Genomic DNA, 128,956 nt, shown 5'->3' with positions numbered 1-128,956 from the left:
AAAATATATCATGTAAGATAAAATGGTAGTTGAGTCATTAATTAAAAATGTACCGATTAAGTTAAATACGAAAGTATTAATAATCATGCATTATTTATTACTTACCTACTAGTTGGGCCTCAACGTGCACCATCGCAGTGCTCCGCTCCTGCTGGTCTTAGCGTGATGATATAATATTATAGCCTTATAGCCTTCTTTGATAAATGGACTATCTAACTCCGAAAGAATTTTTCAAATCGGACCAGTAGTTCCTGATATTAGCGCGTTCAAACAAACAAACATTTCAGCTTTAATATTAGTATAGATTTAAACTATAAAAATATCTCGTTTATTTTAGATTGGTTGTGATAATTTCAACACGTTTAAATTAATGTTTAGACTGCCATCGATCACGGCTCATTTGCTTTGAGTTAATGTTCCTTGTTCTTTACAGATGCCGAAGATTACTTGCATTGTGAAATAGCTAATATACACTCATTTGAAATACATTATAATATACATTACTGTCAGATTTACTTTAAAGATATTTCGTCAAAGATAGGTACATTGTCTTCTAAATCACTGTGTTGAACTGAAATGAAATTGCTTTGTTGACTTAAAATATAAAATACAATTTTTTTGTTATATAATAAATACTCTTTGTCAAAAGAATGGTTCTCCACTATGCTCTAACTTCTGAAAGTACCTTACTTTAAATAATATAAGTAATTAATTTCGAAAAAATAGAACCTGTTTGCGTACCTTTTCCTACCTATTTATTTACCTACCTAGGTACATTGTAAAGCAGTTCATTTTTGTTTTTTTTTTTATCGTAGTGTAATTCTTGTAAATCTATACTAATATACAAGATATAATATATGCTGACGAGTTAGATAGCCCATTTATTGAGGAAGGCTTATAGTATACAGGGTGTAATCGTTAAGTGTGCACAGGCGATTATTCCATAACTATTGCAGATATCAAAAAACTTTAAACTGATATCGAAAGCCTTTTACCTAATGAGTAAAATGACAATAATAACTTTTAAAAAATAAAACGGGAAATAATCAAAAAAGTTACATTAAACACTCCCATACATTGAATTTTCCATACATTTTGTGTTCAAAGCAAATGTTTGAAGTGACGACCTCGTTTTGGAATACCATTGTATTCCACATCAAGCTCTGTTTATAGTTTCTAAATGAATTTTTATTAAAATTTACAAAGTAATTTAAGCAGAAATTCTAAAAAGAACCAAAATTTTTCATATTACATGTTTAGGATAGTCATATCTCATACTAAATGTAAGGGAGTGTTTGGTGTAAAATTTTTGGATAGTTCTCGTTTTATTTTTAAAAAGTTATTACTGTCATTTTACTCATTAGGTAAAGGCCTTTCGATATCAGTATAAAGGTTTTTGATATCTGCAATAGTTACGGAATAATGGCCTGTGCACACTTAACGATTACACCCTGTATATTATCATCACGCTAAGACCAACAGGAGCGGAGCAATGCAGGTGAAACCGCGGAGCACAGCAAGTACTCAATAATTTGATTGGAAAAAGTAGAAACAAAACAAAATACTTATAATCATAAACGGAGTAAAAAATGTAGAGTAGAGTGGCTATCGATAATTTACTGAATTTGCCAATGTGCTCATTATTTTTTTTTAATATTTGTCATTATTATACGTGTTAAGTACTTAGGTACCTACTTAGTACCTAAAATAAATAACGCCAAGAAATAGAATAATACAGAAAGGTTAATCATATTAATAATGTTAATAGTTAGGTACCTTGTTCTAGTCTGAGGTTAAAAAAAAGTCAAATTAAAGGTCTTCGCTAGATTAACAAATTCATTAAAAGCAACCAATAAATAATAAATTATATGAAATACTTTTCAATCGTGTCTATTAAATAAAGAGACATTAATAGAATCCTTTCATTATAAATTGCATTTGTAATTAACATGGCTTTGTGTGGATGAATCATACCTATACATATATATGTAATGGTAACTAATGACTAACGTTATGATTTCTATTAAAATCTGTACTAATATTATAAAGCTGAAGAGTTTGTTTATTTGAACGCGCTAATCTCGGGAACTACTGGTCCGGTTTGAAAAATTATTTCGGTGTTAGATAGCTCATTTATCGAGGAAGGCTATATAATATATCATCACGCTACGACCAACAGGAGTGAAGCCACGGGGGTGAAACCGCGCGGAGCAGCTAGTTGTTAGATAACACGAGAGAACTTTATTTTGTTTCTTATATTGTAAATAATAGAAAATATATTGCACGCCTCATAAGCGAAGCGTTGAGGTGGGTACTACTGTCACTTCGCGCAAAAAATCTGATTTTTCAAACTTAAAATGTCTTTATGTATCATACATTGCACTTGTAAGATAATACATACACACACATATTAAGAAAAAACACTATTTTTAACGTTCATGATATTTTTGATGTCATTTTTGTTATTTAAACTAGTTAAAAACAGTTTAAAAAAGTTCTGTCTTGGACGTCCGTGTGTCTGTATGTGCGGATCCTTTTTCTTGTTAACACGATAGCGACCGAAATACTTTACTAATCGAGTCTTTTTTTTTCTCTTACGCTTGAGTATGCTCAGGAATAGAACCCTTTCATTTTTCAGGGTCTGATTCGATGTGGTTTAATTGTTATTAAATAAACAAAAATAATAATTAATAAATATTTATTAAAAAAAATTATGAGGCGTGCACTTTTGGATTTTCCAAATTATTTTCTTTTGTATTGCAGTCTAATCCAGGTAAAATAACAAAACTATCACTACTATTTATCTGTACAAATATTTGTCGCGAAATTTGGTGCTGTAATAAAGAGTTAATTATTATTACGTGATTCGAGCTGAATTGATTTTTCTATGATTTTTTTAAAAGTTTGTAAATATTATTTTTCAAACACCTAACATTTATTTTCTCGACTAATTATTCATCCAACATTTCATCTTATTAGTTTAAATATCTACAAAATTAATTTAATGGGTATGATTTGAGACTTGAGTATAATTATAACACGAAGGGAATTTGCGCTTATATTCATATGTGTAGGTATTATCTGATAAATGAATATATTCTAACCTTTCCAATTATAAAAAATAAAAAAAAAAAATAAAAATCGTTTATTTCGAAACAATACATAAATACAAAACAAATTAGACACGACGATCGCCTCAACTAGGAACATAGGTACCTGTGCTAGAGACGATCGACGCCTTCCTCTCCAGACTTAGCCAGTATTGTTTAGTTAACTTATATACTAGTAGACTTTACATATTTTATAAAGTAAGTACAGAATAATTAGAAACAAATTGATTTTTTAAATAAGGTTAATAATAACATTTCGGGCATGCAGTTTGTGTGGGTGTGTCTGTGTGTGCGTGTGTGTAAGTGTGTGTGTGTGTGTGTAAGTGTGGGTGTGTGTGAGTGTGCGTGTGTGTATGTTCGGTTGTTTGAGAGATTGTGTGAGTATGCGGTTCTTTATATATACCTATTTTATGTGTGATTGGGATTAAACTTTCATAAAATCTTCAGTTTCGCTGTAAGACAAGGTAAGTAACAAATTGGTAATTTTAATTTTCAAATCTGATAAGGTCAAACTACGAACGTTTAATATTTTATTAATTTTGTTATACAGAAGTGGGCCCAAAAAATCATGAAAACGTTTTGCAGCTGCGGTGCGGACAAGCGGTAGGTTGAAAACTCTATCCTTGCGCCTTTTTTCAACTTTTATGTTATGCCAGTTTGTCTGCTTGTGAAAAGCAAGAACACAGTTAAGTATGAAGAGCTTTCTAATTGATAGTAATTTACATTCATTGTAAAGGTTTGTAGTGGGATAATATATGGGCTTAGCCATCATTACTTTTAATACCGCTCTTTGTGCTCTTTCTACTTTCAACATTTGTGTTCTAGCCGCTCCACCCCACGATTGAATACAATAACATAATATCGATTGGCATATTGCATAATAAACCTTTTTAACTACATCTTGGTCAGCTATTGAGCGAAGCTTTTTAAATATAACCATAAGTTTGCGAGTTCGAGACGACAATAATTTAATGTGATGTTTCCAGTTAAGCTGATTGTCCAGGTGTACACCTAGATATTTAACGGTGGCAGCGCTTGCTATTTGTCTGCAATCACAAGTTTCAGTATCGGGAGTTTGACATGTATGTGCTGTTATGGTGAAGTCCTTTGGCTGCGAAGTTTTATATAAGGAAAACGTAAGATACTTTGTTTTATCTAAGTTTAGAGTCAGAACGTTATCATTTAACCAAGTCATTACTTTAGATAGACCAGCTTCCGCTGATTTTTTAGTGCCTTGCCAGTCATTGCCACTGAAGACGAGAGCCGTATCATCAGCGAAAGTTATCACATGGCCGTTGGTTAGAGATATGTTACATAGCTCATTTATATACACCAGGAATAATGTAGGGCCTAGTACACTACCCTGTGGCAAACCATAGGTGACGGTACATTCAGAGCTAGTTGTGTATCCAATCTTGACAACCTGTTTTCTGTCTGTAAGGTAACTTGTTAGTAATTGTAGCGGCAACCCTCTGACACCAGCTCTTTCAAGTTTCTTCAGGAGTATGGGTATAGACACGGTGTCAAAGGCTTTGGCCAAGTCCAAAAAAATACCAATACAGTTTTTCTTGCCGTCAAGATTGTTCACAATATGGCTTGTTAAATCATTTACGGCGTCATTTGTCGACTTACCTCTGAGAAAACCGTACTGGTGTTTTGAAAAGAATTGATTTTTATTGAGAAAACTAGAAAGTCTAAAATAAATAATTTTTTCCAATATTTTAGATATTGCGGGTAAGACAGATATAGGGCGATAATTGTGGATTAGGTTTAAGTCTCCATTTTTATAAATTGGATGAATAAGAGCAATTTTGAATGAATTTGGAAAAACTCCGGATCGCAATGAGAGATTACAAATATGAGTAAGGACTGGCACAAGATAATCTTTACATAGTTTCAATATTTTAGAAGGGATATTGTCATAACCCGTAGCACTGTCAGCTTTTAAACTATTTAATATGTCAGTTATTTCATATATGTCGGTATCCCTTAAGCCCATAGAATCGCAGGGTACTTGGTAGTTATGAATAGAATTTTGGTCATTAACTCTTATATGGTCATTTAAAATATTTTCTGCCATATTTTTTCCTACATTTACAAAATATTCATTAATATCATCGATAGTCTGATTATGCCTCAGGAGTTCCAAGTTGTCAGTTTTTGAAGATGTCATGTTAGTAAATTCCTTAATAAGCTTCCACGTTTGTTTGTCGTTCTTCTTGCATTTATTTAATTCCGCTTTCTCGTATGCTTGCTTTACTTTTTTTAGAACATTGCAACAGAAGTTTCTATAGCGACAGTAGATGATATGTAAGGATTGATTGCCAGGTTGTTTCTTCAGTTTCAGATGCATTCTATCCCTATTTCGTATGCAACGCAAGAGGCCTGGAGTAATCCACGGTTTCCTTGGTACAAAGTTCCTAGAGATTACTTTGTAAATCAGATTGCTTTGAATAACCGTTTGCAAATATGTAGTCAGCGCTTCAGAGGCAAGATTTACGTCAGTTAACTGAAGAATATCGCTAAAATTGTTAGTTCTAATTTGATCCACTACATTGTCATAATTTATCCTGGTCACAGTTGCGGACTTTGTTTTATTAATTTTTATTTTTTCTGTCCATAACAAAACTGCAGCATGATCTGTAACCGAGGAGTTAATAACAACAGTATTACATGGCAGACGAGATTTAAGCAAAACATGATCGAGCGCACTGTTACCACGAGTTGAGAACCTATGGGCAGGTAAGAGCCCATGGTTAGCCATGGTGTTTAAATAGTCTTCTATCCTGGGATCGGTGCTAGTTTCAGCTATATTAATATTCAAATCTCCAATGACAACTAAATTCACAAAAGAGGTAAGCGTAGATAATAGGTCACTAAGAGTTTCTAAAAAATTATTAATTAAACGAGTCGCTGGGGACCGATATATGGCAATTATAGCTGTGTTGTTGTTTATTTTGATAACCAAAGTATTGGCGTCACGAAATATACTTTCCGAAACAGTGGCTCCCACTAACGTGTTGCGTAGGTAAACAACAACACCATCATTTTGAGATGGACAATGATTGGTGGCATAAGAATTATATCCGGACAGCGATGGTATACTTGGCAGATGTTTTAACCAACATTCCGTTAGTATAATAATATCAATATCTATATTAATTTGTTTAAGGAAAATTTCAAATTGAGGTAAGTTTTTTGATATGCTACGTATATTCTGTGTTAAAACGGTAAGTTTACACGTCTCCTTATTAACAAAGTCTCGAACCCGTTCAGTGTTACATATAACTGAATTAGAGACAAAATAGTTATCTAAGTCTCGGTTAAGTTCATTTACGTGAATAGCCATAATATTAAGTTATAAAAGGGAAGATATTCGTCACAATAGTTTGAGTAATTTTAATTTTAATATAAATTTTTTGACCTACAATCTTTGAACGGAACGCAAATACAATGTAGTGTGAATTTTTAACAATGCATATCTCGCTTAAGTTAGATAACCATGGCCATACTAATATAGTTGTAACTTTCATATTAAAACTTGGGTAGCTTAAACCGATTATTATTTTTCTGATTGAAAACGTTATTGAGAGTAAACCGCACAGTAGTGTATGAATAAGGGGTGGAACCTGGGTAAATGTGTAGTAGTGTAATGAGTAGTGTAATTTGTTTTTTGTGTACATATTGTTGTATTTTAACATTTTATAAAAGTAACATAAGTTTAAATTTAAGCTAACAATATTCAACATTATTCGAATTATGTTATATAATACATTTTTTATTTTAAAAACATTAACATTGCCAAAACATATCTTATAAAAAATAATATGAAAGTGTATATAAATATTAATCATTCTAACGTATTTGAAATATTTACATGTAAATTTAAGTACAAAATTTTGTCTATGTAATAATTTTGACGAGTTACACAATTTTATATCGAAAGATAGTCAATCTTCATTTATTTTAAGTAAATCTTCTTCGGTATTTATGCGAGTTAGAGGGCTACCATCATTTTTTCTTAAGTAGATGTATCCATGTGAAGTCCAACAATATTTAAAGCCTTTTTGTTTAGATATTTCCTTGGTTTTCATAAATAACCTTTTTGTTTGCGGGATCAAACTTTCAGAAATATAAACTTGTGTTTTAGATGCCGAAATTCCAAGGAGTGATGAATTTATTCTGTTGCTACTATTGCTCTTATTGTATTTTCTCACGGACACAAGAAATTGGTCGCGGATTAATACATTGGTAAATTCGAGAATAATAGGCTTTGTTTCAGATTTAGTTCTTGGGCGATAGATATCACGGATTTGACAAGGATCAATTTTGCATTGAATGTTGTTGCTTAGAGTCTGCACCATATGGAGTAGATCGGTTTTGTTCTCTTTTTCATTTAACGGGACATTACGTATCTCTACACAAGTAAGGCGTGAGTTACGCTGAAAACTTTCGATTTTAGATTCGAGTAATTTTATGTGAGCGCGATCCGATTTATGCTCGTTTTCTAAAGTTTTAAATTTAATCGATAAGTCGTCGTATTGGTGCGATAAAAATTCAAGAGATGCTTTTAATTCTGTGTTTGTCTTGCGTATCTCCGTAATTTCGCTGAGAACTTGAGCAATCATTGAAATCATTTCATCTTGTTTATCCAGATGCTGCACTGGAGAGTTGCTAGGGCGCTGGCGCTTGGATCGGGGAACCGACGCGGACGTTGCGCTCACTGTGCCCTCTGATGTTTTAGGCGGCGTACGTTGCATGTTGACGATAGTGAAGTTTGTTTAATCAAGGAATAATCGAGCAGCGAAGATGTAGTTCGTAGACTCACCGGTACCAGGCGCACAGAATTCAAAGGATGTTATTCGTAGTTCCAACTCACCAGTGGTAAGCCGTCAAGCAGCGGGGCGGACGCAATTGGCAGGATACCGTTGAGGGCGGCGCGCGCGCAGGCAACAGTGGGCGGGGCGCGAAGTGCAGAAAGACAAGTGGGGATCACCACGTACCAGGCGTTCAGCCACAGAAGAGGTCGTTCAGTTAGCACGAAAATAACTTCTACAAACTTATGCACTCCTATTTTTTTACTTCAGTTATTTGTGAATTACTATTTATTTGAATTTTGAAAAAAAAAAACTGGCACTAATTATTTAAGCACGTCTACTCCGCGTAGAGGTCCGGGGGGAAGAGCAGGGAAGAGAATTATATCATTAACACTTCAATATATATCTCTAATTTATATTATTAGGCAGCATTCAGTTTGAAATATTAATAAGATCCTCAATTTTAATTATAATAATCTTGCCCTAACAAAGAGAAGCCTCCAAACATAATTAACAGACCTCACTGTAACAATAGTTAAAAATAACTATTGTTATAATTTATATTATAATTTTCATAATAAATTATAATGACTTTTAAAAAAAAGTCATTATAATTTATTATGTTCCCTTTAAAATTGATTATTTGTTAAATAATGAAGCCACTATGACGCTGAATGCTATCGTGATTCATATATCACGTAGTTATGCGAAGGTTGGATTTTTATAAGTCGTGATATATTTTGGAGGCAGGGGTCAACTGACAGATCGGTAACAATGATCCGCGTTTTGGATATATAGTTCTGGAATGTTCTAGAAATTATTAAATTTTTGACATCAGTGTAAATGTGGTGTGTACTGTGTAGTGGGGTTCTGACTTCTGTGGGTATATATCTTACCCTTACAAATATGCAATCCTATCGTACTACGGACGAGTCTTATTTATTAGGGCGAGCCAATCGATCCTATCCTATCACAGAATCTGTGCATTTTTATGATTACATTTTTCTGAGAAAACTATGACAACTATGACTATGTGTCATGCATACCAACTATAAAAAATATATTAATCATCTATTTATATACTGTTTAATCTCCATTTAAATAGTTGAAAGTTTGAAAAACTAGAGACTTAAACTACGCGAACTCTCATAGAGCTCCACTTTTCTCTAGTACAAATAGCTCTTATCGTAAATAATAACTGGGAGCGTTCATGTAAAATCGTATCTATGTATTGAATTTTTAGTATGAATAAAATAAATAGTTAACAGTTGCTCCATCCAGTAATATTTATTTATTTATTTTTATTTATTTATTTACACACACCCATAGAACTAACTATCATTACAGGTTAACCTAATTCGACAGAGTTCTTTTATAAATTAAGAAAAACAAACATATCTCATAAAAATATAAAAATAAACACGTTGTAACACAAGAATAGCCTATTAAGCCTCAATAATTCATAAACTTAACATTTCTGCTGATAGCATAATATATTTAGTAGTACCTTTGAAAATTCGCTCAAACTACAAGAAAACACATCTATTATATTGTGCAATTCGTTAATTGTACGAAATGCACAAATAAGAGGCGATTTGGCTAAAAGATTAGTTCTCGCTACTGGTACATACAGTATATTGGGTAAGATTCTTTTTTCTAAGTAGTGGTCTGGAACCTTTAAATACATTTCCTTTAATATTCCGGGATTGTATTCTTTGCCCCTTAAAACCCCCACCAAGTATGCCACCAGCTTAAATTCGCGCCTTACCCTTAACTCATTGTACCCCACCATGCCCAGTACAAACAGTGTGGGATACATTAGGGGATAGAAGGGATATACGCCATAAAGCTTCATGTACAGGTGGCGCATGAATTTATTTTGTACTCTTTCCAACATAACCGTGTACTTTGCTTCGTGCGGTGCCCATATGACCGCACTGTGTTCCAAATAACTCCTGACAAGAGCATTGTATAAAGTTTTGACTACCGTTATGTTGGTGAATCCCCGCGACTGCCTGAGTACAAAGCCCAATTTTCTATACGCTTTTTTACAAATTTGCGTAATATGTCCTCGAAACGAAAGGTCCGCCGTGATACTTATCCCCAAATCACGTACTTCTGTAACTCTTTTCATCGGCACCGCATCTACTATGTACTCATAATTTAAGGGCACGCGTGCTCGAGTAAAACTAATCATGGAACATTTAGTTACATTAAAATACAGCTTGTTACGATGACTCCACTCCACTATACTATCTATATCTTGCTGGAGTCTTTCGCTATCTGTTTTATTCTTTACCTCGAGCAGCAATTTAAGATCATCTGCAAATAATAAACATACTCCGTGCTTAACTACCTGCGGAAGATCGTTTATCATTATTATGAATTCGAGAGGTCCCAAATTACTGCCCTGGCTTACTCCCGATTGGGTATTATATGAGTCAGATAAGCAACCCTTGTAGTCAACATACTGCCGTCTATCCTTTAAGTAACTGCAAAAAAAATTTAAAAGATGTGGGGTACATCCCAATAAAGCAAGCTTCTTCAATAAAATGTCATTATCTACAGTGTCAAATGCTTTTCTAAAATCAAAGTAGGCAACATCCACCTGATGACCAGAATCTACTGCAGGCACTACATTTGACATAAAATTTAGAAGGTTAGTAGTAGTACTACGACCAGGCCAAAATCCATGTTGGGCATCAGATATCAGACTACTAATTTGCTTCTGCATGGCCCGATATATTGCAGCTTCAAATACCTTTGCCGGCGTGGACAATACAGCCACTGGTCTGTAGCCACTGATATCTGATTTAACCTTTCCTTTAGGAACTGGAATGACTCTTGTGACCTTCCATTGAGCCGGAAAGGTCTCGACGCGCATGCACGTGTTAAATATATACTGTAAAGGCTTCGCTAGTATCCCACTACAATCCCTAAAAAGAAACGCCGGTATGCCATCCGGACCAGCCGATCGTTTTGGCTTAAGAGATGCTAGTGCTTCTTTTACATCCTTTAAACTAAACTCATCAATATGCACCCTAGAGCTAGATGTTATTTCTCTTGAGGAGCTTGATACTGCCGCATCTACACTTAATTGGGGTGGTTCAATTGAGTAAACAGATTTAAAGAACTCTGCAAACTCTCTCGCACATTCCGCATTGGTCAAAAAATTACCATTTTTTAAAATAACCTCCTCCCTAGCACAACTCGACATCGACTTACAATAACTCCAAAAAGATTTTGGATCATGTGCAAATTGATTCTGTATTTTAATTTGATAATTTTTATACGCCGTATCTATCGACTTTTTGATTCGCGATCTACAACACGAGAATATCTACGCATTGGTAAGTCAATACATCACACAACAGAAGTGACGGGCGCCTTGCCGCGTCAACTTGTCAAAATCTTCATTGATAATCATTTTATTGTGCTAGGAACACTGAAAATGGCTGATAATTATGACGCATTGTAACACAAAGTGCGAATATTTGAACTTTGGGCAAACGTGATGAGGAATTTAATTAATAAAGACGTTTTAATGAACTGGTTGTATTATTTCCTATCCTTTATTAGCTTGTATATACTGCTTTGTTGTTTGTAAACTATTTAAAGTTTAATTTATTTATTTATTTATTTATTATAAGGTACCTTACAGCTAGTGATACAATTTATGAGATGAATAAATACTAAGCTACGCCAATTAAAAGGTACACCAATAGGTAGTAAAAATAATCTACGTATGTGAACAAATACTAGTATAAGAATTTTACAAATGATAAGAGAAAAGATTTTAATTTTTTGTAGGTATAAGTAAGCATTGATCAAGCCCAATAAGTATTTATAAAGAAAGGAAATGTTTTAAATATCTTCGGATTCAAATAAATTAAAACCAATTTAATGTAAGTAGGATGTGATTGTGTGTGTGTGTGTGTGTGTGTGTGTGTGAAAGTGCGTGTATGAGAATGTGTGAGTGTTAAAAGCTAATGTATTATATTATTATGTGAGCTGAGCTTCAGTATTAATTAATTGTAAAATTTGCTTTTTAAAACTAGTACGTGATAAATAGAAGGGATCCACAGAAGAAAATTTTTTATTATAAATGTCCGGGAGCCTGTGGAACGGTGACATTTTTAGATAATTAGTTGATGTAGCCGGCACGTGGAATAGGCGTGTGTGGCGAGTACGCTGTGTGGGTACAAGATACTTTATATTTTCCAACGCTGTGGAATAGTCAAACTTGTTGTTCACGATATCGTATAACAACATAATGTCTATTATATCTCTCCTATCCTCCAAAGTATTTAACCCATAATGTGCGCAAGCCTGTTCATAATTTAACGAATAATTTTTTGTTTTATAATTCATTTTGTTCACAAATTTTTTTTGTATCGCTTCCAATCTTTTAATGTGACATTTATATTGCGGTCGCCAGATCACACTTGCAAATTCGAGAACACTACGTACGTAGGCAAAATAAAGAACTTTCAAGCAAGTAATGTCGTTAAATGGATCAGCTTGTCGCAAGATGAAACCTAGATTTTTGTAGGCTTTATGAACAATAAAATCCACGTGCGTACGATATGCAAGTTTGACGTCCAGAATCACACCTAGGTCCCTTACTGAAGTAACAGCAGGTATAGATTCACTATTAATTTTATAATCAAAACAAATAATATTATTATTTCTATTACGGGTAAAACTTATTTTTTGGCATTTTTTTATATTAATTGATATTTTATTTAATTTATAATAGTCACTTAATCTATTAAGATCATCTTGAAGACATTGACAATCGTAAGAGGAAGTGACTTTTCTGAATATTTTTTTATCATCAGCATAAAGTAAGAAATTAGAATTTACAAAGCAGTTACCAATGTCGAATAAGTAAATGTTATACAATAAGGGACCGAGATGCGATCCCTGCGGGACGCCCGAAGTAATATCAACAAAATCTGATTTAAACCCTCCTAGAATCACCGATTGACTGCGGTTCCTGATACAGACTCTATCCATCTGAGAAGATCACCCCTGATACCCACCGCATAAAGCTTACGGATAAGAACATTATGACTTACTCTATCAAATGCCTTCTCGAAATCTGTGTAAATTACATCGACCTGTGCTCCTTCACTCATGTTGTTATTTATTTATTTATTTATTTAACACTTTATTGTGCAATAAACCAAGTACATAAAATAACAGTTTACAATAAACAAAAGCACAAAGGGCGGCCTTATCACTATGCAGTGATTTCTGCCAGGCAACCACGGGGAGAAGGCAATTGTTATTTATGTAATGTGTTAAGTCTAATAAGTTAGTAGTAACGTTCCGTGATTTAATAAAACCGTGTTGTTTAGTTGGAATACATTTAAGTGTATGAGTGTAGATTTTTTGGTATACTAGTTTTTCCAGCATTTTAGCAAATATACTAAGTAGTGATATGCCCCTATAGTTAGTTATATCTTTCTTCGAGTCTTTTTTATGTATGGGCACAATTAAAGCCTTTTTCCATAAGTCTGGAAAAATACCTTCGGTTATGGAACGTTGGAAGAGTATGCGTAAAGGTGTTCTAAGACTAGTTCCACAGTTTTTAATGAAGACAGCCGGTATGCCATCGGCCCCGGCTCCCTTTCTATAGTCTAAATCCCGAAATAGCTTAATAATCTCCTGATCTTTAATTGTGATTGAGCAGAGGCTATCAGCAAGCTCAAAATCGTCTACAGTAGTAATTGGGTCAGTATTATCATCGGATTGAAAAACGGATAAAAAAAATTCACTAAACGCTGAACAAATGTCGTTACCATCAGTAAGGTTGCGTTCACGGAAAATCATACTGCATGGGTAACTAGAGTTATTTCGTTTGTCTTTAATATACGTCCAGAACTCTTTAGGCGTGGTTTTAATAGATTTTTGACAACGTAAAATGTATTTTAAGTACGCTTCGTCCTGAAGTTTTTTTACTCTAGTTCTAAGCAGTGAAAAAGATGCGTAATCGTTTGGATTTTTGTATTTCTTCCAACGAAAGTGAAACTTATATTTTTCTTTTATTAAATTAATTAATGCAGGCGTATACCATTTCGGATATTGACGACGAGATGAAATCCTAACAGACGGTACGTATTTCTCTATTAAAGAATTTAAAACATTATAAAATTTATCGATGGAAATATTAATAGATGCGGAATTTAAAACGTCAGTCCAATTTATTTTACTAATTTCACGATTTATTGCAGTATAATCAGCCTTATAGAATTTTTTTATTTTTGAAAACTGGAAACGTAACGGTTGTATATAAACATCTTTTATTGTAATTACAAATGGTTGATGGTATCGATCAATATTGACTAGGGAATCGGAGGAAATAATATCATTACAATCAATAGATAAATTAGAGAACACGAGATCTAAAATATTACCACAACAGTTAGGTGAAAGGTTGTATTGATTAGCCCCCATTAAGGTTGTTAAATTCATTAGGTCCAGAGAGGCATCTAAAAGATCATTGGTACAGGGATCTGTAATAATAAAAGAGTGATCCTTCAACCAAGTAATAAACGGCAAATTAAAATCGCCCACTATCAAATATTTGTTATTAGGGTAACATTCATACAAGGACAGTAACGCTGCGTTTAAAGATCTTATATTACCAGGCAAATCAGAATTAGGAGGCAAGTACACAGCAACAATGTGAAGGTCACCTTGACTTTTACCAAATTGACAATTAAAAGACTTACCAGGTATAGTTAGCCAGACACTTTCCACGTTACCGCACACAATATTTTGAGTTAAGTAACCACAAAACGCTTTTTTAACGCATATAACAACGCCTCCGCCTTTCATTTTATGTTATCTATCAAATCTGAAAACGTCATAGCGAGAATCACAAATCTCTGAGTCAAGAATTCCATCACACAACCAACTTTCCGTTAAGATAATAATATCATAATTGCTTAATACGATATTTTTATGCAGTTCCGGTAATTTAGTTCGCAAGCCGCGAGTGTTTTGGTAATAAATGTTAATAAAATTACGTTTGGAAGTCATTGAGAACAAGTATAAAACAATTTAAATATAAGTAAAGTACAATAGCGAAGTAATCGATTAAATCGAAATAATATCAACTTACAAGTTATATAAAGTATTATCGCGGCAATACATATACCTATCTTAAGTATTTTTAGTAATATTACACTATTCACATGAATATTATAAAGATAATAATTATAGAATAAAACTATCGGAACATGACAAAAATTGTTAAAAACATTGCGGGCAGTTCTGCAAAAAGTAATGCAGTACAGGGGAGCGGAACCTTTTATAATGAAGTCGTAATAATAATTATTTATATGTGAAGTTGACGTAAAATAATTTATTGAGAGCTCACGTATAATGTAAATTAAAAGGTATTTGTATTGTGTAGTGTATAAGTGTGTTAAAAAATTGTAAGTGGTAGATACTGAAGATATAAAAGCGTATGTAATATTATGTAGGGCATGATCAAAACTTAAAATTAATAACATATCTAAAAGAAGTAAATTGCTATTGAAATAAATGGTTAAGGGCAGGTTTCTAAAAAATTCTTCAGGTCTTCATCCGAAGCTATGACCTTCGCCGGCGCTTTCTCATTAGCGCGTAAATAAATGGTGCAATTTCTGATCCAAACGAACTTAATGTTTCTTTCTTTGGCACGTTGCTTGCAGTTGTTAAGTAATAATTTATTAGCGATTGTAAGATGTTCATTAATAAATATCTTCAGGGAGTTACCCGTGAAACCAAGGTCATGTGATGTTATGCCTTTTACTTTGTTAGACTTTTTAAAGTTATTGATCAAAGTATCCTTTGTGGCTTTGTCTTTCAGTTTGACTATTATCTTACGTGGGCTGTCCTTCTTGTCTCTGAATGATTGAACCCTTGTAATGAATTCAACATCTTCCTGGTTGAGGTTACAGCTAATAGCAGAGGCTAGACGAAGGAATACTTTTTGTAAATTTTCATTTGATTCTTCAGGCACACCGATAATTTCCACATTTAAAAATCTATTCTTTTGTTCTGTGCGACCTTGTTCAAGTTCCAGGGCAGATATTTTCGCTAGAAGAGTATTTATAGTGTTACGACTCTTAGCTGCTTCAACTTCGGACCTTTGAAAACGTTCTCCAAATCCCTTCATATCAGACTTTAACTTCTTCATATCTTCGTTAAGTCTGTCAACTATGGATAACTTGCAGTCTATATCTTCCAGTCTTTTGTATAAATCTTCAATCACATTTGCATTTATTTTGCTCGTTAAGTCGTTCAAATCACTCCTTAACTTTTCAACCTTTTCCGGCAGAGTAGAGAGCGGTGATAGCATTTCCTCAATCCTATTCAAAGATGACTGATAGGAATTAGGCTCAGTACTAGGTTTAACGGCGTCACCGGATGAGACAGAGTTTCTACAGTCAGGACAGCACCAAGAATTTTGTCGTTCAGTGCCAAGTCTCCGCCAGCCAATTTCAGATAACGTCGCACAGTGGAAGTGGTAAGTGTTACGGCAGCTCGAACAAAGAGCGCCATCAGATACTTTTTCGTTGCAGCGCTTACAATTATTCATACCGAAGGTTGGGGACACCACACAAATCTTATACGACGTACGTAGATAAGCGTTCACGTATTTCGCGCGGAGTCTCTTAGCATAAATAGCTGCGCTGTCGTAGGGTCGGACTATCGAATTAGAAATCCGAGTTCTAATCCACACGGGCGCGGTGAGCAAAAACTTTAATTTTAAAAAATTTAAACACTTCAAACAACAATCAGGAGAATGTCTAGTCACATACGACACCAGATCTAAACTTTTACATGGTAATTGTTATTTATTAGTCAGACGAACGTTTAACGAATAAATTAAATTTTTAATAAATTAGACTCACTTCATTGTGATACAAGAAACAATAAATGTCAAATAGAAACTCGATTTCTTTTATTTTCTCCTGGATTTACACATATATTATTTTGATTGCGTAAATAATAATGAAATGAAATAAAATAATTGGTGGGAAGGTACGCCTTCGTCTTTTAATGTTAAGTGATCTTCAGAGTATTGTATACCACTTGACATTTTTTTTTTGCATTTTTGGGTAGAGGAAAAGTGTCGACACTAGTTTTTATGTTAGCTTAGTACCTACGGAACGGGAACTATGCGGGTTTTTCTTTGAAAACGCGGGCGAAGCCCCGGGCGGAAAGCTCTTAAATCAACCAAACGCATTTTACAACACAAGTGTCAAGCACTTACACCATGATCTACAAATTCTGACCTTTAATCTCTTAATCCATATATTATTTGGTAAGATAAATATAGTTCATGTCAGTCACGTACCGCCCACGTCCTCTCAATTGCAAGTACCTATTGCTACAATGCAATAATTCTTATGTTACATCGAAAATAAGTGGGATACACGATTTGGGTCGACATTTCGATATGACAGGCTAAGAGCAGTTAAAATAATAATCCTTAAATAAATAATTGATAATTTTATGCTGAAAATGTCGGTTTTCATTACCACACGGTTTAAGCAATATCGATGATTTTTAGGACAGATAACTAACGATTTTGTGAATAAAACATTTATCCATGGGAAATCCAACTACAGCTATCGAGTGATAACAAGATATAGGTGCTTGCGAGCAAAGCCGCGGGCGAAGAGATTGTCAAAAATAAATAAGATATCTTTAGTCTCTTTATCTGTATTAGATCAAAAACTAGCATACCGCCCGCGGCTTCGCCCGCTTTGTTTAAAACCTAATAAATTATATACTAAAACCTTCCTCTTGAATCACTCTATCTATTAAAAAAACCGCATCAAAATCCGTTGCGTAGTTTTAAAGATTTAAGCATACAAAGGGACATAGGGAAATAGGGACAGAGAAAGCGACTTTGTTTTATACTATGTAGTGATTGAATATTATCCAAGCTCTACATTATATACTTACTGATATGAATACAATACTCCATATATTATTAATACAATAACATGCATATAATTAAGAGTTATTTATATACATTTGGCATAATATTATATTACTTACTTAATACTTAGGTATATCATCAAAATAAATAATAGAAAATATTTAGGCATTATATGCCCACTACAATACTCCACAATATTAATACAGTTACATTTAATCCAATTAAGAGATAATTTATATAATTTGACCTATTTAAACCATTAAGGTACCGTTGACCTTCTTCTTAAGCATTGGATGGAAGAATAAAACGATTTGAGAATCTCGTTCACGTACATTATCGTTAAGTATATTACATGCACTTAACGGCTAAAATTTAAATAATATAACGTATAACGAGATAAGCTTGTAAAAATAAACTATATCACCTTGAGATTAAACCTTCATCATCATTTATTTTGATTTATTATGTTCGAGTTTTGCCTCACTTTTCTGACAGGCGTTTTAAATTTTATCACACCGTTTATGGTTTAAGTCACAGATCACAGATGGTTTAAGTTGTGTAGTTGATAGACTTTATTATTAATCAGATTATAATCATACAAAGGCAATTTATTTGAAAGTATTCCTGACAACAATTTGTACATTAAATTCAATTATCCAGTAGTCAATATTGACGAAAACAGAATTGTATGTAAAAGAGGCTTTCAAAAATGCAAACACTCGTATATTGCATGTTTAACGTGAATTTTGGTTAGATATAGTACAATAATTTCAAAGTGTAGAATTTACTGAAGATAGAGCTATAGAAGATAGAACCTATAGGCTATAACCTAGTTGTTAATCTCTATCATATATTTTGCATTAATTACGATTAAAGTTGTTATTTTATATCGACAATATCACTCATATACGAACTATTTAGTAGCGACATGTAGGAAGATGTGTGTTAGGTTTTGATATGTTCGGTTTTTAAAATATAGTTGTTGTTCTTGTCTGTCGATCAGGCGTTTTATTTTATTAGAGGTTATGGGCCCAGATTTTTTAGTTGAAAATGACGACGAACTATCTTGTTAGTGTGCCTAAATTGAAAGGACGTGAAAACTACAGCGAATGGGCTTTTGCGGCTGAGAATTTTCTGGTGCTGGAGGGATTGTCTGATTGCATCAAGTCGGAGACTGTACCAGCAGAAATAGGAGCAGCAGGTGACGCGAAAACCAGAGCTAAGCTGATCATGACAATAGATTCGTCGCTTTATGTGCATATAAAAAGTGTACAAACGACACATGAGCTGTGGAAGAAATTGAAGAACCTATTTGATGACTCAGGATTCACGAGAAGAATCAGTTTGCTGAGGAGTTTGATTTCAATACGACTCGAAAATAGTGCTTCAATGACTTCGTACGTGACACAAATCATTGAAACAAGCCAAAAATTAAGCGGTACGGGCTTTAATATCAATGATGAGTGGGTCGCATCGCTTTTGTTAGCGGGATTAACAGAAAAATATTCCCCTATGATAATGGCGATTGAGCATTGCGGCATACCATTGACATCAGACGCCATTAAAACAAAATTATTGGACATGGAAGAAAGTGGAAATGGCAAAGACAGTAGCGCTTCCAATTCCAGTGGAGCATTTGCGAGTTATAAGATGAAACGGAATGTTGGTAACACTGAACAGATGTCAAACTTGTCAAAGTCAAAACCAAAAGTCATTAGATGCTACAAATGTAAACAAACAGGACATTATCGCAATCAGTGTACATTTTCGGACAAAAATGCGTCGAATACAAATAAAAATGAACGCACAAGAAGTAACGCGTTTAGCGCCGTGTTCCTGAATGGTGAATTTTGTAAAAGTGACTGGTATATTGACTCCGGGGCGAGTGTTCATCTTACCGCGAACGAAGAATGGTTGTCAAATGTGTCGCGAGATGTTATGATCAAAGAAATTGTCGTGGCAAATAAAGATAAAATACCAGTAGTATGTACTGGAGATGTGCAGATTACGACAAAGACGCATGCCTGTGAATACGATATTACAGTGGAAGATGTATTATGCGTGCCGAAGTTGACTACAAATCTGTTGTCTGTTAGTCAACTTATATCAAAAGGAAACAAAGTTTCATTCAACAATAATGGATGTCAGATTTTCAACCAAGCAGGAGTATTAGTGGCTACAGCGAGTCTGTTGAATGGTGTGTATAAACTAAACATGCCTGAGTGTTGTTCATCGGCTGCAGTGATGGTGTCCAGTGAAGTTTGGCATCGACGTCTAGGTCATGTCAACAGCCAGTATTTGAACAAGATGCAAGATGCTGTACAGGGATTGACACTTGATAGTAAGACTGATATATCAAAGTCATCATGTGTTGCATGCTGTGAGGGGAAGCAGAGCCGCTTACCTTTTCCCAAAGAAGGTAACAGAAGTACTGAGTTGCTACATATTGTGCATACTGATCTCTGCGGACCAATGGAAAACCTATCTCTAGGTGGTTCTAGATACTTTATGCTGTTCATAGACGATTTTAGTCGTATGACATATATTTATTTTTTGAAAAGTAAAGATGAGGCATTAACATGTTTTCAACAGTATAAAGCAGAGGTTGAGAATCAACTTAATTGCAGCATAAAGATCTTGAGAAGTGACAACGGGACAGAATTCTGCAACAGTAAGTTTGACAATTTTTTGAAGTCGCATGGGATCGTACATCACAAAACGAACCCATACACTCCCGAGCAGAATGGCCTCTCGGAACGATATAATCGGACTGTCGTTGAGAAAGCCAAGTGTCTACTGTTTGATGCAGGTCTCGAGAAAAGGTTTTGGGCAGAGGCGGCACACACAGCAGTGTACTTACAGAACAGGACTGTGACCGCATCATTAAATTATAAAACTCCTTTCGAGATATGGACAGGCAGAAAGCCTGATGTAAGTCATCTTCGTGTTTTCGGTAGTACAGTCATGGTACATGTGCCGAAACAAAAGAGATTAAAGTGGGACAGAAAGTCTGATAAATGTATCCTTGTCGGCTATTCCAATGAGGTCAAAGGGTACAGAATTTACAACCCGAAGACTAATGCCATTACTACCAGTCGAGATGTTATAGTGTTGGAGAAGATGGAGACAGAGAGTGATCTGAAGGTACAGAAAAATTGTTCAGATGAAGTGAATATGGTTCCAGTGGAGGAAAAAGACTTGACACCTCAGGAAGATTCACTTGAACAATCAGAGAGCTCGAACACAGATGACAGCAGTGAACTATATGTACCTTGTGAAGAAGACACATTAGATAGCTCTGAGACTGGTACAACAGATAGTGAAGACTCCATTATATGGAACAATGTCAACATAATATCTGGTCCCCGGCGTAGGCAGCAGCCAGACAGATATGGATTTGCAAGTGCTTGTATAAAAGATGACAACATGTTCATGGATGAGATATCCTTGCAGAAAGCTTTGGAAGGTCCAGAGAAAGAACATTGGTTAGCGGCAGTACAGGATGAGCTACAGTCATTCGAGAATCATAGTGCATGGGAACTCGTAGATGTACCAAAAGATGGTACTATAGTGCAGTGCAAGTGGGTGTTACGAAAAAAGTACGATAGTGAAAACAATGTGCGTTATCGTGCTCGTTTGGTCGCAAAGGGCTTCACCCAAAAATATGGTGTAGATTACACAGAAACATTTTCGCCTGTAGTGAGACATACAACCCTTCGACTATTATTTGCATTGTCTGTAAAGTTAGGTATGGATGTTCACCATTTAGATGTCAAGACTGCTTTCTTGAATGGTGATTTAGAGGAAACCATTTACATGAAAATGCCAGATTGTTATAATAGTAGTAGTTCAGATCATAAAGTATTGAAACTTAAAAAGGCCATTTATGGACTTAAGCAAGCCTCTAGAGCTTGGAATAAAAAGGTTGATAATTGTTTGATCAGTAATGGTTACAAAAGGTCAAAAATAGAACCATGTATGTATACAAAGAATATTAATAATTGTAAGACCATTGTGACAGTCTATGTCGACGATTTCTTTATATTTTCCAATGATATAATTGAAACTATTAACTTGAAACAGATTTTATCTAATAATTTCAGCATTAAGGACTTAGGTGAAGCTAAATTATGTCTTGGAATGAATGTAACCTTCAATAAAGATAAAGGATATGTAACTTTGAGTCAGGAAGCTTATATTGATCAACTTTTAAGCAGATTTAATTTAAGTGATTGTAAGACTGTTGATACTCCGATGGAGGTCAAATTAAATGTAAATAAAGGTCCAGTAGGGGCAAATAGTCATGTGCCCTATCAACAACTAATTGGTAGTTTGATGTACTTGTCAGTCTTAACTAGGCCAGATATTAGTTACTCTATAAGTTTTTTAAGTCAGTTTAATAATTGTCACACAAAAGAGCATTGGGAATATGCAAAAAGAGTATTAAGGTATTTAAAACGAACTAAATTTTATGGAATAAAATATTGTAAAGAAGGTAATTCAGAAATAACAGGCTATGTAGATGCTGATTGGGCTTCTAACTCTGAAGATAGGAGATCATATACTGGAATGTGTTTTTTGTTATCTGATGGTGTAATATCATGGGAGTGTAGAAAACAGAAATGTGTAGCCCTCTCTAGCACTGAATCAGAGTATATTGGTCTATCTGAAGCATGTAGAGAAGCATTATATCTTAAGGAATTACAATATGAAATAACCAATAAGATGTACACTATTTGCATATTTAATGATAACCAAGGTGCACAGAAGCTGTGTGCAAATCCAGCATTTCATAAACGTACAAAGCATATCGATGTTAAATATCATTTTTGTTGTGATCTAGTAAGAGATAAAATTGTTAAGGTGCTGTATTTGCCAACAGCTGATATGCCAGCTGATATTCTTACTAAAAGTTTATGTTCAGCAAAACATTATAAATTTATGTTGCTTCTTGGCATAGTTTGTATAGAATAATTTTGTATATGATTGTTTAGTGAATATTGCGATAAGTAGGGGTGTTATTTTATATCGACAATATCACTCATATACGAACTATTTAGTAGCGACATGTAGGAAGATGTGTGTTAGGTTTTGATATGTTCGGTTTTTAAAATATAGTTGTTGTTCTTGTCTGTCGATCAGGCGTTTTATTTTATTAGAAAAGTGCTATTTATTTTTAATTATTATAAATATTACACACACACACACATTCGTGGTTTTTGATTTTAACAAAATGAAAAATCATCTGTTTAAAAGATTTAATCCTTTCCAGAATCAATAACTTATTATGATGACTCTAGCTATGACTAATCTAGTAACTAAAATTAAATACAAACTTTCGCTTTCAACTAGACAAAGAAGTACATGAGTTTAGTCACGAATTAGTTTTTAAGTTTGTTACATGACATCTGATAACTACTATAACGCTTCCGTGATTTTTTGTTACATAAAAACTGTAACATCCTGTAATATGAAGAAGGATGTTGAAAATCTTCTTAAGTCTTTATTAGTTTTATCTTTGAGACTATCTTTTGAGATTTAGTTGAATTTTGTAAAGCTAAAAATAGATTTAAGTATTTTTCTAAATGTAATATTAGCGATGATATGATATAGAGTTATATTGTATTTCGTATAACATTTAATAGCATTTTATATTATGCACTGCTCTACTAACCTTTAAAACAAAACTTCCTAAAAGTAAAAATAGAGGTCATAACTTGCCAAGTTAGGTGTGAAAGGGATAAAAAAACATACAGGCGTCATTCAACGTCATATTTTCTTGTTACAAGTTAATGGTCATAGTGCAAGTGCAATCTCCAGTGTATTAGATATAAGCTTCTTGGTATAGATAATCTGTGCTTGCATGCAATACTTTCAGAATCTGTAATCGCAACCTATAGTATTATTGTCTGTACTGGCAACATATTTCACGTACCGCCCCCATCATTCACGATATCTCTAACAAAAGCTTCACACAGAGGTACTTAGAAAGGTGATAAAAGCCTTATGTCATGCAGGAAGAACTATAATTATTAGGTAGTGTACATGTTGCCAAAGTGTAATGTATCTTGTAAAAGCTGTTTTTGTATACTATTCAATGTTCTGTACTAGGATTTATAACTTTAAGTCATGTTTTATGTAACTATCTTTGACTATTTAATCTATCTGACATAGGCTCTTTTAGCTCTACATTGTTGTCCTCTATTAAAACCAATAATACAACATAGATTACTAAATAGGCCTGTATGTATTCAAAAACTTGTGTATTATATATTTTTCCTATCTCTTGTCACACGTAATGTTTTAATGCTGGTAATAAAATTATGTTTACGTCAAAGTACAAATTTCACTCGTGAAACCTATGAAAGGACTACCTAGATATTTTAAATGCGAAAGTTTGTGGGGATGTGTGTGTGTTTGTTACTCTTTCACGCAAATACTAGATACTGAACTGATTACAATGAAATTTGGCACACGTATAGAGGGTAACTTGGATTAACACATAGGTTTTATCTCGGAAATCCCACGGGAACGGAAACTATGCGGGTTTTTCTTTGTAAACGCGGGCGAAGCCGCGGGCGGAAAGCTTGTATTTTATAATGTACCAATACAATGTTCAAAATGTTATTATGCACAGATACAGTTTTCTAAATGAATATCACAGATAATATTATAGTAGTTAGTAGTAACAATAAATGAAAATGATGATCCATTCGCTGTGTTTCAATCGCGCCTCACAGTTGAATTTTCTGCGTTTTCAATTTTAGGAAAACTACAAAATTTTCCAGCGAAGCGTGTTAAAACTAGCTTTTATAGTATTCACCTACCTATTAAAAATCTAAAATCGTATTATTTTTTTCAATTACAATACATCAGATAAGCATGGGAACTTGGTTTGTAGGATATTGTAGTATGGTTACTGTTGGTCTCACATCCATAAAATATTATCATATATACGCAAATGTATATATGTACAATGCATATTGCGTTATATACACTAATTTGTGACTAAATTAATTTATAAATGCTATAAGTCATAAATTAAATTATTACATTAATGATTTATTAAAAAGCTCTGTATTTTCAAGTGACATAGAGTAGGTAACTGAAACTTGGACTTAAAAAAGACCAGAGTGTACGGTCTACCTTATTTGCATTTCCATGAAGAAATAAGACACAGTTATTTAACTATGTTTAAATTGTATGCTTTTGACAATAGAAATATTGGAAGTAATGCAGAGCTTTGTAATTAATTTTGTAAAGCCAACATAATATTGTTGCTAAATTTGCCGCATCTTTGGCGACCATTCCTACAAAAGTAATAAAATGAAATGTGGTATGTGAAGGCAAATACTGTAAGGTATCTAGGCTAAAAATAAGTATGTAACATGCGGTAGGAAGAATAAATTTTTAAAATACCAAATACGAAAAATCTAAACCATTGTTATTTTCTAGAACGTTTATAAAATACCACAATAATACAAGTTTATTTTAGGATCAAAAGACAATTAATTTTGGACAATATAAAATTGCTCCTTCCATTTTGATGATGAAAATAAATAGGATTTGTTCTGTGTCGTTGGAATTGAATGAAACAGATTTATTAGCAAACATCCGTACTGGATTGTTCGGATAATAGAACAATTAAACACTTGCAAAATCAACGACAATAGAGCTGTGTGACCATGCTGTATGGAAAAGTGGGACTTAAGTAAATTAACGTATGTAGAATGACTAAATTAAAAAGTTAATGAAAATATTAAGTAATTTATTATTATGAGAATAAGGTAGTTGTTTCTTTAGAAGACAACAATTGATGGAAATCATTTAACATAAAGGGTAACTTAAGTTAACAAATAACTAACTTAAGTCCACGTCTAAGCAAGTATTTTGAAATAAAAAACTTGTAATGTAATATCTCTAATCATGAAACGTCGGGATAACTACCTAAAATCCGCTGAATAATTTTTCATTGTAACTTTACTGGTAAATGATAGCATTAAAATACCAAATTGAAATTGGAAGTTATAATCAAGTCAGGTTCCAACTTTGGTTTTAATAAGCGTCATTTTATAATGCACGGTTCATATAATTCCGAATAATTATTTTTCTTCTATCTTGAACTTACCAATTTGTTTGTCTTACCAATTTTACATTTATAGCATTCCTCTAATAATTAAAATTAAGATACTTCTCTGGATTAATTATTGGACCTACTAAACACCCTTTGCTTGCTCTGTCATAAAAAAAAACCTAGCGTATACTTAACTAGAATTTTAAGTACATAACAATACCCTATCATACAGTCCTTATTTCTATAAAAACCTAGTCCCTCTACAAGTCCTCTGACCTATACAATAAATCCTGATTGGTGATAACGGTCAGTGACGTCGCATCCTTTAGACATTTGTATTGGCTAGTTAACCTTTAACTACATACAGTCATATTCTTGATAATGAGGAAAATTACGCATTGGAAATATAGGTGCGTACACTATATTTCTGTGGGTGCGTATGCATATTTCGGGGGAATAGGTTCAGCTGTTTTACAGCTTTTGTGGTCAAGCATAAAATTACGTAACACATTTTAACAAATTATTAGCACAGATAATTTATAGGCCGGGAGATACTGACACAAAATTTTGGGTCATTTGTAACAGGATGGCGGTTCTATAGGGGTCTTAGTAGGCAATGACAGTGTTTATTTTGTTTTTAATTTTCGTACTTATACAAAATTTTATTAAGTTTTTAGGTACATTTAACACATGATGCGTCACTCTTCAGGGTTAAATTTATTTATTGTTTCACCAACAATGCCTCGATTTTCGGTCAGGGACGAAGAATTTATCGGCAGCAATATATTTATTAAGCCTTAGGTATATTGTATCCATTTATTTATTAAACACCGTGAAATGATATCCTGAGATACCTTCTGATGTGTTTATTTTATTTTTAATTGAGCTGTAGAGAACCAATTATTCAATATAATCATATGATTTTTGTACCTAAACTGTTACTTTTGTTAGAAATTACGAAATGTTCTCTTCTGCAGTTTATACATCTTAAGAATGAAATACATATTGTTGTTTTTTCGTAAAAACCATGAAAATCGGTTAAGCCGTTTCGGAACAATTTGATGATCAACACGACTCTATTACAGAATAAAAAATAGTAAGATTTTCTATTCAACTGCGGTCTGCGTATAAGAAGAAGATGGCCATAGGAAATATTTAAAAATACAATAAAAAAAGGTTTCCCTTTAATATTAGACAGACAAGGTCCAAAATATGTTGATTGATTGCCTTATAATAATTAGTAAATCGTATCTAATTGATGAACTTCATTTCGTGATTAAAACTTATAGGAAATGTTTTATGAGTAATTGTAGTTTATTTCTTTTTCTGTGGACGGTACAGTGAAGTTCTAATTAACATGTTTTTCTGAAGTAATTACTAGTTTGATTTTTTATTAGGTTTTTAAACCTAAAAAAGGTTAAATATTATTTACTCAATATTTTAAACTTTTTTGTCCCCTAGTGCAGTAGTAATATTCAGCAAATTGGGTCATATTAAAGTATTTTTTTTGAGTGATGTAGGCTTAGTTAAAAATCAATTAATTATTTATCTACAATCTTTCTCCTTACTTTGACACTGGTATTTAGTACAATCGATTATAAATCTGATATGGTCATTTCGTTTCAATTGGTTACCCAATTTCCTCTTAAAAATAGATTAATATCATTTTTGTAGCTGATAGTGGCAAATACATAACTATTGAAGTATATACTTATAATTATTTATAGTTATTTATAGTGTAGAGCGGTTAAGCCTTTCTATAAAAAAGAGACTTGACGCATTTACAAATATGATATACTTAGATATTTTGAAATAAATCTGTCACTATCCAAATGACCACAGCTCCAATAAGAAAGGAAAACTTTGATAGGAATAGGCTACAATAAAAATTTGTCTGTCATCTCCGAACCCAAATTATGGCCTGTGTGAATTATGACCTGGGGCCGTATTATGACCTCTTATTTCCAGACAGATTATGCCGTGATAAGAACTGACTAGCAAATTCATATTATGATCGCAACAACCAGCCATGGCTAATTATCACAGAAGACCTGCGTGTGGCTGACAATGAGGAATTTTAAAAAACAACCATTTTTGAATTTTTTGTTTCAATGCGTATTGAATTAAGCCTTATTTAATCAAACGCTTTAGCTTAATGACAAAATAATAATTGACAACTGCCAATTTCTATACATTCTTGACACGTTTGAAGTACGGATAAATTGTGTCAAGCGCGTTAAATAATTAAATAAGTTTTGCCGGACTGGGGGCTAATCAGAATATCATTAATCACGATGCAATTGTTAGTTTGTCAATCATTGTTTCAACCTTGACACGATCTTAATTACCCAAGTACAGTTTTTATGGCCGACCCTTGCCGTAGGGTAATCTTTGAGTTCAATATTGTGGCTAATACTTCAATCATTTTTTTAAGTGAAATATGAAGCTTTTGTTAGAAGCAGCTAGCGTGTCATCGTATTAAAAATGCGATTAAACGACTCGTCATCTAAAAAGTTATAGCGTCGGATTTACGTTTGTATTTTGTCGCCGGTGTATTTATTAGTCTCAGTTATGATAAAAAATTTAAGCTTTTTATAGAAATTATAAAAGATTTATTATTCTATCAATTTATAAATTATAACCAATAATAGCTGTGTTTTACCTGAAAATAAAACACATATTAAATACTTACCTATATTTGAAGCTTACTTATTGAGAAGGTACCTAGCTTTTTCCGCCTATTTTCCCTCTCTTTCTCGTTGTATATATGCTATCTCTCTCGCACACGGCACACCTCCCACCAGGTGGCGCGGCCGGCGCACGATAATGTGCAGGCGCTTGATCTTCTTCATTGAGTCGAAATCCTCAACAGGTGGACGTTAAGTGTAAGCTTCAAATATAGGTAAGTATTTAATATGTGTTTTATTTTCAGGTAAAACACAGCTATTAAACACTTGACCGTAATTTGAAGCTTACTTATTGAGACCTGTTTGTTACCCACCTGGTGTACAATATATGGACGCCAATGTGAATTTGAATAGGTACATAAGTAATTACTTATTTTTTTATTTGAAAGAGTAAGGTGTGCAGATAGTATACCAATAAATCACACAAATTTTTATATTATTTATATTAACAATCCCAGATGAAAAGTTAATCAAATAAGAACCAAAAAGTTAATCATAATGATTAAAAGTATTAGAACTTATGAGATTGGTTCAAGCGTACCTTAGTTAACCTTTTGGGCTTGAAAAGTTAAAGTTACTACAATTTTCACTATCTTTAGCGTAAATCTGCGAAAGCGCCAGTAACGACTTTCAATTACGCATTTAGATGTTACTTACAAAATGAAGCAACAGCTGATCCCGACGAGGCAAAAATACCTCAAACTCAAACCTTTATTTATTCAATTAGAACTCTGTAGAAGCACAATTGAATCATCTTAACATAGAATTACCACCTGTCTCAACTCACACAGTTTTAACCCAACCTGCTACAAGCGGACAAGAAGAGAACTTGGTCCTTACTTTTGGGGTCAGAAATAAATTTAAAAGGTCACCCCTTGAATAAGGCAATAAAATATCAAAACAGGTAAACGGTTTTAATTATAATACAGATTTTTAACATCCAACCAAACCGTGCGGTATCTATTAATGTTTAGAGCCAACGCCACCAATCATAATCTAAACATGGCTAGTACTTTCAGTACAATGCATGAATTATTTATTTAAAACTGATAGGTCATAAACTCTGTACTGGAAACAAATATACTGAACTTAAGAGACTAAAATGATAAGGAGCTTATCTGTGTCCCAAAACTGCAATTACTACAGCCAAGTACGTTACTTTTAATCAATTCGGTTTTAAGATATAATTATGATTTACATCAGAACTTATATACCGAAAGCCTCGGGACTACATAACGTGACTTATCTTCTTATTCTTATACTTATATAAAAATGAATCGCAAAATGTGTTGGTAAGCGCATAACTCGAGAACGGCTGAACCGATTTCGATAATTCTTTTTATATTCCTTGAAGTACGAGGATGGTTTTTATGTAGAGAAAACGTAAGTACCACGAGCGAAGCCGGGGCGGACCGCTAGTTTATAATAATAGTGTTTGTGCACAACACTAGGCAGTCAACAGCTATATGAACGTCAGATAGGAAAAGAGCCAAATTTATCCAGTCAGTAACAAAGGATTTTAACTATAGTTACTTTATTCTAATTCAACCAACTGCTACTAGCTACTCCGTATGTCTTTTGGATAGACGGAGGCAAATAGGATTTTTATTCCAACTATATCATTTGATATTTTGAAAATGTACTCCACATTTTCATACCGTCAGAGTCATTTTGCAGATTATAGTGGTGCAGCACTGAACACTGTCTATTAGGTGGCTGATGCTGCTGACCGGGCCTTCAGTTCCGCTTTCCAAAATACCTTCACCCTTCTAGGTGTTACTACTACTGAAATAGCGGTACTCTATCGCGTCGTTCAGGTCTCTAACTGACATAATGGCAAGAGAGATTATAAGCTTAACTATGCATTATTATGTTAAGGAATATGGTGGGTTTTGAATACTATCGTCGTCTGAAAGTATCTCCTTTCGATTAACTGCATTAAGGATGCAGATCTGATCCCATCTTTGTTCCGTAGGAATGCTACGACAGTCTAAACGTTACACTGAACAAAGAAAATTGCCCTGAATATAGTCGGTTGTTCCAACATCCGTAATATGGCTAGCCTAAGGTTAGTTATCCCTTGATTGTGACTGCTACCAATGGAGGCATTGCTCTTGTGTTGTCCACAGTTGTGCGAGTGCAAAAATGAAGAACTGAGCTCGTGGGGAGCTATGTCGAATGAATCTGTGTTAAGATTATGACAGTATAGGACAGTTAGCTGTGGATGCGAAGACAGGACATTACTTTATTCATCCGTAAACACGCGAGGCAGCCACGGACAGCGATATAGCAAGAACTAAACTAGCAAAGTTTAGTTCGCTTACCAGACTTTGTCATGTTTTAAATGCAGTATATCCTCTGAATAGCATTGCATTTATGACTATTGATAAACTTAATTCACCCGTAAACACGAGAAGCAGGCACGGATAGCGATATAGCAAGAACTAAACCAGCAAAGTTTAGTTCGATTACCAGACTTATATTTTAAAAGCCGTATAGCCTGTACATTTCATTTATTGCCCCCCCCCCCCTCAAAGCAAAGAAATGAGAAGTCATTTGGCAGAGCTTTCTCGTTAAGGGTAGGGGTTCCAAGTATTGTTTGGGCCCGGTGACGGGCTGCCGCTGATGGGGTCACGGATGAATTCTACACATACCCGTGGCCCCGTCGTTGATGCGGCTTGACGGAACACAGTGGGGTTTTGGTCGGTAGGAATCCGACATAACCCACGGCCTCTTCCCCAGAGGCCGTGGGTATCTATGCAAGATTTCCCCACTAAAAAAAAAAAAAAAAAAAAAAAAAGGGGTTCCAAGTAATATCTAATAATAAGAGGCTTTTGTTTGGAAAGATTGACTTTCCGTTATTTATCCTCTATCCTATGTAACTCAACAGTCAGTATTCTCAGCATTCGTTGAGTACTTAAACGTTTTACGTTAATAGTTGTATATAACTTTATTATACAATATAATAATCCTGGTGGGATGACAAAAAACTTGTCTAACAAACGATTATCCTAATCCCTCAGCGATTTATTGTTTGAGCCCCGAAGAAAAATCTCATGGGTGCAATAATGAGGTCAAATGGGTTGAAAAACGAGTCAAATAAATTGCCTACAAGACCGGGCAACTAAAATAGGCCTATGAGAGGTCAACTATACGTAATCAATCGTCATTTGTTACATTCAATCGCTTTGCGATTAAAAAATCTCTTCCGATGTTTGTATATGAAAATTGGTCGGCTAGTGCCATTTAATTACGATACCAAACATACCGTTGACACAAGGCTTGGTGACAATCCTCGAAACCACCGCCACAAATCATCTGCGAGATGATATTTGATCCGACTCGCCTTCCTTTGTTGTGATTAGGCTTTGCATTGGTAAATACAATTTGTTCAATTCCAATTTCCATAATTGGTAAACCAATGGTGGTTTCCTGATTCCTGAAGCGTAAACTTTTAGGATACGAAGTATCAATTTCATGCGCCCATTATTTGACGTATCTAACCTTTATTGTATTTTATTAGGTCATTTACTATACTGCCCACTGTGAAGTAGATTTCAAAACCTTTTTCTACCTACCTTAGAAGAGTGAAGATCCGATACGGTCATATCCAAAACTTCTTTCGTGGGTCCTCGTTGACAAAAGCAAATATCTATGATCATTTTAATGATCAATCCTTTGTATATTTGCACCAATCGCCATTAAAGCCCCGCGAGGGCTGATATATATTTGCACCATTTCCCCGTGGGGACGGTTGTTATCAAAGCCCCGCGAAGGCTGATATATATTTGCACCATGTCTCCGTGAGGTACTGTTGTAATCAAAGCCCCGCGAGGGCTGATATATATTTGCACCATTTCTCCATGAGGGACGGTTGTAATCAAAGCCCCGCGAGGGCTGATATATATTCGCACCATCTTTTCCGTGAGGGACGATTGTAATCAAAGCCCCGCGAGGGCCGATATATATTTGCACCATTTCCCTGCGAGCGACAGCTGCGCGAGGGATGTTTGTAACTAGAAATAAGTAGGGCCTGCCAAAAAATGCTTAAGAGACACCCTGCGAGGGTGAATTTGACCTGGCTAACCCCTGCGAGGAGTAGTGGCCACATTTATGTATTCTGCTTCGAGCAAGAATACACCTTAGTGCTAATATAAAAATAGCAGTAAATAATCATTTAAATAATATAGCAATTAACAAGGTCCTTTAACTTATTTTCCAATGTTAGCGACATTTAATAAATTCATAATTCAAATCAATTCACTAAATTTTAAAATGAACTTCGATTCATATTTATTTTTGTTCATGCAATCGATGTAACATTTAGTTGCTTTATATCCGTTAACATTCCTTACGAACGCAACCATACCGTCGTAGGACGTTATAATATTTAATTGCACAAAATAATCTCCACTCACCCGCAATTTTTTACTTTTTGTCAAGGTGTACAAGTTTATAATATTATTCTAAAACGTTAGAAGTGAATTGTAAATCCTTTGAAATAAGTGTATCTAAATCTAATTAATTATATTAAGATATCTCGATAATTATTATACGATAACCCTTTCAGCACAAGTTCAGTAAACCAAAGAATTTAATTGTAAAATTTTTGGTACTTACTCGTTTTAACAAAAAAGTTGCATCATTTGAACATAGGAAACGTAATTTTCAATCAAATTAGCCGTGTGTAATATGTCTATTTTCACATAAAAACGGATCAGAATAATACTCATAAAAGGACACGTATAGACTACGGATAGTTTTGAATGTGTGGAACATTCATGGTACGTATCTACTATACATGAGCGAATTCCATCATTATTCAGTTGAGCGGTAACTCCCGTACGATTTATAAAATAATATCACAACGTGTTCTGACATGTCGTGACTTCTTGGAGCTGACTCATCTCGTTCGATAATTTTTAGTAATAAACTATGATAGGAATTCCGAACCGTTCCTAGCGATAACGACAATGTAATAAAGTCGTAGCAATGGATTGTATGCCTGTAAAGCTTTGAGTTGGCTCATATCCATACTAAGTATTAATTGTAATTTTTCCACGAAAAATTCACTTGTACCCTTGTAATAAAAACACATTATTAAAAATGAAATAAAATATTAAAAATATCTATATACAAGAGAGGGTATTTGATATATCATATCAAATAATCACAAAAGTAATATTAACGATTCGAGTAAAGCCGAACGGTAACACCGTTAAAATAGCTTTACTCACAGTATTAAAAATTCAAATATTAATTAGTACATATTGCATAATGAAATATTTCAAAAGAAAAGTTACTATTTCAAGTAAAATGTAACGGTTGTATCGTTAATTTTAAATATCTTTATTCATGCTATTAAGTATTTAAGCATATTGAAAAATAAACTATTGCTGAAGGATTCATTAAAAACCTCAGCATTTTAAATAAAGTCCAACGATTATACCGTTGACTTTAAAGATTTTTACTCATTTTTAAGTAAAATATTATTAGAATAGATGTAAAAATAACTCACTGTACCGATCCGACGGGATACACTTTTTAACACTTTTAGCACTTGCTTTAAGCAATACTTAATACTTAATAGCACCAAGGTTGTAGTCTTGTAGACAACCTTCTCGCGGCGGAAGCTAGACGCCAATGAAGAAGATCAAGCGCCTGCACATTATCGTGCGCCGGCCGCGCCACCTGGTGGGAGGTGTGCCGTGTGCGAGAGAGATAGCATATATACAACGAGAAAGAGAGGGAAAATAGGCGGAAAAAGCTAGGTACCTTCTCAATAAGTAAGCTTCAAATTACGGTCAAGTGTTTAATATGCAATTCCAGTGCAATATAGTACGTCGAATAGAGGTGATAAAAAATGACTTTACTTTCAGCCATAACTGATTCCTATCCACATAAGTGATACCTTGTATATAAATGCTTTACTTTGTATTAGTATTTCCTTAGATTATTTCCTTGTTATTTATTTTTTATTTCAAAAGAAATAAACATACAGAGTATACAACTCTATGCAGGAGCTAGTTTTTTTATTTGCACATCTGCCACTTGCATCATTATGCGAGAAATTCTTCTCATTAACTTATACTATTTCCTTCTCATTAACTAATTATAAATAGGAGTCAATAAACGTCATCCTGTAGGTCATCCTATTATTTTTTTACCTATATTTTCTTTATATAATTATTATCTAGAACTAGCGGTACTCCCGGGCTTCGCTCGTGGTACATCCTATAGCCATCCTCAATAAATAGGCTATCTAACACTGAAATAATTTTTCAAATCGTACCAGTAGTTTCTGAGATTAGTGTGTTCAAACAAACAAACAAGCAAACTCTTCAGCTTTATAATATTAGTATAGATGTATTTAACAAAATTCCTTCCTTCCTTTCCTTGCTTTATATAAATGTTCTCGAGGAAAAATAAAATACTAAAATAATAAAAGACTCCGAAATTACAGAATCGATCTTGAAAATTACGTCAAGATGAGAATACTGATAATTTTTTGTTTTTAACTGGAGTCAATTGGATTTGGAGTGAGCCGGTAATCTTGATATTATATTATAAAAAAAATGATTCATTATTTTACTCGTAATGGTGATATAGTTATCGTTAAGTTTATTGACATTTCAATACGTGAGAAATTTATAATTGTAATCACATAGATCGGTATTTGACCTATAGCAGTATATTATTCATTAAATAAACATGTTGGTATTTCTATCCATACCATACACATACTTAACTAAATAAAGCTCGCGACTTCGCGCGTGGAGAGATTTCTTAGTAATATAATATAGTAGAGTTATAAGTCTACAACAACTCTCTTTGACCGCCTCATTGGTACAGTGGTTGACGCGTGATCGTAGAAACGAGGGGTGCCGGGTTCGATTCCCGGTGGATACGAGAAAAAAAAATGTCTCGCTCTGGCAGGACACAGAAGGCTGATCACCTATTTGTTCCTAAGAAAATCGATCAGTGAAACAGATGTATGCTTAATGCATCTGCCCCTTACCCCACTTAGGGACACGGGACTTCACTTTTATAACTTTACATGTGATTTTAGTAAATAATAAAAGTCTTGAATTCACCTCTAGAAATGTAGGAACTATACTGTAATAATATAGCGTGAAATAAACGAAGCTCTTAATGCAACAGAGAATGTAGAGCAAAGCTTAGACACTATAATTTTCTTCGATGTTTTCAAGTACCTACTTCGGAAAACTTAATATAGTTTTGATGACCAATGTCTGAGTTTTTTTTGTAACATTCAGTTCGTTATTTTGTATAATTCTAAGTGATAAGCGTATCCAGGGGCCCATGCTGCCTTAAATGGTGCATTGGATTACTTTTTGTTTAGTTAGAAATATCATTTACAACAAAAGCGCCAAGTTAAAGTACACGCAAAAAATACAATGAATCCTTGACTCAAAAAAAATATTTAAAAATTAACAAAACGACTTCACAAGCGTCCGCAATCGTGACGAACAAGAGACAATGCTGAACTTTGACACACCTAATTTTTTGCTACGACCTGTTTAGAATCGAAACCACGGATGCGCCTAACTTACCCGCGAACAATGTAAATTGTATATAATATATATGCCCAAGGACGTCCATAGTAGGGGCATTCGATAGACTCGCGCCAAATGTCAGTAATATCTCGAACGCCGCGAGCGAAACTCGTCGAAACGAACATCGATAAACTATCGACTCTATACAACCCTAGTGTAGTGCTGTACGATAAACAAGGGTGAAATAACGTATGTTTGTGCAAGTTTATTGAATGAATTTAATTTACAATATTTATTACTTTTTGATTGAACTTGTATTATTTTGCATAAATACATAAAAAATTGTATGTAGATTGATGTAATATATTATAGAATCAAACAGTAGCGACAACTGAATTAGGTCAATTATAAATTACAATTTGAACTAAATTGATTTATTAAGTTTAATATATAAACTATAAGATATTTCAAAGTGTATATACGAAATCTTTGATGAATTCATAATTCATTATTAAAATGTAAATTTTAAAACGAGCTTGCACAAACACGTTATTATAATAATACATTTAATAATAAAGAGTTGATTAACTAGAATTTAGTATTCATTAGGAGCCTGGAGTTTTATAGCGTTATCTTTGCAAGAAGTTTGTAATAAGTGATGTCAAATTGATACTGTGTCGAAATGAATCGAATGAACTTTTTTTTGTTGTGTGCAACACTCACTTGCATCTATACTGTTACGACTCAGGTGAGAAACAATGGTTTTTACTAACAATTATAGTCGTTATTCAATCGTTATTGTACTAGGTAATAATTGAAATAGATAAGTATTTATTTTTCTACACATAGGGTGGAAATTTTCTATGGCCCTTGGAGGGAAAGTACCTGAAATACAAAGTAGAGCAATATTTTTAGGAATGTTTTCTTTCAGCAAAATTTTCTTTCTCCAGTATTTTAAGTACTTTCCTCCTAGGACCATAGGAGATTCCACCCTGTATAAGAGTAGCTGCTCATCTTAATCTAGTTCGGGGTTATGTTAATATTTTGTTGCAATAGGATGACTAAATGCTTCTTATTGTTAGATAGAGCGATCTACAGAAAATTGCAATCTATATTTTGTAAATAAAATTATGTAACAAATTATTTTTCTGGTAATTGGATTCGAATCGTCAAAATTTGGGTGATGGTCAAGGTCATTACCACTTCGACAATAGGGTCAATATTTTCGTCAATCAAAGATTCTTTAACTTTGATTGTTCGATTCTAAAGTGAATTATTTTTTGTTATTATTATTTCTACTTATCTGAACACTGGACATTATGAACTAACCTCTAGCCTTTTAAATAAAATTTTAATAATTATATTTTTATTTACATTTTAAAGAAATTACTTTATTAATTATAATATAATAATACTACATCTAATAATTTAAGTAATCGACCATAATTGTAATAATTTATGTAAAACTAATTTAATATGCAGGACTTTATATCAGGTAACAAGTTAGAAAAAAAATCTTATAATAAAATGCAAAATGATCTGTTATAATATCATAAAAAAATACAACCGTACTTTATACTCCCAAGTTTTTGTTGATTATTTATATAAATGAACGTCTATCTAATAAGTATTTACTTGAACTTTAAAAGGTTATCAAGTGCTCTATTTAATGTCGTAAACATCGTGTTTTTTCTATTAGGTATCTTCGTTATAAATAACTAAGTATATATATATAATCTTATGTGTATATGTTTTTTTGTTTTTATTCCAAGCTGATTGCGAAATTGAGAACGTGAGACTATGCTTTACTTGTATTTTTGTAATTTACTTTCATAATTCAAAACTTTTCTTTTATTACCCAAAAATATACGATATGGTATTTTGTCACACTATAATTAACATTAATTACAATTAACTTTAATTCAATTTTACTGAATAAAAAATAGTTCAGCATTTATCGGAATTTCTAAGCAGGCAATATTCCATCGAAGGTGCACTGTTTATAATGCTAATAATAGGTTCTTCTATATTATTAAATATAAGGATCTAGTTATTTACAAAAGGCAGGTTTAGTGGTTTTTTAATTAAACAGCAAACTAGATTATTGGCTCGATCCGGGTGTTTAAAATATGGTGATAAATAATCATTTATTAATTAATTCTTACATCACTTAAAATTTGCGCAAATTAGAGAATAGATAAAATTGTTTATGTAATATATAGAACTCATTAATTTATTACTTCTTTTTCTTTTAATTTGATAGAGTTATGTAAAAAATTAAGTATGTGAAAAAAAATATGATTTTTGTATGTTTTCGAGTGTATATATATGTATGTCTATATTTCTGTATGTCTGTATGTATATTTCTTCGGCACGCCCTAGAGCCCAAACGGCTCGTCGTATTTTAATGTGAGTGGTGTCAATTGATTCGTCCTAATCGTGAGTGACTACATCAAATAAGAAATGGCACAGTTTTAGAAGTCGAGCTTTTTGTTTTTAATTGGTTTTTAAAATAATAACTTGTCAATATTCATAAATTATTCACTTTAATGATAAAATAAATCATTGTTAATAAATTGAATAACTACAAACATAGTATTTAGACATTTAGTATTAACTTATACACTGCGAATGATTTTTGCATTTCAAAATAATTTAAAGCAGGTCATTAATGTGCAAGTTGCATATAAAATGTTTGTTTGATTCTATTAACATTAATATATTATATGTATTTCATTATCATACAATTTATTGATTTTTGCTAAACAGATTTGGTAATGTTTCGAAACAATTGAAAAATCAGAGTATTGGGTAAATATTGTGCATCATCTTTTTGGTGATATTGGTTAAAATGAATAATAATATTACAAATTGATATTCTAGGAATTAGTTTATGGAATAATAAGGAAAAGAGTTTGTTTGTTAGGCCTCCATTATCTCTGGAATGAGTCGACTATTTTGCACATGGATGTAAATTTTAAAATAATTAATTAATACTCATTATTAATTACTAAAATATTTACATATAGTTGTGAATTTAGGCTCTTAAATTTTGACAACTTTATTAAAATATAACTCACTAGCTATGCCCCGCGGTTTTACCCGCAGTGCTACGCTCCTGTTGGTCTTAGCGTGATGATATATAGCCTGCAGCCTTCCTCGATAAATGGGCTATCTAACCCCAAAAGAATTTTTCAAAGCGTACCAGTAGTTCCTGAGATTAGCGCGTTTAAGCAAACAAACAAACTCTTCAGCTTTTTAATATTAGTATAGATAAAAGACAATGACCTATTCAACTCAATGTCCCTATTGCCTATTTGAAATGGATCATTTAAGTAATAAAGACCAATTTAAGCGATAAAGTAACAAATGAACTTTAGCTTGTTCTCACTTATTACTTAATATTATTTCCTTGGGTGCAAAGGTGCAAGTTTTCGGATTATCGTTGAAATAATTGATGCGAAAAATCGATTTGTTTCGTTCAGTTGCAAAACAATAACGAGGACGGTGTTTATTAAAATATTGTTTCGTTAAATATTTATTGATTGACATTTGTCGTCACAAATAAGTTTAGATTTGATGAGATTTGCGTAATTTGTAGGTAATAATAAGGTTTTATTTTAATAAATGAACTTCCTTTTTGTTAAACGAGTTATTTAGTAGGAAATAAAACAGATAATTTTTGTTTTTTTTTGTGTGGTGTCTCTCAATGTTAGCCAGAAGGGCTTCTACATTTTAACGCGGACGCGTGGGTGAACTGAAGGTTCACCCTGGTAGCGACATGCACAAGGGCGTCCCCCCTTGACTGGGATCTCGAACCTCGGCTTGGGCTGTCGCTTGAGTGGAGGAGGCCGGAAGGGCCCTAGTCGGATGGGCAAACAGAAGACTATTTGCAAAGCCATATACATATGACATTGTTTCAGTTTAACAAAAGATTGTTAATATGAAAGTTTGGAAACTTGTTTGTAACTCAATTTAAATTTACCGCATTTAAATATCTATACCTACATATAATAAATCTGTAGAAGGGTCATTTCTGTACATTGAAAATATTGAAAAAATAAATAGCAGGGGGTGTTACTGGATCGATACCAAACCCAAATATGTGATTAAAAAAATTTTTGTCTGTCTGTCTGTCTGTCTGTATGTGAAGACATCACGTGAAAACTACCGGTTCGATTTCGATGAAACTTGGTATAATTATACCTTATTATCCTGGGCGTAAAATAGGATATTTTTTATCCTGGAAAAATACGTAGAAAAAAAATTAATCTTAATTTTTCAGTTTTATCCATAGACGTTGTTCTGTAGAACCGCGAACACGTTGCGTATTATTATAGGCCTAGCCGTATTTGGTTCCAATAGATATTTATAAGATGTCATTGTCAGAGTTACTCAAAATGGTCCATACTAATATTATAAATGCGAAAGTAACTCTGTCTGTCTGTCTGTTACTCAATCACGCCTAAACTACTGAACCAATTTTCATGAAATTTGGTATGGAGATATTTTGATACCCGAGAAAGGACATAGGCTACTTTTTATCCCGGGAAAATGACGCAATCCCGGAAATCCCACGGGAACGGGAACTATGCGGGTTTTTCTTTGACTGCGCGGGCGAAGCCGCGGGCGGAAACCTAGTCTATAATAAAAAAATAATTACTGATAAGCGCCTGGATTGTAAACTGGAAGACTTGATTTTTATTTTGTTTTGATTTTTATACTGCATTTTACTTAATATAATATTTCGATTTATATTGTATATTTGACAAAAAATGCGTCTTTAAAAGGATACAATTTAAAATGCATAAAATGTAGAATGAATATAACATGCATATTATTAAGGTTAAAACAGTTTTTGTGCAATGATAATTGATATAAAGTAGCGTATTTCCGTAACACTTAACTTCCTGTATAGGCGCGGCTTAATTAAGTTAATTTTCTATTTAACATAGGACACTTCCAACACCTTATATGTATAGATTTTATAGTCTTGGCTTAAGATCTTAGTAGGTATCCTTTCATAATAAATAGTACAGGAAATTTCAAAGGTAGAGTTTGGTACCGAACATTCAGACCGTCTTTATTTATATTCATGACTGACAAAAGCTTTACTACTTTAGACGCTTGATTAAATGGTTAAATGCTTTGTTATATTAATTTTTTACAATAGTCAAACAATCAATAAAACTATTATAGAAGACTGCCTGTTATATAGGTTTCACATTAAAACCTATTGGCTGATCTGATATAATAATTCTTTTTTATTATATTCCTTGAAGTACGAAGATGGTTCTTATGTAGAGAAAACGTAAATATGTACCACGGGCGAAGCCGGGGCGGACCGCTAGTTATGAATAATTGTGTTGTTATACTTATAGGCTATAGCGAATAGTTTTCAGCAACATATAAGATACATTTTGAAGAATATAATTTGAATTTGAAATCTACGTGCGAACAAAGACGCGGCACAGCTAGTATATATAAAAAAAATATTCCTCAGCATTTAGTAAAAAGGTGAAGTTAGTTTTGACAGTTTGATCTTTCTATTAGCAGATTACATTTTGCGACCGATTATATGCACAGGTTAAGGCCACAGAGGTGAACTATACGATAGAGATAAACAGAATTGAAATAGTAAGAATGTAGCGCTGGTAAATACTAAGCTATTTAGCCAATAATGTGTTATTTTGATTATAAATGATTTTCCGTAGTTAATTTAATTGTGTTTAAGAGATATTTCTAACAGACTGTAGGTTTATATTATGCTAGCTTTCCGCCTGTAACTTCGGCTCGTAGTCAAAAGAAAACCCGCATAGTTCCCTTTCCCGTAGGATTTCCAGGATAAACCTATTCCTATATTCTTTCTTATGTATTAAACTATCTTTGTTTATTCGTAAAGAAGAGACAGACAGATATAGTTATTTTAGCATTTAAAATATTAAAGTTAGGATTTGGTAACGAACCAAACCGAATTCAATGCCATAGTAGAACCTTTTTAAGTTTAGCCTCATTAAAGTTCGTGAACTATATAATTACTAGTGGTCCGCCCCGGCTTCGCCCGTGGTACATATTTCGCAATAAAAAGTAGCCTATGTCCTTTCTCGGGTATCAAAATATCTCCATACCAAATTTCATGCAAATTGGTTCAGTAGTTTAGGCGTGATTGAGTAACAGACAGACAGACAGAGTTACTTTCGCATTTATAATATTAGTATGGATATTGTTCTACAAAAAAGCATCTTCAAAAAGGAAGTTACCCAATGTTACAAATTATCTCTGTAAACAGATATAATGTTATTTACACATAAATACATGTATACATTATATATAACAGTTTTTTATTTAACCTAGAAATGTAGGTATCATCACGAACTTAATAATTATTAGATTGGACAATAAATATCAAATTCGTGACTGCTCTGCCCAAATTGGGTACATCACGGTCAAATTTGACAAATTATAATAATATACCATCCTTTCTGTTGCGTTATTTTATAGTATTTCGTAGTTTAACAACATTTATTACTTAGCTTTAGATTTATTTTAAATGTGTATTGAGATCATTAGCGATGATTGCTGTTATTTGTTAGATTTTGTTGTAATCGTTTTATGTAACTTAGTTCTTTTTGAATGAGATGACCTAGTCTATCGCATATTGTACTGTATATAGACAGGACGAATGTTTGTATGTATCTATTTCATAAGTTGAAAGCTTAGTTGAAAGTGACACAGATTTGCTTTTTGCCTATTACGCTCAATTTTTTTGTACGAATTTTTTTTTAGAATAAAATATAATGAATAAAATTAGTTTTCATATAGGTACTTATGTAATCATACACAGTTTTTGTTAAAGAATATTATGTCACATTTCGCAATAATTGTGCTTCTCCATAAATTTTATAAAGCTGTAGCTATAAGTGTTGTAAATATTTTTGTAGATTTACTTTGGAAGTGATTTTAATTAATAAGATTTGCTATATAAATGTAAATTTGAACAGCAATAAGCTTCATTTTGTAAAGAAACAAAACTTGTAGATCGTCAATTAATGGAAGGTAACATAATAAATGTACTAAGTGTAAACGACAAGCTGGCAAAACGAATGATTAAAAGAATACATTAAATACTATACATACATCATTAATCGATAAAATCGGAACATAAAATGAGTTCTCACCGCCAAAAGTATCGATTCATCACAATCGGTTTTAAATCATCACGTCTCACGGCCGTTGGGACATCAACCAAATTCATCTTCACGACTCGATGATAATATCGATTTTGGACTCGTTAAGTAATCGATAATTTATCTCGATTGTAAATGTCATGTGATTGTATTTTAGATACGGGTAATGAACCCATTTTCGATGAATAAGCATATTTAAGATTTTATAATAGAACTTTTAAGTGGTTATTGTATTTAAAACTTTCTATAAGTTATTAAGTATGAAGCAGTTTGATAATTCGTATGAAATTATCGTTAATTAGGAAATAAACGATAATTTGAGTTATTTTAAAAACTACCTAGGTATTTATAGTACCTATTAAACTGGCTTTATAAATTTTGATTTAATTTGAAATTTAATAGACTTCTACCTAATTAAAGTTTATAGTGCCTAAAAATACTGTCTCTACTATAATATCCTACTAACTAATATTATAAATGCGAAAGTTTGTGAGGATGTGTATGTGTGTGTTTGTTACTCTTTCACGCAAATACTACTGAATCGATTTCAATGATTTAAGCACACATATAGAGGGTAACTTGATTTAACACATAGGATAGATTTCATCCTAGAAATCCCACGGGAACGAGAATTATGCGGGTTTTTCTTTGTCAACGCAGGTGAAGCCGCGGGCGGAAGGCTAGTCTTCTCTAAATTCAACATGATTTTAGCTTTAACATGAAATATAGGAATATACACTTACAATGTAAAAGTATTAAATCCAAAGACGATACAGTGATAAATATATTCAAGTAAACATAAATATATGTCAAGATCGAGTTTGCTGTATGTCACGAAAGGGCAGGCGTTATCATAATGTGGTTCGTAAACTGTTCAAGAGGCATTCATCTTGGAAATTATATTTGAAAGAGGTAAATTGATATCTTTTTCCTGTTTTTAATATTCTGGATTGCATACGGAATGTTATATTGTGACGTTTGTTTCATAATATGTACCACTAAAAATATAAGAAAAAGCAAATTAAAACGAAATAAAAGTGCAGCTTTCAACAAAAGAGGAAAGTTCATTAAAATAAAATTAAAATACCTCCTTTGGGTTTTATAATGGTTCTCATAAATAATATCGTAATTTTTATTGCTTTATTATAATAAACTAGCTTTCCACTCGCGGCTTCGCCCGCGTTTTCAAAGGAAAACCCGCATAGTTCCCGTTCCCGTGGGATTTCCGGGATAAAACCTATCCTATGTATTAATCCAAGTTACCGTTATGTGTGCTAAATTTCATTGAAATCGGTTCAGTAGTATTTGCGTGAAAGGGCAAACATAGTTACACAAACATCCATCCTCACAAACTTTCGCATTTATAATATTAGTAGGATAAAATCGATAAGATGATTGCCCCTACAACAAGATTCCTTCCATACCTCACCAATTTCCAAAGTCTATATACCGATTATTATTGTATAAGTTTAAATAATAATATGACTCAAATTACTGTAATAACTTTACAATTATTAAAGTAAACACGCTGCGTGTCTAACAATTTTAATGGGATGGGATTAGGCAATATTAAATAATATGTTTAATGACTATACTTATTACAATATACTTAATTCATAATATTCCCTGATTCCTCTTGAGAAGAAGTGAAAAAGTGAAGGCCCATTTTTTAAAATTTGTTCTCGTAGGTTTGTTTCTTTGTAGATGAAGCTTTCTGCGAAGCTTTTTATTGAGATTGTAAATGATATGAGTAGTATTGTACGACATTTTCTGGAATGTTCTTCTGCGACGATTTTACCTTAACCTATGTGGATTTATGAGTTTGGATGTGGGTTTATAAAGTATTTTGTTCTATTTTTCCGCCTACCCGCACCCTTAACAACTTGGCAAAATAATGCTTTTAAAAATATGTATACGTATATATTAAAAAGAAACATTCCAATACATAAATAATCCATAACACCATATAAACACAACACATAAATTAATAATCAATATCCTACAAAAAAAAAGAAAATTAATTAAAATATATCCTCAAGCCCATACATAAATACTTCCACAATTAATAATAGTTGTTTATCATTTCCCTTCCTCTATAAAACCTGTTACCTTTAGGCTTTAGCCTTAATAAGGTTAAGATGTATATTCTTACATTAACTACTTTTTAAACAGGATTAATATATTTTTAACCAACCTTATACCCTCATGAATCGTTGAAAGAAAATAAAAAGCAGATCATTTTTGATCAAGGTTCTTAAAAAAATATGACAGAACGTCCGCGTCCCGTTAAAACACAAACGTACAGCTTACAAAGTTTTAATTGTCGATCAGTTATACAATTTTTTCTAATTTTACTCGCAATTTTCTAAATATTTTATTTCATGGAATCTTCTCCTGCCAATTGCGAACATAACAAAAAGAATAAGAAAAATCGCGGAAATAGTGTGTCATTTATATTCGAATATAATATGTAAATAATTCTATTTGAGTTTAAGTTTAGCAGAACCATATTGACTGAGACCTCGATTCAACTGGTCAAATTCAGATATCCTAATAAGTCAAAATTCGTCATCTTTCCGTATCAGCCAAATGATTCACTGCCAAATATATAATTTAACACACAATATATGAAACCTGTATAGTTCGTGAATATTAGTCTACAAATATTAAATTTAAGTTTTTTTAAAGCTTATCTAGAATAACAGCCTTTTTGATTGCTGACTTATTAATTAAAGCATAAAGGATACAATAATAAAATATGATTAAAGTTTCTTCTAATAATAGTAATAGGTAATAGTATAATTTCTGCAACAATAGAACAGGTTTTGCCAGTACTTTCACTAGTAGATAACTGAAGGTATAGGTAAGGAGTAACGTCGGCTTATTTTGTAAAACTAGTCGAAGATGATAGATAAATAGAGCTTTTTATTTTTTTAATTTTAGGTAGACAGGGTGGCATCATTAAGTTTAATACAAACATTTGAATTAATTAAAAACATCTTCAATAAAGTTTAAGGATTAAAGTTTATGCAAATATGAATTTTAAAACGAGCTTCACATAATTAATGATTACAAGCTTAATTTACCTGACAGCAGATGACTGAAACTAGTAGGTATATCTTTATATGCGTTTGCAATGTTCTTCAATGTACAAATCAATGTAGGTACCTATTCAATGTACAATATTCCTATATGTATCTATAAGGATAAACTCTACATATATAGGTATGTAGAGTATTCAAAGGGGTCTTTAGGACAGTCACTAAAATATTTTTATTTTATTATTATTTACAATTGTGTATTTGTAAACTGAAAAACACATCGTAATGATAAAAAACGTGTTTAATTTTAATATATTTAAATATGGTATTGATTTATTCATGTTTATTTTGATTTAATTCAGTTTATTGTTGGTCGGTAAGCGAACAATAGCTTGTAATGGTGTTACATAAAGTTATATAAATATTGAATACAACGGCCGATAACGAATCATGACTTTAAATAAGTCTCCAGTGAAAGCTATACTATACTGGGATATAGCTCTCAACACGCAATATTATTGTGGAAGTAAATTTGGCTCTTTTAGTTACATATTTTATTCTAAATCACATAGCGATTTTCAAATATAAAAAGAGGTAATACTCATGTTTCTTATAAATTAATCAACGCAACAATACATCGCCAATAATGAGTCTATCCATGTGTTACTGTAAACGCTACGCATAATTTTAATTTCTACCTGTTTAACTATTTTAAATAAAAATTATTCAATTAAAGACAATAAAATAAAAAAAGACGTGTGGCACTCGGGACTGCCGCGGTAAAGCTTTTTTTTTTTAAACCATTTATTGATAGAAAAATAAACATACATTAAGCATACAGAAGAAACACCACATAAATCGACACGATTTGATCGTGGTGCACATGCATTCTAGACGCCAAACAAATACTAGCTATTGCATGCTATGCCTTCAAGCCACACCTCCGTGCCCGTCGGGGTGGGGAGCGTGAGGTTTTTCGTTACGGAATTTCTGGATTCGGTCCCCGCGGCCGCGCTCAAGGCCCGCGATAGAAGCTATGCAATAGCTTAAAACAATTCAAATTCAAATATTCTATAACCAAAATATTCAAAGTTAAAAGCACAGATTAAAAATATAAGCATATAGCTTTCCTTGGACTGTAGTCTTTAATTTTATGTGACCTTTGGTTATATCGGTAATCGGTGAAGCTGTCTGACCACAAGGCATGTCCGATTGTCATCATATGACATAGAAAGTACATGTTGTTTTGGACAGAAAAATATGTGGCAATCGCTGGGATGAAAATAATAATATTATGTTTTTGTGAAGTGTATGTGTATGTGATTTATAAGGGTTTTGAGGGTCTGGTTTAAACATTGTTGCTATAAGGAAAATAAGCTCTTGTAACAGCGTCCAATATGCAAAATATAGCTTTTATAAATGCCATATTAAGCTTCTGAAAAAGCACAGAGACCTCTAGACAGTTACAGGGTATATTTTGACTTATAAAACAATCTTTTTACAAGGTGTGTACAATTGCCTTCACTAATACAAATTTTAAAATTAAAAATGTATTTATAAATAAAAGTTATCCCATAAAATAAGTGGTGAATATTATTAATACCTACGCATGATTTAATATATATATAGGTATGTACCTTATGTACTTTCAACAAAGTTATTCATTTGTTGAATTCAAAACTAAACCGAGGTTTTGTTACCTGTTAAAATCTATATAACGAACACATATAGAGTGATCATTTACTTTTTATGTTTTTACTAAATTCGTGAATGGCATATAATATATACCTAACTTACTTAAGTTACCTACCTGGTAAGTCAGGTAAGCTCCTATGACATTGACCTGTGTATAAAATACTTTATCGAATAAACGTTAAGGAAATTATCATAACTTTTTGTGGGCTCTATTTTTTACTTTATATCGAGCCTTATTTGGTAAGAAGCTCACGCTTATAGTAAAGCAGTTGTAAAAATATTATAACGATTTAGATCTATGTAGTTTTTATTGTATAGTTCAGTGACCGGTGGATCTTTGAACTAACTATGTTAGAACGGGAATATGTGTATAATGTTTTTTTTAATATGATATGAAAAACAAAACTTAGGACTTTAATACGGTATATAGATACTATATAGGTTAAAATGCTATGAGCTGAGGGAATAAATATGGAATTTTAACACATTAAAATGGAAGTTATCAATGTCTTAAGTGTACGTATGTAAAAAAATATTCAACCTTATTTTCACTTTTAAGAAACATTCTACATATCCGACTTATATATAAATACTAGCTTACCGCCCGCGGCTTCGCCCGCTTTGTCTAAAACCTAATAAATTATATACTAAAACCTTCCCCTTGAATCACTCTATCTATTAAAAAAACCGCATCAAAATCCGTTGCGTAGTTTTAAAGATTTAAGCATACAAAGGGACATAGGGACAGAGAAAGCGACTTTGTTTTATACTATGTAGTCATGATAACTTTGTTGTGCCAACTGTTATAATAAGGTTATTTCAACCAAGACTTCTAAAAAGATCTAGAAATTAAAATTACGTGTTTTAGCGCCACCAGGATGTTATACTAACCCATTAACACATGCCTACGTGAATCATGTGAATATAAAATAAGATTTATTAAATTTATAGTCCAGTTCTAATGGAATTTGGATGGAATAATAAAAAAACCTACACCTAGTCTATAAATATAGTTGTGGTAATCATTTTCCGATGAACGTCTAATATTTTTGCAATTTTGAGTGATCTAGCGTTTGGTCATGGCTGTTAACTTAGTTTTGCCAAGTTTTTATATTTATAAAGTCTACAATAATTCTCAAAACGTTAGTTTGCGTCACAAACAAGGAACGTTTAAAATTTATCGGAGGTAGTAAATATATTTGTTTGTGTCTGTTTTTCGATCTTGTGTAAAGATGTAGCTCGGAATATGGTGAATCGATTTAATTAAACATTTATAATATTGAATATATTTTAATATCAGAAGAACTTTTTTAAAACACGTAAAGGTTAAATAATAATATGAAATCGCATTATATGTACTTAATACATTTTTGCTCTTACAAACATAGTGAACTTCCAAATTCCAATTTCTAAGGCATCGTTCTTATTTTTTTAATTTACAATTGTATGATAATAGTAAAGGTCGAGGTCACAGACATTCTTTAAAATGGCCACATTTCACACCTGTCTGTAAAAATCCTGTTTTGTATTAAAAAAACTATTCACATAAAAAGGTTATTTAATTTTGGAGCAGATAGGATGATTAATATGCACAAAATATGCAAATAACAACACGAGACACTTTTTAGCCGACTACAAAGAAGAGAGTTCTCAATACGACTGTTTTTTGGATTTGTTACCTCAGAACTTTCAATTGGGTGGACCGTATTCGATGATTCTTTTTTTATTTGATAGCAGTGGCCGTATTACGACCCTTTATTTCCAGGCAATTTACGTCGTGAATTCAACTGACTGGCAAATTCATTTTATACCAGAATTAACCATTGTTGGTTCTTGCGATCATTTGAATTTGCCAGTCAGTTCAATTCACGGCGTAAACTGTCTGGAAATAAGAGGTCATTACATAATATAATACGGCCCCTGTTGCTTTTCAAAATTAAATGTCACGAAAAAATTGCTCTACAAAGAAGCCTACATTTAATTCTAAATATGTAACTACATGATATAGGTAATCCATGTTTTTGAAGTAAAACTTCTTTAGGCGCGACTAGGGAGTAACTCAGATTTATTTTCTGACGGAAGTAACGCTTACTATAGTCTGCGTAGTTTCCGCCATTTAAAAATAATAATTCTGATTGGTTGTAAGTATATGTCATATACTACACGCTTCTTGATTTATACGCCAGCTAGTGGCAAATATCATAATCAATTAGGATTATTTATTTTCAAATTTTCAAACGGATCAATTGTGAATAGCAAAGTGAATGAAAAATTCAACAGTTTTAAAAACATTATTTTAAATTGCAAAATTTTTTGAAAATCTCTAAATATACTTGTTTATTTATTACTTTTAAAATAAGTAAATTAAAAATAAAAATAAACATGTTGCGGATTATAATCAATCTATTTTAAATATTGCTGAAGACAAAGTAGTATCCATAGCAACAGATATGTATATAGGTTGTCATTCAGTTGAACAAGAAGCATATGTACGCCAACAATTTCATAAAATGTCAGTTATTGATACAGGAGGATCGCCTTATGAAATCATATTAGTTCTTAACAAATTTTACATTATTACAACCAATATTGATGTATCTGATGGCTTAGCCAACGGTTGTGTTGGAAAGTTAGTGTATATTGAACGTGATGACAGTGATAACATCATACGCTTATGGCTTGAGTTTCCTGGTAAGATAGGAGAGAAAATTAGGAAAAAAGCTGCCCATCATATTCAAACTCTAAACATTAGTAGAACAGCAGTCCCAATTTTACGAAGATCGTCATCTGTACCAATGAATAGAAATAAGACAATATTTGCAAAGAGAAATCACTTTCCATTAGTATCTGCTTGTGCGCTTACAATACATAAGTCTCAAGGTGGTACTTTTGATCAAATCGTTTATGAATACAATAAAAGTCACAGTCAGCAGCTGTTATATGTAGCATTATCACGAGTAACTGATATAAATGGATTGTTCATTGTCTCAAACACCGATGACAACAAATTTTATCATGGAAGAAAGCGTCCAGGGGGAATAGTTGATTTACAGTGTGAATTTGAAAGACTTTCAAATTCTCGCCTAATAACACAACAGGAAGAATTATATAACCTTGTAAATGAGAGTAACATTACACTATTTTCCTTCAACTGCCAAAGTTTACGTGCTCATGTTTCTGATCTGAATGATAAAGTATTAAAAAGGTCCACATTGCTGTTATTTTCCGAAACTTGGATGAAAAATGACGAACAAATTCTTATTGAAAATTTTTATTGCGTTACCCAATACAAACGACCCAACTCAACTGCTGGTGGAGTAGCTGTATATCATTCATCTACAGATACACTGAACAATGTAACACCAATTCAAAATATTTCACCAACTATATTATCACAAATTTCCGATGAGGTTTCACAAATTGGTGACATCGCCTTGGTTCGATGTGTTAATACGAATGACCAACCTGTGATTATCGTTGTTATTTATATTTCTACAAATACTAGCCTGACAAATATCATAAAATTTATTCATCAGCAATTACTTCACTTCACAATTGAAGGTTCTCGACTTTTAAATAGTAATTATCATGAATTACCGATGATTCTAACTGGAGATTTTAATGTTAATTTTCGCTCTCAGGAATCTCAGCCGTTAATTGATTTTTTAGAAGAAAAATTTGATTTATCTATGAATACTTCTCGACTTCATTCAACAACGCGTTTCGGTACAACGATAGATGCTGTATTTTCAAGAAAAGTAGCAAATTTAGAGAGTAAAATTTATGTTTCACATTATAGTTAACACAAACCTATAATTTCGTACGTAAGAAATTATGATGACATTCAATTACCTGTTTCGAATGAATAATATTAATATAACATTTAAATAATCTTTGTAAAGCACATGAATAATAAATATAATTAAATTATAATATAATATTTATTTATTTAAGTTAATATTTAATCATTTCAGTGATATATGTCGTCAACGCCAAAGAAGTTTTACTTCAATCGCGCGTAAAGGTTACACGCACACACTTTTTAGGGTTCCGTAGCCAAAATGGCAAAAACGGAACCCTTATAGTTTCGTCATGTCCGTCTGTCCGTCTGTCCGTCTGTCCGTCTGTCACAGCCGATTTACTCGGAAACTATAAGTACTACAGTGATGAAATTTGATGGGAATATGTGTTGTATGAACCGCTACAAAAATATGACACTAAATAGTAAAAAAAAGAATTGGGGGTGGGGCCCCCCATACATGTAACTGAGGGATGAAATTTTTTTTTTCGATGTACATACCCGTGTGGGGTATCAATGGAAAGGTCTTTTAAAATGATATAAAGTTTTCTAAAAAACATTTTTCTTAAAGTGAACGGTTTTTGAGATATCAGCTCTCAAAGTCGTAAAAAGTATGTCCCCCCCCCTCTATTTTTATAACTACGGGGTATAAAATTCTAAAAAAAATAGAGGTGATGCATGCTAATTAACTCTTTCAACGATTTTTGGTTTGATCAAAGTATCTCTTATAGTTTTTGAGATAGGTTGATTTAACTGTAATTTATTATATTTGCTGCTACGGAACCCTTTGTGCGCGAGCCCGACTCGCACTTGGCCGGTTTTATTTTTTTTTATTCTAACAACATAGTTATCCAAAAACGAAGAATGAATCATATTTTACATCGTTATACCTACATACGTAATAATTGTAGGCGTCGTAAACCTACGGAACGTTTTCGTAAGTTTTATGAGAGGTTTCAATTTCATAGATTTATCTAATGATAGCCCCAGAGGCAGGGCCTTGAATCTCTTGTCACCATATTTGGTTAGTTAGCAATCTTGTTTAAAAAGCAGATGATTATAATGTCAATTGTGCCAAAAATACTCAATGGGTTTGTGTGATTTTTTGTATAAAGATGGTAGTGGCAAAGCCATCAGCCTTCTATGTCCTGCCAGACCGAGACTTTTTTTTTCGTCTCCAACTGGAACCGAACCCCTCGGTTCTACACTCACGCGTCAACCACTGTACCAAGGAGGTCAATGAAATAGTATATACGAAACATTTCCTATGTAATTACGTGAATTGCAAGCCAAGTTGCGAGAAGAAATATAGCTAGATAAAATTATCCTAGAGTTTATCTAAGCCGTTTATCAGTATTGCATCAAAATCTGTTTAGGCATTTGAGCCTAAAATATTAACAAACGTTCACAATAATATATCATTAAATACGCAACGAAGTTTTATAATAGTCCCAAAACTAAAAGACACTAACTACGTGTAATTATAAAAACAAAAAATAAAAAACAATTCCGTGTAAATAAATGTAATTGTAGCAAGTTATGTAAGAATCGTAACTTGCATAAGCGAAATAAGGTCAGCTGGTCAAAAGATGTTAGTTGGTCGCCTCACTCAGGTTCTTCGCAAATATCATTGATTTGAAAGTAACTTACGTTTATAAGTCACTAGCTGTGCCGCGCGGTTTCATCAAAAATCAAGTATTTCTATAGTTTATGTGTTATTCTATGTATAACCTATAATACTGTAAAGTTTCATCTAAATTCATCCAGCAGTTTTTTCGTAACAAACATACGTATATCCATAATCACAAACTTTCGCATTTATAACATTAGTCGGATAGGATAGGACTAGTAAAACACCCGGATTCGCATGGCGAAATATTAGCGAAATGTTTTTATTACACACATGACATTTTAATTAGAATGTAGGTATTTGACATACAAGCTTCTGTATTCGATTATTTGCGTGATGGCGAACGTTGCAAAATCAGTTGCATATAATAGGTATGTATATGAATTAGGGCCGATTTTTCAATGCTTGGATAAAACTAATCCGTCCAATAAAGTATTACACGATAATATTAAAATGTCACGTAAACTGTCAAATACGAGCAATTAGAATACGTTTTTAAAATGGTAGTTTTATACATTATTCGACGAATAAGTTTTATCCAAGCATTGAAAAATCGGCCCTTAAGCGAACAAATAAACAGAGACTTCTTTCTATTAAATATAACATCGATGAGACAAATGGCTTCGTTCAAATACATAATAGGTATATTATGTAATTATTGCTATATAACATCCCAATTTCAATACATCGATATTTGTTGTAGAGTATTTACTATCTAAAGATTTATAACAACTATCTGAATCTTTGCACACGAATTATAAAACCTATAATATGCTACAATAGATTTCAATATATTTACTACCAAATCCATTAAAAGTTATTATTGAAAAAGCAATAAACAACTTCACATACATATTTTGATTTTTATTAGAGCTATAAATAAATTTTATTAACTATATAATATTATAGAAAACTTTTCTTGATTATCGCGTAAGCAATCGATAGAATATACCTATGGCTTGACCTCGATGGTGGATGCAAAAAAAGGCACCGAACTATGCAGAAGTTTTCCTGTAAATAAATAAAAAAAATAACTAGTATCTAGATATTCTAGAGAATCGGATCTAGGTATTGAAAGGTTAAAAAATACAGAATGTACATGTGATTTATATGTCTCCTCGGATAGTTATAAGACGGTTTTCAAAAGCGTTTTAATAGTTATTATTGTTTTAGTTCTCAATTTATTAACCCAGACAGGCGACAACCAGACTTGTGTGTCTAGCCAGACCGATACTATTATAGCCTTCACAAGGAATCGAACCCAGTATCGCCCAAATATAAGGAAACGAAAATATATTATGCCAAACCTTGAGGCTGAGGCGGAAAGAAAAGCTTGACTCTGTGGGAAATTTAAAAAAATCCGTCGTTTTCGTATAACATACACACACACACACAGCTCGAATTTATAATACAAGTAGGATATTTATAAACGAAGCCTCAAGTAAGCCTTATTATGAAATGTTGAATACTAAAATAGGAGGATTATAATGTTGAAGAGATAATATAAACTGTCGGTAAGGTACATGTTGCGACACAGTGGGGTAACAAATTGTTTTAAGCTGGGATTAGCTGACTCTAAATGTGTAAATGTGAATTAGTTTTAAAGTATTGTACGGATTACTTACTACCCGTCCGTACGTCCGAATATTGTTTTTAATTTTTCAGAACTCTATAGCTAAATTATGTACCTACTGAAATAAATAATACCTTTATAGGTATATGAAAAATAAAGGCATTTTCTATTTCAGTATTTACGCAATAGGCCAGCCTAGGTTTGAGTTTGTACTACCTTGATAGAGGTATTAAAAAAGATATTTTTTTCTATTTTCTATTTCTATTTAAAACTAGCGGTCCGCCCCGGCTTCGCCCGTGGTACATATTTACGTTTTCTCAACATAAGAACGATCAAGGAATATAAAAGACGTGTGGCACTCGGGGACTGCCGCGGTAAAGCTATTGCATAGCATGCCAGATGCCTTCAAGCCACACCTCCGAGCCCGTCGGAGTGGGGAGCGTGAGGTTTTATCGTTACGGAATTTCTCGATTCGGTCTCCGCGCTCGAGGCCTGCGATAGAAGCTATGCAATAGCTTAATAAAAAAAGAATTATCGAAATCGGTCCACCCGTTCACGCGTGATGCCGCGGCCGTGACCAAGGAAAACGGGTTTCATTTTTTATATGTATAGATAAGACCATATCCGTTACAAAATATGTCACACAACAAACACATTTGTTGTTTTTTACATCTGTTTGTCTTATCTCCGAAACGCCTAGACTGGTTTGATCAGCATCATAAAATAACTCGATAGGCGGACAAAGTCCTTTGGGCCCCGGCTATAAAATATAAATAAGCCAGACGTATAAAAAAATACAATCGCTTAGAATACGAGTTTATGAAATACTTTAAAAAAGACAATTTGTCACCGGACTTTTTTTGAATCAAAACCGGTTTTAGATATCATTAGTGTCCACAAAACGTGTAGAGATAATTTTAAATGAAAAATTCGATTTTACTTTCATTCGAATGGCGACAAATTACGATATCTTACGGTTTCTGTCTTTATAATTTATTTTTATTGTTTTGTTATTTCTATTCATATCTTTATATAGGCCAATGATATGAGTTTAAAATACATATAATACAGGTTTAAAAATGATAGAATTATTTTTAATCGCGTGTTTCAATTTCATATTAAAATACACATACCTAAAATAGTTATGTCATCGGGAATTTATAAGAACGAGCAATGAATAAATCCTGAAAGTAAAATCATATTCATTAAATGAAACCCAAAAAAATATTAACCATTATAAATTTCTGCTAACCATACCTAAATATGTATAATATAAAAAAGACGTGTGGCACTCGGGGACTGCCGCGGTAAAGCTATTGCATAGGATGCCTTCAAGCCACACCTCCGTGCCCGTCGGAGCGGGGAGCGTGAGGTTTTTTCGTTACGGAATTTCTGGATTCGGTCCCCGCGCTCAAGGCCCGCGATAGAAGCTATGCAATAGCTTAAAACTTTTGCTTTTTTCATGTGACCTTGTGCCATGTCCATCAAGCAGGATATAGTTTTTTTCAATTCATAATATATCTTATTTAGTACACTAACATTGTAAAATGTCACATTTGTATAATTTTCTTTCGTCTAGGATTCGTCATAAATAACTTGCGTAGGTGTTAATCCGATCGATTATTTCGTAATACTATTTAGGAGAGCAATAAAATATATTTATTAACTTGAAAATGATAAAGAATAGAGTCATTTGAAATATGTGTCACTTTTACTTTTTTGGAGTATTTGATGGAGCATTTTTCTAGGTGACATTTTCGGAATGATATGTTTGTAAAAAAAGCTATTTGGTCTGGTATTTTAAGTGCCTTTGATTGTTATTTATCGTTGTATTATTTATTTTATGGGTCATTTATGCATTTAAATTGCGTGATTGTTTTAAGAGGGCATTGTATCACTGTGACATATTTCTATATCTCAAGACAATTTTGCATGCTACTTTTGTATCAATTTATTTGATTTAAAATACCCGATTATTTCTAATGGTCCTTTTGAATGTTAGAACATGCATTAGGTTTTCTATTGATTTTGCGTTTGTGAACTACTTACCCACATAAAAATATGTGTATGTAGATGAAGATCATTGATATTAGTATTAAAGCAGACATCTCAAGAATAGGTAACAGTGGCATTTTCTAGATATGGGGAACTTTTTTCCTCAAAATTATTAAATACTAAAATCTAGTTGACATGCCAATAATTCAGCCAGATAAAAACCTAAAGAGGTTACTTCTTATCGGGGTACTGAAGTTGTTTCCTATTGCGTAGTCCAGAATAAGGGATCGCATTATACAGAAGTAAAACAATTAAATCTCAAACCGCATCACAAAGACATGTCGCAACACACAGTATAGAACAGACAGAACAATAACTATGTACATTGTACATTTAAGTACTTATCGAACTGTTAGAGCGTGCTTTTCTCAGTCTGTAAACAATGAACGAAATTTTGTATTATCTTGGATCTAGAGGGTTGGGAAATAAGATCGTTTTTGGAGTTTAGTATATTTCCCGTGGGAGTGGTCTATTTTTTTATGTTAATGAATGTGGGAATCTAATTGCTTAAACGTTTTGTGTACTGACCAATTAGGAGCATTTGGCTTCATTGTATAAATGTGGTTTTGGACAGTCTTAACTTTTATATACTTAAACGGTATGATGACAATTGATATAGTTGTAGAAATAGAGTATATTATTTCTTTCAATTAAGCCTACGTTATTGTTTTTGTATAGATGGGTTATTTTATAATAAATACTTCGTGTGTAGCAAATAAAAATAGCATAAAGAATCATCTTCAAAACTAGTTATGTGGAAAGAGGATGAAATCAGAGCTAGAATATTTTCTAAGAAAGATGAAACCTGGTTTTAAACTCTACATAGATGTATGTAAATCAACTACATGTATCTTGTAATCTTTTCGTAGATATCGAAGAAGTAAGTCCTTGTAGTTGCATCAATGTTGTTTTTCTGGGAACTAATAAATGTAAAATAAATCTAAAAAGTTTATATTGAAATAAATAGGCATAGAAGTAGTAACTACAATTCCTTATAGTAACTAAATAGCATTTGCGCATGCATAAAGATTCATGTTTTAACATTATCATGTTACTTTTTTAAAGATTAATTAATAAATTGCATTATTGCCAGCAAATCGGAATTTCAAATTCGTTTGAATCGCGTAATGTGTTGTTGTGATTGTTTTTCTTTGCTTTTCTTCTCTTGTATTTATATTTATTCTACAGTTACGTGAACCAGGAAAGGATACTGCTTTTGTTTAAGTAAAGATTTAACTCTAGTATTTAGTATTGTTACGTAAATTGGAGAAGTAACTGCCCCCCTAGACAAGTGGCTTTCTATTAGCGTAAAGTTCAATAGAATAGATTATAAATGTATGAGATTGACGAATGACGTTTGATTACGACGGCGACGACGATTACTTACGTCAATCTCATACATTCATAATCTATTCTATTGAACTTTACGCTAATAGAAAGCCACTTGTCTAGGGGGGGCTGTTTTGTTCTAAAGAATTTGTCTTGTATTTACTATTGTTATGTAAAGAAGACTCCCCGCTTATTACCTAGTTAATAACATAGTTGTCCCTCGAAACCCAATGCTCTGTTCTTATACAATCTAAACCCGGAAGATGCACTATTTTAGCGTGTTAACGATTATCCAAGCCTTCCGTTTTATGTAACTCACGAATGTTATGTAAACTGATTGTGATTGGAGTAAACGGGAATGAGTCATTTACTTGTCTTTGAAAGACGGGAATATTTTCAGGTACTTTACTAACACTCACGTATATGAAACTCACACACAGACACCATGTGAGTTGCCTTTATGTGTAACTACTAACTAACTAACTAGGTAGGTATGTGAGTTTTGTAATTTGTTATAGTGTGTACGCACACTTTCTGGTTTTATTGGGATTTGTGAATGTTTGTCGATGTGGATGTGATTATTACGATTAAATCTCTTGTTCATCTGATTACCTATATCTAAATAATGTTGGTTTGAACAATCAAAATAATAATATCAGGTAGAGGTTGATTTTTATTATAGTATAATTAAATTAAATGCATTAGTCTTAATACAAAACAATAGTGAAAGCACAGAGTGAAATGTAATAGAAAAGGATGTCAAAGAGCAAGTGCGTGTATACTAAATTTATGATGATTTATAAATGTGAATTATTATTCAGTACCATTCTCTATAGTAGGGGAGGCCAAGAGGGGATTTTGGGATTTACTCGAGCGCGTCAGATTACTATAAGGGACGGTACCTTAGCTATTCATTAGTACCTCTAGTCAATATGAGCAGTTATGGTTGGTGGGTGCGCTCAGGGGCCCCGCTGGAAAATTTGAATAATCCATAATTCCCTAAGGTTGAGCTCGAATCGTCAGATTAGCGAAATGGGGACTTCTTATATTGTAATTAACCCCCCCATATATTAATCTGACGCGCTCGAATAATATTACTTTAATTTTTTACCCTTTCTTCATAGCGATTAAATCGCCACTTAAATCGTCAGATTAACGTATACTTTTTTTCAGTGACGTCCTGGAGCATGCAAAATATCAATATCTAACGCGCTTGAGTATTTCCAAGCCAATTTTTTTCTTTTTTAAATTAAAAAAAATCAAAAAACCCTTCCCCACCGCTAAAAGTGAAAACATTATAGGACCTTTTTTTCTCGCTATGGTCTAATCTACCAATTCTAATAGGTTCCCGTGACGCTCGAGTAAATCCACATTTAGCATCCTGGGCTCCCCTACTACTATTCGCTACGGCAAATTGTAGTTGCTTCGTTTTTTTTATGAACCTATTTTTACACATAATTCCTATTGTAATAATCACAATAACATCTGACTTCTTCATTGGTAATATATACTTAAACAATGTCATTGTATAACAATTTTCCACGCGTGTGACTAACTTCAGATATTCTTGAAGCTATCAATACATTTATAGCCTAGTTTAATAGATGATGATTATATCATTTTACATTTCTATGTTTTTATCGTCAATGTTTATGTTCTTGTGTAATAAATTGCGGTTTTTATAATGTTTACATTGTAAAGACAGTATTTCTTATGTTAATTGAATTAAATTGATAATATTATGCGTGAACTGTCAAATTGACAGGTGTAGCAAATGAGTGCTATTATACCATGTATCGCATTGTATTGTTAAATCATACAATAGTGACTACAATCTACTAATATTATTGAATTGGTCTTGATTTGAAAAAAAGATAATACATAAATACTATAGATACATAATATGGTGATTAATATAGCTCCGCTGCGGCGCTGCTATCGATTTCTATAACATTTTCATAGTTTCTATTTTTTTTATTTAATTAAATCTATGTGTATGTACTTAGTTAGGTAAAAATTAGAGTGATTGTTTTCGGGATCTATATTTTTTCCTAATGAAATTTATAGGCTGCGAAACCCGATATTCACCTTCAATTTAACATTGCATTAGATTATCTAAAATTGTTTTATCTTGATGTAAATCCTACTACTACCTACTAATCTGTAAAAAATATCTGTAAAGTACCTAGTTATACCACATTCCACACACGCACTATTATATAGTCTGTATTTAAATTAATTAATAGATAAAAATATGTATAAATTTTGTTTTAAATGCCGGCAATGGATCCAAGCACCCACAATGTAAAACGATACCCATATAGCTATAATACACCACACGCTACGCTTCCTAATTATAATATATAAAGATATTTATACAAAATAATAAATTATTTAAATTGTTTACAGGCCGGCAAGCTCGGCCGAGTCAAGATCCCGGCCACTCGGTTCACCTGTCAAGGTCGCGCGTCGGGCTACTATGCAGATGTCGATACTGGCTGCCAGGTAACTTTCACTGCTTTTTACTGCTGTAAAAAATACGTTATGCCACAGATTATAATTCTATACTATGGGTTGACAACCTCTTACCTATTAAAATGTTAAGGTGTCATAAATAAAAGGTTGGGTATACTTTTTTATTTATAGTAAGAGGTTTATGTTTAGTTTTTCAAGTTTTTCAGTGTGTTTTCTAGAAGTTTTTATCTAAATTATGCACTTATATTACTGAAACTTTTGGTTGTTTGTCTGTTCGATATCTGCATGTTTTACCGAATAGGTAATCTCCGATGTCGCCTGGTCACTGGTCGGTGAGAGTGCCTGTGAAAAACTGTTTCATTACATATACCAAAAAAGTTATATAGGTACACAGTCATGTATTCAAAGTAGTAAACGATTTGTTGATGATTATGTATTCTTGGAATCCCATAGAGGAACAAATTTTTTCACCAACTTCTTAGATTCTAAAATCAGAACAAAACTCGAACGATGTCAATACTTGTCTAACGAGATTTTCCTTTGCTTTTTTATGAAGTGCTTTTAGAATGAACATCTTCGTATAGGTGCCGACGTAAAGATGCGTTTTTTTCAAGGGTAACTTGTTTTCGAACATTTAAGTAGTATTAGTAATAATTAATAATATTATGCATTAATAAAATAAAGGAAAAGTTTGAGACTACACTTGATTAGGTGTTATTCTTAGGTTTGATAATATAGGGATTCGAACTTTCGTATTTCTGCGATTTCGGGACGTTTATACAAAATATCAAATTTAAGGATTTTGTGATATTAAGAAATTTAACAATAATTATTAACAAATATTGTTAATGTTAAGGGAACTTAAATAAATAAAATACAATATTTATCCTGGAAGTGATTACTATTATAGGAACAAGAACATTAGATTTACATACTGGTAAACAAACTTTACATAACCTTATGTAATTATGAGAAGATTTATGACATATACGTAACATTATTTAATAGAACAACGTTAGTGGGATGCTGCAATATATAATAATGAATATGGTATTTGAACTAATGTCATAGAGTAAAAAACTGTTATGATTTTTTTTTTCATAATAAGATGGTAAGACAATATTGCCAAAGCATTGTGGACCCTACAAACTATGTAGTCTATATACCCTTGATGCAATCTAATAAACTCCACACTTCAAATAAAAAAGTACAAGAGCGCGCGAACCTTCGCGATTCGTGAAATACAGATTATCAATAACTGGCAGGACGAGATCTCATTGACCTTTGCCTGAATACTCTTAAAAATGTCCCTGATCCCTCAACTGACGTATGATTAACGTTACTTATAACATCATATTATGGACATAACAATATAGGTGTAATTTTAAAAATAAAAGTCGATGGTTAACTTTAATATTGAGAAATATAATCTGTGAAATGTCAACGTCTTATGTCCAATGATTAATAATGTCATAATATGCCGCATGTAATAAATCACAGAAGGATAATACTGGTTGATTCTTGATTTATTATCAATTTATTATAAATAAATTGAAAGAAAGTTCCCTTCGATGTTTAAATTAATTATTGTTGGTTAGGTTATAATTATTGAAATTTATAGAAAAGAATATCTATTTAATAATAATAGTTCTGGAAACAATAGGCAACTGAAACGCATAAATGCAAACTTTGAATTGTAATTAAAATGTTTTCAAATTTTGAAATTTATTGATAACTAAGAAAAGAGCTATTAGTATGCTACTTATATTTTTATTGGATTCAAAGAGAAGGTTTTAACTTTTATCTTATTGTTTTGTTATTGAAGTCTCATCGTTTGTGGTCTTTTCAAAGTGCCCAAAAGGTAAAATTCTGCAGATAAGTGGTTAAATATTTTTATATACTTAGATATTTATGTAGTAAGTACAACTTGTTTGCATCTTCGATCGGAATACTTGCCACTAACCGGTAACTAAAGCGGGCACCCATCAATTGATAGGTCACGGCTAAAAGTGCTTACCCATAATACGTTAATGCTTCAAATATTTTTAATCGCTTATCTTGAATACTTCAACATTTTTTGATGAAACTCAAAAGTAAGCACTTGATAATTTTGATGGTATCTAAGGTATTAAAATTTAAATAGAGAAGCTACCTACTTACATACTTACGTAATGGTCTTTTAATAATAATAATAAATAAGGGCGTAGGGATGTGACGACCCCATCGCCCACGGTTGGAATATCTATTGTTTACTTGACAATAGATATTCCACCCGTGCAATCAGTCAACCCGCAGGACACCTTGTGGCGGGGTGTCGGGGAGTAGCGACCCCGCGGGAACCGAGCGCTCCCGGGGGAGGCCCCTGTCTTCATCTCCGGCTTGCCTTAACCGGCCGGCCAGAGTGGAGTCGCGAGAGCTTTTAGCTCGAAGGGTGGATGCGAAGCGTAAGTGGCGAGTGGGCACGTGATGCTGGACCCTCAGGGAGCGCGTGATCGTAGTTTAAAGTCCAGGGACGCCTCTCCACCCTTAGCTGCTCACAATATGTTGCCCCCTTGTCGCACTATTGCAGCGACTTATTTCGGGGGCCCATACAGTGAGAGGGCGAGTCACCACCTGCCAACATATTTTTACTTTCTTTTAGTAGAAAGGCAGGTGCCATAGTTTCCCATAGTCCCCAGTACCAGTCCATTTAGCATCCCAATCCATAGCCCAATTATTAAATTTCCATTCCCTGCAATAGTCCTACATCGGCCGCGGACTGCCTAGGGCTGTATCTCTATAGTGCAGTCATGGGCAGGCTGCGGCTGGTGTCCCACAACACATTAAAAGTCTCGAAAGGGCCTCTGCGTGTTGGATCCGTGTCCCCACGTAAGCCTTCCAAAGATCCGGGTACCGTCCTTCTGGTGGTACCCGAGTATTATGGAGAAGAGAAACATAATAAATAATAAAACACATTTATTGTCAGAATCACATAAAGATATACATTTACAAAGGAAAAACAAAGGAAATAAAAGAAAAATTTCTAAAAATAAAAGCATCTTATTCCTGAGAAAACAGTTGGTAATGTGGCAGTGAGTGACCTGACAAATGGAGCCAGCTCAGTAGTCAGTTTATGATGGCAAGGTGATTAATACCTTACCACCACTGATTTTCAGTGACCCCAAGTGACTATTGGAGTTTCAGTCTAGAGTTGTATATAGGGATAATTTAAAATGAGTATATTATGTGAGATATATTTCCAATAATAAGATAGATACTAATAAATAAATAATTTGGAAAATCCAAAAGTGCACGCCTCATAATTTTTTTTTAATAAATATTTATAATTATTATTTTTGTTTATTTAATAACAATTAAACCACATCGAATCAGACCCTGAAAAATGAAAGGGTTCTATTCCTGAGCATACTCAAGCGTAAGGCCGGGACTCCACCAAAGCAGAGATGTGTGCGGTGTGCTGTGTGCTGTGCGAGAAGAGATGTTTTTCAGCTCGCGGGACTCCACCAAAGCGGAGATGTGTGCGGTGTGCTGTGTGCTGTGCGAGAAGAGATGTTTTTCAGCTCGGGTGCGGGGCGTTGAGTGCTCAGTACGCATTCTGACACGAAAGGTGCACAGCTCACATCGCACAGCTCACATCTCCGCTTCCATCGCGACATACAAATATTACACATCTCCGCACAGCGATCTCCACTGAAGCTGAGCGGAGAGGAGACGTGTCAATAACTCAATTGTATTGGTTGTTTAAAAAACATCTCCTCTCCGCTCGTCTCGTCTCCGCTTTGGTGGAGTCCCGGCCTAAGAGAAAAAACAGACTCGATTAGTAAAGTATTTCGGTCGCTATCGTGTTAACAAGAAAAAGGATCCGCACATACAGACACACGGACGTCCAAGACAGAACTTTTTTAAACTGTTTTTTAACTAGTTTAAATAACAAAAATGACATCAAAAATATCATGAACGTTAAAAATAGTGTTTTTTCTTAATATGTGTGTGTATGTATTATCTTACAAGTGCAATATGTATGATACATAAAGACATTTTAAGTTTGAAAAATCAGATCTATGTTTTGCGCGAAGTGACAGTAGTACCCACGTCAACGCTTCGCTTATGAGGCGTGCAATAAATACATCAGTTAAAACATGTAATATAGGTAGATATAATATCAGTATGTAATTATGTATAGTTATAATATAAATAAATAAAATGAAATTATGTATACAATGTTAATAATTATAATGATAAATAGGCAGAAAGTAAATGCGTATATAGTATTATGTTATATTATAACCGGTAAATAAAATAAATATTTAATAAAGTTTATGTGTAATTCGATACAAATGCACTAAGGGTTGGAACAAACTTTTGAAAATTGTGTAATTGTTCTAAAAGGTACATATTTTCGTTTTTGCACATAAATAAAATTATCCCACTTTATTGATTGTTTTACAAACTTTATAAACCGAAGTCATATTATTATTACATAATATATCCAAAAGATATTCCCACACGAACACACTCGATTTACTCATTGCCAAATATTATGATTAAATGTACACATGAATAAATGGATTAAACAATCCAATGCGTTATAAAAAGCAATTAAGGTGCAAAATAATTTGTACTTAACATTTCACCAAGTCAAGGTCGAAAGCAGATGCCTAAGTTATCTAGGTTATCGGTGTATTCATTCACACAGCCTACGTGTGAGAGAGACAGAATTGGTGAATGGGTTAAATCTATGGCATTTAATAAGCTATGCCAAAACGGTCTTTTATTGGATAATACAGTGACATGTTGCTAAACTCAGTTTGATGGCATTGTAAAATAGTCAAAACAAATTAACAAAAAACCTCAAAAAACAGATAGACAAAACACATTCGGAAATAAATGAAGACATAAGTAATAAAATGTTGGATAATACACATTTTTGAATTATACAATATACAGGGTGTAATCGTTAAGTGTGCACAGGCGATTTTTCCGTAAGTATTACAGATAACAAAAAACTTTAAACTGATATCGAAAGTACTTAACCTAATGAGTAAAATGGCGGTAATAAATTTTTAAAAATAAATCGAGAAATATCAAAAAAATTATCTTTAAACCCTCCCATACATTAAAGTATGAAATATGAATATCCCATATACCTACATTTATAGATAATTTTTTTTGATATTTCTCGATTTATTTTTAAAAATTTATTACGGTCATTTTACTCATTAGGTTAAGTACTTTCGATATCAGTTTAAAGTTTTTTGTTATCTGTACTAACATACTTACGGAAAAATCGCCTGTGCACACTTAACGATTAAATTCAAATTAATTAATTTCAAATTCAAATTAATTTATTTGCCAAAAAACATGGTATACATAGATGTTAACAATTGAGTTCCAGCATGTTCAGCCGTTATTAACAGCATGCAAATTATGTCACTTAATTATAAATCAAAATTTCATTTATTATTTTCATTATCATTACATTTACATTCAACAATCATTATTATCAAAGTCAATCAATCAAAGTCAAAATTTATATTTGAAGTATTCTGCCATTGTGTAAAAGGAACGCTCTGCGAGGAATTTCACTAGTTGCCATTTTAATTTATTAAGTGGCAGTGATCTAAACTCTTTAGGAAGATGGTTAAAAATTTTGATAGCCATTGCATAGCTGTTCCTGTTAAGGAGCGCCGTTCTACACAAAGGCATGCGCAAACGCGTCGGGTCTCTTGTAATGAAAAGCGAGCTATCCTCAAAGGTTGTGAATAAGTTATGATGCTTTTTGACGAAAATTATGGTTTCTAAAATGTACATACCGGGAAGTGTAAGAATTTTCAGCCGCTGAAAAATTGGCCTACAGCTTACAAGAGGACCGACACCCGCTATAGCTCTTAAACACTTTTTCTGGGCTAAAAACACTTGATTAATATTAACGGAATTCCCCCACAAAAGTATTCCGTATCGCAATATTGATGCAACGTAACCGTGATATGCCACTATAGCAGCTTTTTCAGATACAGTCTTACGGATACGCCGTAGTGCAAACACGAATCTATTCAAGCGCGTACTAACACATTCAACCTGTGATTTCCAACTACATCTTTGGTCAAGAACTAAGCCTAAAAATTTGGTTTCAGTAACTTCTTGAATCGTTTTACCATCATAGTGTATATTAAGATGAGTCATATTGTTTTTGCTTTTATTATAAAATTGGATGTAGTTTGTTTTTGCTAGGTTTACGTTTAAACCATTATCCTCTAACCATTGGATTACCTTAATTATAGTATGATTGATTGAAAATTCAAAGTCAACTCCATTCTTTTCCGAAATAATAACCGAAACGTCATCAGCATATAAAACAGACTCATTCACAATTACATTAGGTAGGTCATTGATATATAATAGGAACAAAAGAGGTCCCAATATGCTCCCTTGCGGTACTCCATTCCCATTATATTTATAATCTGACTTATAAATCTCTGTGTTGTGATGATGAATCGTTGATTACACCCTGTATATATGCTTTACAGGGAAAAATTATTCCCATTGTAACTAAAATTGCACTCGGTCTAATCTGTAAAGGGTTCCAAAGGTAAATAATATAATATAATATATAATATATAATTATATAATATATAATACTATTATAAAGGCGAAAGTTTGTATGGATGTATGGATGTATGGATGTTTGTTACTCTTTCACGTAAAAACTACTGAACCGATTACAATGAAATTTAGCACACATATATAGGGTAACTTGGATTAACACATAGGATAGGTTTTATCCCGGAAATCCCACGGGAACGGGAACTACGCGGGTTTTCCTTTGAAAACGCGGGCGGAAATCTAGTAATAAGTATAAAAGAACGGATTAAAAAAAATATTATTTCGAAAAAAACCTCATAAAAATTTCGCACCTCAGACGAAAACTGTACAATTTTTAATTAAATTAGTATCCTTATAAACACGATATTTACACTCAAGGTGAATGCCATTGTTTTAAAATTGTCTCAGGATCGCTTGCAACCTTTGAGGTTATTTCATTGCTATAATGTTGATAAGCTATAATATATTTCTACTAGATTTCCGTCTCGCCGCGGCCGTCGCTTGCGTACTTTTCAGTTTTCATGTTATCATTATAAGGCTCGATTTGCATGAGACGAGCGAATGCTCATTCTACCCCTACTATGTCAAATTATTTTAGTGTAAACAGGCGTAGACCATTCTTTCCTTGTTCTTAGTGCGTTCAACAAGATTCTATGCAATGTTCTCATACTGAAGAACACTGAATACAAGTTTTCGTTTACACTAAAAGATCACTTATGAATGCTCTTGCTTTAGTTCTAGCTCTATGTTCGTTTGATGTAAATCCACTGTAAGAAGATAACTAGGTACATAATTGAAATGGATAAGTAAAGAGATTATAGAGATCTCACAATTTTTGAATTTCACCCTTTTATGGATTTTTGTTTTCGCATTTGCGAAACTGATGGACTAGGAAGGGTTAGATCAATCTTCTTCTTCTTATTTAAAAAAATGAATCGCAAAATGTGTTGGTAAGCGCATAACTCGAGAACGGCTGAACCGATTTCGATAATTCTTTTTTTATTATATTCCTTGAAGTACGAGGATGGTTTTTATGTAGAGAAAACGTAAATATGTACCACGGGCGAAGCCGGGGCGGACCGCTAGTAAATAATAATAATCAATACATTGAAATTATCAAAACAGAAGCGTTTGTGCCGAGCATACGTGTCAGAAGTGAAACTTATTAGGCAAGATTCAAAGATACCAAAATCGTCGTCATACTCCACGGTGACGCGACGTGACGGTATTGCCATGACGCGACCTTGAAATTTTACGCTCATCGCGCCTAGAGAAGTTTCACTACAAAATGTAAATATTAAATCGTGTAGTTTTTGTCTAAACCACATTATTATAATAATTATGCTTTTAAACTGCCTGAATTATTTTATTGCAAGAGTAAATTTGGCTTATAATCCCGCTGTTTTATGCAAGAACACTTGCGCTCAGCGCACCCATGTTTCTTACCAACTACCTACATAATATAAACAAACAATTTCTAGAAGAAATTAACGTGTCACGGCCTCCATTCCATTTCGTTATAAATAAACTGCGAGCAGCGTGCGAACGACTATTGTGTTGGTTTACGACAGAACCTTACAAAACGCCATCTTATTTTACGATGAACATAACTCGTGTCAAAAGTTGATCGATTTAATGTTTGCATTGGTATTTGAAAATCACTATTTAATCAAATCTAAATTCGTTCCAATGCTAATTAAAATTCAGTGGCATTAAATTGGTAATACTAATTTATTGGTTTATTAGTATCGCTACTGTAAATTTTCCGGTAGAGCCGTAGTATGGACTTAGTTTAATAACTCTATGGACGAATCAATTAGATAGACGAATCTATTTAAAAAAATTATAGAATTTCTAAGAGTTCAGTTTGACGCGATTTTGTACAGAACTTCTCTCAAGAAAATATGTAATTCCTTGTTCCTTATTTCTATTTCTAAAATACATACCTATAAAATATAAAAATATGGCATACGAAACAGATCAAACTTACTACCCATAACATTGCGTATACATATCGGAAAGTAGATACAACAAAATTATAACCCAGTTTAGTGATAAACGGATAACCTCATTTTCGAAATCGGAAAAAGTCCCACGGATTGCTATCTCATAAGTAAATAGGTGTAGGTAATAAATATAAGTGATTACAAGATGTGTATTCAAGGGCATCCGTTTGGAAGGTGCATAGAGACACACCGACGCACCCATTGTTCTTTAAACTATAGGGCATAGATATTAGAAACATCTTTATGTATAAGCCGTTCGTTCGCATTCTTTACGCACGTAGGTACCGTCAGCAAAAATAACGGTGTTGTAAGATTTATTAGATTAGTTTAATGGTTTGAAAAAGTAGATATTTGTCCAGTGATTGATCATTTTTAGGATAGATGTTAAGCGCCGTCATGTTAAATGTAAATTTGAATAGAACCAGCAAAAATAATAGAATTGCATCACAGAAAATTGCTGACGGTATTCATTTCTTAGCACAAGGCTTTAAACTGAATCTTCAAATTTACAATATTTGCCTGTGTTTTTTATTTGTTTGTAAATAAAAAAAATAAAAAAAAAACTGAGCTAAGAAAAATAACATCGATTCCGAACTACAGACACAGAATAATAACGAGTAGAGCTCTACAGATTTTAAAATCTTGACGAGAAATCAATCGGACTGTCATAAATTTTACTGTGTCTATAAATTTTGTCTCTGGAACATAATTCTTAATAATTTATGTGCACAGATTTAATATTAGGTATGCGACTATAGTCTGTACATCAGTGTCGTACACAATTTGCACTTGATTTTAACTTATAATGCTGTTTAGAGACCTTTAAGGGTTAAGGGCCAATAGGATCATGTGCACAGTATAAATTAATACATTAAACATAGAGCACATCTTTGTAAATCAAAAGCAAAATAATATAGCAAATTAAAACGATGGTGTAGGTAGCTTTTGTTAAAAAAAGTTATCTTCTCTATCCTTATGGCTCATCTACTGTCACGTTTTAAGTTTATTACTAAAAAAGTATAAAGTAGAACCACGTAGACGGTAGAACTAACCTCATCGAATCAATAACGCACAATGTGCTAAAAATAATTTTATTATTAAAATTTAAAACTAATATCAAGCATAAAAAGGTAAAAAATCTTATTTTAACCATTGTAATAATAAGGTCATGACCCCAAAATTTCTAAAATTAATATGTACCTTTAAATCGGGCACGAATCGCGCGTAGGTTAGCAAAAAGTTACATTGACAATTTGACATGCAAGAGAGCTAAAAAGTGACCCACTTTTTGACGGAAGACGAGATTCTAAACGTGTAGAGAATAATTATTTTATTACAATCATTTTACATTTTATGTAATACCGATTGTGCCATTTTATTTTATTCTGTCAATGTATTTTTTTACAAAATTATGTCGTATACAGTAAGTTGGCTCAATTTTAAAATTAGGTAGGTAGGTATTAATGTGGATTAGCTCATTCTTAAATTCAAACAACGTCAAAAAAGGAGGTGGTTCTGAAAATTGACTGCATTTTTTTGTATTTGTTACTATCATAACTTTAGATACCTACTTATGTTTCGGAAAGTTGGTACCTCCGATTTCGTCCCATTTAAATTTGGTTCAGTTCTGAAAATTTGAAGTCGGTTTAGTTTTTTGTTAAAAAATAATTATTATAAATCAAATGTCTATTAGGTATACTGCAATTATTATAAATGCCAAAGATGCCAATATCGTTTTATTCTGAAAGCGTTACAGACATAACTAGGTACATCCAATTCAAAAACTTTTGCTTTTAGGAAGTAAGTTCTATTAAGATACGTACTATCTTTTTATGGATAGTTTTTACAAAGAATAAATTAATATGTAAATAAAAACAAAATTCACCATACGAATGTCTCGAGATAAGAATGAATCACCGCTTGACCAGACGGCCGTAATTTCACTCGTGAGTTACGTAACATAAGGTTCAAGGTCTTTGGATCTTAAACTCTTACTTTCCGAGGTTTTATGTTTGTTTTTAATTTATTTAAAAACATGGTTAGCGTATTGATGTAGTGTTGTGAAAATGTTGAAAGGTTGTAGGATATGTATGAGTTAGAATAGTGATGCGTAATAATAATTTAGGAAAGTGTGTACTTTTAGGATAATAATTGAAAGGGCTTTTAAAGAAGTCTAGTTGAATATGAGTTGAATATTGAATCGTTCGAATTGTTCTTCACTTATATTTAAACTAGAGGTCCGCCCCGGCTTCGCCCGTGGTACATATTTCGCAATAAAAGGTAGCTTATGTCCTTTCTCGGGTATCAAAATATCTCCATACCAAATTTCATGCAAATTGGTTCAGTAGTTTAGGCGTGATTGAGTAACAGACAGACAGACAGAGTTACTTTCGCATTTATAATATTAGTATGGATAAGTTTAACTGAAGAACTTTAATAATGATAATTCGGGGGTTGACTGTAAAAAGCTCTTAAAATTTTTCTCTTTATTTATTTACTAGCATAACGCCCGCGGCTTCGCCCGCTTTGTCTACAACCTTATAAATTATGTAGACTAAAACCTTCCTCTTGAATCACTCTGTCTATTAAAAAAACCGCTTCCAAATCCGTTGCGTAGTTTTAAAGATAAAGGACATAGGGACATAGGGACAGAGAAAGCGACTTTGTTTTATACTATGTAGGTATTGATAGTGATAATTAATAATGAGGACTTTCAAAAATAGAGCTATTTTGAAATCACAAATTTCGCAGAGTAACACATTTTTTTTGTTGCACTGTACATTATTGCAGAAACCACAGATTAATCCAAAAACAGAATTCTAGAACGAAATTGTCTAGTATTTTATATAATCTAAAAATTTATTGACTAACAAGTTTCATGATGTAAGAGAGGAAACCCACGCGACTCTGTGTCAAGAACACGCATTAATATGGTATTGTCACCATATTGGTAGATTTTCTGTAATAGCTATTGTAATATGACGGCGCCATAATAGTAGGTAATTAGTTACTTAATCTTTTCAAGAAAGGTTTGAGTAGTGCAGACGCGTTATTGTAATTGGATTCACATATTATATACTAATAACAAAAATAAGTCGGGTTTTCCTTCCTGACTTTGAACTCCAGAACGCACGAACCGATTTCCACGGTTTTGCATTCGTTGGAAAGGTCTCGGGCTCCGTGAGGTTTATAGCAAAGTAAAGGTGACTCTGGTGGCGAAACGGAGTTCGCCGGGTTTGCTAGTATACTAATAATATAAAGCTTTGAGCTTTTGTATGTTTGAACGCTTTCAGGAACCGCTGGACGGATTGTATAAATTATGTATTTCACCATTGAATAGGTACGTGATACTTGATGGCACTCAAGGCCTTATTTGGACCGTTGTGTTTGTTATTTTCCCACATTTTCTATTTTGGTGAAAACTTGATGAGCATATCTGTTATTATATTAATAACAAGCTTTAGATATATTTTATTATCATTTTCCAGAAAAATTATTGAGATTAGAAAGCTTCTTTCTCCTGAAGCTTTTCTCCCTGTTTCATGTTATTAGCAATCGAGTGATAAATAAATCTTAAAATCTGATTACTACCTCCGCCTTGCTCTTGTAAATAAATAATGTATTTTATTATTTTGCCTCGGGCACTTACTTTAAATGGATATCAAGATAATACAAAAGCTCATAGAAAAAACACACCAAATCCAATTTGACAAAAACGTAATTTAGATTTAATTGGCCATTACTTTGATCTTGGTTTTTATCGATGGCGTCTTCTTTTGGTATGAGGAAGTAAGACCTTGGCAATAAAATAATAAAAAAATACTTTTTGTTCGTGATCTGATTAAATCAACAATCACATTTCAACTTTTTATAAATGCTAATACAGTTTATTAATATTCTTTTGTAATGATGACCCTCGATAGGTCATGAATTTTTATTGGTTATAATTTTGATTGCATTTTAGCCAAATTGTGGTTTCGTTGATTTGATTTTGTTTTTTCCTGTATTTTATGTGGACCAATTAATGAATTCGGCGGTGGCAGGATTCGCTAAAAATATTAACGTTTTTTCGTGAAAGATTGTTTCTCAGATAAATATAGGTATAATTAATAGTAATAGCTGTGTTTTACCTGAAAATAAAACACATATTAAATACTTACCTATATTTGAAGCTTACTTCATTGAGAAGGTACCTAGCTTTTTCCGCCTATTTTTCCCTCTCTTTCCGTTGTATGTATGCTATCTCTCTCGCACACCTCTCCACCAGGTGGCGGGGCGCACGATAATGTCGGGCGCTGGATGTTTTTCATTGAGTCGAAATCCACAACAGGTGGACGTTAAGTGTAAGCTTCAAATATAGGTAAGTATTTAATATGTGTTTTATTTTCAGGTAAAACACAGCTATTAAACACTTGACCGTAATTTGAAGCTTACTTCATTGAGACCTGTTTGTTACCCACCTGGTGTACAATATATGGACGCCAATGTGAATTTGAATACATAAGTAATTACTTATTTCTTTATTTGAAAGAGTAAGGTGTGCAGATAGTATACCTACCAATAAATCACACAAATTTTTATATTATATAATATATTAACAATCCCAGATGAAAAGTTAATCAAATAAGAACCAAAAAGTTAATCATAATGATTAAAAGTATTAGAACTTATGAGATTGGTTCAAGCGTACCTTAGTTAACCTTTTGGGCTTGAAAAGTTAAAGTTACTACAATTTTCACTATCTTTAGCGTAAATCTGCGAAAGCGCCAGTAACGACTTTCAATTACGCATTTAGATGTTACTTACAAAATGAAGCAACAGCTGATCCCGACGAGGCAAAAATACCTCAAACTCAAACCTTTATTTATTCAATTAGAACTCTGTAGAAGCACAATTGAATCATCTTAACATAGAATTACCAACTGTCTCAACTCACACAGTTTTAACCTAACCTGCTACAAGCGGACAAGAAGAGAACTTGGTCCTTACTTTTGGGGTCAGAAATAAATTTAAAAGGTCACCCCTTGAATAAGGCAATAAAATATCAAAACAGGTAAACGGTTTTAATTATAATACAGATTTTTAACATCCAACCAAACCGTGCGCTAAGCCAACGCCACCAATCATAATCTAAACATGGCTAGTACTTTCAGTACAATGCATGAATTATTTATTTAAAACTGATAGGTCATAAACTCTGTACTGGAAACAAATATACTGAACTTAAGAGACTAAAATGATAAGGAGCTTATCTGTGTCCCAAAACTGCAATTACTACAGCCAAGTACGTTACTTTTAATCAATTCGGTTTTAAGATATAATTATGATTTACATCAGAACTTATATACCGAAAGCCTCGGGACTACATAACGTGACTTATCTTCTTATATATAAAAATGAATCGCAAAATGTGTTGGTAAGCGCATAACTCGAGAACGGCTGAACCGATTTCGATAATTCTTTTATTATATTCCTTGAAGTACGAGGATGGTTTTTATGTAGAGAAAACGTAAGTACCACGAGCGAAGCCGGGGCGGACCGCTAGTTTATAATAATAGTGTTTGTGCACAACACTAGGCAGTCAACAGCTATATGAACGTCAGATAGGAAAAGAGCCAAATTTATCCAGTCAGTAACAAAGGATTTTAACTATAGTTACTTTATTCTAATTCAACCAACTACTACTAGCTACTCCGTATGTCTTTTGGATAGACGGAGGCAAATAGGATTTTTATTCCAACTATATCATTTGATATTTTGAAAATGTACTCCACATTTTCATACCGTCAGAGTCATTTTGCAGATTATAGTGGTGCAGCACTGAACACTGTCTATTAGGTGGCTGATGCTGCTGACCGGGCCTTCAGTTCCGCTTTCCAGAATACCTTCACCCTTCTAGGTGTTACTACTACTGAAATAGCGGTACTCTATCGCGTCGTTCAGGTCTCTAACTGACTAGGATTTCTCATATTATCGTAACAACCCTCGCTCGTTCTAACGAGGATAAATTATCGCCAAGGAATTCTGCTGCAGGATAATGGCAAGAGAGATTATAAGCTTAACTATGCATTATTATGTTAAGGAATATGGTGGGTTTTGAATACTATCGTCGTCTGAAAGTATCTCCTTTCGATTAACTGCATTAAGGATGCAGATCTGATCCCATCTTTGTTCCGTAGGAATGCTACGACAGTCTAAACGTTACACTGAACAAAGAAAATTGCCCTGAATATAGTCGGTTGTTCCAACATCCGTAATATGGCTAGCCTAAGGTTAGTTATCCCTTGATTGTAACTGCTACCAATGGAGGCATTGCTCTTGTGTTGTCCACAGTTGTGCGAGTGCAAAAATGAAGAACTGAGCTCGTGGGGAGCTATGTCGAATGAATCTGTGTTAAGATTATGACAGTATAGGACAGTTAGCTGTGGATGCGAAGACAGGACATTACTTTATTCATCCGTAAACACGCGAGGCAGCCACGGACAGCGATATAGCAAGAACTAAACTAGCAAAGTTTAGTTCGCTTACCAGACTTTGTCATGTTTTAAATGCAGTATATCCTCTGAATAGCATTGCATTTATGACTATTGATAAACTTAATTCACCCGTAAACACGAGAAGCAGGCACGGATAGCGATATAGCAAGAACTAAACCAGCAAAGTTTAGTTCGCTTACCAGACTTATATTTTAAAAGCCGTATAGCCTGTACATTTCATTTATTGCCCCCCCCCCCTCAAAGCAAAGAAATGAGAAGTCATTTGGCAGAGCTTTCTCGTTAAGGGTAGGGGTTCCAAGTAATATCTAATAATAAGAGGCTTTTGTTTGGAAAGATTGACTTTCCGTTATTTATCCTCTATCCTATGTAACTCAACAGTCAGTATTCTCAGCATTCGTTGAGTACTTAAACGTTTTACGTTAATAGTTGTATATAACTTTATTATACAATATAATAATCCTGGTGGGATGACAAAAAAAAAAAAACTTGTCTAACAAACGATTATCCTAATCCCTCAGCGATTTATTGTTTGAGCCCCGAAGAAAAATCTCATGGGTGCAATAATGAGGTCAAATGGGTTGAAAAACGAGTCAAATAAATTGCCTACAAGACCGGGCAACTAAAATAGGCCTATGAGAGGTCAACTATACGTAATCAATCGTCATTTGTTACATTCAATCGCTTTGCGATTAAAAAATCTCTTCCGATGTTTGTATATGAAAATTGGTCGGCTAGTGCCATTTAATTACGATACCAAACATACCGTTGACACAAGGCTTGGTGACAATCCTCGAAACCACCGCCACAAATCATCTGCGAGATGATATTTGATCCGACTCGCCTTCCTTTGTTGTGATTAGGCTTTGCATTGGTAAATACAATTTGTTCAATTCCAATTTCCATAATTGGTAAACCAATGGTGGTTTCCTGATTCCTGAAGCGTAAACTTTTAGGATACGAAGTATCAATTTCATGCGCCCATTATTTGCCGTATCTAACCTTTATTGTATTTATTAGGTCATTTACTATACTGCCCACTGTGAAGTAGATTTCAAAACCTTTTTCTACCTACCTTAGAAGAGTGAAGATCCGATACGGTCATATCCAAAACTTCTTTTGTGGGTCCTCGTTGACAAAAGCAAATATCTATGATCATTTTAATGATCAATCCTTTGTATATTTGCACCAATCGCCATTAAAGCCCCGCGAGGGCTGATATATATTTGCACCATTTCCCCGTGGGGACGATTGTTATCAAAGCCCCGCGAAGGCTGATATATATTTGCACCATGTCTCCGTGAGGTACTGTTGTAATCAAAGCCCCGCGAGGGCTGATATATATTTGCACCATTTCTCCATGAGGGACGGCTGTAATCAAAGCCCCGCGAGGGCTGATATATATTCGCACCATCTTTTCCGTGAGGGACGATTGTAATCAAAGCCCCGCGAGGGCCGATATATATTTGCACCATTTCCCTGCGAGCGACAGCTGCGCGAGGGATGTTTGTAACTAGAAATAAGTAGGGCCTGCCAAAAAATGCTTAAGAGACACCCTGCGAGGGTGAATTTGACCTGGCTAACCCCTGCGAGGAGTAGTGGCCACATTTATGTATTCTGCTTCGAGCAAGAATACACCTTAGTGCTAATATAAAAATAGCAGTAAATAATCATTTAAATAATATAGCAATTAACAAGGTCCTTTAACTTATTTTCCAATGTTAGCGACATTTAATAAATTCATAATTCAAATCAATTCACTAAATTTTAAAATGAACTTCGATTCATATTTATTTTTGTTCATGCAATCGATGTAACATTTAGTTGCTTTATATCCGTTAACATTCCTTACGAACGCAACCATACCGTCGTAGGACGTTATATTTAATTGCACAAAATAATCTCCACTCACCCGCAATTTTTTACTTTTTGTCAAGGTGTACAAGTTTATAATATTATTCTAAAACGTTAGAAGTGAATTTTAAATCATTTGAAATAAGTGTATCTAAATCTAATTTATATTAAGATATCTCGATAATTATTATACGATAACCCTTTCAGCACAAGTTCAGTAAACCAAAGAATTTAATTGTAAAATTTTTGGTACTTACTCGTTTTAACAAAAAAGTTGCATCATTTGAACATAGGAAACGTAATTTTCAATCAAATTAGCCGTGTGTAATATGTCTATTTTCACATAAAAACGGATCAGAATAATACTCATAAAAGGACACGTATAGACTACGGATAGTTTTGAATGTGTGGAACATTCATGGTACGTATCTACTATACATGAGCGAATTCCATCATTATTCAGTTGAGCGGTAACTCCCGTACGATTTATAAAATAATATCACAACATGTTCTGACATGTCGTGACTTCTTGGAGCTGACTCATCTCGTTCGATAATTTTTAGTAATAAACTATGATAGGAATTCCGAACCGTTCCTAGCGATAACGACAATGTAATAAAGTCGTAGCAATGGATTGTATGCCTGTAAAGCTTTGAGTTGGCTCATATCCATACTAAGTATTAATTGTAATTTTTCCACGAAAAATTCACTTGTACCCTTGTAATAAAAACACATTATTAAAAATGAAATAAAATATTAAAAATATCTATATACAAGAGAGGGTATTTGATATATCTAGTAATATCAAATAATCACAAAAGTAATATTAACGATTCGAGTAAAGCCGAACGGTAACACCGTTAAAATAGCTTTACTCACAGTATTAAAAATTCAAATATTAATTAGTACATATTGCATAATGAAATATTTCAAAAGAAAAGTTACTATTTCAAGTAAAATGTAACGGTTGTATCGTTAATTTTAAATATCTTTATTCATGCTATTAAGTATTTAAGCATATTGAAAAATAAACTATTGCTGAAGGATTCATTAAAAACCTCAGCATTTTAAATAAAGTCCAACGATTATACAGTTGACTTTAAAGATTTTTACTCATTTTTAAGTAAAATATTATTAGAATAGATGTAAAAATAACTCACTGTACCGATCCGACGGGATACACTTTTTAACACTTTTAGCACTTGCTTTAAGCAATACTTAATACTTAATAGCACCAAGGTTGTAGTCTTGTAGACAACCTTCTCGCGGCGGAAGCTAGACGCCAATGAAAAACATCCAGCGCCCGACATTATCGTGCGCCCCGCCACCTGGTGGAGAGGTGTGCGAGAGAGATAGCATACATACAACGGAAAGAGAGGGAAAAATAGGCGGAAAAAGCTAGGTACCTTCTCAATGAAGTAAGCTTCAAATTACGGTCAAGTGTTTAATGCAAAATTTTTCTGAATAACATAAAAACGTATTTAATTAAATTGATTGAACGTAAATATATTTAGTATCATTTCAAGCCTTCTTTTAACAGGGTTAAGCAATAGTAGTCAAAATTTTAAGGTCAACAATGATTTTTTTTATTTCATCTTAAATATTATGTAATTAATATTATTTTATAATTAGATAATTTTTCAATATTATGTGATCCCCCTTCAACATTCAATACTTACAATAGGTACAATTTTTTTTAAATAGGTATCAAGTTCACATTAGCTCATTGGTACAATTTAAAAGTATTTGTATCAAAATCAAATTATAATTATTTTACATAGATGTTCCGGCACATAACTTCCTTTAAAGTGCCGGAATTACAAAGTAATTACTATAATTGTTTTCTTCTGGTCTTATTTGAAGAATATATACAAATGTGTTAAATATAAAGGTCATTAATTAATATGTATTCTTCTAATTTTATAAAACTGTAGAGTTTATTTGTACGTGCCATCATCAAAGGAACAACTAATTTTAATTTTATTATTGTGATAGGGACAAGACTTTTCACTAGAAAGGCTGCTATAGTAGGTACCTAACGGTCGCGGTGTGGTGTTGCAAAAAATGCCCAAAAATTCTTGATAAGAGGATATTTATTATTGTTATTTAAAATTATCTAAAAGGAAATGTTTGTAATGATGCAAATAGGTATCTATGTATGTATGTATGGTTTTCACGCATAAACTACTGGGCCGATTTTGATGAAATTTGGCACAGACAATCTTTAGACCCTGAGAAAGAACAAAGGCTACCTTTTATTGCGAAATATGTACCGCGGGCGAAGCCGGGGCGAACCGCTAGTTTTTAATAAATATAAAATAAAGCATCTGTAGTCATGTGCCCGGTGCCGTGTGAGTATTCGTCTATTTGGTATTTTAAACGTTCTTACTACATTAAACATATTTATGAGAATATATTAGATATTAGCTATTAACTTAACTATGATTAAAAAACTTAATAATACATTTACAGGTATTTAAATCAAAGATGGCTATATTAGTGTTTTTCACATAGGTATTAAGTGGTATTAATCAGTACATTCCATTAAGCCTATACTTATTGACCATTATAATGTTGAATTTTAATGGAAATGAAATAAATAATAAACGAGTAACGACCTAGCAACGTGGGTGTCGACATAAATGTAATAACTTTATACTTAATAATAAATGTAGGTATGTATATCTTTTGATCGTCCTTATGTATATCTTATCTTATACTTATATAAAATTCTCGTGTCACAATGTTAGTCTGCATACTCCTCCGAAACGGGTGGACCGATTCTCATGAAATTTTCTGTGCATATCGGGTCAGTCTGAGAATCGGCCAACATCTATTTTTCATATGTACCACGGGCGAAGCCGGGGCGGACCGCTAGTTATATATAATATGCTATACAATACGATACAATATCGTTTGTATTACGGAATTGTTTTGACAATAAGATATTTTACTAATTTTATGCAGATATAATTTGAGTAATCGCTGATAAAATATAAAAAAATCTTAGGTACTGCGTCAGTGGTAAGTGGTAACATGATGAACTTAAAACGTCAATCGTTAATCTCTATTTTGTTCTCATGGAAAGTGTCAATTTTCGAAAACCTGTATATACATGCATACTATTTCTTTTTAGAAATAAAGTAATGTAACTTTTTAGCGAAATTTGCCATCTTCAGTATTTAAAGAATTTTCCTACAGAGCCCATTGAAAATTTGTCCGCCTGTATAATTTATTAAATTTCAGACAACGCGGGCAAAGCCGTGGGTGGGAAGCTAGTGTATAAAAAACCGTATATAAACGGGTCGTTAGACTAATTGACCATTTACGATTCGTGAATGAATCTATTTCTGAGAAGATGTCGTTTTATCATTCGTGTTTTATACACTTGCGTAAGTTCATTATGAATTTAATATCTCGGTTGTTGTTTTCGCTCAAATTAATAATGCATATTGTTGGAGATGTCACACGTTATTATCTATCGAATGCCAAAATAAGCGAAGCTTCTTTAACTTGGAAATAAATTAAAATAGTTGAGAGTTGAGTCTCTACATATGTGTGTGTTTTTATTAACTATCCGCTCGTCTTCGGGTGAAACGCAATAATAACAAAAGTTTTAACTATGTCTTTTAGAATAACACAACTATCTGGTAAAAGCCTTTTTCAAATTCGCTCTATACTTTTTAAGTTTACTTCAAGTATTCTAGAGTACTTTCCCTTTCAACTCGACGAATATACATAACTAGATGTCCCGCGTGTTTTTTTGCGCCACTCCTATAATGGTCTCAGTGTGATGATATACAGCCTTTCCCGGTACTGAAATATTTTTCAAATCGACCCGTGGTTCCTGGAATCAGTGTGTTCAAGCAAACAAACATAAACTCTTCGGTTTTATAATGAATGAATGAATGAAAGCTTTATTGTACACACCAAAATAATGAAATAACATTAAGTAAAATATACATAAATTGCACAATAGGCGACCTTATGGCTACAGAGCCATCTCTTCCAGGTAACCCAACTAACCCAACTAAATATAATACATAATATTCTTATAGCCCATCTCTGATTCCAGATCTACCACATGTGCGATGGCCTCGGGCGGCAGTTCAGCTACTCCTGTCCGAACACCACGCTTTTCCAACAACGAATGCTGATCTGCGACCACTGGTACATGGTCAACTGTTCCAACTCGGAGGATAACTATGATGCCAACTTGCTTATAGGTCAGTACTTTATTAGTAGATGTACTTAGAGGTCAGAAATTTTATTCATTAGGTATACGTATGGTCAACTGTCGGATTCAAAAGAGAATTGTATATACCTAATTGGATTTTCCCGGGTCTTTTGAAAATTTTCTATGATGATTAGCTTTTGTTGGTAGCTTATTTTAGCGCAGTATGCTCGATACATACAAATGTATGATAATATTACCTACCTACTATACGTTCAACTACACAAACTTCAGCATTGCAAAATTGTTGCTAAATTTACGACAAATCTTCAGCCTACTCAGATCTGCTTTTTATAGCAGAACAAGATAAATAATGTGAATGCAGGTCACTTGAGGTTAAGTGGTCATCGCTACCACGAAACATTGGCTAGAGCACAGCTAGAGTCTAGACATAGGTATTGCAGATGCTTTAGCTTTTTATGGACTTATGGCTCATTTCTGAAATGCCTTGAAGTCCGATTTCTGGTTTTGAATTCTTGCAATAAGAGCCACATGAAGGAATTTGTAGTTATATTATGTTAATTGATCGTATAATTTTTTTTTATATTTCTTGAAACTAATATAACTTAATTTCCAACTTATATACCTAAATACGTAGTTAGCGCAAAAACTACACCAATCATTACGAAGTTACCATGACCAGTACTTTTTTACATTCTAATTAAATCTTACAATATAATAATTAAATCTTATAACATAATAATAATTATGTTTCTGACATTATCAACGATCTGAGCATCTAAAATGTGTGCTGCCCTTAAAAACTTCTCTGCTTTAAGGCAAGGTATCAATGAGTTCACTATTTTAAACCTTAGAGATTACCTTAATAAAATTATTAGATATTATTAAAGAATATTAACGTCTAACCATTTTTGGTAACTTTTACGTAACGTACAATAATACAATTGTAATTAAATAATATTATGAGTAAATTTGCAACAATTATGGAACCATCCTTCAATGGAGGTCGTTACAGACCTAATAGCTAGCCTTGCTTCGTATTGCACTTTACAAATTATAATTTGAACTCTTGTCAATAATCAAAAGTACATTAGCACATGAGGAGTCAATCAAAATCAATTTGGTATTGATGTTTAGTATTTAAAAATGAATTGACTCCATTCAATTGATTGCATATTATTTTTTGCTTCTAGAATTAATGTAGAGGAAACTGTAAGTAATATAAAAATTGAAATAGTCGGCAGTGTAATTCACCGATTATTAATTGCTACCACCTTTAAATTGTTATTGAAATACGCAATAACGCTTCGCTTGCGTGTAACTTTTTATTTAACCTTTCCTTACCGATTACCAAACTCTATAATCATATGGGCAAATTGCTACTTTTCAAATGCAATAAAAAACGTCGCATTGTCTGGTGATGTCTATCAGTTTTTCCATAATTGTTTAGCGCCTATTATCCTAACATGGTCAGACATAATGGCCTAAACATTGTTTTTGCTCATATAATCATTGTTTCTATGAATGGACGTAATCAAGTGCAATGCCCTTGGCAATATTTCCGTGTGTCCGTTACATGGGTGGTATAATTGGGTACTTTTTGCGTGATAACACGAATACGGCAATGTATTATCGGATGTCAGAGTTCACGCGGTAATGACCTGTTTGTGTGTAGAAGGCCGTGTACCCATTTCAATAAATCATCTGTAAGTGTCATGTATTAATGGGCCAAGAATTTCTTCTGAATGATTCATATTTTATCAGTTATCTTCTGTTTAGGTAGACATACCAGACAACAGTGTATTAAGAAAATTCGAAACTTTCGTCTAGTATGATTTCTTCGTCTCCCTCGTGTAATCTCTCATCCCTCATCATTTCTAACTGTACCTGGAATTAGACTGGATTGGATATTAAATTTTCAATAATGCTTTAAACATATAAACAAATTAATGTATTAAAAAATTTACATACCTATATAAATTAGTTTGTTTAAAATTATTCGTATACCAATCACAGGGAAAAATGTTGTAGAAGCTTGCAGTATGCATCTACTTTATAATTTCGATGGATTCGTGATAATATATCACGCAATCAACTCACATCGGAGTTTCCTTGCATTAATTAAACAAGTTATGCAATCATTAACTAAAAGTATTTTTTAATTGCAGGTCAAAGAGATAAACCGTTCGTGTCTGATGAGGAGATGCGACAACGGACCCCTCGACCTGACATACTCTCTGTTCCGCCGAATAGTAATTACTATGATGGTCTTAAGGAATCTGAAACAAAGGTTATAAAAAAATCTTTATCTTATCTATTCTATAGTAATCGGCCAATTCAAAGAATTTGAAATCATCTTGCCTTCTTTAATAAAAATAGATTTAATAGATTACACTGCACTTAAACTAAAAACCACAGAACTATATAGTATGACGCACACATACTTACATAACATACATTACACACTACACGATCTCTGGTTTGATTTATTATTCGGTCCATTCGATGAACATTTAGTAAGCAAAGTACCTAGTACCTACAAGCAAATGTTCAATCATTTTATATTTAATTTACCTTCTTTCAGTTCTCGATTCACCCTGGCAACAGCATCGTCGGCATAGCTGATTCTCTATCCAGCGCCAACAACAACGGTTTGGACAGCGACAAGCAAAACTACCGGCCACCTTCATCCTGGTCCACTGGCACCGGCGTACGGTCAACAACTCCTCGCTACATAGACAATGATAACGATGATATATTAGCCCAACCTACGAGACATACACCAGTCAAAGAAACCCCTAAAATACAAGCACCGTCCAAAGAATTGAACCCACCTTTCCTGCCGTCTCCAGGCTCAAATGATGGCGCTGGCCAATTAGACATCAGAATGGAACCAGAAGATTCAGTATACAATTTTATTAAACGCTTCGATCCAAATTCTCCCGACACGCGTACTACCGGAACGTCCATGACGCAAGCGGAGATCTTAAATCTCAACCAACATTTACCAGCTGGACAAGCTAGTGCAGAAGAAGACAGAACTCCGCGCAAGAATAAAAACAACGACAAGAACTTTAACTTCGTTAAGCTGGATAACAAGAAAGGATCAAAAACTGAATCTAGATTTGATTCAGTAAATTCCAAAGTGAAATCACAAGACACACAAACCACACCTTCCACACAACAGACTTCCACTATACCAGAACCTTCTAGAGATTTGCTGCCACCGAAAAAAGATTTCCCAACACTGGGTATGACCACTACAATGGGACCACCAATCTACTACGAATGGAAATGGGCAGTACCTGCACTGGAGCTCGAACCACCAAAGTTCAGTAACTTCACGAATGTAACTAACGTTCCACAAAAATCTCAAGGAAAACGACCATTTAGCGCACCAAGAACTACGCCAGCGACTGTTGATCTAACACCAAGCAACACAGAGTACAATATTAGTTCTTACTTCGTACCAGACTACGTATTTCCTTTAGACAATCCTCACCCAGGTTACGGTGACGATGAAGCACAGACTTCCTTCCAAGTTGAAGTATCAAGGGCCGGGAGGTCTAGTTATGGAGAAAACCCTAACTGTCCTCAATGCCATCCAGCCTATCTTGAACCTGGTAAATGCGAGCCTTGTGTAGTTAAACGGTAACACTGTTAGTAAATTATTTATTCACATAGTTGTACGAGTCATTATAATTTGAATGGTTCACATAAATCCCTTGTCTTTACTAAACAGCGAACATAATATGCTCAATACCAATTTAACGAATGCAAGATAGACGAGTATCTTTGTAGTATATACAGTAGAATACAAGAAGGCTTAACACTGTGATACACCGACAATAAAAGCAATGAAGAATAAGGAGCCTTATACAATAGATGATAACGTTCACAAATTGTATATGGCTTTCAAGATTTTGTACACACCCACTGATGGTAATTTTGAATACGAAACTTGAACAAATCTTAATTCTTTAACATAGTAACACGCTAGAATCGTTATTTAAATCGATAAGGTTCATTTATTATCTACTAAATTGTATGAAATATATTTAATAAATACAATATGTGAATGTATGATCAAATTGATAAGTAATAAAACAAAATATATGTAGGTAATAAGAATAATTATGATTTTATTGTTGTATTCAACACAACAACACATTAAAAAATTGTTATTTTTATACAATTTGAAAGAATTTGATCTTGCCATTTTGATGGAGTAATTTTATTCGCTTTATACGTCTTATTATATTTTTTGGCTATTAATTATTATATTATCGTGTATATTTTGTTACTGACATCTGTTGTTTATTAATTCGTAATAGTTGTGTACAAATAGATTTATTTTTATACATTGTTGTAATATTTTACACGTGCCTATGTAGAAAGTTAAGTTAAATTAAATACTAAAATGTATTTCTTGTTTTATTTATTACCTGTAGAGCGCGACAGGGACAACTGTTTCCTCCTGCAATACTGGACCAATTTAATTACTTTTTTCATTATTTAGTAGACAAAAGTATAGGCTATGTTCCTTATTCCTAGGTTTTGCTTTTTTATATTATAATGTTCAAAAATTAGTTTTATGGAAGACGGAACATAACGGATATATTTCTTACGTTTTGAAAGATTCATATATGACTAGATTTCCGCCCGCGACTTCGCCCGCGTTTTCAAAGGAAAACCCGCATAGTTCCCGTTTCCGTGGGATTTCCGGGATAAAACCTATCCTATGTGTTATTCTGATGTATAAGCTATATTGTGGTAAAGTTTCATTCAAATCCATTCAGTAGTTTTTACGTGAAAGAGTAACAAACATCCATACAAACTTTCGCCTTTATAATATTAGTAGGATTTATATTACCTTGTTTAATAATTAAGATATGACAAAAAGGAAAACGTAGGAACATGGATAAAGTTACCATAGATTAAATATTAATAGTAAAACAAAGTGTTAGTGTAGAGCTCTAGTGGCACAATCCAGGGAGGAAACAGGGGACTACGTTTGTATGAAAAAGCGGCACTTTTGTTTGCTCCTGGGTCCCCTATAATTTTAAAGGTTTTATCCCGGATTCATCAGTTAAATGAGGCCAGACAATGCCTAGGTACCTAGTGGCTACTATAAAAATAGATATTCTTCAATAGGTAGATACATACCTGTTGGCACGTGTGTTGTGAATGTAAATCATAGAGGAATAATGTATAGCTGAGATGTAAATTTATGTTCAGATCACTAAAAAAAGTAGACCGTAAACCGTACTTACCTACCTACTTTTTCTCGTCCAAGATGTGATTATTTAAAAAACTAACTCTTTAAATAAATCTTAATCTTTAATAATTAAACAGTTAAACAGGTTACCAGCAACGAGACAAAAATAAAACAAACGAAAATTTAAATCGAATTGAGGCATCAAATTCAATTCAAAATTCAAAATAAACATTTTTTTTAAATTACGTCTACAGACAAGGCAAGGGATTAATGCCACAGAGTAGCAAGGGCACACAGTCATAGACTACAAGTACATATTAATATTTTACTAATGTGATATTAATATTTAATAATGTTGTATTATAAAATTGGAAACCTTTACAATATACGAAATATCAAGGTTGGTAAAATAAGAAATTATTTTTTTTATATAACATTGCAATTATTTTGATTTTCATAGACATATTATTATCTATGCCATGTCTATGGTTTTAATAGAAATGGCAATATTTTTGTAGTCTATGGGTTCAACTTCATTTTCAGACACCTGTCAGTGATAAAAAAAGAAAAACGCTTTTGTGAAAAATAACTACTCGCAATTCGCAAACTATTCAATTGCAATATTTTATTATTTTTTTATAAAGTGCAAACCTCGATGAGGATTTTTCAGTGAAACAGTACATATTATGAAAATACTTCTAAACGTATATAGATATAAGAATGAGTAAGGCTAATCCGCTAGGATTGCTTGTAAATTATGGCGATTCCGATGATTCCGACGATGGTGGTTCAGTGCCCAAGAAGCCGCAAGGAAGTGTAAAATTGCCGACAAGCTATGCGACAAACGACCACGCTTCAGCCGCCATCCATCCACCGCCAATATCACATTGCCGTAAGTGTTATTATCAGAGTAATAACCTATACTAATTTTATAATATTTACAGCTTTAAGTACTGAAAATCAGTGGTTATACGTTCAAATTGAAATTAACCACGGACGTAGTGCTCAAGATATTAAATTTTCATTGTTAGAATACTATAGATTTTAAATACATCAGTATCTATATTGTGTTTGAACACTCATTCGTTATTAAAAAAAAAAAAAAAAAAATATTTAGCTTGTACTTATTTTTGTGTTTGGAACATTCGACTTCCATTTCAAAAATTCTTTCACCATTAGAAAGCTGCATCTTCACTGAGCAACATAGGCTATAATGCATTTAAAACAAATTAGAGATCCTTACAAAAAATGCAATAATGTAACCCAAGGTGTAAAAAATATCTGAGCAACCTTTACTTTGATTAATACTATTTTAATGTGAAACTCTACTATTTAGCTTGGTCTGCTTGCTATGATGAGAACAGTGGTTTTACATATTACTGGAACCAACATACAAACGCAGTCACATGGGAAGCACCTCCAGAGTATCTATTGGCATTAAAATTAGCGCAACAACAGTTGACTACAGTAGGTATGTTTTGTGTTTATTTTTTACAAATATTTATCTATATTAATATTATAAAGCTGAAGAGTTTGTTTGTTTGTTTGAACGCACTAATCTCAGGAACTAGTTGTCCAAGTAGAAAAATTATTTCTGTGTTGGATAGCCCATTTATCGAGGAAGGCTATAGGCTATATTATATCATCTCGCTAAGACCAACAGGAGCGAATCACTGCGGATTAAACTGCGGAGCAGAGTTAGTTTTAGATAAAGTGTAAGACTCATACATTTATTAATCAAATAGACTTTGAAAAGTAGCGCTTTTGAATGGTCAAAATACAAAACTATAAAAATGTACCATCAATTTTTATTGTTTATTTAAATGTTGATATAACTCAGGTTCAGCAGAAGTATCCGCAGAGGAATGGCAATTGTATCAACAGGCGTTAGCGGAGAAACAAAGCACGCCATCAAAAGTAGCTAAGCCTTCCGTAAAACCTTCCAAGAAAAATGAAAATTCCAAAAACAAGAAAAACCCAAAGAAAAGGCCTTCCAGTGACAGTGAGGATGAGTAAGTGTATGAATATTTAAACTTCTATACTAATATTATAAAGAGGAAAGGTTTGTATGTATGTATGTATGTACCTATGTATGGTTTTCACGCATAAACTACTGGACCGATTTTGATGAAATTTGGCACAGTTAATCTTTAGACCCTGAGAAAGAACATAGGCTACCTTTTATTGCGAAATATGTACCACGGGCGAAGCGGGGGCTGCTAGTTATATTATATTTGTATTATAGTAGTTATTAGCATTATAATAACACATTTTTATGCTAACTAATCAAATTTCTTTTAAATTCCAAAAAAAATTGCATTAGCACAATAATATTATATGTTTTAGTTGATTTAACTTCCTCTAAAGGCTGAATGTTTGTGAAAGTGTCTTTCATTTCTTAAATATTAGGTAAGTATTTATCCCTAACACAAACAATGTTCTTATATACTATAAAGGCTTAAGTTATTAGGGTGTCCTGGCAGAACAATATTTGCACATAATGTAGTAAAAGTATAATTTATTAATTGAATTTTTTATAATAACATATCTCGTCTCTATAAATTATATAAAATTAGTGGTCCGCCCCGGCTTCGCCCGTGGTACCTACATGTTAAAACTATCCTATCTCTCAAGTTGGATCGAACTGTACATGGTGTGCGAATTTTATTATAATCGGTTTAGTGGTTTAGGAGTCCATTGAGGACAAACATTGTGACACGAGATTTATATATATATTAAGATTACCCATGTATTATATCAATTTGTACATGTCCTTTGTTTTTATGGTTGCCTGGAAGAGATTGCTTTAAGCAATAAGGCCGCCAATTGTGCACTTACCATATTCATGTTCTCCATGTTAAATTATAAATGTTTTTTATTATTGGCATTGTACAATAAAGTGTCATAAATAAACAAATTCTTACTGATGTCTCATTATTAAGCCTCTGACTTATTACAGGTACAAAATAGAACTGATTACGTCCTACCACAACTCAGATTCGGAATCAAACGATGAGCAAGAGATTGTTAAACCGCAGATCACACCTAAACCACTAAAGCATCAGCCGAAGAAACAGAAGACCAAAGTAATGGAATATGGACCCTCGCTACCTGATAATCAGAGTTATTCTGCGCCCATAGGACCGGAACTACCACCTGACTTGGTTGGGGATGTGAAACCGGAAGAAAGTAAAGAAATTGTTAAGGAGGAGGTATTTACTTTATTTTATGTGTATTAAATTAATTATAAATTAATTTAATAATGCAATTTCTACTGTATTTACAGTAGAAATTGCATCATCATCATAATAGAAATGTATGTATTATTTTTAATATGAGCTAGAATGATTGAAATTTCTTAAAAACATGCTAAAAACATGTATAGTATGTTTATATGTATATTTCTTTACTTATCCCTCATTAAGTTTGTTGTAACACCAATGATGAGAAGCGCAAGCTGAAAATGTAACTGGCAAATAGCCACAAAGTAATGTTTCAAGATCACTAACTTCTTAATTGTTATTTAATTTTGGAAACACTTTGCAAAAATTATGTAATCTTATAGTTTTTGCTTAGTGGGTTCAAGTTATTTAATGATATAGAATTTAGTGAGATTGGATTTATTACTATGCACTTTGATGGCTAAGTTTTCAATCTGAGGTGACGAAAATATAAAAAAAGTATTAAAAATATATTAGTATTGTTTATATACCAGAATATTGTTCATTTCGTTACAGGAAAGCAAATTAACTCCCAAGCCTGTAATAAAATCGGATGAAGACAGTCAAGATGAAAGTGAATTATTAAAGAAACTCAAAGATAAGGCCATGTTGTTAGAAAAATTAGGGGGTGAACTTCCTTCAGAGTTACAGAAAATAATAAAAGATGACACATCAAGAACAAATTCACCTAAATCAGTGAAAGATTTAGACATCGATGAGCTATTACAAGAGATTGAGCAAAAGGAACTACCTAAAGCTAAAAGTAAAAAATTAGACATGTTCGACGATAAAAGTATATCGAATTCGCCGCGCAGTCTAACGCCAAGTCTAGAAGACAAACATACAAACGGACCGTTATTCCCTAGTGCAGTTAATATAGATGAAACCAAAATTGTAGATAAACCACCGCCACCACCTCCTGAAAAGGAAAAAAAGAAGAATATCTACCTTACTGATGTAACGGAAGGTGAAACTAGAAAACTCAGGATATCTAAATCTATTCTTCCAAGGAAAGAGAAAATAGAAGTGCCGGCGTATACAACGAAATATAGTACGCATATTGAAGGGTTTTCAAGTGAACGAATGGGGTTAGGTTTTAACGAAGAAAATGAAGACAGTGCGCCGAAAAATGCTATTAATTATGGCAACGGTTTGATGTTCACGAAAGGGGAAGTGTTGAATGAAGATAAGAAAGATGAGGCATTAGATGACTTGGCTGATTTAGTGGAAGCTAAGTTAAAGTATCTGATGCAAGTGCAACCGGCACCACTCACTCCCGTGCAAGAGATGATGGTACAAATGCAGGTCAGTTATCATTGGGTTTTTATGTTTGTAGAAAGTAAAATTTTAATTGTAAAAAATATTGCAATACGGCTTCTCTTGACTATCTCTGCTTAGTCAGCTTATATATTAAAGGTTTGTGCTGTTCAGTGGATCTTTTTGCAATTGTATTTAAACTTTTATCATAACCATTTTAAGTATTCGATTCTTTTTCGATTCTTCTTGCCGATTCTTCTCCATAGATACTGCTTTCCGAATCGGTGGTAAATGTTAAAAATACTATGTAATGACGATTCGAAAGTGCTACTAAATAGTAGTCTAATTGAATAAATGAATGTTTGAGTTTGAGTTTGAGTATCTGTTTAATATCATAAAAATGTTGAAGTGACTTTTAACTGTTTATGAACCAGAAGGATTTACTTTACTCATTCCTTTTCTGACATGCTTTATTATGCAGTGTAGTGGTATTAAAAAAAAAGACGGGTTGCACTGGGGGAGTGCCGGCAGAAGTGAAAACTTGATTATTAACGTTCAGCATGTTTGATATTTTGGAATGGTATCCGTCTTACGCTTTTTCGATCAGGTCACGTGTCCTGACGCGAGTTTAAGATTTTATACCCATTACAGAAAAAGTGCTCAACGCCGCTAAAGAAGTTTTCACTTCAAAAAAAGTTTAGGCTAGAAATAAGAATCATGTGTGAACAATCAAAATTATAAACAAATATTATAATATTGCAGACGCTAGTATCAGCGTTCCGCGCGGGCGCGCTGTCGGCGCCGTACTGGCGGCGCTGGGTGGCGGGCGCGGCGGCGGCGCTCGGCGCGCACGAGCGGGGCGCCGCGCCGCCCGGCTGGCACTGCGTCTTCCAGAGGTACAAGCCCCTATATATAGACCCGCACGCACACGCGCACGTGCGCCGCTACACCTACACACGTTGCATATAAAATACATGCGCGTACACACACTTACACCAATACGAATATGCGATATATGAGACACACATAAGCGCGCGTACCTATATTAGATAATACACGGACACGCTCGCAACTATACATACACATACAGCGGTATGTACACACGCACACGTTGCATATGAGATACATGCGCGCGAACCTATTTATAATAGTACACGCACACGCGTACAATTACACGTACACCGACACGCACACGTATACGGAAACGCACGCATACGCGCGAACATATAAGTGACATAATACGAGAGACTCATCTATGCGCGTAACAGTACGAGATATACCATACCGTGTAAAAGTATTTAGGTAACTATTATTTGAGATATGAATAGCAATTTTACCATTTTGAATGTAATTTGAATTAAACAAGAGTAGTCTTCAGTAATTAAACTAGTTTATAAGTTTCATATTTATAAATCAAAAATAAATGAAGAGCAATTTATTCTTACATACATTTTTTTTTCAACACTCGATCGCGACGTACATTTACACTCACACGAAGACACCAACATTATATGTTGTTACACTTTATCGTCAAACCGATATGTTAGTGTGGTCAGAGAATATGGAATTAATAAAATTGAAATAAACAAATTTTCCAAATTAGTTTTATTATTACAAATATTTGTGTATCATTTGGTCCTTCGAGCCGGATTCGAAAATGAAGATTATAACTGCTTCTAATGTAGTCTTCCATATTCTCTCATCAAACATATGTAATTGTTAACCGTGAATATCGTCTGATCACTATTTTGAAAAAATATTGACTTCCGATTCCAACGTGGTTGTCTCTTTAACCTATGATACACACATTAATGTTTTTATTTACAGTCAGTTTTAAATTTAATAATAAGCTATAATCAATGTAAACAAATTACACTTTTAAACCATTTTTACATGGGAATAAGAAAATGGAATAAAATATGCATAAAATGCGTATTAAAGATAGAAGACTGATTTTTATTCAATATGTTAACAATATTGTGATATAACTGTGATAAAAAGTACCTGAATTATTATTGTTAAATAAAATATTTATCGATATAATTTTGAGTTTCTTTAATTCAGTAACCCGAAAACTTGTAAGTGATAAAAGTGTTAAACTTAACATTTTTGTCAATTATCTACTGGCCCGAATTAATATAATATTAAGAATAAATGAGTTTTATATTATTTAGTTCTATTTAGTGTTCTTTCTGTTTGTTTTTAGCCTTAATTGAAATGTAAATGTTAAATATGTATGATTGTTTTTCTCTGTAATTATTGACCTTAAGTCTGAAGACAAAATAGATTTTCGCGAAATAGTTTATTTATACATATTTTGCTTTCATAAATATCCGTTATTGTTCCAAGTGTAAAAGTTTTGATAAAAATTAAATTCAAAATATAAAAACAATCATTTGTTTCGCTTCATTTCTAGTATGTTTTGTTTATAAGTCAGTATTTAAAAGGTATTAATACGGGCCGATAAAAATAATTGTATAAAGCCACTAAAAGTTCCAACAAATGGTTGAAGCAATAAGAAGAAAGAAGATCATCGGATGCTGAGATACGTCGCGCGTGAATCTGGTAAGATAACATTTTTGTTATTTACCATTTATATTCTTGATAATGCACTTTGATCTTTTCCAGAACGGCATAAGGACGAAAATCGAATGGCGGTCGAGCTTCTTTATATGAAGCTTCTTACAGCTCATGGGTTTAGTATGAACATTTGAATTTTATGGGAATGGTCCAGAAATTGGTTTTTTGATACGTTTCTGAACTGGTCCTTTGTGTTATAGCTTAAGTTGGCCCCGCGATTTTAGTTGGTGGTATCGTGTTCTAAGTATACGTTATATGGAATTAATGGCTGGACAGTTAAATTAATTCTATAGTTCAAATTTTAGAAAAAAGGATCTTTATAAGCTTATAGTCAAATTTGCCGGTAAAAAAGGATTATAGAAATTTGAAAACAGGAAAAGCAAAAGAGGGATCTAAAGCGACTGACCAGATTATAAATTCAAAAGAAAAATTTAGGAGAATACTTGTGACTATATTTATTTCATTTAAATAAATATAAAGAAAAGGTAGAAACTAGAAATACACTTATTATTGGGCTAAAATTAATAGTAAGAAAATATACAAGAATGTACAAAGGCCGGCCTTATTACCGCAATGATACGATATGTATTTTCTTTCAAATCTATCTACTCCACGTTCCTTTGTATGTAGCCAACTTTGGAATTAAACATCTCTTCTTTCCGATCCAACTTCTCTACGTTCCTTTGTATGTAGCCAACTTTAAAAACAAACGCATTTCATTCAAATCCAGCTACTGTACGTTCCTTTTTATGTAGCCCACTTTGAAATTAAACGTCTCTTCTTTCAAATCCAACTACTCCACGTTCTTTTTTATGTAGCCCACTTTGAAATTAAACGTCTTTTCTTTCAAATCCAGCTACTCCACGTTCTTTTTTATGTAGCCAACTTTAAAAACATACGCATTTTATTTCAAATCCAGCTACTCCACGTTTTATGTAGTCCACTTTAAAAACACACGTCTCTTTCCAAATCCTTAAAACGCGATCCACCACTAAACTCCCGGGGCATTACACGAATTTCCCCGGGTGTGTACTAACTTGTCCAACCCGGGCAGGTCCGCGGGGCGCTACAGCTACAAGCGCGAGGCGGACGGGCTGCTGCAGTGGGAGTACCCGGCTGTGGCCAGCACCGATATGGAGATATGCACTACACCGCCGCCGCCGGATAGGGTATGTATGACATAAAGTGGTTTTGGTAGCGTTGACAAGGTAATTGTAACTAAATTCAATCCAATCCAATCCAATCTCCAGTAATGCTGTATGTACCTATAATTAGTAGCCAATTTAGATTAAGACTTTATGTACGATTACTTATATAATGTTACAAATTGAGTTACTGTTAGTGCATCTATAAATATAATAAATAAATTGTCATGGAATCAGATGCTTTACGGGTGAAAAGTTGCCTATATCACTTTGTAGGTAACTATCTTCAGAAGTCTTATTATAAAATTACTTGGTTGTGACGCCAAAGACAAAAACAGGTATTATTATAACATTAGCATCGCGAATTCCTAAAACATACTTCCTTTAAGTGATAGAAACTTCTTAAATAATTTGCAGCGTATTTTTCATTTTTCATGTTCTCTTTATTTAATTTAGTATTTTTTTTAAAGTTATATAACCTTTAGTATTAAAAGTTCACGTACAGATCGAAAGATGAAAGAAGAACCGGTCCAGTAGTTCTTGAAATTAGCTCATTCAAACAAACTCTTCACCTTAAAATCAGTAAGTCAAGTAGTGTATTAGTATAAATAGAATTAATAATATTGTATCTCTCTACAGGAGAGTCCTCCCCCTCCCCCGCCGCCGGCGACCCCCCCTCGCCTACCAACCCCCCCTCCCCCCGCGTGGGACGACCCGCCCCCGCCCGGCACCGACGATGTGCCGCAAGTGCCGCTTGTGCCGAAAGTGCAGCCCCCGCCGCCGCCCGTGAGTATAATATTCCTGGATAAACTGCAAACGATTGTCAAATACACAATAAACACTTTACGCTACACAGTATTACATACCACTTATATTAAATCGTCATTTCATTTACATCCAAATCTAGTTTTGATTGTTTTTTTTTATTTTGCATTGTTGCTCACAATACAGGCCACGAGTCTAGTGTGGGCATCTTGGTTCAAATGATGTATACTCTATTTACTGTGTTAACAGCCTTATTGTCATAAGTTCAACGAGATTGTATGCTTGATTTTTGAATAAATATTTTTTACTTTACTTTTACTTTACTTAACGCATGGCAAACACTACGAAAAACGCACGCAACTAATGTTGCAAGTGAAGTGCGCGCCGCAAGCTTGTGCTGGTGTACACAATACAAAACTCAGACACTGCAACACATTATACACACACATGAACTGTACATAATACATCACTCACACAATCAACAATCCACATTCTATAACTGAGGAAACTGTATACAACAAACTTCATGCATCACTTTATAACTACAAGCTGCACACAATGATTATAAAATCATCAAAACCGACAGTTTTTGTTCATATCCAACAAATAAAAAGAAATAATATCTTTTCATTTATAACTAACTTTAACTTTCTAACACTACTTTATATGTATTTTTTTCATGTAATATTAATATCATCTTTTCAGGAACCAAAGAAAGAGATAGGCGACGAGCTTCTATCCTTCTACAGCGATATAGCAGAACTAGAAAAGCATTCTTCCGGTCCACCAACAGCTTCCAACTCTCCTGAATCCAACAGAGACAGTGAAAAGAGAGACAAAGATAAGAGATACAAAGAGAGTGACAAAGAGAAAGATAAAAGATACAAAGAGAGTGAGAAAGAAAGGGATAGAAGATACAGAGATCGTGAGGTAAAGCCAGTGGAGAAGATAGAGAAATGTGAAAAGGACAAAAGTAGACGGAAGAGTAAGGTAAGTATTTAAAAGATTGTCTTCTGATACTGTTGTTTTTATTATTGTCTGTATTTTGCTGTAGAGTCTAGAAGTATAAGGAATATATATATTAAGCATGTTGAAATTAGCAATAATGATTTAGAAAAATAACGGATTTAAACGCTATTTATTCATTATATTATTTATCCCACACAAGAATGATGTTCCAGGATAATTATTAACTTTCGAATTAACTAGTAAAAGATTGAAATAGTTAGAAATTTTCCAATATTTGTATGTCTAAGGGCTGATTTTTCAATCCTTGGTTAAAACTTATTCGTCGAATAATGTATAAAACTACCAAATTAAAAATGTATTCTAATTGCACGTATTTGACAGTTTACGTGACATTTTAATATTATCGTGTAATACTTTATTGGACGGATAAGTTTTACCCAAGCATTGAAAAATCGGCCCTAAAAATAATATTGAATCGAACCGCCAACTGATAACAAATATAAAACAAAAGACTGTAAGGCACAATATTATATAATAGAAACTGTATTACATTCAGTTTGTGTTTAATTTATCGATGAGCAAGTAATAAATTTATTTTAATTAATTCACAGGTAAAGATCTCCAGTTCAATAGGAATGAAGCATAAAACAGTGTCGTCTCTAGTCGCCAAGTGGCAACAAGTCGCAGAAGAAATTAATTCCGATTGAAAAATCTCCATTTTGGTTTATATAACTTCCTTTTTTTATTAAAAGATGGCGCTTTAATAAATTTTGTAAATGACATCATGGCTCATAGATGGCGCTGATATTAAAAAGTTTGAAAAAACTAAACGATCGTTGTAAATAATAGGACCACTTTGTATTATTTTTAGTTTAATAAATAATATATTGTATACATTGGTTTTATTTTATCAATATCCAGAAAATTAATTGATAACATAATGTTGTGTTGTAATACCACATATTTTAATCTTAGGAAATGCATATTGCAGCATTGTAAGGTTAATTCATTTATCTTTTTACTGAGTCTGAGTACCTAGATATTCTGAAAATTTGTATCAATTTCAGTATCTAATAATTTTGGAAATATGTACTAATTTTAAAGCATATAATAATATCTTATATTATTATGCGAAATAAGGTTTAATTTTTATCCACTCTTATTCTTTACAAATATACATAACACCATAAGATGTGGGTCGATTAAATCGAGCATCCCTTAAGGTGATCCCTTTTCTGTATGCTAAACAATAGTACCTTACCTTTTTGTATTACGCCACTGTTACTATGGGACATGGTATACATAATAATATAGGTAATATGTAATACCTACCCTAGCGGCTTTCCCGGTTCGATCCCGGTTGACGCCAAACAAAATATAGCCTATATAGCCATAGTTATTGTTGCTTTCTCACGATAAATATAATTTTAAACCTGTCGAGATATTTTTGAGTTAATTGGATAACATTTATTATTATATTTAATAATTTAATACGCAATTTCAACAAAAACTGTTATAAATACTAACTCATTAAAATTATTGTTAAAACAACAAACAATGGAATTTAATACAAAATGTCGACGAAAATAAGCTATGAAAGAGGATATCTGATAGTACTTATAGGCAATTTATTTTATCAAAAGCTGTATTCTCAACAAAGTTTCGAAGCCCACGCAAGAAATACAATACAGAATAAGACACCATAAATAAAACAAGGCCTCTATTTTTCGTTGGTAAAACCAAATTAATGTATCCAAAGATTAAACTTACTCCATTAAAAGTTCCCGCGAAATAGGCTGTAGCTATTGCATATTTTATGTCGTGCATAACTTTAGAATTATAACTTGGGAATTAACTTCGTACTGTGGATTTAACAGTTCGTGGAAAAATTTAATGATACTACCGGTAAAATACGGAATTTCTATTTATACTTGACTAGCTGCTCAGCGCGGTTTCACCCCCGTAGCTCCACTCCTGTTGGTCGTAGCGTGATGATATATAGCCAGTCTTCCTCGATAAATGAGCTATCTAACACCGAAATAATTTCAAATCGGACCAGTAGTTCCCGAGATTAGCGCGTTCAAACAAACAAACAAACAAACTCTTCAGCTTTATAATAGTATCTATAGATTTAAATTACGTAATTCATTTGTCATTTCTTGGGCAATAATGTTTTTTTTTTATATATATGTAGGAGTATTACTGGCTGGTAGAAGTATTACTGGCTGATGAGAATTACATCGGAACGAGATTTGACAACTGTCGGTCTAGCGGAGCGTCGCGTCGATGGTTAGCTGCAGACGTTGCTTGGTTACAAACGAAGAACGGCTAGACCTAGAGCACCACGTTTGCGACGAATCGCTATTGATCTTGTGCATTGTTGTATCGAAACTAATTAAAAGCGATTGATCAAGTGATTCCCTAATTACTAGCGCATAGATTTGTGGGATTACATAACATTTGTTTGTAACATGGATGATTCATTTGTTTCCACCAACATTATAATTTACTGAAGATATGGGTAATTCTGATGATTATGGCCATCCGCCCATATATAGTTAGTGCATTTATAGATGGCCAAGCTGTATTCGGAGGTATTTTAATAATTAAAAATAGTCATTTTATTAACATAGTAGAATCCTTAATTTTAACAAGACAACTACCGTACTTACGTTTTACAGCACAACCAAATGGACTTTTTAGTGGGTTTTGAGAGTGATAAAATACGGAGTGCACTTATGATCGCATGCATACATGTGCACTATATAACTATCCTATCCAGTATTCAGTGTGTTTGTTACTCTTTCACGCAAATACTACTGAACCGATTACAATGAAATTTAGCAGACATATTATAGACGGTAACTTGGATTAACACATAGGATAGGTTTTATCTCGGAAATCCTACGGGAACGGGAACTATGCGGGTTTTTCTTTGAAAGCGCGGGTGAAGCTGCGGGCGGAAAGCTAGTATAATGAGGATTGGCACTCATGGTCGAATTAATAGGTCTTCTTCTTAATTAATGTTTCATTTGGCTTTTAGAACTCAAACCGATGAACAATCGTTTACGATTTCTATTGTAATAAAATACATTTCTCTCAAGCTTTTGTCGGTGTTTATCTTTTGACACCCTTTTAAGATCAATCTTTGTATTAAGTTTTAATTTGTTTCCCTTTAATGTAGACTTTAATTGATTTTAATATTGAAATCAGAGTGATTTAAAGAGGAATAGGGCAAATAATAGTTGAGATAAAACTTTTTTATTACAGTAAAAGGTCTGTGTCAAGCTCAAATAACTCTTAATTAAGTCAATTTTTGAAGCCCTTTCCAATTGTAATTTATTTTAATAACAATTACGATTAGCTTCTTTCTCGAGCGGCAATTTCTACAAATACGAATACTTAAACAATACCTAATACTATAGAGCTGAATATTTCTAGTGTGTAGATACTATAAAATATATAGGTATTATATTAAGTACCTACTACGACAGATCAGTAAATACTAAATAGTTACTTATAGTTTCAGTTTGTTTGTGGTAGTAACCACAAACATGCAAGAACAATGTAAAATTTAAAAAAAATCCAATTAGTAAAACTTACCTATGTAGATACAAAGTTTGAGATACCTAATTGAAACTAAAGCTCTTTTATGACATCGACATCATAATATTTTATTTCTACGTATGATTCGATAAGAGCTATAAAATAGCGGAATAGAGAATTCAATTTTGTAGAGTTATGATGCTTTAGAGAATACTGGATATTTTAAACTGCATTATATTTACCTTTAAAAAGAGTAATCATTTGCAATTTTGCTGAACTATAAACCATTAGGTACATAGTCTTATATGCAACCTCAGTTCTTCCGGATTTCAGTAAGTACATGGACTAATAGAATATATAAGTATCTAATTGGAATTATTACTGTACGAGAATGAAAAGTGAAATTGTTTTCGTAATTATATCAATGAAAATACACATTTCTTTCGACAACACTGCTCTATATAATATGTTGAGAGGAAAAGTAACTAAAATGTTCAAGAATCAGAAGTTCAAGCACATTGCCATGACATAGTATTACAATATTTATGCCATGTTTAGTCCCTGTAGTGTGAATAAATTATAAAAAGCTGTAATCATAGGATAGTAAAAGAAGTGGCATCTAGTACTATACATCCGTGGTTATGTAATACAGAAAGAGTCTAACTGTAGGTAAGATAATTAAGTTTTCCGTCACTGACCTGACGCTACGAGCGCCGAGCGGTATCTAGGTTACAATTTTTAGCTGTCGACGTAAATGTATTTACTTGTTTGTCTCTTTTTATAAAGTATAGTGGGTAATGTAAGCTAAACTATGGTGTAATTTAATAATGTTGATATTTTCTGCCAGGGTGTGTGTGTGATTTTAAATCGGTAGTTCTCAGGTCTCTAATAACAATTAATTTTTATTAATTAGATTAGATCCATAGGTATATAAATCTATTATGTTTCTTTAGTATTGAATCGAAATTTTAAAATATGAAAAAAAAACAATAGAAATAGAAGGAGGTAACTACTTCATACGTTCTGAAAATCTAATAATTTCATAGCGAAGTATTTATTATTAGAATATATTAGAACGATAACTTCCAGTAGGCCACCAAAAAGGTCCTATCTTCAATAAACATTTTATTTTAAAATTCGTTTCACTTGCACTAGAGCTCGCACGCCTACACAGGTAAAAGCTACGTTTGGCAGAAGTCGCAGAACTTGCACTATAGTGTGGATTTAAATTTTTGGTAAAAATGTGTCCCAAATAAAATACGTAGAAGTATGCTAAAGTATCTAACGAAATAAAAACTGAAAGTGTTTTTGTTCGTACAAAATGAAAGTACTTAAAATAATTTTAAATAGATATTTTGAGTAGTTAAATTTAGAGTAGGTAAGTATTTAAAATCTAACTTTGATTTACTTGCATATATTATTGTTTACAAACGTATAAAACAGCATTGTCTGAAGCCACAAAATGGTTGAAATAATTAAATTATGTGAACTAATAAATTCATAACTAATTGATATTTTATGAGCTTTAAATTACAAATTAATTGTAATATTTTGACAAATTTATTAAGGTATATAGCTTCATTAAATTGCAAAAAGAACCAAAGTTTTCAAGTAGGAAGGAATGTAACAACAATGCAATCTTAACCTTTCAGCGGTCGCACCCTTGCGCCGAACACAAGCAGTCGCGCGCGGTCTGTGATTCCGCAAATTTAAGTGTCTCGTTTGGGAAAACAAATGAATATTTCTACTTATTGTATAGCACATGATTAAAAAGAGGTCTTAAACATGTGAAATAAAATAAAAACAACTTAATTACTCATTACTTCTTTTATTTGTACTTAATAGAACAAAGGTCTATAAAAACACAAAATTTTTAACTCAGGGTGGAAATCACCGTTATAAATCAACATTAAACAAAACAAAATTGAATTTTTTTTTTACAATTAACAACTTATAAACTTGACTATAATTATCTTAGAAATAAATCACATTCATCATCAATTGGCACTGTGTAATAGGAACTCTAAAATGACATCTATTTTTGAGATCATTTTACGTAAAGTTCTAGAATAATCTCATATTATAAAACGACTAATTTTTGTTTAGAATAACTATAATAAACTATTCGTCATTAGTGTCCATAATATCTACTCGAAGACCTCATCTTCTGATTCCACCTCCTCTAACATGCGAGATATTCGACGTTCTAATAAGTCTTCGTAATTCATTGTCTACAACAAAAATACATTGTTAAAACTATACTTTAATATTATTATAGTCTAAAGCATAAAAAGTAATAATAAGATACAAAAAACATAAAGTATTTACCTCGGCTTCTGTTTAATTGCACTGGATTGTTCTGGAACACAATCGGTCGCGCGCGGAATCTGAGACCGCAAACACAAATAAGAAAGCACGTGTACATGCGACGAATGTCACAGGGCTACTGAGAGGTGCTACCTGTAACCTGACTCCCTCGAAGGTATCACGGAAGCGCAAGCGTCTATTGTTTACAGTTTCAGTATATTGACTAAAACAAGTTCGTTGCGGACTCAGAGACCGCACGCGACCGCTGGAAGGTTAAAATAGTAACCCTACCTAGTTATATCTACATTATGCATTACGACCACAAATACGTTTACTAAACCATAATAACAAGTAATTTAAAAGACAATCCAGACAAAACACAATTTACAAACATTCCAATTTTCATAATACTATATGTCCGAACAAACGAACAGTTAAACAGTTTTATATTGAACCACGCCCGTTCCGTGTCGAGTGAAAATTGCTGGTATTGGAGTCAGTGTAGACTCTGTGATATTTTTAGCAAACTTTCAGTAAATTAAAAGCTAAAAGCTCCATTTACGGATAAAGCGTGTAAACATATTAAGTGAACTGTTAAGTTTAAAATTCATGTTGTAAGGGAATTTGCTGAAATATGTTTACTGATTTGAAAATACATGTTCTTGTTTTGTACGACTTAATATAGAGCCTGTAGCTAATACTCGGTCATCGTACTAATATTATAAATGCGAAAGGTTGTGAGGATGGATGGATGTTTGTTACGATTTCACGCAAATAGTACTGAACTGATTACAATGAAATTTGGTATATAGGTAAGACTCAGATTAAGACAAAGGTTAGTTTTTATCCTGGAAATCCCACAAGAACGGGAACTACGCGGGTTTTTTTTGAAAACGCGAGCGAAGCCACGGGCGGAAATCTATTTAAGTTATATAACTTATATAAGTTTAAAGAATTTAAGTATCCTATTGGTGAAGAGAGGATAGACAATTATTAAATTTTTGGTGATTTTTAATACACATTCGTAATTCGTTTTATTCCTGTTCTTATTTATTACAATTATTTATCTCTAATTAGCAACCGAAAAATCAATAAAGACTCCTTTACATTTAAAAATACCTGAATCTATTTAAAAACAAGAACCTAATTGTATTTACCTACTTACCATTCCCCGATATTCGTGATCTAAACGTTTGGTGTTCACTAAAAAGGCTGACAGTGCAAATTTACAGACTGAAGATAGGAAATGCTATTGCCAACTGATTTTTGTGCCGTGGAATTTAGACATACTAGGATGTTAGTAGGATTTATTTATTAAGGTAAAATAAAGCATTAAAATATATTCTTTACAGGATACAGCTCTGTTTACTCGTTAAAAATAGTCTCTATCTTGTCACAGGCAGTCATTTTAATCTTTTTACCATTATTTTTATTTAAATATTTAAATACTAGCTTACCGCCCGCGGCTTCAACCACTTTGTCTAAAACCCAATAAATTATAACTATACTTACTAAAACTTTCCTCTTGAATCACTCTATTAAAAAACCGCATCCAATTCCGTTGCGTAGTTTTAAAGATTTAAGCATACAAAGGGACATAGGGACAGAGAAAGCGACTTTGTTTTATACTATGTAGTGATAAAAAAAAGCTCGAAAGCTCGACTTTCAAATTTTAATCTCACATTTTATGGTTCTTTTTCAAGAATATTTTGTAAATTTCATCTACTAAATATTATCTAAATAAATAAATGTTATATTCAAGTAGATGTTTATTTACGAAGTATTCGCATTGTTTGAGTAAATTGATATGATGCGTGTCGGGTTACCGTTTAATAGCGTTTAACGGGAACCTTGAATATATTCCATTTCTACCGTTTAGGAGAATATTTATTTATTGAAGTCTATATAGTCCAATCTTTTACTTTTCTGTTTTGTTCAGGCATAAATAAAACCTGGTCTTATAATGGTCACAAATCTACTAGGTACATAGTATTAGAGGCCTCCTTAATAAGTAGGTACATGTAGATTTGTGTGTCACAAAAATAAGGAGATTGTGAATAATTTAACCAAGTTTAGTCTGATAGAGCACAGAATTTTCATTTTGTATTTTAGAAATAGAATTCCCTCAGACGATACAGGATATTAAGCAAATAAAAAATAAATTTCTTGTATCTGAACATTAGTTACCAGTATTAAAAAAAGTTATGAAATTCTTTTCCAAAGTATGATGCGATCCGTGTGCAAGAATTTCCATTTCATCTTTGATTCAATAACTTGATTCTTATACGCTTAATATCATTCTTTAAAAGTTTCCACGAACACAATGTTTCTTTATCTTTTGAACCAAGTTTCCCCATTCATTTCAAATAGAATTCCATAAATTGTAAGTTCGTAAAGTTTTTATAAAAGAATCATTCCGACGATTTATACAAGACTTCGCCACGAGTTGCGATATAAAACGAAATCAACGAAATAAGAAGCTTTCTATTTAGTTTTTATTTTTCTTTCAACTCTGAGGCTAACTGAATAAGTTCCGATAACTTCGCTTTGACCTCCGTTTACGAGAACGTGAAATTGCTCCTCTGTTCCGATTAAACTTTTAAAACTTGTTGAAACTTAATGAATTACTCTTTTATGAATCCTTGCAACGGTTTTATCGTAAAAAGAAATGAAGGAAGTAACGAGGAAGAAAGTCGATGTTTTCTGTTTTCATTTCTTGAAAAGTTCGTTCAGGAAATTGTACCAAGTATACCTACTATGTACTGAGATGTTATGAAATAAATAGGACCAAGAAATGATTGCTTCTAGGATTTTGTAGCGATGGAAAACACGGTAACATCTAAATGGGATTTACTCCTAGAAGTAGGTTCATATATTTATTAAACGACTTTTGTAAAATATTATGCTTTATGACACACAAAATTGTCTTTTTTATTACATTTCTTATATTCTACAGCACGGCATGGCGTCGCTACTGAAAAATGAAAATATTATTGATGATGAATGATGATGTATTGATGGTGATTGTGGCTTTGAAATTAAAATCCTTTCAGTTTGATGTATTTCATTGTCAATGCTTTCAATGTTTCAATGGATGTGTTTTTAATTAAAATGATGCACAACACAGCTTGTAATAAAGAAGTAATTTGTGTAAATCTAAATCCTTCTTTCCTACAAAATAATAACATGACAACAGAATCTTGCCAGCCTGTATGTCTTGAGTCGTGAGGTACAGTGTGTATGTATGTATAGGTATCCTGTAATACACACTATACATTTGATTGTGTGATGATCTTCAGAAAAGTTCTGCATGAGTTCACGGAGGTTTCTTAGCAACCAATCTTCGACAGTGTACCACAGGTGTTGGTAGACAGCTAGTGAATTATAAAGTACAGGACACAGTGCAGGTCCACGGATTAGGCATGAGTCATGACGCATGCTCTGAGGAACTCATCTAGATGAGTGGAGAGCAATAATAATTAATGTCCAGTCTATGCGATTTGAATGCAATTTACTGCAGGTCGAGAACACTACCTACTGAGTGAGCTGGAGCGATTTAGACGCAAATAAATAAAGAAATTGGTTGGAAAATCTTAAGATTACGTTACGCCGCATGTTGTAGGTAATAGATTAATTATTAAGGTAGCTTTGAGATTTTGTTACGATGATGCAAAATGTAGTATCTAGAATTATTCAGAATATGCGAAAATATCTAAGCTTTGCGTATGTCACGGCCAGAAATTACTTTTTAAACTTTCATTTCTGCTACAGGTTTGGTGAATTTTGTTGTGAATGTTATATCTATATTTCTTTATGATTTCGGAAACGAACCAGAGGGCGACCGCGAAAGTAATGGATTGGTATTGTTCATAAAAAAATTAAATAGAGAGCCATTGTGAATTATTTGCCATTTTTGAGTTACTTATCTGTAGCAAATATATAGAATTAGGTAGGTATGCTATATAATAACACGTGAGTTATCTACATATCAAAATAAATAAAAAAACATATATATTTTACATAACATATTGTAATATTAAAATTTAACATACACACTTCTACACTAAAAATTGTTACACTAAAAATAATCCACATTGCCAAATACTCTATCTTATATCCAATGGCGTCAGGAATTCACACGTTCCAAATCGTCTACGATCACAACACCCATATCCAAGATCTAAGTGTGAAATATTCGATCTGTGCGTCGACATCCGAGGAGCAATATACAGATTCCCTCCTCACCATAACGGGCCATAACGTTAAGGTATTTCAGTATTACTTTTGAAACCCACCTGTGAATTGCCAGAGATTTTAAATTGGATAATGCGGATATATGTGATCAAAGAGTCGGTAAATTATACGTAAATTGGACCGTGCTCTGAATTATTAATAGGTATAATCTTGGGGAATTGGAGAGTGGCTTAATCTATTTTGTAATAAACACGTTATGTTTGGAAAAAAATGTGCTTTTCTATATTTATTTTTATGTTTTCATGACTGCGATGAAGACATAAAGCTAATCTACTTTCAATTATTCAGGGAATGTATTATAGAGCCCATAGATTGATCTTGAGCCTGAGTCCTATAGGGCTTTCTCTAGGTATACCTATTAAATCTGATTTATAACTCGATTTCTTCGAAATTCGATTGGAAATGATTGATAATGTTCTATTTTAAAATAATCAATGCGAATGAAAACAAACACTATCAAAGAAACTCAAACTCAAAAATTAATTTATTCAATTACGAAAGACTTCTTTTGGAAGCACTTTCGAATCGTCATTACGTCATATTTTTAACATTTACCACCGATTCCGAAAGCAGTATCTATGGAGAATAATTCCAAGAAACAAGAAGAAACTCATAGGCAAGAAATAAGGCAAGAATTATTGTTTCCAAGAAACAATGGAGTATCTGCCTTCAACTCCAATTTAATTTTACGTAATATGTAACTTATATATAACTACATAATATGCCAAATAACTGTCCTGTGACTGATGACTCTATCAGCAAGATGTTAATCTGACCATAAACCTACTTATCAGTGACATCGCTAACTTCATGTGAACTAGCTTTATCACGAAATTGTAACACGAAATGTTTTCTGTTTAAATTTCCATCTGTGCACGTAACCACTTTGTAATTCCTTAATTTTCTCCCGGATTAGTTTCCGCTTGTTTCTCAGGTAATGGGATGCTGTGGTAAGAATATCTCATTCGCTTTAAATGCTTTAGTTACAGCGATTACTTAACCAACGCATTGTTATTTGCTTCGCGAGTTCGTAGATAGACTTAGTTTAGAGACTGCGGTGTTTTGAGTTGAAATTGAGATTGTATTATAAAACTAGCCGCTCCGCGCGGTTTCACCCCCGTGGCTCCTCTCCTGTTGATGTTGAGCGTGATGGTATATAGCCTATGGCCTTCCTCGATAAATGAGCTATCTAACACCGAAAGAATTTTTCAAATCGGACCAGTAGTTCCCGAGATTAGCGCGTTCAAACAAACAAACAAACAAATAAACAAACAAACAAACAAACAAACTCTTCAGCTTTATAATATTAGTATAGATTTGTAGATATTTTTTAGATAGATATTTTTTTTTATATTTACTTATGATACAAGTTACAAACCATTATAATTAATTTACCAAACACAGCTGTTTTCATTACATATTATAATCACATTATTAGATTACTTACCTAGTTTTTGAATCTAGACGAATTATAAAACTCGATACCAATCATGTCTATTCATTTACCTATACCTTTAAGAAAATTAAGAAGCTTTAAGAACATCTTTACAAAATAAATAAATAAATTTTCAATATAATTTTTTACATCCTTTTAACTATATTCAAAATAATGTTCAATCTATGTAAAAATATTGGAAAAATCAAACACAAGCAAATACTTCAAATTCAATATTGAAAAGCGTCCACATTATTGAAAGGCCGACGACAATTCGAGTTCCGTAATAAGACCATTTCTCTCAAGATTTCTATCCTCCAAACATAAATTGTATGAAAAATAAAAAATAACGGCACAATCGGAAATCAGGTCGGTCCCCGGCGACCCGGGTAAGGGTCTAAAGTTCCAGTCCTTTACAATCGACATTTGAGACAGATCTTATTAAGTTATTACTATAAGGAATTTTCCGCATAAAGGGCGCTTGTGCACTACAAGGAATTTTACTGTCCGGCATTCCGATTTTTTACGGTCCGGTGTGGCATGAAAAAACCGATGAATTGCTTGTGCACCTGTCCGTCTTTACTCGGATCAGTGCGGTACAGTTCAAGGAAGTTTGGCGGTATAATGCTATCATAAATGATTGTTTTTGTATTTTACAAGAAACGAGTAAAAAATATAGAAGGTGAAATATTATATTACTTCGTTATAATAAAAAGTAAAGTTCCGTAAGAGATTTAAAATGCGTGTTTCACTTATTTATTTTAATCGGTGACGAGGAGCTCCTCGCTATTCCCACTTGAACTTTAACTTACCAACACTTACTTAGATAATAATTATAGGTCAATGCTTGGTCAATGTATATAAAATAACAATACCGACTTCTCAAATCTCATTGCCAACTAAAAGAAAGTAAAACAAGAGCTTGCTTTTAATTGGCATATGCAGTAAAAACAGTAAAATCCAAGCAAGTGGGCATTCGAAAACAATTATACCTACAGCGACTCGTAGACACAAATAACCATCCGGAATAGGGAAAAGTAAAATGTCGGACAGTAAAATTACGTATAGTGCACAAGCTAGTATATAGATTAATGGCGTGCCATACCGGACCGTAAAAAATCGGAATGCCGGACAGTAAAATTCCTTGTAGTGCACAAGCGCCCTTAGACGTTTTTCGGATACGGAATTTGAAGTGTCGAATTGGAAACGTGGAATTATGTATGGTAGAATAGGAGCTAAAGCGATAACTTAAACAAGGTTAAATAAAAAGCTTTTTCTTTTTTACCTACCGATAGAAATGTTAACGGGTGACATTCTGATTCATGGTATTTCAAATTTTTGTATTCTTCAAATATAGTTCTTGTCGATGTTCTTTCGAACTTATAGTACCTACCAGTAAAATAACAGCTGTTTTCTAAAATATCAGTTAGGTAAATTATATTTTAATTTAATAGTTTTCAATAATTATTAATAAGTATTATAAAAATGTTTCTACATTGTGCCTGTCGCTAATCTATCGCAATTACTATGAAAAGCATTGTAGAACGACAAATCGAAACTCAGTTAAGTAGAGGGTTACAGATTTCATGCTCGTGTTATAATGTTATCAAGTCGTAATTAATATTTAATGTTAGTACCAAGTCAATTATCAATTCTAGAAAATCAGATATTCGCGTATATATTAAAGTAAAGGTATTAAGCCCCGCAAACGTGTGGGTGACTCCCACGTTACATTACTGTTCATTTCTGGAATATACGAGCATTGCAAAAGGAATTCAATTTCGATTTATCGAGTCTTATATCATGATAATATTAAAATTTTATTTTATTTTAATGTGGACAAATAGCTCAAATTAATCTTCTTTCTTATATATAAAAATGAATCGCAAAATGTGTTGGTAAGCGCATAACTCGAGAACGGGTGGACCGATTTCGATAATTCTTTTTTTATTATATTCCTTGAAGTACGAGGACGGTTCTTATGTAGAGAAAACGTAAACATGTACCACGGGTGAAGCCGGGGCGGACCGCTAGTTGGGAAATAAAAGCCATATTTCGCAGGATTACAACTTTGGGTCAATACGTAATTTTGTATTTTGTTTTGGAACAATTTACTTAATAATCTTTAAAAAATAACATGTTCAAAAGTAAATTCTACTTATCAGATTCATCGTCGTCTTATTTGTATATCTGCATTTATAAAAACATAATCGGAATGGGACGGAATCTGTAATATTATGCTAATAAGCTTTTTATTCAAAAGTTTAAATGATTCAGTAAAGTTGACTAAACGTTCTCGCATTCGTTTCCCAGTTCGTATCGTAATTTGTTACATACAAAAAGTTTATTTTAAACCGTTAACTTGAAATGTTTACCACATAAAAAAATTGCGAAACAATTAATTCATAACTCGTACACGGTGTACATTTTTTGACTAGATTTTCATTCAATTTTGCTTTTCCTGACCTTTCGACATTATCGGAAACCTAATCATAAGCTGACATTTAAAACCTGTATTTTCCTCGTGTGTATCAATTGTGTAGGACGTGTAAAACTATCCGAGGATTTAATTATCCTGCTATCTATCGAAGTGTGAGATCCAATCTCAGATACGTGTAATCAAGAAGCTACTGTAATTGCCTCGAAGCGAATAATACGCACACGTGAAATGTGTCAATTTACGATATAGCCTGGGGATAAATAGGTATTGGTAAGTATTGTAGGAATGTTCTTGTAGAAGATAATTCTTGGTTGACATAATACGGTTTATGAAAATGTGTTATATTGTATTCAGCTACAATTACTAAGGGAAAATTCGTAATACATTAATTGATAAAATTTTACTAGGATCTCCTGAAGTATCGAGGTCATAACTCTACTTAACCTAAAGTTGGCGAAAACTTACCTATAGTATGCATTCAGCAATGTCAATAAATCTAAATATAATCTATAACTCAAAGGTGAATGACTGACATTGTGATCTATTAACGCACAACCCAAACCACTGCACGGATCGGGCTGAAATTTGGCATGCAGGTAGATTGTCGTAGGCATCCGCTAAGAAAGGTCTAATCAATTCTACCACCAAGGGGATAAAATATGGGATGAAAGTTTGTACCATGATAATTTATCTTTTCCACGCAGGCGAAGCTGCGGGCAAAAACTTGTTAGGTACTAGATATTCTCTCTTGAAAATAATATTCAGAATTTCTTATAAAAAAATATTTTAATTAATCATTCAACAGAAAAGAGTGTTCTATCTTATCACTGAATTTATTTTTCAATATGACTTATTCTTAATTCAAAAAGGCACTAAGATTAATTATTTCATTACCCTAGCGAAGATATTATAAGCAAGAAATGAGCAATGTTAACAAGTAGTTGTAGAGAAACCTGAGTGATTAGTTTGTGATTAAACCTGAGCGCTCGAGGTGTAAATTTAATTTCTCTATCTGTGTACTATTAACCGTGTTATTTGGAGGAGTTTCAAATTAATATATGTACTTTGTTATATCTATGTAGGTAGTAGGATGGAAATAATTGATCGTGAAGTGGGATGTAATGGTTTAAATTACCTTTATTTAACAATAGCTATTTTTGAAGTTTTGTTACCGTAAAGCGCATCACACACGGTGAAGATACTATAATAATATTTTATGTTAAGATTCTCTAATATAAAATATTGCAGTATCTTAAGGTATCCCGTATCAGCTTTCTGACCATCATTTTTCTTTCTGTCATTGCGTACTAAGACCCCTTTTTTTTTTAAGTGGGGAAATCTTGCATAGATACCCACGGCCTCCGGGGAAGGGCGTGGGTTATGTCGGATTCCTACCGACCAAAACCCCACTGTGTTCCGTCAAGCCGCATCAACGACGGGGCCACGGGTATTGTAGAATTCTTCCGTGACCCCGTCAGCGGCTGCCCGTCGCCGGGCCAAAACAAATTGTGAGCCAACCCAACAGCTCTAACCTCATGGGGCGGCGTGAGCGGAACACGTCTCACGCCACCACATCTCTCCGGACGATGGACTAAATCCGCGTACTAAGACCCCTGTAGAACCGCCATCCTGTTACAAATGACCCGAAATTTTGTGTCAGTGTTTTGCGCTTAATACTGTTGAAAATGGTGCATGCAAAATATCAAGTTTAATTTTATACAATAGTAGTCAGTATCTATCCTGCGCTTCATAGTTGTAGAAAACTTTCCTAAGTATAGACATTTCAAGAACTTCATTTCAGAAATTACTGTCACTCTTCGATTTCCATGATGAAACTCATCACAATTGCTGCAACCGTTTTGCAATAAAACAGCACATATAAACGTCCACCTCTTGATAATAGGTATAGAGTTACCTTCTATTAATAAGTAGATACCGTAGTAAGTTGCACTTGCAAAACATTATAAGTATTTAAATACTTACGAAACTTATTTAAAAACTACATCAACCAAATTATCCACTACAAATTAGCTATATTATTCTACCATCATGTAAAACGCTATTAAACATAAGCTTTGTTTCAACTTTTAACGGTTCGTTGGAGCGCTAAACAGTTTACCGTTGAAGCTTTTAGTACTCGATAAAACTAAATGTTACATACGTGACTAGATTACCGGTGTTTTGAGGGGAATTTCAGCAAACAAGATGTTGGCGGTTTCAAAAATAATGTGTATGCAAATAGGGTTATAGTACTGTTTTAAAAAGCGGTTGTTGATGTCGGTTGGTATTTCTTTAAGAGTTTACAGGCGTGAATTTCAGTTTGATAGTTCTTGGGTTTTGTTTACAAAAAACTTTAGTTTTAGATCTTTTTGTATTAGAATTCAAGTACGTCTACATAAAATATAAAATGACAGTTATTTAATTATAAATTTTACCCAAAGTTCAACTATCTTCTTATATATAAAAATGAATCGCAAAATGTGTTGGTAAGCGCATAACTCGAGAACGGCTAAACCGATTTAGATAATTCTTTTTTTATTATATTCCTTGAAGTACGAGGATGGTTCCTATGTAGAGTAAACGTAAATATTATGTACCACGGGCGAAGCCGGGGCGGACCGCTAGTTTAAAATAATATTAATATGTCGCTTGTAGATTGATGAAGTGTAGGTATGTGAACACAAATGTAGTAAAAAGCTATTATATAGCTAGTGGGCCTAGATGTCAAAGGCCGTCGAGAACTGAATTTAAAGCATTTCGTTTCCTGTTGCTAGACATTTGAATTTGTTAAGAAAGTTGTAGAGCGTTTGTAGAGCATGAAAATTTGCTTCAAATTACGCCTATTTATTGCTGTTTATGTTGTAAAGATCTAAAAATGTTTTATTAATTTCTTATTTTCTACTAATATTATAAATACAAAAGTTTGAATGTCAGGAACACATCAATGTTAGAACACCTGGAATATATAGAAAAACAATAACAATGAATATTCAAATACCGATAAACGTGTAAACTATTTACTGTAATTAGATTTATTCAATAAATCTCTTGTATTTTCAAGCGAATCTTCAAAATAGTTAAAGTTTTAAAAGCCACATCTAAACGTTAACACAAAAGGATGTCGCAAAGTCAAGCAGTTTTATATCAACGACATCACTTAAACAGTAAACTTTAAATGTTAAAATAAACATCAAACATAATGGCAATACTGCAATATAAAGTTTATTTTCTTTTCCGAACAACTTTGACCTATTTTCGTGTGACAATTAACTGCACTTGTTACAAATGTGGGTTTTAACCGAGGTATAGGTTTCATTTATTGGCTTTCTTATTTTTATTTGATATCGAGCTATCTGGATGTAGTAATTTGGTATTGAATGATTTGTGTTTTATGATCCGTCTATATCTGTTACATTTTGGTAAATAAATAAATGGTAATAAGTATAAATTATAATATTTATTGTAAACTTAGTTCAGCATACGGTTTTACCTTTAATTATAATGTCATAAAACAAAAATCTACACCGTAATAGGTTCATACATTTCAAAGACACAGATGAAATTTTACACAATATTGTGAGGAGCTTTTTCATTGGACTGCGCTCTGTTTTAACATCTAACCTACAATATTTAGACGATTTTTTCCAGCCTTTGATAATTTATTCATGTATTTACATTGAATAACGGATTAAGGGAAATAAAAGTCATGTTGGTTACACCACTTATGACTCCAAAAACTGATTTCAATGACAAAAAAAGTCAGGTGGAGTCGGGGCAAACAGCTAGTAGTGTTATATCTCGAATGTTCTCAACAGAATCACACTAATTCTCGTGTTACATCGTACGTGAAACATATTATGTGTAATCTACGCCGCCACAGACGCTGCTATCTGGCTTATAGTAAGGCCACATCTGTAGTAAAAGCTAAGCTATAATCTTAGAAGTTAGCGAGCGAGTATTATGTTTTTGGTTATATGCAGATTGTATTGTTTGCAATATCGAAATAAGTTATTTTTTGTAATTTTGTATAAAATTATATAAGGTATGTTATACCTTATTAGTAAATTTATGTCGTTATTAGTTCCGGCTAATATCCGAAATCTCATTTAATTGAAATAAGTATTAGGTAAGGTCATTGTTCATTAAATTATTAAATTTTTGTGGTAGCCACAATACATATGATGAAAAAAATTAAACTAATAGCAATAGTAGCAGAGCTTTCCATCCCATAGCAACATATTAAAAATTTCCAATAATATTTAGTTAAAATCTATAGCTTCTCTCCTGCACTGGAAGATCTAACTCAAGAGTTGAGATACAGCAAAGAGCACTATAACGTCGCGAACTTTCCGTGAGAAAACCGCAAATATTACTTTTTCGTCCATTGAGTAGTCATATTAGCTAATGGATTGTACTTTTGGTGGTTTATGACCTTATTATAATCTATACTAATATTATAAAGCTGAAGAGTTTGTTTGTTTGTTTGAACGCGCTAATCTCAGGAACAGTAGGGACCGATTTGAAAAATTCTTTCGGTGTTAGATAGGCCATTTATCGAGGAAGCTATAGGCTATAATTATGTCATAACGCTAAGACCAACAGGAACGGAGCCACGCGGGTGAAACCGCGAAGCACAGCTAGTTCTAGAAAAAGGCCAAACTCAACATCAAATATTTATTTAAAACTCAAACTCAAACATTTATTTATTCAATTAGGCTGGATTATTAATTTTTTACCCAAATTATAATGATCGATTTTAATATTTAGTTTATAGCATTTAAATGCTTTATAAATGACAATTTTTTAAAGAATAGGATAATTTCTCATTTGTTATGGTCGTTTACACATTATAGGTACTCTAAGTTAAGAAGTTAGTTTATCACTAGGTCGTGAAATTAGCCCTTGTTTTATAATATTGAGGCTTCGGGCTACTTATCATTACAATAAAAATTTGATTAAACCAATTTTATAATCCTTGAACTTTTAAAATATCTTCCACTTTGAATACCAGAATCACAAAAGGAGTAAAATAAATATGCATAAAAATTTATGAGGCGGTCCGAAGTTCATCAGCTTGTATAATAAAGAGCGGAAAGAAAGCAATTTATTTGCATAAAATAATAAACAGATATAGAATTATAAAAGGAAAAATAATACATAAGAATAATTTATATAAGTAAGTAATTTTATCGGAGAAACATAATAATATTCTACTATCCTACTAATAATGCAAAACTAGCTGCTCCGCGCGGTTTCACCCCCGTGGCTCCACTCCTGTTGGTCTTAGCGTGATGATATATAACTTATAGCCTTCCTCGATAAATGAGCTATCTAACACCGAAAAAATTTTTCAAATCGGACCAGTAGTTCCCGAGATTAGCGCGTTCAAACAAACAAACAAACAAACAAACTCTTCAGCTTTATAATATTAGTATAGATTTGTGAGGATTGATGGACGGATTTGGACGGAACTTTACAGTAATAGTAAATGGTATATACTCGCTTTTGCCTGCGAGTCCATTCGTGGGTGAAGCCACAGCTAATATATTATCTCAGTAAATCAATAAAAAAATAATATCACACTTGAAAAGTTCTGTAGTAACAGTCTTAGCAGTCTAAAGCCAAACTTATCTTTCAGTATTTAAAACATCATTAACAAATAAACGCATTCAGAAACGCACATCACGTTATTATTTTGAACAAACTTGTAAACATCGCCATCTGTATTCACACCTTCCGAGAAAGCAAGTAATTGTAACGCTATTCGCGTAAACCAAATCCAATCTGCCCTCGTTACTTCACTTCTAACACCAATAATATTTCACGGTACAACGAAAAATTGACTTCCAAAGATTTTCATAAACAGGAATTTGCATAAAAAACGATGCCGCTCGTTTGTATTCCTGAGGGTCGATTTGTAGGACTAAATTGACTCTTCTGTTAAAGCGTTTGTTACGTAAAATTTGGCGACTGGTTTTATGTGGTTTCTTCTCTTATAGATACACTAGCTTTCCGCCCGCGGCTTCGCCCGTTTTGTCTAAAACTTAATAAATTATATACTAAAACCTTCCTCTCGAATCACTCTATATATTACAAAAAACCGCATCAAAATCCGTTGCGTATTTTTAAAGATTTAAGCATACAAAGGGACATAGGCACAAAGGGACAGAGAAAGCGACTTTGTTTTATACTATGTAGTGATGATCAAAGATTTACTTACATCGGTACATGGGAATGTGTGCTTTTTCGTCCTAAAGTTTGGTAAAAAAAATTCAGTCCTTGTTTAGTCTGTTGGTTTATTGTTTATTCTCTTGTTGTTATAGTAATGTTTGATTAAGAGCATTTATACAACGTAATAACCTTTGTTCAAAGTTGAAATCAGTACCTAAACTTTCAAAATATGTAGGCACTTTACGTACCTTTAAAATTACTTCGTTGATTACAAAATCGGCAAAAAACTAAACTAATTGTAACACTTAATAATTTACTGTAATTCATAGTCTGTATTAATGTCATAATAAATAGTTAAATGAAATAAAAATACGTTAAATAAAATAAAATAAAAATAAAATAAAAAGTTCATTTATTTGCCTTCACAACTTAAAACTATTACAAAGGAACTAAATATGTAAACGTGTAGCATTTTCGTTGTGAAGGACTAGTGTCTGAAATAGGTCTTTGAAAGACCTGTAGTACAGATCACTAGCCCCCCTCGCGGATAGCACTACTAGAATACATTTAAAGTTTCAATAACTAAATATCAATCGACAATAAGAAGAGAAAAACAAAACAATAGATTGAACTTAAATTTACTTCTGCTTAAAAAGTAACTTAAAATTATATACGTGACCAGTGTGTTAGTGAGTGTTTGTCTGTATGTGTGCGCGTGTATATGTATGTTTGTATGTGTGAGTGTGCGTGAATGTGTATGTTTGTGTGTGCGTCTACGTGTGTGTGTGTGTGCGTGCGTTTTTGCGTTTGTGCGTGTGTGTGCCATACACAATAAGATGTTAATACAGTGCGAAATAAACATTAAGTTTTTATATTTAAAAGATTTTCAGTTTGTTGGTAATCTAGGGTTTTCAAATAATTAGTTACGGCTGATTTACAATTATATTTATTTTGAGGATATATGTTTAACGTTTTATTTATTCGGTTATAAAGAAAAGGTCCCAAAAAGCAGAAAAAATTGTGTGAATGAAAACTTTTGAATTGTAAGGTCGGGCATATTTTATCTTTACGACGTTGGCTAGATTGTAGGTTTTTGTCAAAAACTAGTTGAGAATGCTGTTTTATGATTGTCTGTAGTATAAATGATTGCCTAACCGTCAGTAAGTCCCATTTTTTGTAAAGCTCGGTGGTAGGAAAACGGTAAGGGAGGCCAGCACCAACTTTGAGGATCGAGCGCTGGGCACGCTCAACTTCTATCAGGTAACTCTTAGCACTACCGCCCCAAGATGTGATACAATAATTTATTAAAGAGCTACAAAGGGCAAAGTAAACCATTTTAATGACTTGGTGATCTCCTATATATCTTAAGCCTTTAAAAATGTAAATTAATTTACGCAGTCTTGTAACAAGAACATTTATATGTGGTTTGAAAGATAGGAGCTGATCAATAGTTATGCCCAGATATTTAATAACTTCAGTCCTCTCGAGTATTGGACATTGGCAATTCGGAAGAATGGAAGAACAAGAGTGAGCAGCAATAGCAAAAGATGAAGATGGAAGCATTTTATTTCTATGTGCAAAGACCATATATTTTGTTTTCGTTACGTTTAACGTTAGAATGTTGCGTTGTAGCCAGTTACAGACACTATTAAATCCCTGTTGAGCGTAATTGAATACCTCCTCCCATGAATTGCCAACAAAGAAAAGGGCAGTATCATCGGCAAAAGTGATGACTTTTCCATTGGAAAGATTGAGGTTGCACAAGCCATTGATATAAATCAAGAAAAGCGTTGGCCCGAGTATACTTCCTTGAGGAATTCCATAAAATAATTTAGATAGAGAATTAAATAATTTAGATCCGTCACAAATAACTAGTTTAATCAGCTGTTATTTATCAACTCCAATAACATTTGAAACTCATTTCAATCATTAATTTTATCGTGTTCGACGGATATCGGCTACATTAATCCAAACTAATTATATAAATAGAACATTAAAAGTCGCAAGCGTAATTAATTGCGAAAGTTTGAAAGTTTCTATAAATATGAACAAAATTGCTGGCAGCTTTGCAAATCGGAACAGCTTATTTTTTGAATAAACAACTTTAATTTTAAGTTAGATTCGTTTTTAAATAAAGCTCTGTTGATAAAGTGCTTTTTGTAAAATATTATTTTGACTGACCGGTTGGCTTGGTTGGTAGTGGCCCTGCCTTCAAAGACAGAGGGTTCGATTCCCACCCGGGGCAAATATTTGTGTGATGAACATAGATGATTGCTGGGTGTTAATTATCTATATAAATATTTATTTAAAATTATATATTATGTGTGTTCATCAGCCATCTGGTTTCCATAACACAAGCGAAAGCTTAGTATGGGATCAGATCGTGCCGTGTGTGAAAATTGTCCTGAAATATTTATTTTTATTTAAAAATTTTGCATTTAATAAAATTTAATCTTAACTATTATGTACTTATACTTTACTAAGATTGTATATTGATTGATTCCAATACAACAATAACGTGTTGAATACAACAATAAATTATACTATAATAGAAGACCATAAAAGTTTTTTTTTACATGAATGTAAAATTCATTGATCGTATCGTGTAGAGCCAAATTGATTTATAAACCTACATGAATATTATGTTAACTATGAGAAGTTTATAACAAGTTTTAAAATGTTTTAAAAACTTAACAAAAAAGAGAATCTCAATTAAACTTAGTCACAATATAATCTAAAACATTCTAAATATATATAATATAGACCTACATAAATGGTAAATACCTAATTGAAAATAATTGAAAGGAAATCTGTTCAAAGCCGTTTTATTTATGTATGAAAGAAATCTACGTTTATACAACGCACACAAACGCACAGTTTAGTTTGGTCTTTCTCTAAATTCTTAAAACATATAGCAAAGCATAAAATACATATTTCAAAAAGATAAAAGTCTACATTGTATAATGCTGCAAAAATATATCTTCACATTTTAACATTTCTAAGCTTAAAGATTCCGTCTTGCAAGAGTAAGTTTACTTTAGAGCTGTGCTCAAAGAGCTTGCCTTCAAATTACTGAAAATTTACGTTCAGTATAAGCTATTTTAGAGATTTCGCAGTTCACTGAAGTCTGTTTATGTTGCATCAAATATATGTGAAAATGGATAGAAATATCAAGTCGAAAATACGATATTTTACCACTTATTTCGATTGCAGAGTTTGACTCTGGGTCACTGTTATTGCTATGATAGATTGGTTTGAAAATGGTCAAAGGAAATCGTTCTCACTTCTTTCTTGAGATAGTAGTGGGTCAGCGAAGAAATCTGGAGATAAGGATCTCCTTATTATTAGCTTGACCGCCTCCTCGGTATAGTGGATAATGCGTGAGCGTAACACCTAGGGGACCTGGGTTCAATTCCCGGTGAAGACGAAGAAAAAAAATGTCTTGGTCTGGTAGGACACAGAAGATCAGAAGCTGATCACCTACTTGTCCCTAAAGAAAATCGATCCGTGAAACAGATGTATAATGCATCTGCCCCTTACCCCACTAGGGGACAGGGGACTTCACTTTTATTATTAGCTTAATTTTCAGTGGAGACTGGACAGGAAGAAGACCATTCACCATCTCCATTAATGTCAGTAAAATATATGATTTCTTTCCTAATTTAATTTTATTCTTATTGATAGAGTAATTAACTTCAAGTACATATTAAACTTTTCTAACACGCACTATCAAAATTCAATCCTATCTGAAGACATTATTGTATAGTCAGACAGAAAATCCATAAAGAATTTCTTCTCTGTATATTACCCCATAGGTACCTCAATTTAAATTTAATACAAACAATTTAGAATTTAATCAAAATTTACCTCATTAATAATATGTAACATGCATGACTTGCTAAACCAATATTTAGCACCTAGCAACCGCTAATACGTTCGCTATTTACCACAATAATAATCAATTCTAAGGAAGTTTATGTAACAATATCTCCATTGTTCCCTTATTTTGTACATTTGCGAGTATGGAGAGAAATTGCCAAGTAATAATGCTAGGTAATGCAATGTGGGCACGGCTGATATTAGCATACGAGCGTAGGCGAACGAAATAAAGGTTTACAGTATACAGGGTGGGATTGTGTTATGCCACCTGGAGGGAAAGTAATCATACTGTAGATAGAAAATTATACTTCAAGGGAAAATTCCTTCATACTTGACAAGAAGAACTTGAAATTTATGATTATATAGATTACTAGATTTCCGCCCGCGGCTTCGCCCGCATTTTCAAAGGAAAACCCGCATAGTTCCCGTTCCCGTGGGATTTCCGGGATAAAACCTATCCTATGTGTTAATCCAAGTTACCCTCTATATGTGTGCTAAATTTCATTGTAATCGGTTCAGTAGTTTTTACGTGAAAGCTTAACAAACATCCATACATCCATACATCCATACAAACTTTCGCCTTTATAATAGTATATATAGATTATAAGGACTCACGCATAAATTTGAGATTTCATTCTTATTCCTACTATTCCTACTAATATTATAAATGCGAAAGTAAATCTGTCTGTCTGTCTGTCTGTTACGCTTTCCCGCTTAAACCTCTCAACCGATTTTGATGAAATTTGGCACAGACAATCTTTAGACCCTGAGAAAGAACATAGGCTACCTTTTATTGCGAAATATGTACCACGGGCGAAGCCGGGGCGGACCGCAAGTACATAATATTATAAGGATCAATATCCTAACGGACGATGAAATAAAAGAACAAGGTGTAATTTTACAAGATAGTAGTCAGTTCGAATCCCAGGTGTGGCAAGAAATTTTTCGAAATTTTTTGAATGCAGTATTATCTTTTCAAGGATGATGTCATGTTTTTTAACTATTGTATGAAGATTACTTTGTCTTCAGTTGCTATAAATTCAGATGATTTTTCTATCTACTGAATTAAGAGTATGGTATAAATTCCACTCTGTATTGGAATACATTGTTAACGCCAACGTAGGTCGAATGGATTCTATTATTTATTTTATGGGTATGCAGAGAGGAATACGATAAAAATGTAATAATACATTAAAATGTTTAGATCTACGAGTGTTTCATGTGACTGTTAAAGTGGTTCCGAAAATAAATATGAAGATTATTTTTTCTTGTGTTTGATTTTAATCCTATCCTACTAATATTATAAATGCGAAAGTAACTCTGTCTGTCTGTTACGCTTTCCCGCTTAAACCTCTTAACCGATTTTGATGAAATTTGGCACAGACAATCTTTAGACCCTGAGAAAGAACATAGGCTACGTTTTATCAAAACGCCACGCGGGCGAAGCCGCGGGCGGAAGCTATGATATAATTTTAACGATGATAGCAGGTCTTCTGCATGGAGTATTTGTTTAGAGTAGTGATATAAAATGTTTAAGTATAGGGACTACAGATATAAAATCATTGTATATTTGTGTTTCCTTTTGTATGTAATGTAATTATTTCTTAGTCAATAATCTTTACTGTCAATGAATACAACTCTTCTTAGCAAAAGATACATCAAAACTCAAAAGACATCAAAGGACTTTCTTCGCTTACTCTATTTTGATTCTTAGGTCTATATCATAAATGAAGGCGCATTCGATATTTTCGTTTGTATTCGTGTCTACAATATTTAATAATATATGAAAGAATTATCATAGATCAGTGTAATACATCAATTTGTTTGAATTCCCTTATCTCAGGATCTACTGCACCGATTTAAAAAAATATTTCATCATTGTATAGGTACTTTATCCCTTAGCTATACATATAAGTACCACGTGATAAAATGTTCAATGTTTAGTTTGAGAAAATTGACATCCGCCATCTTTATAACATGCTAAGAGACTGCTGTCATCAATCAACTTGAATAATCCCTTCAGCACCTTAATATTAAGGCGAAGCCTACGATAACGTTGAGTTATACCCGCGCAATTACCTTTTATTGCTTGTGCCGTTATTACCCGCCTTAAGTTCTACAATAAATTGCTTGTACATAGCCATAGGGATGGTCCATGAAAGGGTGTTTTGCTTTTCCGTTTTTGAGGCTCTTTATGATACCTAAAGTTGTTGCTTTGGGCATGGAAAGTGAAGTCCCGTGTCCCCGTAGTGGGGTAAGGGGTAAGGGGTAAGGTAATGCATTATTCATACATCTGTTTCACTGATCGATTTTCTTTAGGGACAAGTAGGTGATCAGCCTTCTGTGTCCTGCCAGACCGAGACATTTTTTTTTCTTCGTCTCCACCGGGAATCGAACCCAGGACCCCTCGGTTCTACGCTCAAGCCCCAACCACTGTACCAAGGAGGCGGTCGCTTTGGGCATGGAAGAGTGGTCTTAATAAGATGAGCATAGTAGTATATTAGATTGTTCTCTTTACGTAACGTGCAAAAATTCATGTTATAATATTATTTCTAAATGAGATTTGTGGAAAATGGTTCATTCCGAACCGTACGGACTTAGTGCGTTGGTATCTAGATGATAATCATGGTAATGAGAAGAAATTCGACCGGGCAATCCTTATACTTGTATATTATTTGAAGTCTTTGCTGCGTTGAAATTATTATTCTACAACAAATAAAAAAGCCATATGAAAACAGTGTTTTATTTTATTACCCTAAGCTATTATATGAAACAAAAATGCCTCAAATGAATTCACACACTCACACACCAATACAATTATATTACACCGAAATACATAAAAGACGAAACGAGCTTGTGAATTTTTATCGAAGAAATATTGTAATACGATGACGCTTTGCTAATATGAAGATCGTTGAGTGTTTTTTGGTAATAACAATTTGAGGGTCTCATAATAATATTACATAATATTTGCTTTTCATGACATTCGCGACATTATATTTTTCTGCTTCTTTTATTCAGAGTATTTATTGTTCACATAAAACGGAAAATGAGGGTGTTATACCTAAGTTTAATTTTTCTTTTATAAAACATCTTCTGTAATAAGAAAATGTTTTTGAGTTTATACATGGTGAGTTGTGGTTTATCTATACCAGTTATAAGGATTATCTTCATTATCAACATATTTGTTTCTATCTATCTAAATAAGCCATAATTTTTCTAAGTATTTAAAAAAATGTAGCATGATCTAGCATGACACAAATGCTAGTATATTTTGATATACTTTTTAATTCTTTTACTTCCAAATATAACAAAAACATGAAAAAAAAAATCAATTTGCGAACTCAAGATTTAACTTTTAAAATGCTTTACCACTGAGCAAGCATTGTCTATTATTTACATCATTTTGAAATTGATATTTATTGTCTGAAAGAGATACTTTAGCACAAAATGTCTGCTGTTGATGTAAAGTGAGGTATCAATCGGAGTTCCGCTGCTAGACGTTTGATAGATCGTTAATATCCGAGGTAACTTTTCATGATAATATTCCTTTGCTTTGAGAGAGTTAAGTAAATTTAATAATATATTTTTAAGTGATTTATAAGGAAATTATAAAAAAGACAGCGGACATAATGTTATTATGCTAGCAATATATTATTGTATTCGTATTCTATGTTGTGGGTACTAAATTAATAAAAGAAATATAAAATGACAACGGCTACATAATATACGTTCACATCAATGAATAGTTGGACCAATTTGTTTCATTCCTTTTTTGATGTGGGTAATTCATTTTACGGTCAGGAGAATCTTATAAAACAGAAAGAAAAACAATTGCACCTAAGTTTTTGTGAATGCAGTTTTAATATATGAAAGACCTCTAGAAAATACACAAAAAAACTGAATTATTTAAAATTTACGCGTTCGACAGTTAACACGACTTTCGGCTCTACGACGTGCTACGACACTCTACGAGTCTACGAGTCTACGTATTATGTCTACGATCCCTTATAAATGCAAAACGACACCAATCTTTCAGAATATTATTACATTTTCATGGTTGATGGATTGGGATGGTTGAACAAATAAAAATGTTCGTTTTGTAGCGAAAATTTACTTTAAGTTAGGATAAAAGATGACGTATGCGCGTGATGTCTGAAATAATAAGAATGAGTATATGGACGGAGTGTTTAAAATGTAGGTATATAATATCACAGATTACTAAATAGTTACTATGTAATATGACTAAGTTTTATATTCAGTTTTACGTAAAATATTTTTATTATTTCTTTAAGATTTACCTTTGAAATATTTTTTTCAGTTCCATTCTAACTATACCTTTGTGTGATGTTTTTGTGGGTTGCCGTAAATAACACACAATGTATTCTAAAGATTTGTTTGATTCCAAAAAAAATATTCCTTACGTGTAAGTAATATTCCCCGCAAAGCCTTCCACGAAATACAGTAAAATTCATCATTGTTCGACAACGCTTCCATTACATTTGGATTACATTTCAATATAGATCAAAGCGAAAATGATAAGAATGTTATGTGAGACGCCCTGAAAGGGTTTATTTGAACATTTCGATATCACGACAGTATACACTTATGTATAGGAATTTGAATATGTCGATCTTTGAGCTTGAAATCTATAGAGATATCTTGATTTATGTGATGCATGTCAAGTAGTTGTCCGCCCCGGCTTCGCCCGTGTTACATGTTTACTTTTTCTCTCAATAAGAACCATCTCTGTATTTCAAGTAATATTGTGAAAAAAAGAATTAACGAAATCGGTTTAGCCATTCTCGAGATTTGCGCTTACCAACAATTTAGCGTTTCATTTTTATATTAAAGAAGATAAATAATATTGAAATACCCAGTTCCTGAAATTTCTAAAATAGAAACTTTATTCCTGAAACAAGGCTTATAATAATAAAATATTCAAAGCTCTAAAAACCGATACATTTTTCACTACAAAAATTAAAAGGATACCAAATACTTATATTTTTTTGCGTTCCTTGTTTGATATTTAATTTTCTACCACTCAAGGAATATCAGTTTCTCATGAGGGTCATTAACTAAACGCTGATCAAACTGTATTGACAATTCGTACAGAACCCACTACGAGAGTCGTTGAGTTTTGTGGATCGCTGCCTCCTTTCTGACACTTGATCCCTACTTAACGTTATGTATATCGAAGCTATATGGCAGAATGTCTTGTGAAGTTTCCTGGAGAATATGTTGGATTTATGCTGAATATTATTTTAAAGAATGAATATTTTTATTCATAACTAGCGGTTCGCCCCGGCTTCGCCCATGGTACCTACATGTTTACGTTTTTTTTCTTAAAAACTATCCTATCTCTCAAGTTGGATCAAACTGCACATGATGTGCGAATTTTATTATAATCGGTTAAGTTGTTTAGGAGTCCATTGAGGACAAACATGTGACACGAGATTTATATATATAAAGATTTACGTTTCAGTTTGGAAGTGTACAAATTTCTTTAGATTTTTCGATAAGTTTACAGTTACACATATCAGTTAATGATAATATATTAAAATTATCATTTGAACGTATTGTATCTACACTCTACAGACAATCTGATCGGAGTCTTAAAATATGTCTAAGAATAGCAATAGGAATGATATTCATGAGTCTTAGAACAAGTTCATCAGTTTAGTTTCTTACTTATAATAAGAAGTTACACAAATAAGCTTAGGTAGCCTGAACTTTATAAGTGTCTAGACCTTACACACTATTTCAAGTAAATAGTTTGAAGATTCCACACAAGATTTGTCTAAGAATTCAAAACAAAATAGCACGCTGATTGATGACGTGCCAACCCTTTGAGGGATTAGTTCCCAATAATGATGAATAGAGCCACTATATTACCGCGACACCTCAAGATTTATGGCTGTTTACTTAACCGATCCATCTCGAAGCACTTGTGAGACGAGGTTAATTACAGCATCCCATAATATCACGTTTGAGAAAATCGCTTATCTTTCAAGGAAAATTTTTTAAACGTGAGACGCTTGAGATTTTAAATTTGAAACAGAAAAATACTACTGCTTAATTTTAACAATGTAAAAATGTATTGAGTAATTAAAAAGTACCTATATTCTAATAGAAAATGACTAATTGTAAATGGTAAAATATTCAATAATGATAATATTTAAATTAATGTAAATGTTATCTGTAAACTAACATAGTAATTAAGAAATAATACTTACAAGTGGACCTCTTATGTTCTATTTAATAAATAAATTATTATTATTATTTAAAAAAAAAATTGTAGACCGGTCTTTACGCAAATCCCTGAATGTTTTGAACAGAAAGTGCTCGAACATTTAATCAATGAAATGGTCCTGATATTTTAGTAATACTATCTTATTATTTTATAATATAGCAATATACTCGCGTACATAAATCGAAGGTCATAAAAGGACAATATATATATGTCAAGTATACTTCTATAGTACTTTATTGGACATCGATTATGCTCTCTAATAAATTAGGTCACGCACAGGGCATCGCTGGTCAGTTCTTATAATGTTAATTGTTCCTCTCTACTCACGGGTGCTTTGATTTTAACGTTTTTCACAAGGCAATAGGAATAAATCATATTTATTGTAACTTAAAATTTTTATTATAAAGGGATTTTAAATGTTTTTTTACGTCGTTTTATTGTTTAAGTATTTTTTTTCGTAATCAGTGCATGCAAAAATATAAGTCTTTTTCAGCTTAGTATACAGACGGTGGAGCACACTGTATACATACTGTATTTTTATAATAATATAATATTTATATACACTAGGTTCTGTACATTTAAACATGCATTGATAACAGAAATACCAAGTAAAAACCTGATTTTTGTAATGCATTTTGCATTGTCTGACGGAGATCTTTTAAATTATAAGTTATAACATATTGTTTCAAATTATACTATAGACTACTATAAACACTTTTTATTTATTCAAAGCATAATTTTCTATCCTATAATCCCTACATCCTACGATCCTAAAACCTAACACACTATATTTACTCTACTAAACAAATAGGCCGTGATATTTACCCAGTCAAAAGCCAAAGGGTAAAAAGTTAAAAAGTGCCCGAACCATGACCACTCGTATTTATTTTACCTTCATATTATTCAGTCTCGGTAATATGGGATTACGATCTTTTAGGGTTCCGCATTTATATATGTAAACTAATATCTTTGTTTTAACGATTTGTTAAAATATTTTCGATCGTAAATTTTTTTATAAAATAGATGATTGTCTAAAAGAACATTAAAATAATAGTAAAGAACGTTTAAAAGTGCACAGAAAATGCTACTTAAACTGAATAACGGTACAAATTTCCGTAACTAGTATTCAAAATTGATTAAAATATGATCAATTAAGTTTTAACGTTTCATTTAAGTTGAAGCATCATTCAAATATGCTGCTCAGTTTTGAAGGTATTTGGAAAGGGTCTGGGGTACAAATTACTCGGAAGGTGCCCCTTTTAGAGAGAAACGTGATAGCTTTCCTAGAAACACCCTTTGTACTTCGTTTGTGAAATTATTGCTTCTAACTTGACTCTGCTCGCTTTTTTCGTAAAAAAAATATAAAAAACATCGAAAGAAATAACCCACGGTCAGTTTTTAAGGCAGGTTAAAATAAATGCCATAT

At 33.0% G+C, this 128,956-nt stretch overlaps 2 protein-coding genes across 11 annotated transcripts; both read left to right on the top strand.

Annotated features, from left to right (window-relative positions):
• The first annotated feature begins 36,275 nt into the window (after positions 1-36,275).
• js (jiangshi) lies at positions 36,276-86,515 on the top strand. 10 transcript variants are annotated; one of them, XM_089703178.1, is made up of 6 exons: positions 36,276-36,403; positions 36,764-36,902; positions 60,873-60,968; positions 81,971-82,121; positions 84,259-84,380; positions 84,675-86,515. In XM_089703178.1, exons 2-6 carry the CDS (start codon positions 36,837-36,839, stop codon positions 85,743-85,745), a joined length of 1,506 nt encoding a protein of 501 aa, XP_089559304.1. In that variant the 5' UTR covers positions 36,276-36,403; positions 36,764-36,836; the 3' UTR covers positions 85,746-86,515. The 10 variants fall into 10 exon arrangements, with proteins under 10 accessions (XP_089559304.1, XP_089559303.1, XP_089559310.1 ...); XM_089703177.1 differs by having other exon boundaries at positions 36,280-36,403; positions 36,747-36,902; XM_089703184.1 differs by having other exon boundaries at positions 36,291-36,393.
• A 1,341-nt stretch (positions 86,516-87,856) lies between these two features.
• Positions 87,857-98,137, top strand: LOC149483075 (uncharacterized). Its single transcript, XM_089703133.1, has 10 exons — positions 87,857-88,200; positions 88,645-88,779; positions 89,149-89,320; positions 90,268-90,520; positions 91,046-91,834; positions 92,549-92,682; positions 95,421-95,535; positions 96,151-96,297; positions 96,982-97,266; positions 97,857-98,137. Exons 1-10 carry the CDS (start codon positions 88,029-88,031, stop codon positions 97,950-97,952), a joined length of 2,298 nt encoding a protein of 765 aa, XP_089559259.1. The 5' UTR covers positions 87,857-88,028; the 3' UTR covers positions 97,953-98,137.
• The last annotated feature ends 30,819 nt before the right edge of the window (positions 98,138-128,956 follow it).

Source organism: Colias philodice, chromosome 14 (assembly GCF_061535455.1).
Source record: "Colias philodice isolate Cphi_HAF_F1 chromosome 14, ilColPhil1 Martin Lab GWU primary, whole genome shotgun sequence".
In the NCBI taxonomy this organism is placed as follows: Eukaryota; Metazoa; Arthropoda; class Insecta; order Lepidoptera; family Pieridae; genus Colias; species Colias philodice.
The sequence above is the reverse complement of the archived record's forward strand: the minus strand, read 5'-3'. Positions and strand labels throughout refer to the sequence as shown.

What these genes read in the sequence shown, in the direction of transcription:
- js (XM_089703178.1), top strand. Translation starts at nt 36,837, where the DNA reads ATGAATCGAATGAACTTTTTTTTGTTGTGTGCAACACTCACTTGCATC. An exon ending in ATGTCGATACTGGCTGCCAG is followed by an intron (nt 60,969 to 81,970) that starts GTAACTTTCACT and finishes CTCTGATTCCAG; the next exon opens with ATCTACCACATGTGCGATGG. An exon ending in TTAAGGAATCTGAAACAAAG is followed by an intron (nt 84,381 to 84,674) that starts GTTATAAAAAAA and finishes ACCTTCTTTCAG; the next exon opens with TTCTCGATTCACCCTGGCAA.
- LOC149483075 (XM_089703133.1), top strand. Translation starts at nt 88,029, where the DNA reads ATGAGTAAGGCTAATCCGCTAGGATTGCTTGTAAATTATGGCGATTCC. An exon ending in CACCGCCGCCGCCGGATAGG is followed by an intron (nt 95,536 to 96,150) that starts GTATGTATGACA and finishes ATCTCTCTACAG; the next exon opens with GAGAGTCCTCCCCCTCCCCC. An exon ending in AAAGTAGACGGAAGAGTAAG is followed by an intron (nt 97,267 to 97,856) that starts GTAAGTATTTAA and finishes ATTAATTCACAG; the next exon opens with GTAAAGATCTCCAGTTCAAT.